This window comes from Anomalospiza imberbis, chromosome 1, assembly GCF_031753505.1.
Source record: "Anomalospiza imberbis isolate Cuckoo-Finch-1a 21T00152 chromosome 1, ASM3175350v1, whole genome shotgun sequence".
In the NCBI taxonomy this organism is placed as follows: Eukaryota; Metazoa; Chordata; class Aves; order Passeriformes; family Viduidae; genus Anomalospiza; species Anomalospiza imberbis.
Window position 1 is genome coordinate 48,144,189 of NC_089681.1, and position 122,031 is coordinate 48,266,219.

General features: G+C 41.2%; 1 protein-coding gene across 3 annotated transcripts; it reads right to left on the reverse strand.

Annotated features, from left to right (window-relative positions):
* Positions 1-9,524: 9,524 nt before the first annotated feature.
* On the reverse strand, positions 9,525-104,065 carry COLEC12 (collectin subfamily member 12). 3 transcript variants are annotated; one of them, XM_068191004.1, is made up of 10 exons: positions 103,925-104,065; positions 92,420-92,470; positions 26,198-26,320; positions 19,971-20,069; positions 16,403-17,449; positions 14,494-14,991; positions 14,236-14,372; positions 13,367-13,476; positions 11,562-11,707; positions 9,525-10,398 (listed from the first exon to the last, which is right to left on the reverse strand). In XM_068191004.1, the coding sequence occupies exons 1-10, from the start codon at positions 103,929-103,931 to the stop codon at positions 10,379-10,381; spliced, it is 2,238 nt and encodes a 745-aa protein (XP_068047105.1). In that variant the 5' UTR covers positions 103,932-104,065; the 3' UTR covers positions 9,525-10,378. The 3 variants fall into 3 exon arrangements, with proteins under 3 accessions (XP_068047105.1, XP_068047123.1, XP_068047114.1); XM_068191022.1 differs by lacking the exons at positions 92,420-92,470; positions 103,925-104,065 and adding an exon at positions 27,658-27,796; XM_068191013.1 differs by lacking the exons at positions 92,420-92,470; positions 103,925-104,065 and adding an exon at positions 26,644-26,713.
* Positions 104,066-122,031: the final 17,966 nt, after the last annotated feature.

Genomic DNA, 122,031 nt, shown 5'->3' on the forward strand with positions numbered 1-122,031 from the left:
CTACCCCCTAAATTCTGTCTACCTACTCAGTATAGGCCTTTCATGTAAGGAGAAGCAGTAATTGTTTTGGTCAGCTGCTGTCTGTTTTGTAAATGAGGCAAAGAGTGGTTTTCCTTAGTCAGTTACAAATATCTTGTGAACTAGTGCATTTTTTTCTGTGTGTTTGTATTTCTACTCCATCTTTCAGCCAACTTCCTCAAAATATTTTGCAGGTGTTTCTGTGGGAATGCTCACAAAACTGTTCTTTGGCTGAAAAAAATCATCAGCATCTGTAGTGAATAGTGAGAGAAACTGGGCTGAAGAGCCTTTTAGGCATTGATGAATAGGACCAATGATCTGTTTAAAGCCAAGCAAAAATTTAAGTGATTTACCACACCAGGCCTTTAGATCTTTGCCAAATGTCATCAAGAAAATTGATGGTAGTGCTCATATCTCCTACAGCTCTGCCAGCCTCAGACTTTAATTATTAGAGCAAACTACTGTTTTATTTAGTAAAAAAAGAAATCTGACAAGCCTTGAAGAAAAATGAACTGGTTTTGTGACAGATTGCTACACACAGAAATCTTGTGTGACAGTGGCAGGATTTAATCTGGTTGACTGCCCTGGAGAAAGGACTCTAAAGACTGTGTTTGCAGAGAATATATGAATAGAGCGATGAACATCTGCTGGGTAAATCCTCTGTTGCCAGGCTACAGAGTTTTTAAAACACAGGGCAAATTTCACCTGATTTCCTGGAAAAACATTGAGATACCTGTAACTTCTGTTGCCTGAACTACTATGGCATTCATTTAGGGGCATGGGACAATCTATTTTAAAACTAACAACCATGGTATAAGCACTACTAGAAAAACTGCTGCTCCATTAAATTCAAATTCTGAAGTTAAGTGTTATACTCACCACAGCGCTGTCTACGTTTCTTTTTCTTCTCTCTCTGGTTGGCATGTAAGTTACATAATTTGCTCTGATATATTAGTTGCAGGATTAGAAGGCAACTCAAAAGTCCTTCAGCTGATGTTTCAATTAATACATTTTTCAAGTGCACACACTTCATGCTCTAGAATTTAATGTTTATGCCATTATAGTTGTTATTATATGAACCACACTAAATGAGGTCCAGGTTGTGTGTGGTGCTGGATGGCATTAGTGGTGTGTTGGTGAGCACTCTTTGCTGTCACCTAATGATGCCACAGGTTCTGTGGGGTGGTTGAGATGTTCACACAGCGTGGCATATCTGACACAGCCAGCGACCCTACCCTGAGCAGTAAAGCACCAAGGAATAAATGTCTGAATAAATCCCTTCTTCCTGGTTTTTCATTCTCAGGCAGCAATCCCTTTTGGACAGAAGCAATGGGTGTGATTCTGTCCTCCCACAGGTATTATACGTGGTATCTTCTCAGATGTTTCATCTCACGTGAAGGAGAAATATGTGGTGTGCGCTCCCTCCTAGTGCCTGACAGGCCTGCTTACACTGACAATAAATTACAACAAATACTTTATTTTCCCTAAGCTATACTTATCACATATTTTAGCTAATGATCAAAGAATTTACCTGTTCTGGGTTTGGTGTAGTTTCTGGTTTTGTTTTTGTTTTTATTTTCCCAGCAGAGCTTCAGATTCTTCACCTGATTTCTTCAACTTCTTTTCCAAAATGTTCAAAAATTAGGGCTGTATCTTGCAAGATGCTGATTGTGCACTGGAAAAAAGCTGACCCGGTGTTATCTGGGGTCTTTGAGCATGGGGACACCTCTGACTGCAGCATCAGCAGTGAAGGGGGAGAGCTGCCTCCATCAGCTGTGGTACAACAGGCATGTGCTTCTCAAATGGTGATTAAACTGTCAAAACAATGCTTGCCTGGGATCCAGGAAGCTTGTTCTTGGCGCTCCATGTGGAAGGACTGTCATTCCTCATCCCATACCCATGGCATGAGTAGCCCAGAGCATGGCCAGAGTGCTGTGGGACTCAGTTCCAGATGGGTTTGTGCAGCCTGTTACGTGGTGTACACTCAATTTCACTGTCTCTCTGTGCTTGGAAAGAGAGCAGTATTCCTGGCTTTTTTTCCTGCTTTCACAGCCATATATTCATACAAGGTTTTTACCCTGGCTGGTATGATCACAAAGGAAATAGTGCAGTAGCCTCTCAAATTAAGGGAAAAGAGCAAATCAAAACACATCAGTCTCCTGAGCCAGAGTCCCGACTACCACAGGGTTGGGAAAAATGCCATGCACGTCATTTTGCCGCATGCTAAAATAATGGGAAGGGAAATGAAAAAATATATCACCATGTTCTTTAAAAATGTGTACCTACAGAGTTGAAGCAACCACAAGCTATGCTGTACAGATGGTTTTTCTCTTGCCAGGGAGAAGTGCAGTGAGGCCAGAGTCTTTTAATCTGTCATATATATATCTGAAGATTTGCAGTTGGAATCAGACTTGAAAATGTAAATGGCTTTTCAATTGCAGAGTCTGGTCCATCATAATGGCTTTAATTCAAAGCTTTGTCTGGGTAGAACAACAACTGTTCTGCCTGTGGTTTTTCTTGCCTTATTTTATTTTTAGAATTTTCTTATATGTAAGATGCCACAAGATGGACGCAGACTGGGAGACCTTGTGGTGATGTCTGAAATAAATAAAGTGCTCTCCTTCTCCACAAAAAGAGTTAATTCAGTGAGTGATGAGTCCTGACCTAGACTTTTAACCACCTTCCCACTCCTAACACAGCTAATCTGGATAAAATGGTATACAGAGATCCAGTCTGTCTTTGAAATTAGTTTTTTTTCCCATGAAATCATTAGCTGGTGACTGCTGAGAGTCCCCAGCTTTTGCAACTTAAAAATTGGGGAAAATCAGTGACTGGTCATTTTAAAATGCTACCAATTAAAGCAAATTCAAGGGTATTTAGAATTGAAGTGTCTCTGGTGTTCAAATTCAACAACTGTCTTTTTTTTTAAAAACGAAGGTACCTCCTTTTTGTATCCCCCTTTTCAGCATGTGTACATTTCTGCAGCTCTTGTTTATTAAAGTTTGTTTATTAAAGATCCATGTTTGACTTCAGAAAATGCACCTGTTCAAATGTTGATACCAATGAGAATTTAGTATAAAAATGGGACCTGCAAGTCCAAATACTGCTGTGGACATATTTTCCACTGCAGACAGTGTTTTGTTGCTTGGAGACCTACTGTATGTTCTTGCTTTTGTTCTTTCTTCCAAAGTTGAGGTTTGTACTTCTAATACAGATGGAAAACTAGAAAATATTCTGTGTTTCAAAACTTGTGTAGGAGGAAAAGGACATGTAGGAAAAACCAACCAGCCACTGAAACAAAAGCCTCAACCCAGCTCCCAGAAGACCTGGAGCCACCAGGAATTTTTGTTTGTGCTGGGAAAGTATTACATGACTTCAGGCACCAACTGAATGACATGCCTTTCTTGCAAGGCAGGGATGTGTTCTTTTCACAGCTGAGAATGGGAATTACGAGAGCCACGACACTGCCCCTGTTGTTTCTGAGAAGAGAGTTCCTCTGTGGTTGATCTTACTAGAAACCACGATGAGGACATCAGGGTTCATTATGCTCCTCAATCATTCCCTGTATTTTTTTCTTCTACTCCCTGAGCTGTCCCTTTCTATTTGTTCCCCTTTTGTCATCAGTTCTTCTCACTTGACCTTTTCTCTTTATTATCTCCTGTCTTTGAAACACAGCAGGAAAGCAGGGTTGCCCCAGTCTGTCGGATGATGGGCCAGTGACAAGGCTGTGCCTGTAGGTAAGTTTGCTTCTACAAGCAGATAAAATGAAGCTGTCTGTTGTTCAGATAGCAGTTTGTGCTGTTCTCACAGGCAATAATCCAGGAACATTATTTGCCTGCTACAGTGGGATGCTGCAATGCCAAGGATGCTTTGTCTGATTTCCACTTCCAGGCTTTTATTCTGATATAAAAACCCAAAGTGGACAAAAATACATTGTTGCCATTCAGAAAAATAATTCATCATCTGTTTTATATGAGTGCGGGTAATAGAGATGGAATTAAAGAAATGTCGACTTTGCAATATGCCCAGACTTCTGAATAAGGATTCCTAAACAAAATCCTTCCAAAGTCACACTTCAGATTTGTAGCTTCTATCAGCAGGACCGCTGGCAGGAGCATGGCTGCAAATACAGGAAGTTTGGAAGCAATCCTTTGAGCCTGGAATCACACTGATGCCTGAGCTGTGGATTTGTGCCTTGGCAGGACAGATAGAAAAAGTAGAAGTCACACACTAATCTCTGAATTTGAGATTTTAATCTCTTGAAGAACAAGGACCTAAGTATAACTTGAACTTAGATTCTGCTCTGGTGTAAACCCAGAATAAGTATGCTTAAACTCAGATGCACAGACTGATTTTTCAAATGCCTTATAAAGTGTGTTACTGCCTTATAAAAAGCCAGGCATTTGCAACCTGCTCTAATTCAGCAGGAAACCACCCTTTATACCCGTGTTGTTGCTCTCTGCTCTCTTACAACACTAACAAAAAAAGAGTATGGTGGAAACTTCCACCATTCATCGAGATGCCCAGAGTGTCCTCAGATAATCCCTTGTGGGGCTGGATGGTGGGATCAGAGCCAGGCTTTGTCATCAAGGCTCCCCAGCTGGTCAGAGGGATGTGTTTGTTCCCAACCACCCCTTACTGTGTCTCAAGATGAATGGCTCCACACTGACCACTACAATTACTTGACTGTCCCAGGAGAGATGCTGTTCAAGCTAAAGGACAGCACTGGAACCAGAACAAATGTGTCTAAACTGGACATAATTGCATTCACACTGGTTACTAAAAGAAGATTCCTAATAAAGTTTTTGAAGAGCAGCCAAAATTATTAAAGGGATAAAGCAACCCCTAAGTATTTTTAAGTATAAGTTAGTATGTTTTTGGGAAGATTTGTTGAAGTTGAGCTGCAGAGGAGTCAAAGGTCTCAGCAGTCCTTTAACCTTCTTGTTTCTGACCAAGGGGTCTCTTGGTCATTTAGAGTCAGGTGTTAACTCTTACCCACACAGGACATTGCTCTACTCTGTGGGTGATTTTCTGCTGTGATCACACTGTGCTCTGCTCTCCAAAACAGCAGCAGAAATGGCTGCCTCCTGTATGCAGGGTGATGGGGGAAGGACACCACTCTGTTTAATTTAGCATTGAAAAGCCCACTCCCCTAACTAAGGTGTACGAAAAGCAATTAGCTGTATGTCAATGTTGGTTTCACTGGAAAAAGTCACTTTTGAAAAATCATCTACCTGATAAAATATCTAAAATGAGACATCAAAATTAATCACATTCTTGAAAATCTCCTTTTTCTTCCAGTCACAAAATGGGGCTGGCAATACTTACATGCCTCTGGGAAGTTCTCTGAGTAAGAAAATCATGATGGCATGCAAGATCTTCTCCAAAAAGGACATTATTTGCCTGGTAGTTTTCTTTTATTGTCTTGGTCTAAAAAAACCCCAAAACATCTCCACACAAACTTCATAGCATTACACTGAGTTTATTTTGAAAAAGAAATCAAAGAATGTTTTTTTCATCTCTGAGCCAGATGGGAAGAAAAAACAATCGTATTCCACCATATGAAAGAAAACAGATGAGAACTTAAAAAAAAAATTTAGCCAAGTTTTTTTTTTTTTTTTTTTTTTTTTTTTTTTTTTTTTTTTTTGTTGGTTTTTTTTTTTTCCACTAAACAGCATGGAAAAAATGAGGTGGAGATGGTGAATGAACAAATAGGCTCTGGTTTTAGGAAGGCCTGGTTTCTGGGGGGCAAGGGCTTTGTCTGTAAGGCAGTTTACTATCCCATTTATAGATGCCCAAGGTATCTCTGAGTGTGGGTAAGCAGTGGGAACCTCCTCCTCCATCTCCTTCCCAAGCCCTGGAGAGCCCAGGGTGTCCCAGCTGGGGGGAGTGTCAGCCATGGGTAGGTGTCCCACTGCCAGCCCCTCACCTGGGTGAGTCCTGGCACCTGCACAGGGCAGTGCAGAGCCTGCTCCAGGGACAGCTCACGGAGGAGCCAATATCTCCAGGGTACACAGACACCCACGAAGCGAGGGACGAAAAACAAAGCAAGGCTGGAGGCTGGAGCTGCAGACTGCTTGTTCCCTTTGGATGCTACAGATGTGTGAGCTGCTGTGCTCTTAGGCAAGGAGCCTGTGCTGGAGAAAAGTGGTTTTGTTCTCACATGTGAATCCACTCAGCCACCTTTCCCCTACTCCTTGCAGCACAGTTTCTTCCCACAGCCAGTGGCTGCCCTTTGACCAGCTCCTTGCCTTGCCAGTGATCAGATACCAGCTCCTGCTACTTGCTAAAAGCAGAGTAGCTACTTGCCAGGAACAGAAAATTAAAAGAGGAGGTCAGCCATCTGAGAGTGAGAGAAATCATAAGAGCAGATCAGCCATTATAAACAGACAATTTAAGCCATCATAATGGCTAATGTGGGGACTGATGTGACTTAGTTCAGGACATCCCTCACCTGGAGGCCCATCTGAGGTGTTTGGTGTGCTAGGACAGTAAGCAGCAAAGGGCTTCAGCCTTTCTTAAAAGTCTTGTTCAGATCAGACCTTCAAAACCACGTTCCTAGTTCTTACGTGCTGCAAGAACAAGGCACAAAACCTGCAATTACAGGATAAGATAGCCCCAGCCATGCTCAGAACCGGGATGGTGTAAGTGAAAAAGACGGCTTTAATGGAAAAAAGCTTCATCAGTTTGATTTTGAATACCTATGAACGTTCTGGGTCCACATCCCTCTGATCTCCACATCCCTCTTGGTTACACATGCATGCACAGAGTTAACAACATTCATTTCCATGTCTCCACTTAGTGATTCCTTTATTGGAACATTTGCAAGTATTAATTATAGACAACAAAGGAAATGAGAGTTGAGATTTTTAAGCTCTAATCAGCTGAAGGCATTTCCAAATAAATTAATGAAACAAGTCAGAAATTACAGTAAGAAATCCAGAACTTAATGTAAATCACAATGACTTTGTAGCTTCTCTGCCTTTCCTTCTTTTTCTTCCAACAGTCCCAGTGCTTGCCAGGGTATATGAACTTGCATTTAATTTTATGTAAAACAAGAAGGATGATGGGAATGTGTGCTCAATATGACAAGTTACAATGCTCGTGTATAAGAAGGAAAGCAAAACTCAACCTGGGACAAAATAATTTGGTATCACTTAAAACATTCCATAAAACCTGCATTATTACTCAAACCATACAGAAAGATTTGATGGGAATGTTTTCACATTAAGGAGTGGCAGGTCTGACTTTCATGACAATTTCTTGGCCCATTCTGGTCTCCTGCTTGTGCTCCTGCCAATCTGTCCTTTCTGTGACATGTTCCTGAGCTGTCTTAACACTCTTTTGGTCCTCCCAGTGATTTCAATTCTTGTTGCCATTGGACACCTCTGTTTCCTTCTGCAAGAATACTAGGTCAAAAAGATGGTCTGTCTCAGCACGCCTGGCTGCTCAGGCCATATTTCAAGGATGACCGGATACGTCAGGCACGCAACTGCAGCATTCCTCTTCATCCAGTTTTGTCTAACAGCTGCAGTGTTTGATTCAAGTGTGTGAACAGAGGGTGTGAGCCCAGTCACATCTCATTTTTCAGTGTCCTCAGCTTGTCATCCCTCTGTCTGGAGGACAATAGATAACTCTTGGATAATCTGATCTAGTGTATGTACCATCACTGCTGTTGCTGAATGAAGAGAAGGATGAAATCTGGGCAAGGAAGCAATACAATTTGGGCTTAAACAGAGGTTTCTCATTCACTTCTTTTGGTGACAGAAGTCTGTGACATCAATAAAAAGCATAAAGAATGTAATTTAATGTGGTAGATGCTCAAAACAGGCTTACTTCACCTAAATAAGCCAACATTCAAAACAAAGGTAGCAGTGCTTCCACTTCAGTGTAGCTTTTCAAAGCTCCATTCACCAGGGTTTGTGAGGCTCTCTGGGCACATAAAATACTAGTTTTGTACCTCATTATCCAAAAATAGCAGTTTAACATTATCTCCGCAGACAATGTGTAAATATATTTGTAAAGACCACAGCATGTGTCTACATGCAACTCCTTGGTACAGCATGACAGTGCATGGCAGAAGCGAGTTGTATTCAAAACCTTATGAAAAAGAAAAGGCTCATGAAATCCAGACTGTCTGAAGACAAGCTCTGCCTCCATGATGGTGACACAGGGTTTCTGCAGCATACATAAACCTTTTTATGTAATACATAAACCAATTTTTGTGTTGTTCCTGTCTCATATCTTGTTGGTACCCACAGGACAGATTCCCAAATGTAACATTTTGTGTATTTTGAAAAAAAAAAAATTGAAATTTAAAACACTGGAGGGAGATGTAGGGAAACAGCAGTCTTTAACTGATTGATCTTAGGAGCAATATTTGAAAATCTGAAGTACAAAATCTTGTCTCCTTCCAACAGAGCTGGGGTATTCCAATAAACTTATCTGCATTCAGCCAAGGTAAATGGCAGGTCAGGAGGCAATGGAAAAACATCTCTCCAAGAGGCCAAAACAACTTCCTTCATTGTAGAGCATGTGGCCATGAGAAGGGTATAAAAACTGGAAACAAATACCAAGGTTTCTGCTAATGATTTAACCTGCTAATTTTTAAAATTCCTGATAAGCAATATTGCTGCCTAGACAACGACTCATGGGACTGTGGAGGAAACTCTCTTTCTTCTTTGCAGCATATTTTATTTTATTTTTTCTTTGGGAGAGAAGTACCAGTCCAAGGAAACAGAGAGATCAATTTACAAAGCACTCTGGAGAAGTGCAAGTTTATTGGACTTTTCTGAGTATGGCATGTTTTTCTCACCATATCTTGAAATCTGTCTTAAAAACAAACATATTTCAGTGTGTGCAGCTTCTTTGTTTCTTTTTTCATAGTCTCTCACCTGGGCTTGACCTGCAGTATGTGTGGCAACTACTGGGCTAGAATTCCTTACAAGAAAAGAGAAGGAATGGAAACATTTCAAAATTAGTATTAAAAATTGGAGATTTACTTCCAAGGAATTTCCTCCTGAATGGGAGGGAAGGAGGGAAGGAAGGAGGGAAGGAAGGAGGGAAGGAAGGAGGGAAGGAAGGAGGGAAGGAGGGAAGGAGGGAAGGAGGGAAGGAGGGAAGGAGGGAAGGAGGGAAGGAGGGAAGGAGGGAAGGAGGGAAGGAGGGAAGGAGGGAAGGAAGGAAGGAAGGAAGGAAGGAAGGAAGGAAGGAAGGAAGGAAGGAAGGAAGGAAGGAAGGAAGGAAGGAAGGAAGGAAGGAAGGAAGGAAGGAAGGAAGGAAGGAAGGAAGGAAGGAAGGAAGGAAGGAAGGAAGGAAGGAAGGAAGGAAGGAAGGAAGGAAGGAAGGAAGGAAGGAAGGAAGGAAGGAAGGAAGGAAGGAAGGAAGGAAGGAAGGAAGGAAGGAAGGAAGGAAGGAAGGAAGGAAGGAAGGAAGGAAGGAAGGAAGGAAGGAAGGAAGGAAGGAAGGAAGGAAGGAAGGAAGGAAAAGCTTTTATTAAAATGGTCTTTCCATAGTACCCTGATGAAACACTGGCTGTGATCAGAGCTATAATGAGTATCTAGTCCTTAGTCAACTTAATTGTTACACATGCAGACTAGACTGCATACAGTAAGGAAAACACTATCTAAAATCTGCTTTAAAAGTTATTTAACCAGAGCAAATCATCTGGGAAAGTAAAAACATTTCTAACTGGAAAAATATTTCTCTATAGCTGAGCTAGGCCTGACAGCAAACCTTAATGAATTATTAGTACCTTTATTGTTTTCTTTGGCCCCTGTGCACTATATTTGTAAAAAAAAGTCAGTAAAAAAGAGAACAATTGTAAAAAGCAAATATTTTGTACAAAAATACAAAGTTTTAAAAGCTCTTAAAAGTATATTCCATATTATTGATAAGAGTTGGACTATATATATATATTTATATAAAATCTATATATTCGTGTATCTGTATAATTTTCCTACATTTGGGATTTTAGCAAATTAAGCAACTGTTTACACAGTTGCTTTATATGTTTTTCTATATGAGTGACCAACAGTCTTACTCAGATTGATAGAATGTCTTTCCTCAGAAGACATAAGCTGCTTATGGATGTGGTTACTGGTTGGGAAGAAAATCTAAAACAGAATTAGTCCAACAGTATTTCCTGACGCTGAGGGTCAAAAGGCCTTAAATAATTACAGGATGCTGGAGAAGAGTTATTGCTGAATTCCTCGATGCTTTTAAATCAGTTTTCAGTGCTTGCTTTTTTCTGTTTTCATATTTTTTTCAATTTTGGAAGTCAGTGTTGCTCTTTCCCAGGATTTCCTTCTTCTTGACATAAATTTCCTTAATATGAAGGTATCTGTAAAGTTACAGCCTATTACACTCCAAGAATTTGCCCTACAGTATGAGAGAAAACAAGAAAAACAAAGAGAAAATGAAATCCTGTAAAAAGCCTGTGAAGATTAAACAAATTTCCAAAAAGAAAACTTACAGAGATCAAGGTATGTAAAAAATTTGAGCAGACTCGTATTCAGATACTGTAAGTCCTGGAGGATAAATATTTTTAAACCTCAAAGTTTTCTTAAAATAACATATGTATGTAGGAAAACCAGGGTAAATCATATTGTTACTTACACATGGTCCTTCACTCTGGACATCCAAACAGAATTATACACACAAAGCTAGTTCAGCACTTAGTTTTGTCTTAGGGGGACTATGGATGGGATGTAATTTTGGCTCTAGCTGACATTTATGTCTGCCTTCACTGAAATTCAGCCGACAAGTTTCCAGCTGGAGGAGCCAGGCACCCTTGGCAAAGCAATGTTTAAACAGGTTGTATGGAAGAGATAACGTTTCAAGCAGAGCCCCTCCATGAACAAACACCAGCTTTGACCACGTTCTGTGACGATGGGGCTGCGCTCTAAGCAGCCATGGGAACCACGTGCCCTCTGCTCCTGCAGAAATGCCTATGTCAACAGAAAGAGATGCCCTGTGGCAAACACCTGGCTGACTGCTGGCCACACTGGCAGTTTATGAGTCCTTCACTCCAGCTGCAACGGATGAGATGCTTATGGCCTATGGACCCAGCTTCTCAGTCCCATGGGACATCTCCTGGCAGTAATGGGAATTTTAAGATCTCCTTAGCAGTCACCAAGTGCCTCCTATTGCACAGACTCTCAAAACAGTCTTTTTGGTTTTTGGAGGCTGGTTCCTGAGCCACTGTAAGGCCAGCTTTCCCTGTTGTGTGGCCACTGACCCTATAAAGGCAGCTTCCAGCACGGGTAGAATCTGGACCATGTGCCAAATCATGCCCATGTGCTAAGCCTACTAGAAATGGTCAAGATTCTAAGCATTCCATGGCTATAGCCAGCTTTGAGGCTTCTTTTTCCAAGTGCAATAAATCCAGCACTTGCATCTGGATCTGAGTAGAAATGCTCCACATGTGATTCCCCCTCTTCCTCAACAAGGCACTGCTGTAGCATTCAGCCAAGATCTCACCTCTAGCTGTGGGACATTTACTATGGGCAAGATGGAATAATTAAACCAAGGGCCTTGCTTACCTTTGTCCATGTCTTTTTCACAAATGAAATTGTTAACATCTTCACAGTAGAAGTCATTCCAGAGCCCAGCATAGATCAACCCAGCGCAATCTTCCCCTGGCCCATGCCCGTGATCCCAGTTATCAGGCTGCCCAGTTTTCCAGTTTCTTTCCACAAAAAAGCAAGAGATATGATTGCACAACACAGCACACATGGCAGGTTTTCACCACAAGAAATTAACAAAAACATCATGAGATCTGTTCTGAACGGGAAACACACATTGAAACAAACAATACATGACTCTTGCTGAAAATGGAAAACAGATGTATTACAGAGAAGGGAATCTATTCAGCCTCCGGCTGCCAAAACTCAGAGACCTAAATTTAGACCAATGAACTTTATTTTAGTTTCTGAGCGTACATGCACACACAGTGGGAGTGCTCCATGCTCCAAGTGCATTGCTCCAAGCCTGCAAAACCTGCACACCGCATTCCTGCTGGCAGATGGGACTGAGAAGAGCCCACAAGCATAGAGGTAATGCCAAGATGCCAACAGCCTGCCCTTGCTTACTGCAAAGCCCTCTGACTGCACCAAAGATGGGCATCTTGGGAGGAGCAGCAAAGATCCATGTGTTTGAGGGACACGTACTCAGATGGGAAGGGAATTCTATTGACTTTTAAGAAATGCACACAGTATATTTACACACGATCTTTTGAGATCGTTAGCTTTGATGGCAAAATTGAACGTAGCAAGTAAAAAATCTTGCAGCAAGTGTTTCCTCATCCTGTTTTGGTTTAAGGAGTGAGAAACGCTTCCAAACTTAGGATTTAAAAGCTCAGTTTTCCTGAAGAAACAGGTTGTTGAAGGGAGCTTGTGATTGCTGGCTGACACAGCCCATGCTCAGCTAAAAAACATGCCTCCCTGACATAGAACGTCCAACCAGGCACCTGGGAGGACAAACATCTTTCCAGAAGTAATGAAATACTCCAAAAATCTGTAACCAACAGCTCTGAGGTTATGACAGAGCACCTAAAACCATGGTGTAGTGGAAATCTACTAAAAGCAGAACCTTCAGGAGGATCAGTCACAGTGCTGCCCTGAAGAGGAAGAAAGATGAAAATGGGAAAGGAGAAAAAGGGGAAAATATTACGTCTCATTTGAAATGAATCTGACTTTTTCCATGTTTTTCATCTAAATGAACACCAATGAGATCACAGCTAATCATCTGACTGACTGTAGCCTGTTTTTCTGAAGCACAGCATGTTCAGATCTATAAACTCTTTAGTCTACTCCTCAGTATTAAAAATTTGGGTGGTTGCAATCTGTTCCATTTAGGACAAATTAGGTGTAGCCCTAGGATTCCTGGAAAGCTGCCAATTCAGTTCTCAGCTGGCCAAAGCATAGACGCCCTCATTTCATGCATTTTCCTTATGTTGAATGCTTTCCACTTGGATTTGGGCTTTATCTAAAGACTGGTCATTTTTTATCAGAATGAGTACTCTATTTATAGCCAGTTGTAATGCAAATAAGGAAAATTCAAACCAAAACAGTAAAACTGTGCTTTCCATCTCAACTTTGTAATAAAAGTCAGAAGCTAAAGTTTTGGCAAGAAACACTGTGCTGCGTAGTTATGTGATTCTTTCATTCAACATTCAGTTTTCTTTCTGGCAAGGAAAGGAATCCTTGTGCATGGAGAAGGCAGAGAGAAAGAACCCAAGCACCCTCAGTAACAAATTAAATTATTGGCATCTACAACCATCTGAATTCATTAGATAATTTCTAGGTGCTGCTTTTAGAAGTGTCAGCATTGCTTTTTATTTACGTACGTGTAAACTGGTAAGGATCCATCCACCCATCTCCATTCATTTTCCTTCTCTGAATCTGTTAGTCCAATCCAGAAGCTGCCTTTCCCAAAAATCTGTCTTTTTATCCATTGCTGTGAAAGAAAGATCTTAGTCCATTACAAGGACAAGAGTTTTTGGGGCCAATACACTACACTGGTTTCATAAGCCTCTTGTTATTAGAATAGGGTGGGCCAGAGAATTTTTTCTAAGCTGAAGATATGTTTCAGAAGTTGGCCTTGGGACCCCTTGCCCAGACTAGAATCCCTTTCAGTTTGCAATGAGGTAGAGAGAGCTAGGCATGAAAATTGGGCTGACATAAAGCCACAGCTAATATCTTATAGACACAAATTGAAAAAAACCCTAAGTGCAAGGAATTCTATCTTGACATCTCCACTGCCATGTTGAATAGTATTAAAAATACTATTTGGACAGCAAAAACTATTGGTTAGATTAAAGATACTTTTGGGTCATACTAGTCCTAGGATGCATGTATTAAATCAGATAATTTAAAATTAAATTTTATTCACTGCTGCAAAAATACTTTGATAGTACACAAGGCATAATGGATTCCATCTTTAAAGGTTCAAAACTCCTACAGTTCTCAGCAGCTTTTCTGACTGCTCTGTCCCCACCACCTTCAGGGTCAGTATCAGTTCTACTCAAACTACCCTTCTGCACAGGGAGAAGCCGCTGATCAGGCACAGGGTGGACAAAATTCTAATGAGTCAATCAATATGTTTACTTCTACTGTATGAACTCATGGTGCTCTCAGCTTCCCACTATCTTGTGGTTTCTACATATTAAACAACTTCCAACTTCCTCCTTGAAAAACAGCAAGAGAAGGCAATTACCTGCTCCTCTTTGTTGTTGATGATAACCAAGCGCGATGCTTTCTCTTCACAGAATAACTTTGCCTCTTCAAAAATTTCTCTTTCAATTGAAAAGTAGTAGCACTTTTCCGTATAGTTCTTCCAATGGGGAGAACAACCTGTGATGTGAATTTTTTTGTGTTAAGCCTGTTATTGGTAGCTCAACAGAGCAGTAATAGGGTCAGTAATAAATGGAGGAACCCATTCCCATCCACAGCATGCAGTGTGTTGATGGCTTACCGTTAGCCTCGGGTACAGGCGTAGGTTCACTCTGTAGTGCCATTGGCATCCCTGGACCTGGCGGCCCTGGTGGGCCAGGTGGGCCAGGTGGGCCCTTTGGACCAGGCAGCCCAGGGACTCCAGGGAGTCCAGTTATTCCTCGTGGTCCTGGTAACCCTGGGCTTCCCACAGTTCCTTGCAGGCCTTGAAATCCAGGTGGGCCTTGAGGCCCTGGTGGACCATCCTTGCCTGGTGGCCCTGGTGGCCCTGGGTCTCCATTTGGTCCAGGCAGACCTGTCTTGCCCGGAGAACCTCTCTGACCTTTGGAGCCAGGCGATCCTCTTGAGCCTTTCCCGCCTTTTTCTCCTGGTGGCCCGGCTGGCCCAGGTGGGCCCTTCTCACCTGCAGGTCCTGGTGGTCCGGGCTCTCCTTTCTCTCCTTTTTGTCCTTTTAGGCCAGCGGGGCCAAGAGGACCTTGAGGGCCTCTGTCACCTTTAGGTCCCCTTGGTCCAGGAGGGCCTGAAACAATGTAAGCATGCAAAGTGGGGATATGCACAGAAAGCAAAACAAAAAGACCACGTGGGGTAGGCTTGTTTAATACATCTCAGACCAGCACCACTGGATGCTTAACAACACAGAAACTGGGCTAACAGCTGCTTTCATCAGTGCTTGTAATAGTGCAGCTGCTTTCCAGGTCCTATATACTGTTGTCCTTTCCTTGACCTCCACAAAATACAGGATACAGAAAATACTCTGATACACCCAGCCATGTGACTGGACAGTGACACCATGCCCCAGGTGACCAGCCAAGGTGCCAATCCCTGCAAAACTCTGTGCACTAGTCTATACCAGTGCATCAGTCCTGTGTGTTGGTGGTCCCGTTCCCTCACTCTGCCACGCTCCCTTCTCCTTCTGATCTCATCTCTCTGCTCTTAGTCCCAGGACTCTTTCTCCTGATCCTGTTTGTTGGTCTGTCAATAACAGGGTGTCAAAAAGAGACAAAATGATGGACAGTGAGCAAAAGGTTAACTGCGGGAAAGACCAGAAGTTGCAAATTGGCCAGCTCTAACAAGATAGGGAACGATAACCCATGACAGGAAATGACAATACTGTGACAGCAGTGAACAACCAAACAATTTGGGATTCTGTTCATGGATAAGCAAATCCCTCAGTATCTTCCCACCTCTGGTACAAATCTACATAATTTGAACTCCTACAGAGATAGAGTTCCAAGCTGGAATCATTTAGACCTGGTTGAAATGAGAATGGTTAAGGTTACTGACATGCAATCTTGGCACTAATGCAGCTTTAGTTTATTTGGAGCAATGGATTTATATTTGTGATTAGAGGTTGGGGCTGGTTCACATCTGATTGGAAATATGAGGGTTCTTTTCATTTGGGATAATTTTTGGCTGGGATAAACCTCCTAAACCTGATGCTATTTATTTCTGGAGAAAATAAAGTATCCCAGGATTAAAAACTAAGCAAAGTAGGATGTTTTCTGGCAAACTAACAACTGGCTTAAAGTGAAATAGCAACTTGTTTTTCAGTAAGGGTGGACCTTCCTGGGAATAGTCCAACATATATTTTTTAGCCATTTCCTCTTTACTGGGGATTGGTTTCTTGAGATTCCACACCTTCACTCACTTATTTTAGAAACTAAATCAAAACCAGATCCAGTCAGTCAGTCAGACAGAATAAAATTTTGCTAAGTCAGAACCTTCTTTCATAACATCCCCATTTTAGCTATGTAAAAAAGGCATAGAAAAATTAGTATGGAAAATTCAAGCTACATGTACATTTCCAAAGTTTAGGATTAGATAATGGAAAACCTTAGGACTCTGTGCCAGCATGCACTAACTTCCACAGAACTAAAGAAGTAATGCAAGCAGGAATTCAGCACACACATGTCATTAGGGAAGCTGAATACCTTGTAGGATAGTGAAGTTCTTGATGAGCTGGCCATGTTTGGAATCCACCAGCTTCATTTCTTCCATGATTACTGACAAATTGGCAACTTCAACATCTAATCTTGACCTCATCAAATCCTGTTGCACCTTGAGAGATGCAGAGTCTATGCGAATATTGGCTAGCGTGCTGTTCATAAAAATCAGTTCATCTGAGTGTTTACTTAAGGTGTCCGTACAAGTTGTTGTGACCTCATTGAGATTGCTCGTCAGTGTCCGTAGGTGATGAGCAGTGTAGCTGATGTTGTTGATGATATTGACTATATCGGTTTCAAAGACCTGGAACCTTTCTTCTAGATGGCTGAATTTGGCAGCAGTTCTGTTTTCATCTCCTTTATGCTGTTCCTGGAGATCCTTTAGACTTTGTTCATTGGCTTGGGCAATTGTGGTGATATTCTCCATCTGCCCACTAAAGGAGCTGAGCTGATTGTTCATGTCTTCAAGTGTATCATTGTTGGCTTTTGCCATTGCTGAGTTGTTGGCAGCCAAAGCCTGTAAATTGTGTACTTTCTCCTTAAGCCAGTCAGTATCCTTCCGGGCCTGAAGGACAACCTGCTGCAGATTTTGAAAGTCATTCTTGATTCTTATAATAGCTGAGCTTGTATCTTCCATTGACTTCTGTAAGACACTGATAAGATTTCTTTGCTGTATTTGAGTCAGGTTTAAGTTGTTAAGGCTCATGATGACCACGTTATGAGAATGCTCTTGGCTTTGCAGATTTGCTTGTATATTACTTGTGTCTTGTTGGAGATTGTTGATATAGCCAGTATATGCCTGGAGAGTCTTATTGACACTGATGATCATGAAAGAGTTACTATCTAAGGCACTTTTCATTTGGTTCTGTCTATCATCTAATAAATTTCCAGTCTCTTGCAGCTTCTCCAGTGTGTCTTTGTTTATGCTAGTTTTCTCTGCAATGTCATGAAGCTGCTGACGAAGAGCCAGAATGTCAGATCTGAAGCTGGACAGTTCAGTGTTAGTATTCAAGGCTTTTTGTCCAGCTTGGTCATCTGTTGTACAGGCAAAAAAAAAAAAAAAAAAAAAAAAAAAAGAACGGTTTTAGTGTTTTATTTTTAACACAGTATAAAACAGCACAGTGTATTTTAAGAAGAGTCAGGTTGTCAAACAATTCAGTAGAACTTTTATGCCATCTTTTCCAGAAAAGAGAAACCACTAAGCAAAGTTCTGCCTCCTCTAGACAGAGAAATAAAGCAAAGAGGAATTGATGGAGACCTTGTGTCTTGCTGAGGAGAGCAAAACAGTGATTCTGTCATCATGAATGGGAAAAAATATGGTTAGAAACTCATGAGTATATGCAATCAAGAATGCTGTGCTCTGAATGAAAACTGAATGGGAAACAGAATTCAAAACATTAAACAGGTATCAGGAAGTGTAGGTTTTGAAGTTACAACTGGATTTTGCTGAAAGCTCAGAACTTTATTTTAACTGTTCATGTTTTCCTCTTTCTTTTCATTGCAAGTGGAATACCTTCATTGTGATTTAGTACATATAGTTCCAACTTTTAAAACCTTGGGTTTAGCTTTAAGTAAGTTCTGATACATATTTTAAAGCAATCTGGTTTAGGGACAAAAGTTTTGCCAGCAGGCTACTTCAGATATGTCAGGATAAGATATATTTCTGGTTTTCTCTCTATTACATTACTATTGCTTTTAATGACATTTATTTTGCCATTATTGTTTCCTCATGTTCTGAGTTTGAGGAAGGCAAAACCTTTAATCTTTGAGAAACATCTCTGGTTGGGCTTACATTGCCCTGTGGAATACTTCTGGAAGCTTGTCCAAGTATGATAAAGCATTTGAGATTGCACAGCCTATCATCCAGGACATAGAAACCAAGGAAATAAGCAGTCAACACTTGCTTTCAGGGAAGACTCCCTTGCTTGACCTCAATCACTTCACTATCCTGCTCACAGTCCATGTATTTTTGTCCTCATCTACGTGTAGCTATATTTATGAATTAGACAGTCTGAAGACCATAATTTCAGATGATGCCAAGAGAGAGCAGTATGGTTTTCATAAATTACAGTGAATTACAGCTGTGTATGGTGCTTTTGTCTGGTGTGATTGAATGAGTCATGATGGCAAATGTCATATGATGGCTTGTGAGACTTCAACCTGAAGTGTTTATGGAGTCTTTTGAGGATGGACATCTTCCTGAGCACAGTTCCTCTCCCTGCCACTTGTCTCACCCCCAGATCTTCTCAGCTCTGACTCTATGTTTACCTCTTGGCTGCAGCTCAAATTATACTGTGTTCCTCACTCAGCTCTGACAACTGCAAGGTCCACATGCAGCTAATCCCTGAAGGCCTGTCTTCCATTCACCACACACTTTTATCCTTCTGGCCCTACAGCAACTCTCTTACTTTTATGTCTCATACTCAAACCGCTCCAGGACTTTCCTAACTTCCTCCATGGCAAGTCCACTAAATGGGAACTGATGATCCTGAGCATCTCACTGAGCATCCAGCCAGCAGTGTGTAAAAATGTGTGGCCATGAAAGAAGCAAAGGTGCTCCAAGTCATGAAAATTTAATCAGTATAATATAATAACCCAAATAGAATCCCAAAAGTTGCATGAGCAACCTTTACAGAAGTAAAGTGTAACATTTACTTCCGTAGATGTGTCAGTAAAAGAACATATCACTGAATTACCCCACGTCTTTGAACTAAATGTAGTGTGCAAATACTTTAGAAGCCAGCTATTTTGAGGGGAAAATGATGTAAAAATTTACAATCAAGCTGCAAGCAAGAAAGTTTTCCTAGAAATACATGTCTCAATATATGGTTTAGAAAACTAGTCAAAATTTATTTCAAGAATCACATGCATGTATGTGTATATTAATACTTCTACAATGAAAACTACATTTATAGGAAGAAAAGTAAAAATGTACACTTAGAGAGTAGAATCTTTATCCGTGATTTTTTTTTTTACATCTTCCTGAAAATGGAGAACTTTGATAGCACTTGGGAGACCCAAACAGATAACAATCTTATGTCCTGTATTCCTTGAGATGATCAATAAACAATTTATGGAGGTAATACACTTGCCTCAGACACAAGCATTTTGAATAGTTAATTATTTGTGTACCTGGTAAAGTGGTCTTCAGTTTTGAATCTTAATTGCTAAAACAGCATCAAGATGACTGGGTGACAGGTGCTCATTTTATGTAGAATCTTTTGTGCTGTAGAACAACTACTGTTATGTTTTAGATCTCTACCTCAGAGAAGATTCTCTCCTGAGGACAACATTTAAGTGTCTGTTTATTTAAGTATAAATGCTTTCAGAGTGACTTCAGTGGGAACTGTAGATTTTGAAGTATTCTTAAGATGCTCGTCTCAGTAGAGCTGATCAGAGCTATTTTTAAGTACTTTCCCAAGTACTTGAGAAACTGGAATGGAAGTGCTGTATCTTGTCATAGGCAAAGATTTTACAGGCAAATTTCCTGCCTCAATCTGCCAGGAGAGCACCCCAGGTCCATAATACAAAGGGGCTTTGCTTGCATGTAGGTTACCTAATTTCTTCAGATCACTCTCCACTTCTGTGAGCTTTTCTGTGTATCTTCTGTGGGATGTTTCCAGGCCACCTGTCACATTGTCCATTTTTTCTACAACTAGAGGAGAGAGAACAGTGTGTTATGAAAAGAAGAAAAGGGAAATTATGAGAAAAGACTAGTAAACAATAAAGCAAACAAAACCCCACACCATTACCACCAAACAGTAAAAAAAGAAAACACCTTAAAATTGCCTTGCTTGCCATTACATACTGCTGTTGCTCTTTGAAATGTTGGAAGGATGAGCTCGTATTTGCTGGTGGACCCAGAATTCTTCTACTTCTTCAGTCTGCCAGCAGTCCCTAATGACTTTTTTTTACCCATGAGAAATCTCTTGCCTGAATGAGGAAATCCCTCTTTGTGGGTTTTCCTCACAAACAAAGTCCTTTTCTTTTAACAGTATTTCCATGCTTCAAGCACAGTGCTGTGTGGCAAAGGAAAATGGATTGCTAAAGGCTCAGATGTGTGAAAGAAGACTTCCTTTAGTTTTGCTATGAGCCATTTCTCCTTAAAAAGACTTTTTTTTTTCTTGTGCCTTTTCATCATTAAAAGTTGCCACCTGGATAGCAAACTTAGGTCTGATAGTAACTGCGAAATGTTTCGGGGTGGTTTAAACATATTGATAATGGTACAGATCACTCAAAACAGTCTTGAAATGATTCTGCCTCATTAAGATTGAAAGGATGGTCATTCAGGAAGTGCAGATTTATGACTGATGTGCGCTTTATTTTGTAATGCCTGAGCACTTTTCTTGTCACTGAGACACTCAATTATTTGATGAAATTAATACGGGAATGGAAAAAGCAGAGGAACAAATAAACAGCCCGGGGTGGCTTCCAGTGGCAAAAATGTGAAATGCTTGCAAGGTTAGAGGTAGCCTACAGTTTTCACTCTAGACTTTGTCTAATAGCCTTTTTCATTCAAGCCACAACCTGGGGTAGAAATAATCTCATTTTCATAATGAGATTATTTAGTCCTTTTGCTATACTGGGAACAGACTGGGTCTGTAACAACCCTGGGAGAGGCTACATGAGTTATTGTACCAGCTCCTTTTTTCAAACAGAACAAAAAAAGTGTTTCCCATGTTTTGAGGTTCTGTAAACCTGTGTGGAGTAGGAGTACCTCTTAACTCTGTCTGTGAATGATCTGCAGCTAGGAAAGAGTCTCATAAAAATTGTTGCTATGTAAAGGTTAGTGTTTTCACAAGAAGTGAAATTTAGGGATCTTTTGCTGCTCATGAGTGACCACATGAATCCCAGACCTTTAAAGTGTAGTGTAGTCCATCAGGTGCTCCTTCTTTATTAACGTTTGCATTTGTTTTTCTGATTCTGGGTACCACTGTTACACTGGAGGCTTTTACTGCTTCCCCAAAACCAACATGAGAAAAATAGACCAAGACTATTTGATGGAACATCACTGAGGAGTTACAACAGAGAAAAAGTCTCAGGAGCTTCAGAGAGACCATACAGCCTTTGGTGAATTACCTGCCTGCTCCTTTCTAGGCTGCTAACAAGCCAGTAAAACAGAAACTTTACTCTGTGTGTGCAGTCAGTCAGAGTGTGGCGAAAGCGTGTATTTGAGATGATGACAGATTGCTTGCTAAACACCAGACCCAGGCTACAATAAAGGCTTTGCTTTTTCAGAGGGACAGTTGCTCAATATCTTCTGCTTTAGAAAGCATTTTTCTCCCCATTATAGCACTAATTTTTCACTGGTTCTTCTGCCCATTAAAGTTGTCAAAATGCTATATGCCATTTTTCCTAAATGAAACCAGAGTTGATTCTCTGTTTATCCTGCCCTGCTGTCTTCCAGGCTGGAGCCCAGATCAACAAAGGTCCTTCAGCTACTTCTGACTCTCCACTCACTGATGCATGTATATGCCTATACATCACATGCAGAGAAAGCAAGGACTTGGCTTTTCCTTCTGGCTCTAGGCAGCTCCTTGTTCAGTCTGTGGTGTTCTCCTTTGTCTACAGATAGTCACTGCCAGAGCATGGCTCACTCTGGGCACTTAGAGGGACCTTATGAAATAATCTGTATTTAAAAAGCAGGCCTAATTCAAGTGTTTCTGCTGAACTTGTGCTTTGACTAGCAATGTCACGTCACCTATGGTTCTTGCTAATTCAGTTTTAATGTAATATTCAACTGTTTCCCCAGTTATGCAACACACTTGGAGTTGGCAAATGAATATATATTATCAGTAATTAAAAGAAAAATGTAATTTCTTCCTTTTGATGTCCAAATGAATGCTTGTTTGTACTTCAGATCTGAAGTTTGTAAAACTAAACTATCATATAACAAGTATGTTTTCATGGTTGAATTAAATTGAACACTGGAAGCTTGAGTTAAAATATAACCTTGAAGAGTCCAAAGCAATTGTAAACAAAACAGTAGTAATCCTATCAATAAGTCATTGTCTGGTAGTTAAATGAGACTGAACAGAAGTAATTATACAACAGCATATGTTATTTTCATTGTTCAAAGTGAAAAAAAACCCCAAACCACTGAACTCCAGCAGCAGAAACATGGTCTCTGCAAACCTGACTGCAGGGTTAGCTCAAGGGCTAAGCTGCCATCCCATAGATAAACTAATGCATGTATTTGCTTTATATTGGGGTGGGATCTTAGCCTCCATGGTCAAATAAATCATGGGTTTGGGGAACTTGATCCCCTGCCCAAACTCCTTCCCAAAGCAAGTTGTAGCTTATTTGCTTTTCTTGCTATTGCCCTGCAAGTGGAAAGGATGAATTTGGGAGAGAGTGAGTAGCAAGAGGCCAGAGTTGGGTTTTGTTGCTCTTGATGTCAAAAGAGGTCATATGGACTGATGTCCTGTTATTGGGAATGTCTTTCCTTCCCTGGTAGTAGCTCCCACCACCATCTCTGGATGGAGCCTTCCATGGTAGGTGAGCATATGGAACACTCTCAGAAGCGGAAGTCAGCGTCTAGCGAGTGCCCCAGACTTGAACAGCCACTTTCCACCTTCTCCACAAAAAGGCAAACAGGCAGATCAGCTGTAATATCCCACACAAAAGGCTACTCTGCTGCTCCCAACAGTCTGCCCCCTCTTGAAAAGGCAAAGTTGTGTATGTCTTAACTTGCTTTTGGTTAACTTCACCTTAATTCACAGCTTGGTCTCTCTCTCTGCATTGTCATCTCATTTTCTGACAAGAACGCAGTGGAAAATATGGCAAAGATCCTCTAAAGGAAGCCCAAATTTCAAGTAGTTGCTGAGCAGACCAGTGAGGACTGTCTGCATCTAAGCCACTATGGCACAATGTGCCATTTCACCAGGATGTGTTGGCCCCAGGTAATGGCAGGCAAACTATGTCTGGGAGACAGATAAAAGAATGAAGATGAAAGTCATGATGGGCATTACTCAAGAAACCTAAAACCAAGGATTGACTAGAGAATAAAAACTAACAGAAATTCAAGCTACAAGCATTCCCTTACTGGAACGAGCCACAGGAAGACCATTCATCTTCAATAGACAAATCTGACACCGGCTGGTGCCAGAAAAAATTTAACTTTGTATTTTTCATTTAATTTAATAATGTGCAAAAATTGCCGATTGCTTTATTAGTGTTTTTAAACAACAATTTTTCTTCTCAAAGCAGAAGAATACTAAACTTGCCTTGTTATTCCTTCATGTTTTGTTTCCTTGTTATTCATTCATGTTTTGGTTTCAGGGTTCTCCAACATACTATGTAATTTTTACCACTAGTTTGGAGGTTTGTTCTGTGTTGACTTTGCCTCCCACTGAGTTACTTTTTTGCTTGCTAAATTTAATCCACTGATTAGTAGTTTTAAATCACAAAGGATATTTAAATGTGACGTAGGAAATTAAAGTTTTAAAAGTAGTTTTGGGCTCTATAAACATAAGTGTGGAGGCAAATTTAATAGAAACTTAGCTAAGAGACTGAAAGAATCCCTGATGCCAGCAGAATTCATTCTTTCAGTGTAATATTGCAGTGAAAAAGAGAAGCCAAATTCTGATACAGAGAGGAGAGTTCAAGAACAATATACTTTTATTCAGAATTTTGGTCTTCTTTAAGGCCTAATTCCTTCTCAACAATCAAAACTATTGCAGTAATTAATTTGAATAAGTACCGTCAGCTGGGGTTTCATCTAACTTATGTTTTCCCTGCAAATTAGCAGGTAGGTACCCAGAAGACAAAGCTCTTAAGCTGTAGGTACAAAGGGCAGAATTAATGTCTGACATATGAGCATTTGCTGCTTGCTGTTACAGAAGTTACTTGGATTCAACAAGACTTTTGTCTCTCTGCCTCTTTTCCTTGGCATTCAAATGTTGCAATCACCAAGATGGTGAGCAGTGGAGCAGTGGTCACCAAACTGTCTTAGGGTCTGCAAGCAAGATATGCATTATCTACCTTCCTACAATCCCTTTTACATTTATTTTTGGAAGAGGGAATTCTTTTGTCCTTGTCCTGGATGGCTGTGATTTGGTACTGCTATGACAGAAAGACTCATCTCTGATGAGTGACTGCTTATTCAAAGAAGGAAGTTTAGAAATGAGTGAAGCAAAGTTTGAGCCTCAAGAAGAGAGCAAAGTCTGGGGAAAAGATGGTGCTAGGGGTCCCCATAGAGGTAGAAGCTTGAAAACTAGATTGAAACGAGGACAAACTCCTTCTCCCAAAGTCTCCTGAACTCCTTATTGCTACTGCTTCCTCCACACATGCAAATCATTTGCCAAAGCAAGATAAAGAGCAGTAGACTCTCCAGCTTGATATGCTGCATCTGATGCTGAGTGAGGGCTGAGTCTTCTGGGAAGCCCCAGAACTGACAGTCTTATATAAAACTCTTGAAGGAAATTCTGCTAAATCCCAGTCACTTAGTGTCTGGGTTAAGTCTGGAAAGATCCCATTCTCATCTGATGTAAGCAGATCTCTGCAGATTTATATCTGCAAATGGCCTCCCATAATCCATTTGACCAAATAATCTTATATTTATAGATCAAAAATAAGTTTTTGAATCCTGGAAGGCTTTTTGTCCCTCAAAATCTGACTTCCAGAGACCAGTTACTTGAGGAGATGTATTCACATAGATGTACTGCAATTTTTTACATTTGATGTGAATTTGCCACCTTCTGTCTGCTTTATCATGAAACATGATTACCTAAGTCTCTCTATCTGTTCTTCACATTCTCTCTTTTCCCTGGATAAATCTCCCACCTAAACAAAACAGTTTTAATTTTCTCCCACTCAAAACTGTGCCAAATCCCCTTAAATAATTATTTATCCTTTCTATTTCTGCAATTTCCTTTTCTTTCCCTGGCAAAGGACCAGAGGTGATGTCAGCTCTGCTATGAGTGCAGCTGTTGGCAGCACAGGATGCAAAGCATGCTAATCACATGAATATTTACTCAGCTCCTTGGAGGGGTTTTGAAGCTAGTCTCGGAGCCATACTCAGACAGGTAGTTTAGAACTAGCTTGGTTTTCTCTGCAACAAGCTGTGATGCCCTGTTATAATGCTCACAATGATGTTGCTCACTTTCCTTTTCATGCCAGAAATTCACATCTTATTTATTTAACTTATTATAGCTGTAACTGCACAATAAGTAGGTATTTACATCAAAACATTTTTATAAATGCCTAAGTGGCTATACTTAATTTGTGATAAGAGTTTATGGGAATTTTAAGCCATGTTTCCCAATGTGCCCAGCCAATGACTTGCACAAATGAAATTCTCTCCATTCCTGGGTTGTTCAACTACCAAAATCTTTGAAATTACTGTTAAAAACATCTAAATGTCTTTGTTCATCACAATTATTGTGGGTAGTCAATACACTGGCACCTCCTGGTTTAATTTTTCTTCTTCCAGATATTTCAAAGTAATATTGACACTACATTTTGTTCCTGTGATAAATATTATATTAGTAAGATATTCCTGGCTGTTGCACATGTTACACAGCTTTGCATCTTCCAGTACTCTCTCTTGGTGGAGGAATTATTATTTTGTTTTAACCTTCCTTTCAAATGTCTAATCTGGTTTAAAAATGTCATAGTTATTTAAAAGTGAAATTCTAATGTTGCAGTTTATTGTTATGTACATACAAAAAGCCAACATGGTCCAAGTACTGATATTTAGGCTAAAATGTGACAAATTCCTAGCTAGTAAGTGACAATGTGTTTGGACGCTTGTCTGAAATGTTGGTCTCAATGCATACATACCTTTGTATCCCAGAATGGCTACTGTGATTGTTAACAGGGCACATAAAATGTATAATAAGATGATGGAGAACTTCAGTGCCCAGTTATTTTTACATTTGGTACATTGGCTCCCCTCCTGAATACCTGCAACAGAAGATTTAAAGAAATTTAAAACATTTGCAAAGAACACATTGCTGGGTTTGTCTCCCCATCTCCTTCCCTCTGTTTTCTGAAGAGCAAATTCTTTATCACAGCAGATGACGTTTACATATGGTGCCTATTTGCCTATGCTGCCAGGATAAAAAATCGTGGTGGTTAGAACATCTGTTCAGTGAAACAATCACTTTGGGATTTTAGCATGTGTAAGAGAAGTAAGTTCTGCTTCACTGGACAACCTCTGTCTTTCCTGAGAGGTGGCTGTTTTCTGATTGTGCTAACAAGACTATAGTGAGTTTTGGAAATAAAACCTTTATTAGCATCTCCTCTGTCAGGCATCACACTGCGGCAGCTTTTTCTTAGCATTTGGTATCCCTATGGGGGCAATAGGACACAACAAATGTTCTGGCAGAAAAAAACCCCACAGAAATAAAAGAACATTGTGAAAAACTGGTAGGAGTAGTTCTCCTTTGTAACAATCACCACAGATAGTTACCAGGCAAACACTTTCCACAATGAGAGAGACTTCTTGCAAATTTTGGGGGGTTTTGGAGGACACTATTTTCACAGAAAAGAAGGGGTGCTTTACTGGTACAGTGATCCGTTCATCCACAGAAAAAGTGCTGATGAATTTCTCTTTGTGGACAAGCTTAAGAAAAACAGCCTCAAATTGATGAAAGAAAACAGAGCTTTACTATTCTAAATTTAAACTTTTTTCCAGAACAGCTTGATATCTTTGAGTCTTTTAGGGAAGCACTTTTCCTCTGTTAGGGAAGCAATTTTCCTCTTTTGTGCTCCTCGGGAATAGCTCAAGAGTGTTCGGAGCATGGATTATTAATCAGAAGCACAAATGTGTAAAAACCTGAAAACTGGACCGATGTGCTGGAAGAAACAGACGGGATTTATCCATCTTTCCAAGGAGCGTTAAGCAGGCCAGGATTAACGTAACTTTCTGCATCTGTCAGAAAATGCATTTCTTTGATATTTCACTCTATTTGTGTACTATTAGGGGAGTCCCACAGGAAAGCTTTAAGCTCTAATAAATTCTATGTACCAGATTATTTAACTAATCAAAACTTGCTCTGTTGCTTTTTATGAGTAACTTATATTTCCCCTGAGGCCTAACACGCAGATGATTTTACTTTTCCAAACTCATGACCTTCTGCAGAGTGGTTTTTTATTTTTCATTTTCTTTTAAGAGAAAAGCACAGGCCACTTCCCCTGGGTTCAAGAAGGATGGGTGACCAACATAATGAGTTAAGTCAATTCATTTCTCTCTCCAATGGCTTCCTGTAACCTAATGTACTTGAAGAAGGAAGGATTACCATATTGGAGCAACTGAGGAAGAGGATTTATACAAAGTTTATTTCACAGGGCATTGTCTTCAATCCTCTCTGCACATATACTCGCTGTGGGTAAGGAAGAAATGCATCTTTTGCAGGTCTTTTCCACCTTACATTATATCATCACATGTTTTTTCTAAACTTTTCAGGTGTGACATCACATACTGTCGCCATGTGATGAAAGTGATGTCATAGATTTGGGTTCCTTGTGGTTTAGGCATAAGACCAGCTGGGAACATCTGGTTCTTTTTTCAAGAATATTATGGGAAAATGAGACAAAGGCTTGTAAGCATAAACTCAAGAACAGAAATTCCAGAGACTAAAGGCTTCTCTTCTGCCTATGGGGTGGGAAGGGATGGAGCTGGCACAGAGACAGGTAGTGGCATAGCCCATTTATTGGTGACTTGGATTTGGAAGCGTGGTAACTCCTGTACCACAAAAAAAAAAAAAAGGTGAAGGGTCCATAATTCACTAGTCAGGTTTGCTTATGGATCCAGATGCATGGGCTGAGTTGCTTTCTTTGGTTTGCAATCTCAGGGAGTTTGCTGGTGAGGAAGCTCTAACTGCTGAAATAGCAGGAAAGGAAAAGTGCAGTTTTCTAAAGGTTTGCAATAGGTATTTGGAGACTGAAATGATTTCACAGTGGGAACTTGGTGGTGTCAGGAACACCATATTGCTGGTCTTAGCCAGTACTAATGGGCTCATTGAGCCCCTGTGCTCTAAGTGCAAGGTTCCTTCTCACCAAAGGGTTTAAAATTCAGATTCCAATTTGGTTGTCTTTGAAAGTCCCACATATCCAAATACAAGCTCGGGGGGGGGGAAAAACTCACATCACATTCACTTTCTAAACACACAGACAAACAGAAAGCTTGATCCTCCTTATTTTAATGCTAATTGAAGCAGGCCTAGATCCTTATCTGGGAAAAATGATAGACTGCAGAGGTACAAAACACAGAGAAAGGCAGAAGTAAAAACAAAGCCTTTGGCAGCAATTGCACAATGAAAAGTTTCACTTGATAAGTGTCTCATAGTAAGATTACTCATTTTATGACATGACCTGCTTTCTGTCACTGTACTCCGGCTTCCTGGGTAGTGTAACAAGCTGAAACTTCACCGATGTCACTGGATGTATTGCAGTTCAGCATCAAGCATCATGTATGTTCCAGTGCTTCATAGGGATCTAGTTTCACTTGTCTCAACCCTCTCTACCCCTGGTTCAATAAAACAGCACTTTGGCTTTTGGAACTTTTTGTTTCAGTGTATTTCAAACTGACATCAAAACAGCACCCCAACAAAAGCCAGACCTCTCCGTCCTTTCACAGTCCAGCACGGTTGGTATCAATAACACAGGCACATCATACTAAAACCATCATACAGGCTGGAGTGATTCCATTAAATAAATGGCCTGGAATTGTGTACTGCATTCCTTACTGGGGCTTTCTGCCTGTCAGCCTAAAACGACTTCTGATTGCCAATGAACCCCTGCTGCCCTCATCTAACATGACCCAGGTCCAGGGCTGGAGTGAAAAGCCAGGAAGCTCTAACAGGCTCCTTTGTTTTCTTTTACCTGGGATACAGTAAAATCTATCAGAGCAATTATATTTGCTCTTTATTACAAACATGTAGTGCTTAACTCTGCTGCTAGTAACATGAGACTTTCTAGTTTACTAAACATATAAAAACTACTACAAAAATACCAAAGATATAGGTACCCCTTGAAGAAAATATTTGGAAGACTCATTCTGATGTCTTTCTGAGCAATTAAATATATTAGGCAATATGCAAAAGCCAGGAATGCAACCCTCTCTGTATAGGGATGAACTAGAGTATAATCAGAGCTCCCCAAATTCCCCAGCACACACCCTGACTTCAGCTTGCCCTGTCATTCTTCCCCACTACCTCACTTAAGGATCATGCCCAAATGAGATTGCCCTAGTATAGGAGATGCATTTAGTCCATGTCGTGAGGACACATTTTTATTCAAAGCTTGTTCTCAAAAGATGTGATAGCCAAAATATTAAGCAACAACAAATGGGAGACAATTAAAAATGCTTACTGTGATTACACAAAACCCAGCAGGTTGGCATAAAATCGTGTAGGTTTACCACAAAAACTGTGAGTTGAGGCATGAAGGAGCCCATACTCAGGCTTTAATTTGGCAGAAGTTCCCCAGTTTTATCCACTAGACTGCTTGCTGTTATGACTGACATAAAATGCAGAATTCTTCCAGGAGATGTATCATATTTCATCTAGAAAGCTGTAGACTAAATGGAAAGGGAAAGACCCTGCACACACATCCCACTGACAGAACAAATGTAAAACCTGCAAAAGGGCATTCTTGGCCGAAGCCAGCTCTTCTCCATTTGTTAATGATGCTCTTAGTGCAGCACACTCCTCTCTGCGTCCTGTACACGTGTTTTCAATGTTGGTCTGCTCCCAGACATTTGTCACTGACTTCCAAACCCAGGGAGCTGGGGTCACTTCCGCATGATGTGCATTTCTCACTGCTGATTTGATCAATGTTTAATAAATATCAGATGGGACACAATGTGCCTCATTTCACTGGACATATGCTTTTTTCCATTCCTTTCCCTGACTTATTTTAATAAGAGCTCTGGTTTTTCTGCCTCACTGTTGGGAAGACATCTGGCCAAACAGACAGCAACCTAGTACAAAGAGATCCTGCTGGCTCACATGCTTTGGGGACCCCCTTCTCTGCAAACCAAAATGCTCACAAAAAAATATGCAAGTGAGACATCCCCCTGTTACCAGGCTTTGTAGTATTTGTTTTTATAGCATTGCATTCCAGTGACTGAAGACTTTGTTCTCACACAGGGGGTATACATCTGCAGATTCCTTTTGGTCTCCAAGAAGAGGTTTTGCTGAAGGAGGACCTTGGTTTTTCAGGTTTTATTTATTTGGGGGATTTTTGTTGTTGTTGTTGTGTTCCATGGTTTTAATGGGAGACTAAATAGCTTTGCTCTTTGTAACCACCTTACAAAATGCCTGACTCCTCAACTGTATTACATCTCAGGAGCACATCTCTGAACACTGGAATAAGACATGCACACACTTTTTTTTCCTGAATGATTCTCTTATAAGTATTTGCCTCTCTGCTCTTTTCTTGGCTCTGGCTACACGATCATAAGTGGCCTCATAACATTTCTTCTAGCAAATCAATTTTGACAAAGATACAAAGTTTCCTTCATAGCCATGACAAGAAATAAGAATAAAAATGATTAAGATAAAGAAATGTAGAGCCAAAAACAAAAATACATTGTTTTTGGAGGGGTTTTCCCCAGTGTGATTCACTGAAAAGCGATAACATCCCCTGAATTTCGAAAGGAAGACTGCAAGCCTAGTTTGCAGCCTTCAAATGATTGTTTTCTCAAAGCTAATGTTTTCAAAACGGCAGTGGATCTATTACCTATATTTAAAGGGACCTGAGCAAACTATAAACATCCAATTCAGGCCTCCTGCCCTGGAAGGTGCCACTGCCCATGGCAGGGAGACAGAAATGACATGATCTTTGAGTTTCCTTCCAACATGAACCATTCTGTGATTCAATGTGTAACTAGGAGTCAAATACTGAGAGGTAATTAATGTTGCAGAGTTGCAACAAACTCCCAGTGGTTCCTATCTCACTAGCAAAAGTAGGTGATCTCATGAGGAATTCATCTCTAGGTTTAAATATCTAAATGTTTTGAAAAACTTGGCTGTAAGTGCTTAAATTCAGGCACCCAAGTGTAAAATGGTAGCTGCTTACTAATATGCATGACTAGCAATTATGAAAGAGGATTTTAAAGTTCAGGCATATAAGTGTTTTATGCACACATACGTTGTGTGCATACACACAAACACATTTATGTTCAAATATATGGAAAAATATATGTGTGTATTTTTTTTTTACAGAGAAGCTTTGGTAATGACAAAACTCCAGCATACTATATCAGCACACTAAGAAAAAGCAGGCAACAGCATCTTTGACAACAATAACTTCGTATAGGTTTGAGATTACTGGATCCAGCCAGACACAAAATTCACAGTGAGATTTTTGTCTTCTCTTTTGTATTGTATCACAGGTTATTAACCTACACCTCATGAAAACAATTCCCATGATCCTTCAGGAATGATTTTGTTGCAGTGAGCAAAACTGGTGATTCAATGGTCCCATATGCTAGCCTACTTCAGAAATTGTTCTTTATAATGGCAAAAAATGAAACTGCTTAATGCCTTTTTAAATTATTGTTTTGAGATAAAACTAATTTCCTCAGTTTAGAGTCTACTCTCACACTGTAAAAGCTGTAGTTTAAACTACATGTAAAGAGATGCCCTACATATTTCCTAGCTAATGTGTAAAGGTCCACACCTCCTCCTCTTCCACAGTTTTGGCAAGCTCTGTTGCCACAATGGTAATGGTCCTGCTTACCCAAATAGTGCAGTGCTGGCTTGTGGGCAGGTGGATTGCAACAGCCTCCTTAACTTAATCATCAGATTTTTGCAATGCCATTGGAAAAATATTTAGCACAAACATGCTGTCATTTGTTCCAGAATTTGCTAGTTTTGCTTCTGGTTTTGTAATCAAGCAGGGATAAAGGCAAGCGTGCTTGCTTTGAAAAAGTGTCTGGTTATTTATTAGGAAGCAATTAAAGCAGCTAAACTTGAAATCTAAGCAGTGGGTATGTACCCACCTAACTCATGCCATTTTTCCTATGCCAAGTGAAAAACCATGAAGCATGGCAGCAAGACACAGGCTGAAACAGCCACTCTATATTTCAAGTAAACACTGCAAGACACAGAGCTTCTTTCTTCCAAAATTAATAAATAAATGGACCAAACCCAAACCACTCCATCTCCACAGGTTTCTACAGTGCTCAGCATAAGCTGATTGCCCTGTTACACAGCTGGCAGCTTGTGCCAATAACCTCTGGAGAGAAGAAAACACACCTCAAAAGCCCAGTGTGAGAATTTGTGGTACCAGTTCCTGTGATTTTATCCTGAACTTCACATTAGAGATTTCTTATTCACCTGGTGGCCCTTTATTTCCAAGTACAAGGTTGGGGCAATCCCTGGTATCAGTATAGGCTAGAGCATGAACAGATCAAGAGCAGCAGTGCCAAGAAGGACTTAGGGATGCTGGTGTACAAAAGCTGGACATGGGTTGGCAATATGCTCTTGCAGCCCAGAAAGCCAAACACATCCTGGGCTGCATCAAAAGCATGTGGCCAGCAGTGGAGGGAGGCAATTCTGCCCTTCTCTTCTGCTCTTGTGAGACCCCACCTGTGTACAGTTCTGGGGTCCCCAGCACAGGATAAGAAATGGACCTGTTGGTGTGGGTCCAGAGGAGGAATATGAAGATGATTAGAAGGGCTGGAGCACCTCTTCTGTGAAGACAGGATGACAGAGTTGGGACTGTTCAACCTGGAGAATAGAAGGCTCCAAAGGAACTTTATTGTGGCCTTTCAGTACTTAAAGGGGGTGGATAAGAAAGATAAGGACAAGCTTTTTAGCAGGCCTCTTGTGATAGGACAAGAGGAAATTACTTTAAACCAAAAGAAGGTAGATTCAGATTAAATAAAAGGAAGATTTTTACAATGAGTGTGGTGAAACAGGAACAGGTTGCTTGGAAAGGTGGTAGATAACCCCCAGTAGCATTCAAGGTCAGGGTGAACAGGGCTCTGAGCAAACTGATCTTGATGAAGATGTCCTTGATCACTGAAGAGCATTTGGACTAGATGACTAACTTTAAGGGTCCCTTGCCACCCAAACTGTTCTACGATTCTTGCAGCTATGTTACTGGTGGTACCAATATCGTGAATGGGATTTGGCTTGTCTGGCCCCTGCTGCTGGACCAAATAGTGGCAACTGTGGTGTTCCACCCCAGAGACACTTTTGGCTAGCTGGATGTTGCAGCTGGGCACATGGAGACAAGTCCAGGCATGCTGGAGCTCAGGTGGCAGTGGGATGGAGCTTCCCTTGCACAAGTCCGCTCCTCAGGTTTCCCACTGCTGGAGAAGCCTTAAGGCGATGGTGAAGGAAAGGAGTCGGTTCTGATGGAATGTTTAATCCAGAGCCTTTATTCTGGCCTCTGAATCCTGTCACTGCTCCACCAGAAGTCCCCGGACCGCGTGGTTCCCCTCTCTTTTACCTGGGGGAGAGGAGGGGGGAAGGGATAGGGAGCCCACCAACCAGGTATGGGAGAGGAGGTCTCAGGGGACAAAAGACACCTGGATGGCCCAATGCCCCCCCGGGAGTGGAGGGCATCTTTTGAATCTGCCCATCACTCGACACACTTCTGGAATGCCAGGAGTGACAGACAGCGCTCAGCAGGGGTCCGGGTGGGGAAAGGAGGAGTGATTGACACACCTGGGCTAAGCCCAAATACCTCCAAGGTGGCATCACACTGCAACACTATGTAATTATGTGGGACTTTCAGCTTGCATCTAGAACAACAGATTCCTAGACTCTTAAAAAATTTAAGTGGGGAGGAGTTGTTCATTAAGGCTTAAGAAAATCAAACACTTCACCAGGACTTTGATAATCCCACCTCTGCAGAGAAACTCTCAGCACTGAGGGGGCAATGCTGGGGCTGGGGCTGGTACAGCTCACCCTGTTCCTGCATCCCCTGAAGTGGAAGGGGTGCACTTTGTCCCAAAAGCCCAGGGTACTTCACTAAACATGAGGGATTTCCTTCTCTGGGACACCTTGGGAAAACCCAGCCCTTGATGATGTGCACACTGCAGCCCAGAGCTCTGCACAAAGGGGCCATCAAGCAAATTCTCCTCCACACACCAGACTGAGCCTGTTGGAGGCAGCGGCCACTTCCCATAAATCAGAATCCCACATCTGACATAATAAAGAGTCTCAAAGGGCCAACACTATTATCTCTGGAAAGCTTTCAGCCTAAGAAATACTTTATTCTATGTAATGTACACAAACCCTTTCATTAAAGGAGGGGAGAACCCTCATTTTCAGCCTGACCATCATCTCTCACTTATTTATATAACCCAGCCAGCATTTTCTCTCTGGCTTTGTTCTTCTTTGCAGCAGTGCAGAGAATCACAATGAATTGTCAGAAATCCTAATTATACACTTCAACAACCACCGCCATTTAATTATATAGTATTACCAAACAATGTCCTACTGTGATTAAACACTAAATATTTCAATTGAAAGGATACAAAAAGCCCAACCACAACACAGGGTAAGCAAAGACTGCTGAGTATCTGAACTGTATGTTAGGCAAATATTACAAACAGAGCTGAAGAACCAGTGTGGTAAATTTTATGAAAAATCACAGATTTACAGTAGCTTAAGGTCCAGCCATAACAATGTGGTAAGAATATCACACCAGCAGAGAGTCCAGCATCACATAGGCTATTAGATTTAAAGACAAACTCAAACCAGAACAAACATATCTATTTAAAAGCTGGTGCTTTTAAATAACTCTCTGGAATAAGAGAGATGCCGTCTGTCCTCAGTTACTGAAAATCAAGTAATGGATCACTCAGTCCATGTCTTTGGAACTAAACCTAAAAATCTAATTAGGCTGTTCAAAAGATGAGAGAAAAACTAGAACAGTTAAAAGAAGATAGAAATTATGCAGGAATTAAAGACCTGTTCAATGACAGGCAAGACAGCCATGACACATGACAGTAAAGAGCCTCTCTCAAACTCTGTCTCAGTACAGAAGAATTTAGACTGACTTGCTAGAAGAAATATAGCCAGATCTATAGGGAGATCAAAGTTAGATTTTTGTAAAACAGTTTCTTAAGACATCCTGAAGATATTCCATTCAATGATTTAATTAAAACCAGAGGTAACAAAGCATTAGCAAAGTCAAGGAAGGGATATGTCCTTCAGAGTTGTGCCAGATGGCAAAGTAATGCCATTTTTGTCAAAGTCCAGGCCTTCCATTCTGAAATAAATATGCTTCCTAATGAAACATAGATCCTAATTAAGATTATATAATTTGATGACTAATGTACATGATTTTCCACCTTAATCCAATTTACATTCAACTGGAAGGATGAAAAGAAGTAACACACCCAAAGTGTATATTTTTCCTAAGATTCTCTAATTTTATAACACAGTATTTAGGTGTTAGTGACCCTAGTAATGGTGCTAAATGGTAGGTAGAAAAAGTGGTTAACTCCATGCTTCGTGGCTTTTGATATATTTCTTGAAGAGGGCAACATGATCCCCTCCATGGCTGTGAGTGTTGTAGGTGCCAAAACTATAGTCGTGTCACCTGTGCTGCAGGGCCACTCACCAAGGACATGATGAAGTCATCCAGGGCACAGATGCAAAAATGATGCTCTTCACAGAAAGCTTTCACCTGTTCTTTTACCAGTTCTGCAACTTTTAATTTTAAGGGCAATGATAAAAACATTGGATCACTGTTTTAAAGAACAAGAAACAATGGAAACTCCAGCCATGCACAACAAAGCAACATTTCTGTATCGCTGATGTTGCCACAAATGCTATTTCATTTAACTACAGAAATTAAAATTTTTATGTGCCTTCACAAGTTAAGTGGAAGTATTTGGCAGCCATCTGTTCCATGTAAGTTTCTGCGCACACATGCACCCCTGACATGGCTGAGGCAGGTCATTCATTTAAGAGCATAGTAAAATACCATGTGTTACAGCAAAGTGTGCTTTTAAACTCTTGTAGCTCATATGAATCTAAACTAATTTTCACTCAGCAGTCAGAAGCACAACCAGCATGCCCTTCTCATCAGGATTTTTTCTCTCATCTACTACCCATTGGGTGGAACCAAACAAAATTGTTCCAACCATATTTGATAGCATAAAAACCGTATTTAAGTTTTTTGGTTAGGGGAAAAATACTGAGATACTTTTGATGAGGTTTTCAGCAGGAAAAAAATTGTTGCCTGAGACTGAAAAAGTATACCCAATTTCATGCTGAAAATCAAACCTGCAGATGTATCTGTAACTACAGGTTTTGTTATGTTCCAGCTGAAATGCTGCAATAAATGCTGACATTAGCAAAATTGAAAAAAATTAACCAAGATTTGATGCCTCAAATTAATATACATATCTTTATACAGTCTTTTCTGGATTTAGTGGTAATGGTCCTGTTGTCTTCATTAAGAACCACTTTAATACAAAAATTACCTATTTTCCAAATAAAAAGTCTCTCTGAGGACATTATTTGGAATTTAAAAGATGAATGTGCATGAAAAAAGAAGAGGTGAAAGTGTTTCTATCCATGCTGGGTACTTAGCAGTTACATAGACCTCTTATTTGGAAGGTGACCCCAATAATGAAGAGGACCACAAGAAGAATGCAGTAGGACCTCAAAAAAAAGTGAGTTCAGAAAACAGTAGGTATAAAGAAGCCTGCTCTACTCTTTTAATTATGCAAATTGCCACTTCTGATTAGCCTTTTCCCTGTGATATTAAGAATGCTTGGCTGAGATACCAATACTGAACTGAGAAGAAAAGATCTCCATAGGCACTGCACTGAACATAGCTCATGGTCACAAATCCACTGGCTGTAAATTCATTCCTAATCTCCTGAGGCTACATGTTCAACTACAGGAGAGAAATTATGTCTAGGTATAAGCGCTGTTCCTCTGGAAGTGTGCTGCCTTACTCCCCTCAGCTGAATTGAGACTCAGCATTAAATCACCTCCAAAGGAGAGGAGCTGTCAGGGCCTGGATTTATTTTCCACCTCACTGCCCTTCTAAAACCACTTTCTAAAGGTAGGGCTTTTTCTACAGAAATATTGCAGGCTTGATGGCAGGCACAATAAATCCTGTTTCCACCCTCCAACATAACCAACCTCTCCCTCTGCCTCCTTTTCCAGAATCTTATCTTTTCAAAGTGGAAGTTTTCCTCTGTGAAGCTGGATCTCTAGGTTAAGGAATGATTATGTCCCAATGCAGCTTCCATCTTTCACTTTTCTCATTCTCTTCTTCCTTTTTCCCCCCCTCTCCTGTCTCCTTGTGTCCTACAGCATCTCTGACTTCTAAGGTCTCCCTAACCCTGGTTCATTCACACCTCACTAGCATCCAATTTCCTGGATAAAAAGCAGACTTAGAATGAATTCCTCAGGCAACCAGAACATTTTTTTCAAATGCCTGTGCCAATGTGTAATGACTGTGCAATGAAAGGAGCAAACAGCCCTGATAAATGGATTTTTTCCGCCTAATACTGTCACAATTTCTGGGATTTTTCCCTGGTTAATATTCACCCTTATCTAGAGAGGAAATTTTTATTCTGTAAATTACTACAAGAAATTTCCTGTACAGAGGTGGGAGTGTAGTTGGTGAACATAATCCGTATTTTCCCTTCTAATAAAGCAATAAGCAAATCTGCACTATCTTGACAAATGCTGGGAAATGATCAATTAAATCTGCTTGTTACAAGTGAGGAAAAGCCAGGCAGAAGGACATCCATAGCACTGCAGTCACAAAGATAAGGAATTAGCCAACAATTAGACAACAAACATATTACCTGCCTCCATAGCATCTACCCTGCTGCCTTTCTAATGTGAATGCAATCACTGTGGTAAGTAGGTGAAAACTCTACTGCAATCACAAAAATACAGAAGCTGACCAATCCATTAAACATGAAAACATTTATACACTTTCAACAGCAACAACAGCAACAATAATAATACCTGCAAAAATAATTATATTCCTGAAACATACATTCCTTGCTATAATCCCTTCCCTAATAGCTTATGAATTAATGGAGAACCAAGGCTTTGCAAAATATTTTTTTAACAGAGCCTGTCAGTTTTAGGGCCTCTGTCTTGAGAGCAGTACAAGGGGAAGGCAGTTGCCATGAGGCCAGGGTCTCCTGAGATTCCACATCTGCAGATGGAGGACTAAGAATCTCAGAATCACAGAATCATTTTGCTTGAAAAAGACCTCCAAATTCATTGAGTCCAGCCTTTGACCCATCTCCAGTATGTCACCTACACCATGGCATTGAGTGCCACATCCAGTTGTTTCTTAAGGACCTCCAGGGATGGTAACTCCACCACCTCTCTTGGCAGTCCATTCCAATACTTGACAACCCTTTCAGTGAAGAAATTCCTCCTGATGTCCAGCCTGAACCTGCCTTGGCAGGGGACATAGCTTGAGGCCATGTCCTCTTGTCCTGTCACTTGTTGCCTGGGAGAAGAGGCTGACCCCCCCAGCTGGCTACGCCCTCCTTTCTGCTGGTTGGAGAGAGTGGTGAGGTCACACCTGAGTCTCCTTTTCTCCAGGCTAAACAACTCCAGCTCCTTCAGTCTTCACTCTGGTAAGACTCAAATCTTACCATACATTTCAGGCTCATTGCTCAAGCTTTATCAGGGGATTGAGGCTGACAGTGAAAGGCTTAAATTGAACAAAATAATGTTCTTACTCAAAAGACTAAATGAAAAACTTAGAACTTTTCACTATAAAATCTATGTGATTGAATGGAGAGAAAATCCCAGGGCACTTTAATTAAGAGGCAGAAGGCATAATATAAATCTATAATTACAAGTGGGAATCGGTAAATTTTAATTCAGACAAAAAATTGTAAAAGAGACCTTGGGTTTTTTTTCCCTAGTTGACACATAAATATATTATTGAAAGTTCTTGGGAAAGGTACAACCCTATGCAATAAAAAACCCCAAACCCAAATATTAGCTTGTGCTTCAGTGAAAGCAATCCCAAGGTAACTAAAAATTTGGAGGACAACTATTTAGGGAAGAGGGAAGAAGGAAACTGAGTGAACTCAAACAGTCAAGATGTCTAAGCTCATTTTGAAAAATTATACTGCCTGAAGTTAATGCCAAAGACTTTTGGACTGCAAACCTCCATATCTGCTTTAGAACTTTCTCACTGATTTCTGATGTTCCTCTGCACTTTTAACTTTACCACACTTTTAATTCTCTGAGGAATGTTGAAGTTCTCAAATAATGGCTGTAATAATCAGTTTTCTTGTTTTGATATGATATACCACTAAAAATACAAAGAAAATAGTCCCTTTTTGTACCTTCTGTAAAAGATGGCAAGAACTTAGAAAGCTAATAGAATTGACCATAGTCGTGTCCAACCTGAATTTGCATTTCCATTCTTGGGTTTTTTTGCCAAATACCAAGATTTATTGGTCCTTGAAGAAAAAAAAAAAAAGACTGAAACAAATCTGGGGTCAATATTTGACTTCAGGGTCAATATATCTTGCCTTTTCACTCTCAAAGAGGTCAATATCTCCTGTTATTTATGCCATACTCTGCAGCTGCTCTTTTGAACTCCAGCAGAGGAATACATCACACCTTTGACCCACAGCCTTTCCAACTAAGTGTGGAGACACTGTAATTTATTTGTTCAAAGCAAGTGTCAAATGTTTTTAGCACTAAACTGCACTAAACACTCTTGTTCCTTATCACAGCTTCAGTCACACAAGTGCAACCTCTCTGGCTTCCAAAGACTTACATGCAATTTGCACCAGTGCAGGTGTATCACTCAGCCAGGGAGCTGGAAAATGTTTTTTGTTCCATGTCAAGCTAAAAGCATAAAACGGAATAGCAGGTGAAGCAGCCAAATTGGCAGCACAGTGGAAACCTTGTATTAAAAAAAAAAATTAACACACGATACTATAACCTATTTAGGGAAAATCCAATAAAATACAAAATAAGTCTTCCTTGTGTCTTTGGAGCCCATAGGCACTTAGTCCCAGTAGTGCTCTGAGGTTTATATCTAATAGGCTGAAAAATAATTTTCACATATTAAGAGTAAAAATATTTTCTAAAAATTCTGTTTCTCTGCAGTTTTATTTGACTTAGTACATTCATTTCTTGGCTAGTTCCTTGTGTGGTAAGTTTCAGTCCAGTACAAATTTTTTCCATGGCTGAACTATATCCTCCTGAAAAGTAGAGCTGGAAATGCTGACAACCATAAACTATAGCTAAAGGCACACATCACAAAAAGCAGAGTTCTCAGTATGAGCAGAACCTTCTTTTTCAATGAAATGTGGACTTTGTTTGTTAAGCACACTTCGCACCTCCTCATACTTTGAATCTTACTCCAGTCTCCAAAAGGAATAATTATTTGAACACATTTGCTGTAGCCTTTTTACTTAAGAGACCAAGAGTTTTCACTACTTTGTATGTTCCTCTTGTTCCACAATTCTTTCCTGATCCACAAGAAAAGATGACATCTTGTTTGCTTGTTTCAACAATGCATCACTCTATTTACATAGCTTAGACAAGACTTTAAAGCTGTGAAAACTAAGAATTTCAAAAATAATTTTAAGGAGAATAAATGTATTCAATTTCTTCATATCTTACTATATGAATATTATTTTTTACTGGTGAGATCAATGTCTGTAAATTTTTAGATGAATTGTGTTGCACAGTTAAAATAGATTAAACTGCTTGATAAATGTCCTGGTAGTTCTTGTGCCAAAAGATGAGAGAGGATATGCCCAGCAAAAAGTGTTACACTCCTGTAGAAATTAGGTAGTATAATTTGTTATGCGGGTTCTTCTTTCCTCCACTCCTTGTTTTGCTGTGTGCTTTGTTAAAGAAATTTAAATGCACTCACAGAAATTTCCTGTAAGTCTTCTGCCAAGGTGCATGAGCAAACTCAGGTCAAAATTTTACTGTACATGGACAGAAGCCAGAGGACAGAAGAGCACTTAATTTTTAATCATTATTTCATTAGTTAGTAAACTGCTTAGCTGTTCCATAATATTTTGGATTGTCTGAAAATGCCATACAGCTTTGCAGGAAATCCTTCTTTGGCCTTTCTCAGTTGCAGACACAAACCTTATAGGTTTCCCAAGGGAGCACAAAACTTAGTGCATTACTAAACATAATGATGAGTACAGGGCAGCCATTCAAGCAAGCTGAGTCACAGGATAAACTGGGACCACATACAGGAAAGTGAATATCAGGGTATCTAGGAGTATGGTAGAAACAAAATCACAAATCCTGTGTGCTGTGCATGGAGAGCAGTGGCTCCAAAGAAGATAACGAGTGACATGACAAGAAGGCTACTAAAGCACTCCCATCTTTTAAGGTGTTAAAGACAAAAGGGCAGAGCCATCTTCTTGGTTTGCTGCAGTGAGCTGGCAGCTGGACCAGCCTCGGGCATTGCAGCACCAGTGAGAATTCAGCTCAACACAGCAACCTGAAAAGCCCAACTCACTGCTGGTGCTGTGGCTTCCAGCCTTCTCGTGCTGGAGACAGTACTTGCAGGCTGGACTACCTTGGACCAGCTCTACTGCTCAGGGCCAGGCCAGTCATTCAAAGACTGAGTGAAAAGGTCTGCTGGTGGCCAAGGGCAGCTTCTGATGGGGTCAGGAGTCTTGAGGGCCTCTGGCTCCAAGGCAGCACATACCAGAGGGAGCTGCTGTTGAGCTAATGACCCTAGTGTCCCTTGTGGGGAGGCCGCAAGTCACACCAGGTGTTTCCACCGCTATGAGTCTTACCAGGAGTTGGGTTTACAGTGAGAGGCTTAAATTGAGCCAGATGCTTTTCATACTTGGAAGAAAACAGTAATTAAAAGAAAACCAGAAGACTTGGCTGCAAACTTGGGTGCTTAAATGGAGCACTGTCACTAAAGGGCACTCTTATGTAGAGGTGGGAGTAACATATGTTCCTGGCTACAAGTTGGAGGTAGAGACTTTTCTTGGAAAAAAAGCAGTAGGGGTGATTACAACTGGAACAAATTACCATCACAGGGGATTCCCTGTACTTTAATGCCTTTAGATCAAGCCTGACTCCTCATTTAAAAGATATGCTTTAGCCAAAAACAAAGTCATTGGACTTTGTACAGGAGTAACTGGCTAGAATTGCACAGCCTATCACACACAGGAGGTCAGAGTAGTTAAGTGCCTTGGCTCTAATCCCTACAGATGGAAATACGTGTGGCTCTGCTCTGGCCTGCTGCACAGAAAATACATGTCTCTAGGGGAAGTTCACGGTGATGACAAGATGTCTCACTGCCCCAAGGGGGATGTGTCTTTCAGATCCAGCTGTGCACAGAATTAAAACAGATAGCCCTTCCAGATGTTTTATGGCACTGGATGGAGACAGCAGGTGATAAGGTTCAGTGTATGCTGGAACATGAGGGGGTTTAGTTTTTTTCTTATAAAGCAGATAACAAGTCTGTTCAAGAAACAAAATACAATTAATCCAAAGGAATAAAGGCTGGAAGCTAATTAAAAGCCTACTTCTATTAATACAGGGGGAGAAACTGCTCCAGGATAATTCACTATGTTGAGTAATGGCCCTCTAATACTGCCAGAAAATGCTAAGAGCTTCGGTGAGTTATCTTTGACCCGGTTTGTTAAACAAAACTACCGAGTTGTTGCTTTTCCTCAGAGTGGGCACAGATATCCACCTTGGGAGGCAACAACCAAGACAAGTATATATCTCTTATGTAGGGGTGAAAAGTCACATTTCTCATCTTGACCTTTTTTTTCTATAAAGGTGGTTCTTCCAGTTGCTGGACTTTCTTCAGAGCTCTCAGCCAAATTCTGGAGGAAAACTCTTTTTGCCAAAGTCCAACTTTTTCCTTCAAGAGTATAGAAGTGAGTATGGAAAAGTACAAGGGAACAACAGTATTTCAGTCAATTAATACAGCTTTGGAAAACATAATTATACTAAATTTTTACTTTTGCTAGCATGATTTATTATTCAAACCAATGGAAATTTGCTGATAATGCTAGTGACTACTAAAAAAAACCTAGTATGGAAAGTAAGGATTTAGGACCAGGATATAAAACAGAAGCATTATCTAGAAAACTGAAAAGGGCTAACTTGGACAGGCTTGTCAAAGCTGTTTACTGAAGTACTACATAAGATGAAGCTCACTTGACATTCACAGGAAACTTCTGAGATGCAGCTGGTCCCTGCAGTCCCTATCCTGAGCACCCCTTCTGTTGTATTTGCCCCATTACTTTGAGAAATAAATTAAATGCTGCATTTTGGGACAATTTAGTTACAACCAAAAAAGGATAATGAATGATACAATAAATCAAACACTGGAAGACTGCTAGAAGTACTGGACAACCATGCATGAAAGCTTAAGCATTAAAACTTGTTTTCTTGCAAACTTTCCTTTATCCACATGTGCTGGGAAGGTTCCTGGAACTTGGAAGAGAACAGAGACATAAAGGAGAGGCTTTTGTCAGCTTTTCATGGCATAACTGGTAATCAACACATCAGCCTTTTACAGCCAAGAAAACTGCCTCCCTGTGTGCTGAGACTTGAATCATTCCCCGTGTTAGTCACAGCTGGGGGCGGCTTGTGCTCTGCTTCCAGCCCCAACTGGCACGCTGGGGAAGGAGTAAGGGCGCCTTTGGGAATCTGCAGTGACTCGTGTCACAAAGGGGGACAGTCATTGCAGAGAATGTGTGGCCACCTTCGTGTCAGGGCACTGCTTGAGGGATGCTCACACTCACGCCGAGTTTTCATGCAGCCTGTAGGTGTGTTAGTGTTTTAGCACCTTTTTCCAGCAGGCAGCAAATTGTGGAAGGCTGAGCCCCCAGATAAGTGTCCAATCTGACACTTATTAACAGAGAAAATGCCACTGTAATACTGAGGGTGCTTCTTAAATGAACACTGTTACATTTCAACAAGGATGCTTAATGTATTGCAAAGAGGAAGAATGAGGGTCTGTGTCTTCTTAATTCATTTGAACAGTACCTGGCAATCTTACAAAGTGAAAAAAACCCCATTGCCTTGAATTTTCATTAAGGCTCAGTGTTTGGATTCAGTGCCAGTTCTCATTGACTCACCCCATCTTCAAGATAAGTTGCAGACTAATCTATTTTACTTTCATACAGCAGGGAGGCCAAATTACCCTTGTATCCACTCTGGTGGAGCCTCACAGAGTTAATGTCATCACGCAGATAAAACTCAGCCCAAAGTCTGGTGTGCTGACTGATGTCCATTCCCTGATTTTCCACCCTTTATCAAAGGAAAACAGCCCATCCTTCAGCTCTGTGTGAAAACTAGCAAAGACACAAGTTCCAAAATTTGTATTTTTTCCTTAGCTTCACTGAGACTCTTCAGTGAATGTACTTTTACTTTAACAGATTGAATTTGCTTAGAAGCTATTACAGACTGAAATTCAGCTCTAAAAGATTATTACCATAAATTAAGACAATTTTCTGTAGTGGAAATTCACCTCATAAATCACGTCTGGTATTCATATGGCAGCACAGATGCGCCAACTCAACTTGCAGCTGTAGGCATTCAGAAAGCAGCAGAATTTGTCCTTAAATCTGCAATTGTTTGATGACAAAATGAATATATTTTGACTTTCAAATGAACAGACTACTGGAAGATGTTTTCTAATATAGAATTTCAGGATATCTAGTCCAAAATACCACTGCTGGTAACAGTGAGGAGACAGTGGAAATTAAAAGGTTTTCCTAGTTCTGTCTGCATTGCAGTTTTCCAAATATATGTTCCTCTGCCTTCAACATGCTGGTCAGGAGGACAAGCATTTCTTCAGTATTGACACACCATTCAGCTCTATGTTGAATATGGAAAAGGGTTGGTTTTGCCCCACAGGAATGCAAAGCACTTCCAGGTCCAGGGGAGTTACTAAATAAACAGCCTACATTTCAAAATTACCTGGGAACTCCTGCTGAAATTGGGACCATTCATCAAAGAGAGAATTTAAAATTAAATGCCTGGGTAGGAGGTGAACTGAAGTTGCTGGTGGTTCAGCTCTTCTGAAATTTAGTCTTTTATTATTATATAGCCAAAGGTTCCTGTTTTGAAGACTCTAGACTAATCCCACTTACTTATTTTTGTCAACTGAAAAGTGGCTGAGATCCTGATTTCAGCTGACCAGATGGAATAAAAGCAAAAGCTCTAGAAAAATAAGTTTGTCCACTACATGTCTGGGACGAACATAGAATTTACAAGAAAAAAAACTCTGTGTTTTAGCGACCACAGAAAACAGATTTTTTTCTATAATTTTGACATTTTTCCCAACTGAAAATTCTTTATTCACAATAAGTTATTTCCTCAGATTCAGCATAATCCAATTTTCAGCCCTAAAATAGGACACACTGGCCATTCTGTTAAGCTTGATGGCAAAATTTTGACTATACTATTTTGTATTTACACCTTTGTCCTTAAATACAAACTGCCAGTCATGCTGTCCACCTTAAATTGCACAGAAACAAAATCTGATTCCCATCAGGTAATATTTTGATATATGTGGTCCCTCCAGTGCTGAGATACATTGAACAAAGTCCTAATTGCATGTTTTCACAGAACTTGCTGTCTTCCTGAGCAAACTTTTTTTAATTCTGAACCAAAATGGCAACTTATGTCCATGTGAATCCAGGATAAGTTCAGTGTAGTAACTCTAGGTCAAAATTAGTACAAGTAAAAACAGAACAGCACTAGAATATGATGCAATTAAAATGTTACTTGTTGAAATAGACTGTAGAAGCCACGTCCAAAATTTCTGGTTTTGTTGCTTTAATATATTTTGCAGGATATTCAAAAGTACTTCAAGAAAAGGGTCACTAATTCAGAACAAGAACTGTGTTAAAAATCAGCTTATATCTTCCCAGGACCCAGTCTTTCTGTAGCCCTTCCTGCTTTCCTGTCAAGGCAGTGCTTCCAGGAACACTCCCAGAAACTCTGAAGACATCAATATAAAGCCTGGGCTGTGGGGTAAAGTATCATTAGGAGAAATTAATGCAAATTAGTGTCTTTTTGCAAATTCAACATGCACAATTGGAATGTCTCCTGTACATAAAATTCCTGCTTTATGAAAGTGGTATATGAGGAAAATCTAAAAGCTCATTTAACAGTTTTAGGAAGTGATTTACATTCCGAACATCTCATAATTAACACCACATCATTTATCCAAGTGAGGTAGAAGAATAATGGGATTCTGGCTCACATGCCTCCATCCTGACTTAGCTTCCCTGCTTCTCCTGTCACAGGCCTCTCTTCAAATTCAGCTAGTCAGCTTGGTAGATACCAGACACTTAGGAACCAGGCTGGGGTAAATTAGCCCTCCGAAACCAATTTGAATTTTAGCCAGACGAGGTAAAAAACACGTGACTTGTGCAATAACTCACTATTCAGTTATCTCCAGTCTTCTCCACATGTCCCTATCTCCCCTCTCACAAATACCTTGAGAACTTTGCAGGTCTCTGACACTGTACCTGCCATGCCTATCACACACCAAAATTCCCCTGGAAGAACACATACACAGCTAGATGTTATATAGTTCCTGTTGGTATCCCATCTGCTCAGCAGTTCCAGCTGTCCCTGTGAAAACTTGGGAATGTGAGGTTAAAACTGCCAGAAAACCTTCCTACAGGCACTTAGAACAAAGTGTTCATTTCCCATGTTGTTTCAAAGGGGTGCACATCAACAGTTCATTCCTTGCTGGTTTATAAATACATCTCAGATTTGGAACTCAGGCTGAAGCTGTCATTAAGTTGCACAGGTCCTTTCTTTAGAAGTTTCTATAGTTAGCTTTCTCCACATTTTTACAACTGAAATTTTGGACCCGTGGTTGGCCACCCCTAGACTCAATAATTAAAAATCCCCTTGCCACTGGATTCCTTACATTTTTTTCCTGACCTTTTCCAGAAGAGCTCCAAAGTAGCTGCTACCTCCCTTTCCCCCATGTGACTCCTTCATATTTCCTGCATCTCTCTGATATGTCCCACTTCCCCATCTCTACAACACACACATGGGTCTGTCAGTAACTCCAGATGTCCTGGGGAGTCATCCTCCCCTAATGTCTCTCTTTTCACACACCGCCCTTCCCCTCCATCCTCTCACTTGTAAAATTTCTTATGCACAAGGTAATCTCTACATTTCTCAAGAGCCAAGCAGCACCTGGTCCTTGTGTGAAGAGCCCCAGAGCTGCTCCATCCTGTTCTCCTTCTGACTCCCCTGCAGAAATCCCTGGTGGCCTCAGGGTTCAGTGGCTGCACTGCACAGAAGTCTGCCACCTGGCTGCCTGCTGGGTCAGCTCATGTCCTTACAGCCCTGCCCTTAACCTGGAAGTGATTCGGGACAGGGAGTGCACTGAACATGGTACTGGTTGAATGGTGTGACCTAAAATGTATTACAAATGACTTCATAGTACAGTATTTATAGCTACTTCGCCTGGAGTCTGGCAGTGAGGGCTGTTGAAACAGTACAGAACAAAGTTTGCAAAAATACCACCCCTCTAAACTTCCTCCTCTCTCAATCCCCCAAAAAGCAGGAGATACAGTTAATCCACCCATTTTCATAGCAATACCACTTCAACAAAGGTTCAGAGGACTATCTGCCTTCCTCATATAACATTGTGTCATGTGAGGAGGCTATGACAGAAACAGATGTTGACTGTGTATCAAAAGGAGGTTACCACCATGCTGATACACTTGTTATCTGGAGGCTGCAGTTGTCAGAAGTTCTGTAGACACTGCAAGCCCACCTGGCAATTGAATGAGGACACATCAAAGAGGCACCGAGTCAGAAACAGCCTGACATGAAGCCCACATATATTCAGCACCACATCCTTGCAAATGGCAATATAATCTCCAAAAATATGCATGAGGATATGGAGACTATGTCTATACAGCATAAAATATCTGGCAGCTGTAGTGTGTTCACCAGTCTGTGGATCATGGCTGAAAACCCCACCAGAGGACACAAACTTTGGAAAACACGGAGGAGTCAAAACTACAAAGCAGCTGTGAGGCAATCGGATTTGCTCATCCAATACTGACTTCTTTTAAAATATTGCCAACTAAATATAAAAGGCAAGAGCCCAGTCACGTAGGAGGGATAGGTGACTGTGTTTTAGCAAGCAGGGAAGGCAGTGTGGGTAACCACCAGAGCCTGACAGTAGGAAACCCTGTAACTGAGGAGAGAGAAAATGCAATGGCTAAGTCTGTAAGCAAAATTAGAGATGTGGTATAACTGTGTTTGGTGATGCTACTGGATTGGTTTATGCTGTTTCTGCATCCACTCATTGAGCAACTGAAATGCAATAAAGAATTGGACAGTAGAGATGAAAGGATGATAAAAACTTTCCTTAAAATGAGGGGTTAAAGAAAACATAATTTTACTGAGTTTAGCAAAGATGAGTCTAAGCTGACTTATTCATGTTTTGTTCATAAATGAAAACCTTTCTGACCATACATGGCTTTCAAATAAACAAAACATGCTAAGAGCCAATATGGTGGAGAGTGAAGTTAAACATATTCCAAGTAGACACAAGCAGATAATTCTTGTAAAAGATGATGATTAACAATAGGAGAGAGTAAAAAATACATAAAATGGATTTTCTGCTGCATGAAATGTTAAAATTAGGTCTCATGTCTTTTATTAAGATATGCTTTAGCTACAGGAAAAAAAGAATTATGGGCATTGTTGAGCAATTCTGCTATCTTGTATTTTGTAAAAAGTCAGGTTTCATTATCATAATGGTCCCATCTAATTGTAAAGTTATGAGCCTATGCATTTTTAAAGCATTCTACACTCTTGAAAACCATTAATTGCTCCAAACTATATGACCATAAAAAGGAGTTTTGATGGACAGGCTGAAGAGGGTAGCTCACAACATCCAGTAAACAGCTGCTTGTGCTTATGGTAACCAACTCAACAGCAAAGAGCAAACATACAGATGCCCCATGAATAACTTTCTGAGTACACAGATGCTGCCCAAGCCATGCTGGGATCTTCTTTGTGTAGAAGATCAGAAAGGAAAGTAGTAATAATATGCCATGCTTGTTCCCTTAATGCATTTGAAGACATGTTTGTCTGAACTCAGTTTTCCTGTTGCACCAGGAAAGTTATCCCAGGTACCTCTCTCTTGCTTGTAGTACCTGTGCTTCAGCTGGGACTTGTGCCTGTGAAACGAGGTGTGTCAGGCCAGTCATGTTCAAACCACTGTGCCCCACTGGGCCTGAAAACCTGGCTCCTTCCACTCTCAGACAAGGGGTGAGCTCCCACATAGGCATGTGCATCCCCAGGGTGCACCTTCAGCTTGGGAGCTCACGTCACAGGAGGAACAAGTGCATTTCTGTTGGGAAGTCTGGGACACAGCAGAAACTGAAGAGGCACCAGACACGTATAGCAACTGATGAGCCCCAGTATGCTTTGGTGATTTCTTTTCATTTCTCTCTCTCTCTGGCCCCTCAAGGAAGGGTGGGGAGAAACTTGTCCTCTTCTACTGCTGTTTCAGGTAAAAAAAGGGGTTTAAAGTATTGTGAGCCATTTAAAAGGAAACTCCTAAATGTACAGAAAACCAGTTTTAAAAAAAATCCATCCCCACAAGTATTTCAACATGTTTCAAAGAAGTCACTGTGGATTAATGATGTCTGCAAACATTTTTCTAACTAAATAGTTCACTCTCTCCTTGAACACTGAAACAGCTTTCATCTCACCTTTCAGTTTGCTGTGAACTCTTGTAATTAAGGAAAGTATATTGACATGGTCTTTGGTTTTTTAAATAATGCCATGAGATGCAATTTCTTTATATTACTCCACTTGTGCAGTATTAGCAAAACTCATACTCCCTGAGAAAGAATGGAGAACTTAACTGGAAAGACTGACAGATTTCCTTTGATGCCTCCCAAATGCACGGTCCTAGTGCTCATGTATCACTGCTGGTAACATGAAACACAGGGTTGGGAGCCCCAAGTTAGCACCAAGCCTCTCCCTGCACTCCCAGCACCACACCATTACTGCACCTGTCCCACTGAGTAGAGGCACATCAGCTCAGCACCTTTGTTTTGTGGTTTTGTGTCCCTCTGCCTGGTATGATGAAATGCATCCCTCAACACTTAGGCACCGTCTTAAAAAAAACAAAAAAGACTTATCCATATGCAAGTTTTGAAAAAGCTTTCAGAAAGGCAAAATACAAAATGGATTTTGAAATTATACAACATTCCAAATCCTGAAAAGTGAGGTGCCACTTTTGTCTTCACGTTTAAACTCAGAGAAAGCTTTGTCTACAGTTATCCCACTAACCCTGACAAGATCTGGTTTAAAACAGCATTGCCTTAATCAGATACAACTGAGTTCCTCCTCTGAGGGAAAAAAAAAAAAAAGGCTTTAGTGATCTTCAAATATCAGGCTTTCTGAAGACCATAAGCCAAAATCTACTTGACTTTCCCCTCAGCCTCCCTGTCTTGAAAAGCAAACTTCACATCTGCTTGTTATCAGTAGTTATCTCACAGCATGCCTCTGAATCATTTAGAAAACTCAAAGCACATGTTTATCCCTGCTGAGGAACCAGTCATTATGATGCTATTTACAGGCCCTTGGTGACCCAAGCTCACTACATGGTGTAGAAAACTGCCAAAGATTTTGTCTCAGGGGTTCTCACTGCTGCTAGGTTTAATTACTTACCATCAGCTTTCAGCCAGGAGGCTGCACTCCCTCCTTTCAAGCTGCATTGAGGCATGCCTGTGTGAGGACATGTGGGAAAGCTAAGATAAATCAATTAGACATATGAAGCACGTTGCATGTGACTTAAAGCATGTTAAGTCCTCATGCGGTTACTCTTATTCAGAAGAATAAAAAGGCTTTCACTTTCCTGTGCAGGCAACTTCAAAGCTGCACCATTTTACAATTGTGGAATGTAGTTAAAAGCAATGAGGGGCTAGGAAGAGATGCCAACAGTCTTGGGCAGATGCATTTAAATCTAAAAATGAAAACACCGATTGTTTAGTAATGTGGAAGGATGATATGTCCTTCTGAGACCAAATGTGCTTCTCCCAAGACATTGTGCACACAAACCTCTCCAGAGCCTTTCTGCTTAGATGGCCAGGCAAACCTTACATTTGTCTTAGCACAAGGACTGTACTGAAGCACTTGTCTTCAGTACAAGATACTCAAAATAAGACAACTTTTTTTTATGGGACATGACGGTTCATGCAAGTCTGCACTTACCCTGACTGTTCAGAGTCAGCAGTTTTGCTCAGTATTTTCAATATTCAAGAAAACCATTTAAAGGTCTGATCCTACAGCCAGTGTCCAGTTTGCAAGTTCTCCTTACTACATCACAGGGAAAATCTGCAACATCAAACCCAGACCTTTGCCACTCTGGTACAAAAGGCTAAGAATATCAGTTCCCCCTTGTGCAAAGGAGCAGAAATCTCTTCATACAATCCTTTTAAACCCTCTTGAAAATCTGTGCAGGGCTAGCCCCAAATGTCATTTTTCGCAATTTCGAATCAAAACAGAGATGTATGGATTTTGCTTTTCATTTAGTAATTTCAGCAGTGAGCCATATTTTTAATTTTTTTGGCTAGACCTGTTTCAACAAGTTAAAAGAGCTCTTTCTAAAGCCTTCACAGCACTTCAGAAACAGAAGAATCCCAAGACTGCCTCGTCATCTCATTTTGACAAAGAATCTTTTGGAAAGGTAACAACATCAGAAAGGGATGTTGTAGCTTTGGCTTTCAGAGAATTTCTCTGTTAGAGGACATACAGAGAAGTGACCTAAAATGCCAAACTCCAAATCTTACATGTGAAAACTTGTCTGAAGCTACTTGCTGTGGCATATTGTGTGAAGTACCAAGTACAGACAGAGCCATCCACTATAAATTCTGTTCAGGAGTTGTAAGGTGTCTGTCATCTTCTTAATTAAACTAAACCCAAAACCAATAAAAAAATACCCCAATCCCAAACAAAAATACTTCAGCAGACCAAAACTAGCTGAATGTCACCAATATTTCCATTCCTGCATGTGGGTAAGTATCTGCAGCTGACAACTTCAACCACACGTTCTCCAGTCTGCCTTGTTCCACACTGTTGGGGGGACGTTTATATATCCACTCACATGCCTTATCTTCTTTAATAACATAATATACAGAACTGGGAAAATTTAAAGAGAAAGCACTTGGCTATAGCTAGGTTCAAACCTAACTGTGCCTCAATTCCCTGTGTTCCTGTCACCAAACTAGTATAAAATTTGATTAGACTTAACATTTCTGGCTTTATCTTGAGAAAACCACAGAAACTTGGGGTTGAAAGAAAAAAGCTTCAAATGCACTGCAATGTGACTCTGGAAAAAAAAATCTAGAGGCTGTAATTGTATAAAAAATATCAGTTCTGCCCTCTAAACAGATATTAAAAGCTTAGTTAATATTTCATAGTGATTTGACAGAATCCTTGAAGAAATCAAATCAGGAGTGAAAAATATGTATGCCATTTATTTTGAACATCCTAGTGCCATCGGTCCAGTTCATTAAATGTGAGGAGCCTGCTACATTACTCAGAGATGAAATGTGTATTTCAAATCTGCCTTCATTTAAGCAGTGCAATTCAGTTTCCTCTGTTTCTCCAGTTTCTGACTCCCATTTGGACTGGACTGACTCTTTTTGCTGAAGCATAGCTTGACTTGGGATCCAACTCCAGATGTCTACATCACTGACACACAGGAGGGAAAGACAGTGATGCACTGGAAGGGGCTGTTTCTGCTGTTGTTGAAGACTGCCATTCTCTTCTCATGCAAGAAGCTCATGATTTTGAGTGACACTAATCTCCTGGTTAGGTCCCAACACAGTATTTGCTTTGCTGAAGGCTTTAGAACCTTTTGTTCAGGCCTGGCACAGTTAGCCAAAGCTTTCCACTTCCATTTAATTTTTCTTCAAGATGTAATTGCTGCAATGCACTCAGGCTTGGAGCTACCCTTGAAGATCAGTCAGAGGCAACAGCTGCCACACACTGTGGCTTCTCACTTGCTAGGAATTGCTCACCACAGGCGACATGTCACAACAACTCTTTCAACACACTGTACAGATTTGCATTTCTCATGTTCAAAGTTGCATTCATCTGGATTAGCAGAGACATGGGGAAGCTGGCACCACTGTGCTAGCTCGCTGAGGGTGGAAAACCATGGGCTTGAATCACACAAAAATTAGGCACTTTTGGGTCCGATGTATTTCCAAGCCTTTTAAAGATGGACCTCACTGCTTTTGTCCTCTCCTTTGCTAGTTCTTTACTCCAGGATCACCTTGGTGTCACCTCCTGTCTTGACCTCATCAGCAAGCTCCTCTGGTACCCCTCTGCCTTGCTCCTGTATGCTTTGCTGTATCCCTGCCACAGCAGGATGAAATAGAAGCTAATGCCCCTGCAGAGCTGGCTATCTGTGCAGTGCTCTGCTTGCTGCTGTGTCTCATTGGACTGGGCAGGAGCTGGCAACCTGTGACTCAGGCTGTGGATGTTACTCACCTTGGGAAATCGGGATACAGCTCACAGAAGGCACTGGACTGAGCAGTGTTTCAGGTATTCAGTTACCACCTCAAGAGGTGGGATGTGGTTATCTGTAAGGTGTTGTGCCAGAACCAGAGAGCCAAAGCTGAGCCACAGCTTCTCAGGGCTGTACTCTAACGTCTAGCTCACCTTAACTGCAGCTTCTAACAGTAAACAACATAATGGAAAGCCTGGCATAGCCACACAGGGATAGGGTCATTCAGACTACAAACCAACCTCTTTTGCATAAGAATGCAAACATAACTGTTTGAATTTAGCTAGCCCTTGTTTTGATCAGGACACAGCCTGTTTATACTGCTTAATTGTAGTCATTCCTGTGGCTTTGTTTATTTGTTTACAGCAGTACTCCAAAGTTTGGGAAAATGTTGCAAAAGTTTCAAATAGCAAACATGGCAGTCATTCTTTAACCTAATGTTTAGAGTTTCTAGGAGGACTTCAACATGCATTATAATATTGCAAAACCCCAACATGTCTTTGCATAGTTAGTCAGTACAAATCTGGGGACAATTTCTGCAGTGCTGAGAAACAGCTACTTCTGGTACAGCTGTAAGTTTTTGCAGACACACAAGATAAATCACCCACTCAAAGATGATGGAAACACTCCCAGGAGTTTCAAAGAAGTTCACAATTAATTAACGTCTACCATAATGAAAAATCTGTAAAAACAATTCTGAAAATAAAAAAAAAAAAAAAAAGAAAAGGATGTGACACCACCCTCCTGTTATGTCCCCACATAGTATTTGCATCAATGAAGGACTCACAGCAGCATTGTGTCCTCTTTTTTTCCCCAACACAAATGAGTTTTCTGAAAATGTCCTGAGCTGAGTCCATATGTTGTGTTTCTCATGTTTTAGTACATATATTCCAAAAATGTCCCTTTTCCCAGGATTTGTCAGTCTTACTGGTACATCAAGCTAAAGAATCTCAACCTTTTCATAGTCTGGTTGGTGCCAGACCAGTACACTTGAGGAAGCAAAGGTCTGGCATCCAATTTAGCAAGAATCAGTAGGACAGTTGAGGAAAGGGGAGCATGAGGAGCTCTATGAGAGTCAGGAACTCCAGTCCAGCAGAATTTGAAGAGGGTACTTTGCTTCTACATTCACAAGGTACATACACTTGACAATTTTCCTTGCCTTCTGATGCAGGGCCCTAAAATGTATGATTCTGGTACCATGAAACTGAAACAGTTATTGAAGTGGGACATCTTTCTTTTAACAGCAGATAAGTGCTCTGAGACATACCAAACCCCAGGGTCCTTCTAAATAACCTCCTTGTGAATTCTTTCAGGTGAGATGCTCTCTCCATACCCTTTGATCCAGCCTAAATTCTATATTTACATAGTGCAGACAACTTTTTGCTGTGACACTGATGACATTAACTTAGTGTGCATGGTGTATTTTCTACAAGGCATGAATATTTAATTTATGATATCTGTTCTCTGTTGCCTGAACCTGGAATTTTAACTCAGAATTGCACAGGGTTTTATCTTGCTTCCTTTTGCCCTTTATTTTGTGGAACCTCAGTGTATTGAGATTCACAGCTTCGTGTTTCCCCTTCAGTATCGAGGATTTCACTTGCTTGTGCTGAAATATCCATCTTACACTTTCTTGCCTCTCTGTTCACATCTGGAGCAAGGCATGATGTCATCAGTATAGTATGTCATCTGCCTCATCTCCCCTGGTAAAAATGAGAAAATTTGCTTGATTTTCAAGCCCTCATTCAAGAGTCAGAATGCAACATGAAGCTGCTTGGAGTGGCCTACCCGTTCTGGCCAGACTGATTAATCTGCACCATCACACAGCTCTCTGGGAGGATGTGAACAGCCATTGCCTTGTTCTTAGAAAAAAAAAAACAAAAAACTCAGAAATTCTTATTCCTCTCTGCCCTTCCCCTAGCCTCGAATCCCATTTCTGTGCCTTTAAAGGTGAATTATTTTTTTGTTTCCCTTTCATTCCAGCAGAAAGATGGCCCCTTTTCTGTTTCAATGGGACCCAGGCCTTCCTGCTGCAGCTGCTCCCTCCTGGCCAGCAGCCGACTGCCTCATCTGAGCTCAATCTTAATGTAGTTTATTTTTCTCTGTCTTAGTTGTTTTGTTCTTTGCCTTTTCTTTGGGTTGGACCTCTCTTAATCAATCTCAGTCTTAGCCCTTTTCCCTTTCAATTCAGCCTTTTTTCCTCTGCTGGGTTTGGGGTAAGAGAAACAAGGCTTCCTCAGAGTGATATGCTTAGTCTCTTTTTTCTTGATTTCCTTATCCTTCTCTTCCTCTGCCAGGGAGGTCAGGTGGGCTCTGACCTTGGGCAACAGCGCAAACTGGAACATTTGTGATTGCAACAGATACCATTTTTTAATTAATTAAACAATCCAGCAGTTGCAGAAGGAAGCCAGCAGGGTTCTCCTGCCTGCTGGGACCTGCTACATGATGTCTTCCATCGCCTTCCACGCTGAAGTTCACTCTCACGGAATGAAGTCATGACTATGATACATCCCTCCTTGTCAGTCAGCAGAAATACAAGTCAAACATCTTTATTTATGTATATTTGTTTTTACCTCTAAAAAACCCCAAAGTTAAAATTACCCCTTAAAACTCAAGATGTGTTGTTGTGAACCCTTACTTGGCTTCATGTGGTATTTGTTTATACAGCTGAAGAGTCACAAAGTTGATGAACTTGAAATATCTGAAGAATTCTGTAAGAAATTATTCTATGAAATCCTAATTGGAAGGAAGTAGTGTGTTTGCTTGCTGCTACGGATGGCAGCAGGGCACATACCATTGAGTCCTACAAAACAGAATGCAGCCCTGCAGTTTCCAACTGGAATGTTTAAAACCATATAGGCTTGAATGGGGCCTGAAAATTTGTCCTATGCATAAGAGAAGGAAATTGTCTTTAGGAGGCTTTTTCATCTGTTTAACAGATGTTCATAGAGATCAAGCCATGCTTTCTAGGAGGGTCAGGGCCACTGAACCAAGTAAATATGGGGATATGGGGAAAATATGGGACAATGTCAAAACACCTTTTCATTATGGTGGAGGGTTATCTCACAAGCTCTCAAGCATCTAAAACATTTTCAGCAATGCCAGCTGACATAAAATTTAGGGTTGACCATTCTGATATAAAAATGCAGTGACTGGAAATCGTGAATAATCCATGGAGAAATCCATGTCCTTAACTCATAATCGCATTGCTTTAGATCCTCAAGTTTGCCATGTGGTGTTCAGTAGTCTCCTTTTATGAGTAGCCACACTTCATCATGCCATCTGCAGAAGAAAATAACTGCATTTAACAGAAGCCTCTCTTTATTTAGAGCTGCAGGGGGAACTAATTAAAGGTAACTGAAACCACAGCTGCTAAAATAATTATATGGCATGTAAACTATTTTGGAAAGCTCTCGTTTCTCAGTGTGACAAAGCAGAGTAAGATCGAAAACCTATCACCTTAAACAATACATTTGTGGTAAATCAGGCACCTAGAACTCCATAGGCTATCCCTAACATAGGCATGTGTTAACAACCATGCATGTTTTATGTGTATGTATACACAAACACAAACACACACACACACATTGCATAAATGGACCTTTTTTAGTACTCTTACTAGCTGCATAAAGTCTTCAAAACTTAGGAGAGAAACAGGTACTGCCATTATAAAACTGTAATAAAGAGATGCCCACATTATTTTGCAAAGAAAAGCATTTTATAATCACACATGGAACTGATTGTTTGCAATTAACTACACTAAACATTATTCAACCAGTCATCAGTGAAAAAAACCTTTCAATCATTTTCATGTAAGAAAACGTCTTGAACTTCATATATATACACACACGCACACACAGAGAAGAGCAGTACTGAAGCTTGGAAAAAGAGTTTCAGATGAGGTTTGATTTATTCCAAACTCAGGGCTCAGTGGGGAGATCAGATTTTACATTTGCACAGGCATGCAGCTGTCAAAAAGAAGTAAAATCAATTGACAAAAAGCACCAGCAAACGAATCTGATTGATTGTGTAATTTGGAACTTATTCATAAGAAGTTCTTTCAAATGAAGAAGAGGAAGGATGTGCATTTGAACTCCCTTCTACTTTAATTTGTTTCTCTCCAAATGATGTTCATCATCGGGGCATTTCAGCCTCTTTTTAAACTGATTAATACAAGCAAGCCTGAAAAAGGCAGGCATTATCATAGAGTGATTCAAAGCTGGAAGTGGCTTTAATTTTACAAGCACATTCTTCTAACACCCTTTCCAATGTTTATTACAGATCATACTAAATGTTTTGGGACAACAGTGTTTCTCCAAAAAAGCCATGACAAAGTGCAAAGCACAGCGCACACCCCTGATGGTGCACACACTCCCTAGCCCTCCTAATACCCAGATTATTTGGTATTTCTAGAGCAAAATCCCCACATCCATCTCCATTTCTTGACTTGTACTCAGTTTTGAGGAAAGAGAAATGTGGTGGTCTACCATAAAGTTACCACAAGGTTTATCAACAATTAAGCTCAGTTTGCTGATAGTCCTGCTCTTCTAAGTGAAAGCCCAGCCAATATGCAAACGAAGCATTCAGCTTCACAAAACTAAAGTATTAACAATCTGTTATTAAAAAACCCCAACAAAGTAATGATATCCTCAGTGATATCTTAGTGACAATAAGCATGAATACCATATATTAAATAATTTCCATACCTTGGAAACAACATATTATCCCCCTGGAGGTGCAGAAAATGACATGAAGCCAACTTCTTTGACAGAATATCAATTGACAGGGCAACAGCCACATTTACCATCTCAAATAATATTTGGTCAGCAAACATCTATTACCGAAAGACCAGAGTACAAATCTACAATCCAGACATTACTTCTGTCATCATATGTGGATGTGCAAGAGGGAAAACGATCAAAATTATAGGCAGACTCTGAATGGTTTAAAAAAATGCTTCAAAAATATACTAGGCACTAAATGGATTTCAAGTATAATATTCAACAAGATATACCAGAACATCCAACAACTGGTTATGTCATGAGTGAACTAGAAAAAGCCCCTAATGAACAATGACAGGAAAATGGTGAGGAAATATGTAAAGAATGAAGCTGATTTGTTTGCCATAACAGACATTGGATAGGCCAGTGGATAAGCCCTCAAAGGCCTGACTGAAAGAATTCCCTCCGTCAAGCCTGCTGAAGGAAGGGGATTGCACTTAGAAACATGCTCAGCATGAAAACAGGAATTTCAGTTAGTCAGGGGCTGCAGTGACTCTTAAATGCCCTAAAAAACATTGGGTGGCTTAAGGAAGGATTGACACCCAGGTGTGACAATTTTCGCAAAGTAATTTGCCCCATTAATTTTTTCATAAAAAGTTTATTTTAAGTTTTTTCACTGACCTCTTGTACCTTACCTACTTTCCTTGACATAGTCAGGGAGAAAGAGCCCAGGAGCCAGGATGTTGGCTTGGACAATGCCCTTTCATTGGCTGTTACTGGGGCTCAGAGCAAGTCATGCAGGCATAGGCTACTTTAGGGCACAATATCATCTAAGGATGCAGGTGCAAACCTCCTGGGACTTTAAAAAGTGCCTTAGCAACTTAATGTTGTTGAACTCAAAAAGAGACTAAAGGGCAAATAAAACCCACCACCCTGTGACTTTGAAAGCAAGCATGAATTAAAAATGACAAATTTCTGCAGGGTCCTGTAGTCAAAGAGTCTGTATTCTGCACATTTTCTTTATTTTTCCCCAGACTCCTCTCTTGTTGCTATTCTAATGGGCCCTGTGTGAAAGCAGGAAGCATACAGGCCTAAAAGTATATGGAAGCTATAGATAGACTCCATCAGGCTGCTCTCAATTACAGCCAAGCTGGAAGGAGCACAAATGAAAACCAGACTGACAGTCTGGCTATTTTATGTCTCAATGAGACATGAACATTTAGATAGTTTCAAGAATATCACATATGAAGAATATAATATATTTTACTGATAAACAGCTCAGAGACTGAGTGGTCCCAACTTGTACTCATCTTCATTTTGACCTGATTTAAAACATCCTTCCCTGTCTTGGATAATATGTGGGTCACATCAGTGGAAGGATATTAAGTTCACCCTGTTAGTGCCCTTTCACATCTAATGTGTTAAGAATGACCCTGACATGCCAGAAGTGTTGACTGACAGTCGCTTTCATGCAGATGCTGAAGAGGTTATGCAAATCATGGTGTTTATGAGCTGCTACACAAGACCTAAGCCAAGTTTGGTAGAAACCACCCCTTCATTTTGCTGGCTCATGAGCCCACCCAGAGTAGCTGAAAACCTCAGACAGTGTTCCTTCCTTATGGTATGAGAAAATGCCACGCTGAATTGAGAAACTAAGATTGGCTTGGGCTTCTGTGCCAAGATCTTTATGTTTGTTTCAATTGCCTTTTTAATGGAACAGCAGATAGTTTCCATTTTCCTCGAGGCCATTTGCAAACAGGAGAAAGGGTCTGAAGAGTGAGTTGCAGCCTGTGCCAGCAGAGAAGATTAAAGTTGTCAAGACACTATGATAAAAATTATGTTACTTTTACACTAGGATTTGGGATTGAAAGTATTAAAAGAAGGCCCTTACAGAGAAACCTGTGGCCTACCCTCATTTTCCCTGCTACACACACATAGCTGCCTCCCTTTGTAATACAATAATGATTAGAATAGAGAAAGTGTTGGTTTTAGTTTGGAAACCAAAAAAATATTGAAAAAATACCAAGAAGATGTAGTTGAATACAGTTTCTAAAGTCCCAAACATGGAGAAAACTTTCCAGTAAGAGTGATATCACTGAAATGAACACATACCATTTGTGCAGAGGCAAGGACTGGTACCGCTCAGAAAATGTCTGGCAGAGGACACACATTTGTTGTACAAAGTATCTCATAACTCAGCTCTGCGCTCTCTCCATCTCATCTCATCTCATCTCATCTCATCTCATCTCATCTCATCTCATCTATCTCATCTCATCTCATATCTCATCTCATCATCTCATCTCACCTCACCTCACCTCATCTCAATTTCATCATCTCGTCTCGTCCATCTTTCCTTGTATTTCAGCTACAGCCATACCAACGCTGACCAGTGTAAAGCCTCACTCCAAGTGATAGAGTGATAGCAAAAAGTCCTATTTATGTGTCACTACGTGAGACTGACATGGAACTATGTGAGCATTTTCCATGCTACATTAGCCATGCCCACAGGCTAATGGACAGACAAACTGAGGTACTGGAACAGACTGTGGCCTCAACCAAACTCAGATCCCATGAATTACAGTAGGCGAGAATGATGATTCTAAACTATGTAATGACAAAACAATTTTGAAGTCTTTAGAAAATCATCTATCAACAAAAAGGTATTTTCCTGTTGAATATCAGGCTATGAAACTAGGATCCTGCATGTGTGGGTAAATGATTAAAACTATCAAAAAAACCTGGACAATTCAATTATACAGTCAGTCATACAGCTGGTTGAGCAACAAATGCATTCAGAGAGAAATATTTCCGAAAAATGAGTAAAAATATTGTCAGTATTTCTGAGTAGAGTAGAGAATCTCTAATGACTAACTTAACCTGTAAATTAATTCCATTAAAAAAGTGACTTGGATAAGCTTGGAAGTCAAAGGAAGTAAAAGAAGGATGCAGAAGTTTGGCATTTAAGCAGATTCATAAATGGAAGACACATGGCCTTTAGATGAACAACAAACTCTCTTAACATGCTGGTTTTCTAAAGAGAAAATAGCTGCAAGTATTTTAGATGATTTCAGGACAGGCTGCTATGTTAGGATCTTCATTTTTGCAAAGTTAAAAAAAAAGCAAGACATTGAACATAAACACAGTATTATGCAGATAAAGCAGATTAAGGAGTGAAAATTCCTCTTCCTATTAAAACTATTAGTGTCTTGAACACCAAGGAGAATATAATCTCAAAAATCATAACCTTCCTGCAATGCAAAAGGTGCAAAACAGCTGGCAGGATGTGCCAGGCTTATTTTCCCCCCTGGGCTCCACACCCCACACCCACACCCAGCCTTGCACTGAAGACTTCCAGGCTGGCCCTTCCCAGTGCCTGGTCTGTGGCCATGGGCTTGCTGGAGGGCACAGTCAGTATGGACTTCCTGCACGTGTGCTGAGCCTCATGAGCCCAAGGAAGATGGGCTCCTACCCAGCCAGATGAGCAGTAGGGCTAGAATGGGAATCTTGAAAACTTGGCCCTTCCTAGCTTAAATAAGAGAGCTAATGAAGGAAGCAATAGTGGCTCTAATGAATGGTAACAATCAAAACTTATTCAAATGGTGGCAAATGAAAAGGGTTGTTGAAGACTAAAGGAGTAAAATTGTAATTGTAAGTAGCTGAGCTTCCACTTTGTACAAAAACAAGAGAGACACTATGAAGGATGCCATATTGCACTTGGCTCCCGTCCTAAAATAATTCCACATTATAAATATTTGACACAGCACTTAAGACTATTGCCTCTACAGGATTTAATGCAGTATAATGTAACACATCTGTTAGCTACCCACATGGCATGAAAAGAGTGAATGGGGAAGACAGGAACAAAAAGTTCAAAAACATATTGTACACTATTACTTTTGTGTTGGTGCTGATCCTGCTGCATTCATTACCTGTTGAACTAGGACGACAACAAATGTTTCACAATACCTAAACAGCACAATCTCGTCCATTGTTTTTTTGATCTGTGAGACTATGTCAACCCGGTTCCTGCCTTTACTTTCTAGACTCCTGTAAAGTACCATGAGAAGTCGTGACTTCCATGGATACTAGATATAATGTGAAAAATTGGAGTACCTATATGAAAATCCAGCAGCATAAGACACGTAAGGTCAAGTAACCTGGGGAAATGCACCCGCTTTTTTTGTCTTCAATTTATGTACTAAAAATCTATTGTCATCAGTTTACACTACCTGAAAAATTGTAAATTGAAGAGATGTGTTAACCAAGTTAATAAACCTTTTTGTCAGCCACATTGAAGCTAAGTGACACTTTCTTGCTCTACTTTGAAGAGTTGCAGGATTGCAATTCGACAGTTATCTCCTGTGTGACTTCCTCTGCTCAGCATCCTTCCTGCTTACAGGGAAACTTTTCTTAAGGGTATCTTTCTCAGGAGAAACTCACAGAGTATCTTTCTTAAACTGTAAGTGCGGTAGTCAAAGAAAAATGTTAAAAGCCACAGGTCATATTAACAAGTAAACAAACTCATGTGCAAACAACACGTAAGAGTTGACATGCACTTTCATCACTGCAGGTCTGTCAGTCTGCTGGTAACAAACTCCACTTTTGTGGAGTTTTGTTCTCCTGAGAACAGCTTAGATTGGTTTTGGAGTGACCGCGCACTGGAACAGATTGTCTTGAAAGGTTGTGGTGTCTCCCTGACTGGAGATATTCAAGAACCGTATGGATGCAATCCTGTGCCATGTGCTCTAGGATGGCCCTGCTTGAGCAGGGAGGTTGGACCAGATGTGGTCCTTTCCATCCTGTAATTCTGTGAAAAGAAAGCTACACTGAAAAAGTAATTACAGAACCTTTGGTTCTGTAAAGAAAACCTTTGGTTCCATAATAGAAGTGCCAATCTCTGCCCTGTTCTCAAATTTAACAGTTAAAAAACAAACCAGAACAAAACAAACAAAAAAACCCAACAAACAAACAAACAAAAAAACCCCCAAAGAAAGTTCTACTGTGGGATAGAGTTTAAAATCTTTCCAGAGGATGGAGTCTTGTCTTCATTCATGTTTTACTTTCATCAAAGCATTTTCATGTGGTGGTAGACCCAACCAGGATTTTCAAAGCTGCAAACCAGCTTAGATGTCCTTTGTTCATTTGAAAAGGTCAGTGTTGAGCTGCAGAGAGACTACACACAGTCTTGGCACTGCTTTATGTGCTTGTGCTCCAGCACTACCTGCTGGGGGCAGCCAGAAAGCAGGAGGTGGCCAGGAGACACGGTTCAGCCAGGAGCTACAACTGTGCCAGGCTCCCAGGTGCCACCAACACCGACTGACCTCTTTCTGAGGGTTCAGAGAATTCATGATGGGTGCACTTTGGTAAGCTCAGTATCTCTGTAACCATCTTTCCTCATGTCTAAACCACAACATTTTTTTTTCTCTGAAAGCTGCTGAGGAAGCAAACATTAGCTTTTTTGGGAAATTGCTTTGGCATTTGTCAGAATATCAAAATGAGTAAATCATTTAGCAGAGAAAAACAAATCTAGGCACAATTTTACATACCATTATCTTGACTCCTCTACTGTATAACTTTTCATAACTGTGCCTCATCTGGGAAAAGTCACAAATCTGTTGTTTGTGGGAAGCTAGATAATTAGACACTCTAAATGACAGCTTACAAACTATAGCTAAAAGCTAACCAGACTGGTAAACAGGAAGTGCAAGAGTAATTTTTGCTTCTTTACCCAGAGATTCACATAGATTAAATAAATGCTTAATTCAGCCCTTCTCTAGCAGCAGTCCACAAACCAGGGGTGGTTTGTGAAACCACAGAGCTTGCTTGTGGAGCCATGTTAAATCATAACACTTTCCAGTTTTGATTGCCTGCAATAGTCATCCCTCCCAGAAACTTGCTATGTGCTGGTTCATTCATCCACAGCTTGGAGATCCATAGGTTTCAGTCAGGTCAAATGAACAGAAATGTAGCCAGTTGTTCATAAACATTTTCCCACTCAAAAGCACAAGAGCCTGACTAGGCAGCCCCTTGAGCTAACAGCAAACCTCCTAAAAGAGCTAAGAAATCAAGGTAACAGCATCTTGAATACAGCATTAAAATTTGTTACACTGGTAAATGTTTACATTTTCCATAACAAATAACCCATGCAAATGTACTTGACTATGAATTTCTGATTTCACAAACATTGGGCAAACCCTGTGGTCAGAGGTTGCTAGGAGCATAAATGTGTATAGCTGTTTGTCATCATGTCCTCCTGCCTCTGTAGAGGACAAAATCAAGAGCATATCATTCATCTCTTTTGTTTGAATTATGGAAGGACCTGGCTGAGAACAGCAGGAATGAACTCAAAACTTGGGTCACGAATGTGAATGATTAGAAGAAGGCTCTCTGCTATTATTTTTGATCTCCTGAGCTTGGAGGACAATTAGAGCAAAACTGAACAGCTAAAGTTTTTCTTTAATTAGCCTCCAGTCTGCAGTGTATGAAGGTTCAGAGCTTAAATAAATTCTTACACAACTCAAGGTCTTCTTTTCTTTTTACATCAATATTACTATTTCCATTGAAAAATATTTAGGTTTTAGAAAGGAGGGAAATGTGATAGTCATTTATTGCCCCCACACTGCTAAGAAATTCCATGCTTTTATGTGCAGGAAGCATTGTGTTGATGTTGGCTTCCCCATGAGTTAAAAATCTTGTTTAAATGTTGCAGAATCTAAATGCTCTTTGAGGTTTTTCTGTGTTGTTTTATGGAAAGGCTTCTGCCTGATTATTTACAGATGCTGTCTCTGAGAAAGCCAAAAATAGTTATTTACTAATTCAAATTTTAAACTAGCATTTTTATTATTTTATTGTGTAACCAAGGAACTCTGCTCTGGGGTCCTCAGTTCAAAGAGGAGAATGAGCCCTTTGGCTCTGCATTGGCATCAGAAGCAGTGACATTCCCGTTCATCCAACAGCAGTGCCGAGCCTTGGCAGACCACAGGGTCCTCTCCAGCACAAATAGAGCCTCTAAAACATTTTGCAGCACAGACTCCCTAGGTAACATGACCATGAGGGACTCGCATTGTTTCAAAAGTTACTTCTACCACAGTAGCACAGGGTGTTTAAAGCAATTTTAGGAATTACGACAGCCCTTCAAGCCATGCTGCTTTTCCATGGCCACCTTGGCTGAGCATCAGTAAGGGATTTTTTTTCAACAGTTCATGAAGTGCTAAAATGTATCTTGAGCTTAACAAGTAAGAAATGTTGCTCAGCCAGCTCAGCAAGCAAGCATTTTGTCAGATTAGACACTCCTTCAAAGTTTCTCTTCACTTCTCCAAGGCTAAGGAGAGTGGTGAACACCAATGGATAGGGGGAGTACCCTTGTTAAAGAGAAGCCAAGGAGCTTGGATCTCATCCTTGCCAGTCTAAAGACAGATTTTACTATATATTCTCTCAGGAACCAGAAGACTTGCACTTCCCTTGCTGCCTGAAGCTATGGCTTTTCAATCCTAAATCCTGTATCTACCTTCTTGGTGGGTGGTTTCGCTGATCTGGAGACCACGTGCTAGACTACTTCCATCCTACAGATATGGCAGTCTCAGCAATCCTGGGAAGGGACTGGGGATCAGCACAAACTAGCAATATGAGAGAGACGTGGGTTACCAGACATTATTTCTGCCTCACCAAGAGCATGGTTCAAAACAGCTTTCCTGACCCACGTGAACTTCTCAGCTTCTCCAAATCCATGAATTGTGATATGGTTAGGAAGGAGAGTGATGTATCAAAAACTCAGCATTGCAGTAATGAAGAAGCTATATTACTGTTTTCATTGCAAAAGGTTCTGCATAAAATATTGTTGATAAAACATTTGCAAATGTAATTTTCTGCCTGTCAGCAGGTACTCATACCAGCTGAAAGCTGCTCCTAACTCAGTTTGCACAAACACTTGCCTGCTACAATGTGGCTTTGAAACAAAACAGGAGCTGTTTGTGAGCCACTACTTGTCTCAACCCCCAGGTAAAGTACCACACAGATACAGGACAAATCTTTGGGCTTCCATGGTAGATTTGTCTTCTAACAGACTGGCCTTCAATCTGGATGCCTCTCAAACACATGGCTTGGGAGGTTTGTGTTTATTTCCTATAGTTTAACTTCTTATCTAAAAATATCATTATAGATTTTCTGAAAACAACAGTAAACACACCTTGGGTGATTTCTTTAAAGACTTCTGTAGTTGGTCTGGCATTTGTATTTAGTTGTTCTGAAGTTTCATTAAAAAATGAAAAGCAAAAGAAGACTCAGCTACACTTACTTCCTCCAGTAGAAGATTTCCTTCATCTCAGAGAGACACAGCTACCATAGAAGATTGGAGAAAGTGGTACTGGGATGAATAAATTAGGTTCTTATTTACATGCAACAAAATATTCTCATTTACTTTGAATGGCAGAAACCTCTTGACCACAATTAGCATTTTAAGGCGTTAACTTCTTACAAACTATAGATTTCTCCCAGACACGAAACCACTTGAGAACCAAGATCACATAGTCAAATTTGACCTAAAATTGAGTTCTCATCCTTCTTTCCTGAAACACATTGGAGCTTGCATTCCTACTGGTTCTGGATGGATGCAACTCATCTCTGGCACTGATAACATCTGCTCCTTCTAAATGTGGAATTCTTCTACAGGGAAGGCCTGTATGATATATTTAGTTATGTCAAGTTTCTTAGCCATACCACAACCTGGCCACATAGTTACTTCTCTCATCCCTTACACCTACACGTGGAAAGACAATTTATATGACTGATAATTTGCACTGGGAAGTGAGTTTGCGTGGCCTTGCTACTTTTTATCCAATAATTTTATGTGGTCTAGAAATGTCTATAAATTTTCCTAACAGTGCCATTTCCTACCATTGCTGCAATTTAAGAATCTCCCACAGTAACACTAAACTTTTAATAAGTGTCAAAAAAATTTTGGCACTTACCTCTTCAGTTACAAATCACTTGTTCAATGTATTTTGCATTTTATTTCCATGCTGGGATCATGCATCTGAAATGTAGGTGGCTAAAGTTACCTGTGTGTCCCCCACCAGCCTTGCTTTTTCTCCAGCTCCCTCGCTTTCTCCTGTCGTCTGTAGTCTGCTGTTCTCAGAGGCAAAGAACCACACAATCTATAAAGCATGTTTTCTCCTTTTTACCTTTTCAAATGGAGATGATGTGCATTTTCCAGCACAACACAGGCATTTGCACTGTAGAGCTGGAAAACCATTAGGACTTTCCTCCTGTCTCATATCAGAGCACAAATTAATTGCTAATTGCTCCACATGTTCCTCAGAAACGCTGATCTACCATGACCACAAGCAAATATCTTACCTTGGTTTCAGTCTCACCTCCTGTATCAAAAGGATGATGACACACATTTCCCCTGTTGAAAAGATCTGTGATGACCAGTGACTTCCTACTGTTGTTAAGGAAAATACTTTCCTAAAAACTCTACACCTCTCCTCACTTTGATGATGAATATGCAGCTTATCCATTATATGATACATAAGAAACCAACATAATTGTGGTGAAGACAGTGTGATTTCTCTTTTTCTAATAAAAACGAGAAGTGACTAGCAAAATATTTCTTTGGCCTCAGATGTCTTTATTAAGTCAAGTGGATGTACAAGATGCAACTGAGCATCTTCCTCTGGTGAGAATTTTCTGGCTGGTTAAAGAAAATTCCTTAATCAGTTTTGAAATCCAGTTCCAAAAGAAAAATTGTAGGATAATGGCCTCTGAAGAAACAGTAATTACAAAAATAATAACAATCCATATATTTCCCTAACTCTACCAGTATTATTTCCATGATTGTTGCATACAGTACTTGTGCCTGTTGGCCTTAATTCCTACAATACTTTGCTATGTTGGAACACATGAGGTATAAACTGAAGTCCACAGCTGTTTCCTGCTTATTGTGCTGGTTTGCAATAGGGTAGAGTTATTTTCCTCTTAATAGCTGATATGGGGCTATGGAGTGGATTTGTGCTGGAGACAGTGTTGATAACACAGGGACATTTTCATTATTGCTGAGCAGCACTTATGCAGAGTCGAGGCCTTTTCTGCTCCTGACATCCCCCCACCAGTGAGCAGGCTGGGGGTGCACAAGGAGCTGGGAGAGAACACAGCCAGGAGAGCAGATCCCAGCTGACCACTGGGATATTCCATGACATATGGCCTTGTGCTCAGCATACAGAGTTGGGGGAAGATGGGGGCAAGTGATGGTGCTTGTCTTCCCAAGTCACTGTTACACGTGATGGAGCTCAGCTTTTCTGGAGATGGTTGAACACTTGCCTGACCAGGGGAAATAAATTATCTCCCAGATATTTTACAGAATATTCTGAGTTGGAAGGCACCTGCAAGGATCATTGAGTCCAACTCTCAAGTGAATGGCCTGGAAAGTGATCCAACATGTGACGTTGGTGTTATCAGCACCATGCTCTAACCTACTGAGCTAGTATCAGGTGGTGAATGAACTCCTGGTTTTGCTTTGCTTGTGCACAGCTTCTGCTTTCCCTATTAAACTGTCTTTATCTCCGCCCACAAGTTTTCTCACTTTTACTTTTCTGATTCTCTACCTGATCCTGCTAGTGGGGAAGTGAATGAGTGGCCGTGTGGGGCTTAGCTGCCACCTGGGGTTAAGTCACAACACTTACTAAAAAGAACAGGAAGCTTCTTTTAACATCCATATCAACAAGGAAAGCTCACACAATTGACTGAAAGAAACCTGAAAACTGCATCCTTTTCATCATTTTTATGGTGGAATAAAACTGCTACATTTGACCTAGGGCATTGCACTGATACCAAGAACATTAAGTGTCAAATGTAATGCTGAGTTTCTGAGGTATTTTCTCTCCCTGCCTTTCAGCTTACACATTTATAGATTTCCAGGTGCTAAGAGGAAATCTGTCCAAAATTAAGTACTTGAGCATGGTTATGTTGGCAAGACTCGCACCTAGCTAGAGCCTACAAACTGATCCCTTATTAGAGCACCTCAGTGGACTGAATTTATTAGCAATCTGAGCCAGGGTGCAAGCCACACACTGCATGCAAGTCAGTCAGAAAATGGGCTTGGTGCTTGGTAGGGTTGGGGACTACCCAGCCTGCCTTGGACTCTGCTGCAGAAACGGAGCATCTCTACGCTGGATGCTGATGGTATTGTTTACTATGTGTTTGTGTGTCTGCACTGCACCACAGCTACACAAGCAGACTTGTGAATGTAGCATCAGCCACCTGCAGGGCAAGGAGATCCTACTGGGGTCTGCTAATAGTGGTCTGTCTGGCTCTTATTGTTTTGTTACACAGGGTCAGTGGATCTCCCAGGACTTCACATCCATTCCTGTGACAAAGCAGAAGCACCACCCTGAAATATTTTGTGTCTTCTCTTATTTTGGGCATGTGCTCACTATAGATTACAAAAATCTCCTGTTCTTCCATGCCAGGCAAGGTTTTATTTGTCATTAGTCAATGCCTGCATAACCTCAGCATTTCCCTCTCATATCTGGAGAATGCTAAGCCAGAATTAATGACACATGGCTAATAGGCATCACGGCTAATGTGTCACTAAGACTAAAGCTCCCAGAGCAGCAGTCTCTTGCATCAGTCCTTGCCTTCGTGACTCTGCTGTACTTCTCCATGTAGTTTACTAATTCAGATTACGTGTAACATCTTTTGCTATTTAACACTAATAGGTTTCAGTTGAACAATGCTTAATTACATCCAGGTCTCCTTCAATGGATGGCTTGTTCCCCTGTCAATGATCTAATAAGTACTGAGACATACCACAAAATGGAGAAGGAGTAATGCACACGGAGGTGATTATTATGCTGTGGTGCTCATGATAACAGCTGGAACAGATCGCTGGTTTACTGAAGCTACATGGACTTTAGGATAGCCCCTGCAAAACATTTTCAAAAATCCAGAGTTTCTCTCAGTGCCCAGCTTAACATATCCATCCAGGCTGCTTTATCCTTCTTTCCAAATGACTGTTTCCTTTACATCATTTACTGCATCCTGATTTAATCTCATCATGGATTTATCCTCGTGAAAACTGGGGAAGACAGGACAAAGTTTGCAGCTCACAGTCATTCTCAAGTAATAGTTAATGGTAGATCCAGGGCACAAAATTCTCATCCATCAATACCTACTTAGTTTAGTTAGCCATGACAGAAGTCATCAATAGGCATAAAAAGGGTGATAGCTTTTAGATCGGTGAGATGGATCAAGTGAAAATTACCCAGTTTGACAGAGTTAGGGCCAAATGTGGGGGCAGCCCCAAAAGCACAGCTTCAAGGCCCCTGCTGTTGAACCTGGGAGACAGTCAATCTGCTGCCCACCCTATCACCACACTGTCCTGAGCAGAAGATGGTGGGCCGTAAGTCAGGATGCCTGAGGTATACACAGTGTAAATCTCTAAAGTGCTATGACCACCCCAAAAATGCTCTGGATAGAAAAGGGAATGGTGCATGCCACCCACCCAAACCCATAAGGTGTCAAAATGGGTTTAATTTACACAGAATTGGACCATGGGCTACATAACTCAGTATCACCCCTCAGCATGCACAGCTAAGTACAGCTTCGCTTCATCAGTGCTCAGCAGTGAGCACACACTAAACTCCACTATCCTTCCTTATTATTCAAGCCATGATCCCCTTGCTGATTCCCTAGCTCCTCTAAGTCATCCAAAAGATTTTGGAGAGGAGCACAACAGGTCAGCCAGACTCCTTCCACACTTGACCAGAAAAAGCAAAACACTCATCCTGTTTACATCACATGTTTTGGGAGCTGGGGTGCACAGCACCTCAGCCAGAACACTGCAGCTCATCGATAATTTGCAGCCAATTCCTGGACCATTCTCTAATGTGGAGCCCTCAATGCTGAGAGAAAGTGAACACAGTCAGCTTCCACCTGAAAACACCCAGCAGGGTGGGCTGCAATTCTCAAAAAGCCTTCTGAATAACAGTATGAAAAATTCTGCATCATAGAGAAACATGATATGTCCAGTGGGATTTCTTACATCCCTCCACATCACATTTAACCTAACTCAGACAAAAACCACCCCAAACTAGGAAGAGCTAATGGATTCAGCTGCCTGAATAATCCAAGGGAAAACTTTCATCAGATTGAGTGGGCAGCCTGCCTTTCTCCCCAGTGACGAGACAAAGATTCAATTGCTTGTCATGGATTTCTGTCAGGAAAATCTCACTTGCTCCTTCAGTTTGCTTATTTCTGCTGGAAACAGTCTAATTACATGAGACTTGGTAAACGTACTACAGTAATAAAAAATGGTCTGTGCCATCATTTCAGATGACAAATAGAATAAGTTAAATATCATAAAACATGATAACTTCAAGGTTGTTTTTCATCAAAAATACGTTTTAGCAGATTCCCTCTTCCTTGCCTTTAGAGTGTTTCAGGAAGAAACAGTATCCCTCTGTTCTGGACACATCACACTCCTGTTTCGTCACAGCTGTGAGCACTGGTTCCACCCCTGGAATTTGTACAACCTGAACTAGTCTGTTTATATTTGCTTATAAAGAACTGAGTTAACTCTCACAAATGCTGATGTGGAAGCGCAGTGATACCACAGAAGCCTCAAACTTGCCTAACTCCTGCCAGAGACATGTTGAATTAGCTGTAATACCTTCCGTGATGCTGCTGCAGCAAGAAGTCTGTCAACAAGTCCTTTTTCAGCATAGAACACTCCAGGCAAATACAGCCCTGATCTGTGTGGGACACTGAGCAGTTTTATAGCCATGACACATTACTTGATGATAAACCTCTGCTGAACTGAGCAGAAGACTGGGAATGTTACATCCCTCCCCATCCTTCATCTCTGTGCCCTATTCTGCAAGTTTTAGAGATATTTTTATTCTCTAAAGCATAATTTGAATCCATCTAGAAATCATAATTTGAGCTCTACTACATATTCTCTTGGTGATTTTTTAAACTGTGTTCATTAAACTCACATGACATTCTGATACTCAAAGTGGAAGAAAAAAAGTAACTGGAAATATCTTATTAAAATGTCCCCGTGGTAGTTCCAGATTAAGAAGTTGAAATGAGATAAAGATGATCGACACGTAAAGACCCTCCCTGCCCTGTACCAAAAGATTCAGAGGTGTTAAGATGAAATAACTTAAACAAGTAAAAAAAACCCTTTTTTTTTGGATAGTTCAAAAGGGCTGGATAGTTCAGCCTCATGTTTGCTAGCTGGTTACAAACAGGGCTAGAAACCCTCGCCTGTTCTCAATAATTTTTGTGGGAGGCAATATAGATGAAAATATGCTTTTATATGACAGCTAACAGATGAACTAATTTATTTATTGCTCATAAAGGCTTGAGGACTTAGTCATTCAGTGGAGAAGGTTCTCCTGGAATCACAGAGGCTACTAAAATGCTACTACTGCCTATTATTTTTACTCTTTGGATCTCAAGCCAGAAGTCAACAAAGCAGATGTCTGAATTCCTGCTGTCACATCCTTCCCTTGGCCTGCAGGTTATTACCCACTCTTTGCTCATCTCACCTGCTGAGACCACAAGATCTTGCACAATTCTTACTATGAATTTTTTGATGAATTTGTTGATGAATTTCAGATGCTATGAAATAAGCACCATGAATAACAGCAACAGCCCATCATTTAGACACTGGAAAGGGAAGAGTTTTTCACTGCAAGCATGAAACATTTTAGTCAAATTTTCCCAGATTTTCTGCAGATATTAAATGCATAGTTTTTATAAATGGAGGAGCAGTCTGCAATATATTTTTGAGTAGGGCTCTGCTGAAGAAACCACAGTGAAGAATGTGACACTTTTTTTTTGGAAATTAAACCCAGTGAAAGTTTTTACTAGAATAATGTGTCTATGGAAGAAGGCGGTGTCAATTGAAAGACTTAATATTTACAAACACTTTCAGGTTTTTCTTTAATGAAAGCTAAAATAAGCTGTGGGTAATGATTAGACTCTGGACAAAGCATAATGAACAAGCATCAAAACATTCTGCAAAAGCGAAAAATCGCACTACTCAATTGAAATGTGTTTATTCTGAGGTAGCAAAAAGGAAACACTGGACAGTATTCCTAAATAAACCACTGTGATACCCCATGCATTTCTGGCTTGGGAGCCCAGCTTCCCAGGGAAAAGTGAGACTAATTTATCTAATCTATTTTTCCCATAAAACATAGGAACAAAATTTTAAATCACACCAGAACAAAGTAGAATAGCTCAGTCGCTCAGGAATTCTGAAGCTGCTCTTCAGCTGAAGACCTCAAAATAAAGCTGTAGAAGCTTTTCCAAGATGATCCTTTCTGCAACTGTCCCTTGTTGGAGGGGGAAGGTGGGTGGGAATCATATGATGCCTTTATTCAGAGCAACAAAACAAAAAAATTAAATGCCAGCACTTTTTTCTGGGACAAAAGAGTCAAAAGTTTTTGACAAGGTCTAATATTAGAGCAATACATCAGCATTGCACTAATTCTGAACAGAGGTATTTCCATATAAAAACCAAACTTATATACTTGGAATTTATTACCAAATTCAGCCTTGTGCAATGCAGTCCTATTTGCAGTATGTAATCCCACATATGAAATCTAAATGAAAGAAGCATATCATGTTTTGAAACTTCCATATCACAAATAGATGGGCCATGAATCATGGTGACAACAGACAGAAAAAATATCTTTTCTGCCCAGTCTTTCAATAAATTCCTAATTCACTGCTAGAAGTGATTACCAACCAGTCAGCCTCACCTCCATGCCTAGTAAAATGACAGAACTGATCATCCTGGAAGTTATGTTGAAACATATGGAGGAGAGGGAGATGATTAGAGACAACCAACGTGTCTTCACCAAGGGGAAATCATGCCTGAGTAATCTAGTGAAATTCTATGATGGAATGACTGCATTGGTGGTTCCTCACCATAGGGAAAGGAAGCCATCCAGAGGGACCTTGACAAAGACTAGGAAACAGACCCACGTGAACTTCACGAACTTCAGTAAGACCAAGTGCAAGGTCCTGCATGTAGGTCTGGGCAATCCCCAGTGGATTGGCAGAAAGCAGACTGGGAGGTGAATGGATAGGAGAGCAACCCTGCAGAGAAGGATTTGGGGATTCTGGTGCATGAAAAATTTGGCACAAGCCAGCAAGAACCACAGCCTGAGCTGCATTAAAAACACATGGCCAGCAGGTTCAGGGAGGGTCACTCTCCCAACTACTCCTCTCTCGTGAAACCCCATCTGCATCCAGTGCTGTATGTCCATCCAGTTTCCACAGTAGAAAAAGACATGGACCTGTTGGAGCAGGTCCAGAGGAGGGCTCAAAAAGTGCTCAGAGGATTGGAGCACCTCTCCTATGAAGACAGACTGAGAGAGCTGGAGTTGTTCAGCCTGGAGACAAGACTCTGGGGACTCATTATAGAAGCATTCCAGTATTTACAGAGGGCTTATAAGAAATATGGAAAGAGACTTTTTAGCAGGGTCTGTAGTGACAGGACAAGGGGAAACAGTTTTAAACTGTCAGAGGGTAGATTTAAATTGGACACCAGGATGAAATTTTTTATTATGAGGGGAGTGAGACACTGGGACAGCTTGCCCAGAGATGACGTAGATTTCTCATTATGGGATGTGTTCACAACCAGGTTGGATGGGGCTTTGAGCAACCTGATCTAGAGAAAGATGTCCCTGCCCAGAGCATGGGGTAGAACTAGATGATCTTTATCTTCCAACCCAAACCATTCTTTGATCCTGTTTCTATGATTTTAGACATCCAAAAAGGAATCCAAGCACTGAGAGAGTGAGGATACAGAGGGATTTTCATAACTGGGATGTTTTGTGCCTTCATGGCTGCAGATTTAGCTTTTGGAGGTAAACTTCCTTCAAACCATCAACCACTGTCCATTTACAGTTTTCCTCATGTATTTAATTGGTCAGACGAGAAGAATCTCTGATTTTCCCAGCTTTACAGGGAGCCACAAGATTGCTTTAGTCAAGCTTTGGAAAAACAAGATCCAAGCATGTAATGAACAAAGATGAGTGCTACTAACAGGTGACAGGAATAATGTACATCAGCATCTGGGTAAAGCAAGTGGTATGTAAGAAAAACATGACAGTTTATTATTTAAATGTGAAAATTGCATTTTGTGAAAATATTTTCAAAGTAGAAGCTAATCAGAGATAAAGACCTCTGATTCTGTTAGCTTTCTCTAGAACATATCATAAATATATGCAGTTTGTTTACAGATAGACTGAGAACATACAGACCCTCCAAAACAAGATCTGAGTTGCCTGATGGGTATCTGATGAAGACATCAGTCTATATGCCTTTATTTGTGAAGCCCTGATGACAAGAAAGTGAAAAATGCAAATCTCCTCAGAGAAACTGTGGTAAACTGAAAGAATTTACCAGCAGTTGCCTCTGAAAATCTTATGCATTTACAAGCACAATTTTGCCATTTGTAACAGGACTCTCCACCAGAATTTACTGACCCCAAGGTATGTTCTAATGGCCTGATTGTAAAAAATGTGTGGTGTTTATGAGAAAAAACTTGGTAGAGGATTCACCATTTTAGTTGCATATTATGAATAGAGGCTATTGAGGACCCCAGTTTGTAGGCATGCACGAATATGGAGGTGTCTTCCCACAGGTATGGTGTGGCAAGGGCATCCACAGAGCAGTGGGCATGAGGGGCTCTCTGCTGTGTAGGCAGCAGGATTAAGCAGTTGACACGGAATCTTCTTTGCCCCTTCTCACCAATCACTTGCAGCTCTTGCTCTGGGGTCTTGAATTTAGGCCAGAACAAATGGGGAGAAAAAAAGTAGTCCACATTTTGGGATGGGGGATAAGGGAGATAAAATTTCCCTAGACATTTTCTCTTTTCATTGGCAGGCACTGGACACTGCTTACAGGTTTGGTATGTCAGACTTGGTCCCAGCAGAGACTGCCAGCACAGAGGCTGCAGGTGAGGCAGCTGTTTCAGCCACGGCTGTTACCATTACAAACATGTTTCTCTTTTGCAATCTCTTTGGTACTTGTCCTCGTCTCACCAAACACAGGAAATATTGCAAAAAAAAACCAAACAAAATATTATTATTATTATTATTATTATTATATTTTCCAAACCCAGTGATTTATTGTGACCAAAGGCTTGTGACAAAGATTCTATTTGGCCAGTCCTGTCTTTATAGTTTTTTTAGCTGCAGTATCTTTAGAGGAAAGTGCATCACACTTCCTATATTCTTGACTTCTTACATAACAGAGGAAAACAAGCTCAGGCTCAAAATAACCCAAGAATCCCATACCGGGGTGGGGGAAGAAACCAACAGAAAAATTAACATTCCACATGTTTCAAGAATGTAAACATCGTCATCACACAGACATGCAGAAAACTGGTGTTACTCAAACCAAGCACTGCCAATTCTCCATCTAATGAGTTGTAGAATCCTGAGACAATCAGAAACCGCTCATGAAAGCTTAGTGAACAACAGCATCTGTTTTCCCTTCCAATTTCTCCTTATTAAAAGCTACAGGGAAAGCACTGGGCTAGAAAGACTACCTCAATTACTCTTAATTGCTGTCCATTCTGATTAGTCCAGGCCACGGTGATGCCACAGCAACCAGCACCGGATACAAAGCAGGTGCTCTGTCTCTTCCTGGTCACTCCCTCTGCCTGGAGTGGAAATGCCATACACAGAGGCTGGTGATACCCATGACTGCATTTCGTGTTAAAAGGAAGGCTTGGCTTTCCTGTTTTGCTCAGCTGTCCTTTTTTTTTTTTTTTTTTTCTTGGTCTCTATGTTTTAGGCAGTGTTCCAAGTAATCTCATGAATGGAACCCCACCTCTCAGAGCAAGAGGGCTGCTGCTGCTTGGATGGGAGGGTGAACATGGCTGTGGCAGCTCATCTACAGAGCAGGGACTTGTATGGCCCAGTGGGCCAGATACATAAAAACAGCAAGAAACACTTTTCCAGAATCAAGATGAGGACAGAGGACTGCCTCAAGGGAGGTGAGTGAACACTGAAGCTTTTTTGAACAAGACAGAGGAAGTAAGATATTGCTTATTCCTGGTCCTTGCTATTTCTCCTTTAGCATAAATCTGCGGGACATTTGGGGCATGACTCTGAATTTTCAGTCTGCTTCTGACAAGGTTTTCCCCATTAAAAGATAAGAAAATATCAGAAACATACATGCTGGGATAATATATATTCTATATATGGAGGAGATGGTATGTCTTCAGAACAGAAATTATCATAAAATCAAATTTAACCATTAGCTGTTTTATCTCTCAGTCATCTAGGACAACATTCACTATTGTTCACTAAAATTTAAGAATACAGCAATGAGAATGTTGGAATGTCCATCTCAAATCAACCTGTGGTAAAGACCAACTTACTAGCTAAGCAGAAGGAAACAAAGAGTCTCTTAATACTATCGGTCAGTGAGGAGACCCAATACTGAACAAAATATTATTGTTATAAATACGACACCAACCTTATGCAAAACTTCACGGCAGAACTAACTGCTACTGCAAAACTTAAAATACTTCACAGTGAGATGCAATAATTCTTTGACGTTAACAAACTTCCACATGCTCCTCTGACAAGTATTAAAGGACTGCATGGTGCATGCAACTACAGAGGAAACTAGTCTTGCTCACTGAGATCCTGGCTCTAATTCACCAAATACAATGAAAATAAATGACGGATCTTATTGTGATTTAAAGCAACATACTTATTTAAGCCTTTCAGCTGCCTGCACAAGTATTGTTGAACTCTCTGTCTTCTAACAGTGGGATGACACAAACATAACTAAATCACTTCACACTTCAACACTGTCAGGGACAACACTGCTTTAATCAGTGGAGCTGTACTTATTTGCAACAGAATTGTCCGTGACCTAAGACTGTAACTCCTGAAAGACAGTCACAAAATTCTCCACTCTCCTCAGATTTCTAAAAGACATTTAAAATTATTATGAGAAAATTATGTTACAGATAGCTTCCATGAATTTCAAAAAGAGCCTGAAGCAAGAAATCCCAGAAAAAAATGCACAATATTTTGCTTACTGTACTACAGCTGAAATGAATAATCAGAATTTTAAGGCCTGGGAAAGCAGCACAGATAATCCCAAACCCTCGTAACAAGCCATAACCTGACCATAACCTGAATGATGGTCAGCTGTGGATATCTCATCTGCACTAGGCAGAGCTGCAGACAAATTACAGATCATCCCCCTCCCAGCTCTGTCTTTCACCTAAGCTTTCCCCATGCCACTGTTCAAATATTTCAAATAAGTCACTTTGACTTAAGTGTCTAATTTACTGGAAATCAGCTGGCAACATCTTATGAGTTGGCTGAAAATCAAGCAAAAACCAGCTTTAAAAAACCCAAGTTTTAAAACCAGCACAGTTTTAAATGTGGGTGTTTGCTGTCCGCTTTTTCTCTCTCTTAGTAGTGGTCAGCTCTGGCAGTGAAATGCTTCAAAAAACATACAGCCCGTGCTAGAAAAAGATCAAAAGCGGATTAGATGTCAGCACCAGCTCATGTCAGTCGTGCAAGAAAGAGGAAAAAACAAAGTGAGAAGATGACTTTTTCTTGCAGTGCATCACTCCGTGTTCCCCATCTGCACACAAGAGCTTCTGGGCACAGCACAGCGTTTCTGACAGGAGACCTGGACCCACAGCATGACTGGGATCGTGCTGTCCACCACTGCCCCACCCTCCTCCCCAAAGAACTGATCAGCCTTTATTGTGGCAGCACCAGGACTTTCCTCCCAGTGCTCCTCATTGGGCTGGCAGTCCTGGAGAAGGCAAAGAAGCCTGGGTGCTGGTTTGACTTGTCATCGAACAGTGAATGGGTTCAGGGCGAGGGCAGCCCTGCTCACGGGCAGGCAGTAGATGCCCACGCAGGGCCTGGCTGTCTCTGGGAGTGGGAGGGGGAACCCCCTGGATTTGTGAGCAGTGGCAGGTCATGGCACCTCTCTCCTTCCTTGCCCTTGCTACACTATGTCCCATTTTACCTGTTTGCATTTGCAAGATTACACACACTGTGCTGGGCTAAAAATGTGCAGATAATGCTCTATTTTCTTTAAGAATATGAAATCTTTTAAACATTTTGAAGGTTGACATGAAAGAAGAGTCCTCACACAAGAGTCTTAAATGCCATGCCCATTCTCTGTGGGATTTTCCTAAAGGGCTGTGTTGGGATCCATATAAGAGCAGTGAGTTGTGTTTATAGCCCTGTATATCCCTTCTAGTCAGGCACACAATGGCAGCTGACCGAGAGCACCCCCTTCACCCTGCCTGCCTCCTGTCTGCTCTGTTTGATGCTTGGAGGTGAAGGTGGTGAACACCCACCGATTTTGGGGCAGGATTAACCTGAAAACCTGCCAGGGATTTTGGAGGCTCGCTGTGCTGACACAAGGTGAGCGGCAGCAGTCCATGCCCTGCTGACTCAGCTGGCTGGGCTCGCTCAGGCTGGTTGGTGGGCAAGATTGGGTTACATGGCAGAAATCATAACAAAGGTAGGAAACAGATCCGTACTCCCTGGGTTGAACTCCCTCTGTGGGACCCTGCCGGTTTCCAGACTGCAGATGGTTTCAACCCTGTCCTGAAACGTGTCTGCGTGGCATGCTCTGCTCTGGTGAAGTCAAGCCTGGTACATAAAATAAAAGCAAATCAAGGCAGCAGAGGAATGGTCCCAACAGGCACCAGTCAGAGAGGTCCAAAGGGCTTTAAATTGCTTTTTATGAATGGGCACAAAATATGAACCCTGCTGAGCAGTGGTCAAATCAGAGTAACCAGACTGCAACGACGGAGTCCCTTAGCAGAGTTTTGGGATGGCCCCCTCCCTGTTGTTCCCTGCCAGCTCTGTGTGGCTTTGCTTCCCCACAGCCACAGAGCATCTCTGTCATCTTGAGCCTGGCTCTCCTGTTTTTGCTCTCAGCACTGCACTTCCAGCACAGGACAGGAGAAAAATTCCATCTGACTTCATGCAGCTTTAGTAACTCCAGTATCAAAAAATAGTTGTGCCCTCAACTGCTTAGTTTTGGTGGCTGAGTTGATGCAATGTGTCCATTGGAAAGAGGATGTCTTTCATAAAACCAGTCAACTCTGCAGGACTGTATTTTATTTTAAAAAGCTCAAAGAAAATGATATGAACAAATTACTGATTCTCTCAAGTACTGATATGATTTCAGGCGGTGCTTTTTCACTTTGAGGCAGGATGCTTAGGAACACGTCCTACCTGTGATGTGAAGTGCTGCTCAGAGTGGAGGAGCAGGGGAACAAGCCTTGAAATCTCCTAACTGAAGATGTTTGGGGGAAAAGAAGACATTTCTCATGAGATCATAATGAACACAGCACTACCTTTGGTTCCCTCTGGGAACTTGGATGTTCTGGAAACAGCAGTCTTGAAAGGTGAAACATGGTCACCTGAAGGCTATGAATCCTTTTCATATACAAATCTGATAGCAAAAGGACAAAGTGACTACCAAAAAGCCCTTGCTGGGAATTTGCCTGAATGAAGGTTGCAGAACTAGAGTGGTATCATGGCTTTCCTCCATCAGGACTTCAAAGGGAGTAACAGTCCCATAACACATCATCCTGCAAAGCTCCTATAACTGGTTGAATAAGGAAGAGTTTCTTCATTTAGTTTCCCCTGTATTAAAAGCTTATGAAAACCATTAAAAAAATGCATAGGGGTAGAGTATTATGAAAACCCAAACAAACCTCAAAACACACCCACCCTGGAAATGTCTCCCATTCACAGCTTTTCCAAGTATTTTCTTTTAACTCACCACAAGACTTCCCAGAAGAGCAACTGAAAAGACATCAGACATTATTTATTTTTCTTTTAAAAATATTGTTTTAGAAACCTCCCAGAAGGGAGAAAAATAAAGTAAATTATTATAGTGCCACATCAGCACAATCATCAAGCTCAAAATGAAGAAGGCTACAGTGATCTAAGTATTCCTTTGACATAAAATGATTTTTAATGTCACAGTCAGCTGTTCTGCTTCCTTTTACAAAGACACTTCCACTTAATGTCTTCTAAGTCGCCTTGAATACCCACTGGACATATACAAATTCTTGGTAGCTCTTTCACTTATTTGGTGGGTTTGTTTTGGTAATCTGGTTTCATGCATGGGAAAGTTCATTCTTTGTAGTAAATGAAAGGCTTTCATAAGGGGTCTTCTTTCCATTGGAGACACGATTAGAGGCCAGTTGCTATTCAAACCAGCTGTAATAAAAAGGGCTTGTTGTGTAGAACACAGCCCTATTTCTTTTTATTAAAGCACAGAACTACTCACAGTAACCTTTTGCAAGACAACTGAGAATAAAAACAGCTTCACCATGTTGTATTTCACACAGCAGCTTGCCAAGAACACGAGTTTCTCAGGAGTCAGATCTGCAGCAGAGGAGCAGATGTGGCTATTGCTGCAGAGGTGGGCCCCAGCCAGCACCCTCCTGTCCTGTGGGTCAGCACGCACAGTGGTCACATGCTGGGCAAAGGGGTTCAAACTCACGTTGTGTCCCATCTGCTCCTGGCCCAGAGTCAAAGTCTGCTGAAGCAAGAGGCAGCTGTGAAGTTTACGGGGTTTATGGGGTGTCGATCACCCTCTGACAAGGGCAGGCATTTCCTGCAGCTACCAAATTTCCCTCCTGCATCCTCTTGATGGGCTCAGTACTGAAATGAGCTTTCTACCTTCTGCTGGACTACTCCAGACCTAACTGATATGGGCATGAGGAATAATGGACAGACTTGCAGTTAAACATGGAAAGGACAAGAGCCACCTCTGCCTTGCTCCTATTACCTCTTAAAAAGCAAAAGCAGACCATGGCACCACAAGCCAGCATCTCCACAGAGCCTGCAGTTTCTGAACCATGATGAACTTGAGCTGTGAACACCACACAAAGCACAGAGATCTTTCACAGATGTGGCTTCACGTGCTGCTTTGGACCTTGCAGAAAGGATGGTTCTGATCTGAGACCAGCAGAGATGGTCTCAGAGGGTTGAATGACGGGTCTCTGAAAAACTATCTTTACCTTGGTTCTCTGTGATGAGGCAAGAAAAAGACAATAAGGACATGTTTACTCTTCTTCCTCCTGCAGTATTTCAGTTGATTCAGACCCTCACACATACCAAACTCATTACTTTCAGCCCCCAAGTTTTCTCCTAATTTTAGCTAACCTTGATTAACTATTTAAACCCACATCAGTATTAAAATTGTCAATATTCTGGAAAGTTTTTTCATCTGTGTAATGAGCAGAACATGATGTTGGTTTATTTGCCTCCCCTTAAAACCAAGCTATGCTGCTGCTTTTCTGCAAGGCACCTAGAATAAAGAAATTTTGTAAAAAACTGAGATCTGCACATGGTTATTTTTATAAATTTGTGAAAGAGGTTAAACATACAGTATCATTAAACAAGAAGAAACCTGTTTTCTTAAGGAGACAATTACTTTGTTTGAGGCAGCCAGAAGACTTATGACTGGGGCCTTGGAATACAGTGAGCACAAGAACCACCTCTCAGATTTTTTTGCTTTCCAGACCTAGGAAACAATGTTTGGAGCACAAATTTCCAGGTGGAACCTACATGTGATCTAGTCCTACAGGTCTGTTTCTGAAGTTGTGCTGTTAGGTAGTCCTACACACTGAGCCAAATCCAGTTTGGATGTATTCACACAAAGCACACAGGTTTAAATACAAACATCTGTGCACGCAAGAAGGGACATGTGGTAACCTCTGGGGACAAGTGAGTTTAGCTGTGCACAGATGCTGTGCTGAAACCTGGACAGCGTGTGTTTGGATTAATCTGGCTTCAGACTGTGCAGTCTTAATTAAAGACAAGATCTCTCCCACTCCAAACTTGAGACTTACATGTCAGATTTAAAATTAAATCACCATTTATGCGAGGCATTATACACCAGATTTCCACCTGAAGCAATTAACTTTCAGAAATAAATTAAGAAGGAAAAAAAGTGTCTTTTGGATTTATGTATTATTATTTCTTGTAACCAGACTGTCCTCTATCATATGATAAAGCAGAAATATATGCAGAAATAAAGCAGAAAGGAATCTTTCAGTCAATGGTTGTCACTACAAACACAGATGGTCCGAAATCATACCTTTACCCACTAACAAAACACAAAGAGAAGGTTTTTTTTTTTCTGCCATTGAGCACTACAAAATGTAGGGTATATTGATCATAACAAGCCTGGCAAGTCAAAGCTTCCATGTCCATTCCTGGACTAATTCAAAATATCAAATTTGGTAAAATTTTCCATCTTCCCTGACCGAGACCTTGAAAAACAAGCTCATAGACATGTTATGTAATGCAAATCAATAAGCATTTTCCAAATATTTAAAATTTCAGGTTTTGAAAAATATGCAGCGAAGCCCTGTTAAGCAGACCCTCATGACCCCAGATATCCTTAAAGGAAAACAATTCTGCCCTGCTTCTTTGTGGCATTATGAAACAGCTGCCAGAGAAATAAAGTCCTGCTATGCTAGGCCTGAATGTCTGCACACAACTTTAAATACAAAATCTCCTTACAAGCCTCAGCTGGGCTGAAGTGAAGTGGATCCCTGGGTCTCACACTCCACCTATCACAGAAAGTTCAGCTGCTTCTATTGAGTCACAAGCTGAATCACAAAAACACATTCACATCTTATTTATTTAAGGCATCAATCTCTCTCTCTGGCTGAGTGGGTGGATTTTCCAGATGCATTCCTGACCGAGCTGAAAAGTGTCTGCAGGACACAAACCTCTCCATACACCCACTGCACAACTCTTGTCCATGCTGGCTCCAGGCACTGAGCAAGACTCCTTCCCATTCACGCCTCTCTCCCAACCTCTCTCCACTTTCCAGAGTCTCAGCCCACTCACTTAACCCAGGCTGGAGCAGGACAAATGGAAATTTCTTGGCTCTTGGCTGCTTCATCTAAAGTTTACCCATATAAGGCTAATTGAGACTGGGTAAAATTTTAATCCAAGCTTTATTTTGGCTAATCTTCTGTAGCGCAGCACAGTGGAGTTTGAATTAGTTTTGACTTAGCAAAGCAGCATACTGTTTTCTTGTCAGTGTTTGCAACAGGACAAATCATCCTAAAATACTTACCCCGTTCTTCATTTGAGCTATCCCTTACACTGTTCTCTCTCACAGCTTCTTTAGGCTTTCCCCAGCTTTTATATAAGACATATTACAGAGATGTGGAGTTGACAATATTATCTATATAGTAACTCAAAATGATCCGGATGGTGATGCTCTTGCTCAGCATGGAAGTCCTTTCCTGCAGCACTGGCTTCTCCTTGCTATTGCTATTTTAGACAGGTGTCTTTAAAGAGGCAGTTGCCACAGATTCCCTAAAAGTAGCTGATATGACTCCTACCCTAAGTCCTATATTCAGGTTTCATATGGAAGTCAATCTTCAGACAGAAAATTTTCTCTCTGAAAATTATCAAAAATTTGTCAAGTACAACAATGTGATGTAGTTGCATTTAGAGTGTTACCTTGCCAGGACACTGGCCAGGCTCAGGGTTGCTGAGTGTGATGGTAGAGGACAGCAGAGATTTAGGTCTGGGTCTAGGTCCAGGTCCCACATTCAGGTCTGGGTGAAGCTGGTTAAGTTTCACACCTTCCCTGCAGTGGCTCCCCTAGAAGCAGGGAAAACCAGGCACCAACCAAGCACAGAGCTACAGTACAGGTCGAGGAAATTCCTAAGAAATAAAAAGAATCCAGGATATCAAAGTAAGCAGCGCATGACAGGTATGTGTTTAATTTGTGTGTGGTGGTAGGTTCATCCAAAAAAATAGTCTCAAGGGAATACAGCGCCCCCTTTCCCATGGAAAGTCCTGTGTCCCTGTGTTGCTTTCAGACAAAATCAGTATGAAGAAGGTACAGAAAAGCTAAATATCAACTGCAGACATTTGAGCACTTGAAAGCACAAAGTTCAGCCGGCTGTAGTAGCAGCTGGCTACAAATGCAGATTTGTATTTGGAATAAAGTTTAAGAGGAGCTCAAGAGTAATGCTGGTGCATTCTACAATCCCACAGCAGTGCTGGGAGAGTCCACTAATGTGTATTTTCCATTATTTTTTCCTTCCATCTCATGATGACTTCATATCTGAAGTTTTCATTTCTGCCACAGTTTTCCTGTGTTACTTCTTTGCATGGAAATATAATGGTACCAAGCACTGAAAACACAGTGCACAGTTTCCTTCCAAGACAGCAATTTCACAGGTAATTTTGCTACGAAGTTGAACAGCGCAGAATACAGCCTAGGTGTTCTGGCAGCAAGCTGATGTTACCAAACATCATTATTTGTCCAGCTAGTTTACAGGGAAATAAAAACAAAATCCCCAGGTGTCGCTTACAGTGTAGCCAATGTTTTTCATTCCTCTTGTAAATACAACGTGCTGTTCAGCCCACACACCTATTTTATAGCTCTAATGAAAAAGACAGAGCAAAATTCACACATCATGGTGACCACACTGCCTTTCAATTCACCCCTGTAAAAGACAGAGATTGATCAAACAGGTATTGCTCCAAGCATGCGAATTCAATATATGAAGAAGCATGTCAAGAATTTTAATTGTACTAAATAGGAAAAACCCGTAACTAAGAGAAAATAGATTGCCTACATAACAACACACAGCTGGAATGACTTTAGTCCCCAAGGCATTGCTAAGAGGCCTCTTTATGGGCTTGGATTAGAAGTGCCCTTAGCCAGGCACAGCAGGACAGGTTGGAGAGGGGCAGCCTCAAACCCACAGACCCAAACATCTCAGCTCTTTCAGCTCCTAAGTTAGCACAGGGCACGTAGACCTGATAACTTTTTGGATCTTGCTATAACTGCCTGACACTGATGGATTTCTCAGGGTCCACCAACTATTCTCTATCTTTATGAAGACAGGTGGTTTCAAAATTGTTGTTTGGCTATCCCATCTATCACATGTGCCATTACATTGCAAAAGGCAGAAGGTATTGACAGAGGAGGGACACACACTGGTGGCACGGGGGCACCTTGATAGCTCCTGAGCACATTCCTCTGCAATGACAATACTGCATACATGTCAGCATTCTTTATTTATTTATTGAGACTTCAATTCCCTGCCAACTGCTCCAGTAATGGGAGTATCTACTGGAAAAGAAAGCCAAAGAAACCATACATAGGTGGTCCCTCCCCGTGCAGCCCCTGATACTGGAATTGAAGCCCCAACACAAACCCAGGACCCCTGAGGGTACTGGATTCTCTCAGCTGCTCGGGGCTGACCCTAGGAGAGGGCAGGCTCGACCCCCTTCCACCTTACTGGCCATGGCAATTAAAAGGGTCATTTTAAATGAAATTTCTTGGCCTAAAATGAACAGCCACACGGGCACCACCATTCAGTGGGGATTTCATACCCCAGGACACACGCAGACAAAATCCTCATCTGTCAAATATGGCCAGATCAGTGAACTGGAAGCAACAGTGCCTGACTTTCCTCTGTGACTTTTTATTAAGCCATATGATTACACACTGCAGGAATACAAGTGAAAGAATGCCCAGGGAGGTATGTGGTTGTGGCACCTGAAATCCCTCACTGGTCGTTTACAAACCATAAAGAAAAGTTGATAAATTCCTAAAGCTTAGAATTTATTTTTTTTTCACAGGGAATTAAGGTTTATGTGGATATAGCACACCACCAGGCCGATGTTAGACATTGTTTTGGTGCTGGTTATTAGAGATATGAACAATGGTCTGGATTTATTCAGAGACAAGGACTAAAATTATTCCACCTGTGCAGTGTTAATGAATAAATGCTATTCCTGAACTATCACAAAATTCTGAGCCATGAATTTTGATCTTGTTTGAATAGTTATTTATAGGCACAAACTCCCCTGTACTTTTTAAAATCCTTTTCAAAAAAAGCTTTGTGTCTTAAAGTTTCATTTTTGCTGCAACCCATTCACAATGCTTTTATCAGTTGTACACTCCTAAAACTCCCCAGATGTATTTTATCAAAGGTGAAGAAATGATATATAACTCCTTACTGTACAAAATACCATAAAAAGTGCACAACAAGAAAACAGTTAAATGGATCTTGTTCAGCTGTTCCCAAGCCACTCATCAGGGAAAAAAAACCAAAACAAAACTATTTTACAAATATGTTTTTAAACCAGTTTTTTTCCTCCTTACCTCTTTTTAGCATAGCAGATTTCATTACTGCATGGCAAGATGATTCATCCATTCCTGGTCCACAAATTCCTAGACTTTATTCTTACACCTGGAATCATGCTTAGGAGCTAGATTGTTGTAACTGCACAGAAGTATCCTAACCAGTCATATCTTATATACTCTACAGAAGATACCCAGAGAAGTACCTACCTTCCTTGAAGGGGCCCCCTGGTAACCTTTATCCCTCCTTCCCTGGCAGCTCCTGACCTAAGGGCTGTGGGGAAGGCTCAGTGCCTTAGTGTGCACTGGACCTCCCTGGGGACATGAGAGACTGTCCCCTACTGCCAGCTCAGCAGGGCAGGGGGAGGTGACGGTGAGAAGGATTCTGACTCACTATCTAGAGCATGGAGGTGGCCAGGATGAGTGTTTCTGTGGAGAACAGGCTCACAGTCTGTAATTCTGGCTGTGTTTGCCAGGGGCAAAGGGTAATTATCTTGCACAAACTGTTTAGTCTTCCACTTATCTATAGTGTACTGGTGCTATCTTCTGACTCCTTGGGAAGCTTCTCTTCATCAGCAGGGCTTTCAGCTCATTTATTTGAAGTCTGCTTTCTAAAACACTACAAGTGTGCTTCGCAACAGGTCAAAGACCATATTCCTTCTTCCATATTGTACCATAGCTTTGAATTATGCAATTGGTAATTTAATAGGAAATTTCTACTTAAAAGACTCTATTTATTAAAGTGAACATATTAAGTTCTTAAACATTAACATAAGGAAAAAAATGCACAATGAATTCCACATCTATTACCTCAGAATGCCATGAGTTAGGAAGATCCTTGGAGTACATTTGATCCCTTCAACTCCCTTGCCTGTGGAGATGCCTGGACCCCGAATCTCAGAGGAAAGAGTAAAACCCTGCCAGAAAGATATTTCATCCTTCTGTCTACCATCTAGAAACTAGTCTTAGCTCTCATGCTTGAGACTTAGCATCCCCAAAGTGTATCATATTGGAAAGGAAGTTTTGCCCTTTCCTCATTGATTCTTTCTCAAAGTGAGTTGTGCATGAGGTGGTACAAACCAGTGACATTGATTGATGAAAGAGTTAATATTGGTGGCAATCTGGTAGAGGAAAACCAGTTGAGAGGCTTAGCTTGCCATCTGGAGCAGACAACTTTAAAACAGCCAGAGAAATGGGATTGAAGATGAAGTAACTGGAATAAGAAACACACTTCCTCACTTTTTCAGTGCAGCAATCTGGAGGCATTGCAGCTGAGCAACTCCTGGCAGCAACCCTGCACATCTGTAGCATTCATTGAAAATAAGTAAACAGCATCAGTGAACTGGGAAGATTGTTTTCCTTACTGACCCCCTGCAGCAAATCTGTCCCAAGCTCAAAGGAGAAAAAAAAAATCTGATGTGTATTTTCCTAGGGGTTGTCTGCATCTATATTAATTATTCTTTAATATCTTAGTGTGTTATGCTTGGTATGTTTGGCTTACTAGGACCAGTTAATGTTCTAAAAAATACAGTAGCTTGACAAATTCTCAGAAATTAACCTGTTTGAGAAGGAAGGACAGAATGATTCAGAAAAAGGGGAAGTGGTGCAAGACAGTGTGTATTCAGTCCTCTTTCCAAAAACTTCTTCCCCAAAATGAGAATTGCTGGAAAATGCCTCTCTCCTTCCCTCCTTCTGCTGATCTCTTACTTCCTTGAACCAAACTACAGGCTCCGGCAAAAAGGCAGCTAATAATAAACTCCTCAGCTGAACTCTAGGAAAGCAGCTTGGTCAAGGCTTTGCCTGCCAAATGCTGACCAACACATGTTCCCAGCTGCCAGCAGTGACTGACTGCTAGCCACGTTTTTTAAACCAGTTATACTTTAGCCTTCTTCCCCTCAGAGCACATTTTGCTCAAAACAAGACCTCCCAATTCCAAATGATGGAGTCAAAGGTACTTGACTCATGTCTTATGTCCATGAGCGTACAGAGACTTCTCCAATCACAATATATGAACACAACTGCTCTTGCACTACGACTCCTCAAACAAAGACCACACTGCTGTTTTTATCCCTGCCCACACCAGCAGGCTGTACAGGAACAGCACTGGCACTTCTACAGTGCCAGCCAGCAGACAGATAGCACCTCTTTCAAAATTACCTTTTATCAAGGTTTGTGGAATAAAATTTGGTTCTTGCCTTGGGATTCCCTTCTTTTACCAGAAAGGACATGGGGCCAAGAGGGAACATCGAGACAGCAAGTGTAACATTTCCTACTGGTCAGGCAGGAGCTCAGCTGCAAAGGCTCCAAGAGCAACTCCTGGTGCTTCACTTGAAATGCTGACCCAGCTCTCCACTGAGTTTGGAGCCTTTAAAAGTCATCACCTTTCTGTCTGGAGGAGCCCACTGCCAAATGAGGAAACAGCCAGCACTGCTGAAGGCATGAGGCTCCCTCTCTCTCCAGAGGCTGCCTGGAAATGCAGCAGAGACTGTAGAGGTGGGAACTCATTGAGTCAGGTTTTCTGAAAAAAGGGAAATAAACCCTTCAAGGGACACCAAAGCATGAGCACCTACAGTCAAACAGCATGTGTGCTGGTACAGGGGTGTGTGGAAACCAGGCCAGCCTAGCTCCTCCCTGAGCTGCCTCATGATGCTGGGAAAGATGATGAGGGTATGGGAGGAAGTTTTGGCTCCAAAGTAGTATGGACAAAGGTGGCTCCTTGGATTGGGACCCTACTGAATTACACAGCTCTCATCAGTGTCAATGCTATTGGCTTCATGATCCCCTTCCCCCTTTAGTCAAGGCTCTGCAGATATTTAGGATACCTTCCTGACCACAGTAATGTTGTTTCCCTGAGGCATAAGGCAGTTATGGTTGGTTCCTAAGGGTGGAACTCCCTGACTCCTCCTCTTGTGGTGAAATCTCCTCCTACCACTTCCAGGCTGCAAGTCCTCTCCTCCCTCCATGCTGCCCCAACAAGCACAACAGCACAAGCATTTCTTGAAAATGTCTGTATTTATAAGGGGAGAAATAACTCACCCCTTATTTATATTCTCACCCCTTACTTATATTTCTCCCCTTATTTAGATAAGGGGAGAAATAACTCACCTTGGTAGCATCACAATACCCAGGAGAAAGAAAGAAATGACAGCAAGTTAGTAGGGAAAACTCCCATCACGTCACAGCAGTGCACTTACTATTGGAACAGTAAGGATAATGGGGTACCCACTCCTCACTAAAATCTTGTTCACTGCAAGGGAGTGCTGACCAGGGATAGCCAGGTAGAGAATAACACCAAAGGAACCTATTTTTATAGCTGTTAATGGATACCAATATTTTTTACTTATTTGGAGGTGACAGAAATGAACAGTTAGCATTTCTTCCTATTTCTCAAGGTGTTTTGCTTTTTTGCTATTCCAGGGCTTAATCCAGAACAACAATAATAATAACAACAACAAAGGAAACTAAGAAAAGGAAAAAAACAAACAAAAAAAGGAAAAAAAAAAGTGTGCAGCCATATGAAGGACTTTCCAAGCCACAGATGCTGGCTCTGTGGTTGGCTGATCTATCCAAAATAAAGCTCAACAGCAGGGAGCAGTGGAGTAGTTCAGGGGGTAGAAAAGGTCATGCGAATGTGATCCCCACCTCCCAAATTCCACATTCCCTTATGCTGCCTCCCCCTGCTCCTTTTGGGATGGAAGGAATTTTTGACTTATTTTTCAATTTTATTTTCAGCTTGCCTTTCATATCCACTTGCCAGCTGGGGTCATTGAAAGTGACTCTTGCTGCAGCTATTTCCCAGGACAGAAAAAATGAAACGAACTATTATTCTGATGGCTTATAGGTGAAAAGGTACCAGCAGCTTTGATGATGAGCCCCTTTGGCTGTGCCAAGACAGAGCTGGCACTATGAGAGCTCAGAGGCCACCAGGTTATCTTCCCTTTGCCACAAGGACAGGCATTCTCCTTCCCTGGGTGAAACTGTTGACTGCAGAGACTGAAATGTTTTCCCAACAGAAAAAGATCACAAGAGCCTTGAAAACAGGAGCCTTGAAGGCTGCTAACCTCTGTGCACAGATGCGTGGTACTACCCTCCTCACATGAGAAGGCCATTTTGGGTGAACAAACATAAAAAAAAGAGGAAAGTGGAAAAAGGAAAGAAAGGTAGTGACCTCATTTTAATAATTTTTGATATCAGAAAGCAATCATTCCCTTTTCCTTTCAGAGGAGTGCACAGCCTATACTGTGGCTCAGCTGCCAGTACAACATCTGCAGGTCTACAGGAGATGCCATGAAACCACTCTGGGGAAAACCTACAAACTCTGCTGCACATCAGTCTGGGGGCTGAAGCAATGCCCACCTGGGCAGAGGACATGTAAGATACATGGCCCCTTTTTTTCACAGCCAGCACATTAATTTCTGTTCAGGTGTGGGCTTCAATTTCCTAAAGAAAGAACTATTTCAGAAGCCTTATGTTTGCCAGGAAAATAAACCAAGTCTAAACATCACACCTTCCTCTGGGAGGACACTGGATGTGGATGATGGGACTGTACCTGTATGTTTCAATGCTGCCAGCAAAAAAGTTTTTTCATAGCAAGTGTTTGATTTACCCTAAGCACCGTGCAAAAGCAAGCTGAAAGACTGCTGTCACTTACCAAACCTCTTGTAGCCGAAGGACTGCACCTCCTCCTCCTCTGCAAAGTCGTCTGGAGAAAGAAAGACACAGCAGCAGATTATTACTATTACCACTGGAAAAAAATAAGAAAAAGTTTCTACAGGTGCATGTTCAAATAATGTAAGTTTGCTTGATTGTTACGCATTCTACTGCTCTTCCCCTCTGCTGCTCCTATCCCACCTCTGTCTCCAAGTGCAGAAGGCAGTTCAGAGCCTTTGCCCAATGAGAATCCCCAGCAGAACTCCAGATTACAAACTCTGCAGATTTATCACCTAGCAGCCATCCTCAGGCCTGCTTGGCCAGCTAAGTGCAGACCAGAGCAGATATGTCCCTCATCACAATGACAGCCACAATTGTCACCAGTGTGCCACTTGATCAAGCTTGCCTGGGCCACAGGAGTCAGAAGGGATGGTTGTCCATCTGTCCACCACCTCCATGCACACTAGCTTGACCTGAAAATGTCAGATCCAGTAAAACATGGGAAACAGAACTGATAAACTCAGATAAGAAAAATAAAAACTGAATGGTGAAGATTGTGAAAAGTCTAGATGGGAATGGCTGAGGTCACTTGGTTTGTTCAGCCTGGAGAAGAGGAGACTGAGGGGACACCTCACGACAGTCTACAACTTCCTCGTGAGGGGAAGTGGAAGGGCAAACACTAATGATAGCACGCGAGGGAAGGGAAGTTGTGGGGTTGTTTAGGTTGGCTGTTAGGCTCCCCAGGGAAGTGGTCACAGCACCAGCCTGCCTGAGTTCAAGAAGTGTTAGGACAATGCATTCACATACAATGTGATTCTTGGGGCTGGCCTATGCAGGGACAAGAGTTGGATTTGATGATCCTTGAGGGTTTCTTCCAACTCAGGATATTCTATCATTCAATGATTCCATCATGCCTTTTGTTCTCATCTTTACAGTATGCAAGCAGGAATATGCTAATAATCACAAGGTTGTTTTGTCAGAATCTGAATTTCTCTCCATTTCCTTCCGTCAGCGAAGAAAAAGGCTGGCATCAGCAAGAAAAATACACCCATGACTTTTTTTAAAAAAAGAATATGTTTGTGTTCATGTCTTCATCCTCCTTCCACCAAGACAACCCCTTGTTCTGCTGAGTCAGGAAAGGCAAAAGCTCTGCCTCGTCACCAGCACCAGCCTCTGCATCAACTCCTGGGAGGGCAGTACAGCCCAGACTGTTCTTCTCCCGCTTCTGGATTTCCCAGAGGGAGCAATTAATGACTGGTGGAGGAAAAGCAAGCTCAAAGCAGATAAACACGTGTGATGGAGTGAGAAGTCTGTATTTAGTTAAATCTTTTTTGCTCACAGATTTACTGCACATGATTGGGCTGCTCTGCATCACAAAACTGGGCTAACTGGTGCCACAGCTAACTTGGGACAGCACAGAGCCTTGGGAGAATGAATTCAAAGGCAAAGATACAGTCTGTATCCAGGCTCAACAAAGACTAAACGATTTGCGTGCATGTCTCCAGCAGAAAATCTAACTTGTATTTCCTCCTGACCTGTGAAATGCCACAGAAAGAAGTCTCTGAAGGAGACTTTGCCTGAAGCAGCAGCAGAGTCCATGAAATGCATAATTTTGCAGAACATCACCCTTTATTCAGACAGAACAATTGATTAAACAGCTAAAAACATATTCTTCACCAGGTAAGACATTTTGCTTACTGCCAGCAGCACTCCTGTCCATATCTTTATCTAGACCCCTAATTCAGATGTGCACTTAAGAAGTGGAAGAGCCAGTGGATGCTTCTTAGGCAAAACAAACACATCCTGGTTTTGAAGAGAGAAAGAAACCTTTAAAAAACCAAGCCAAACAAACCCTCACAATTGTCCCAAAAGTTATCTGAAGACAAGGCCCCCAAACTAAACATGACAAATACTTATGAACCATAAACAGTCAACAACCAACTTCTCATCCCAGCAGAGAGCTACTCAGGAAAGGTCTTCCCCTCTTGCACAAAAGATAAAATTCTGCACAAAATAAGATAACAGCTCCAGAGACCTTAGCTTCCTGCCCTCTCCTTCTATCAGGCTGCAACACAATCACCTCCTTTGTTTCTCAGGAGTGTAACCTGGCTTATCCTATCTGGATCTGATGTAATACAGCTTTAAATCCTGCAGCTTCATCCCACACCACATCTCCAAGACCTTCCTCTCAGGCTGACAGATCCTTCCCTAGTTTTCTTGTTTTTCTTGCTTAGACCAACAACATTGGCTTTTACAACTTTAATCACATTTTTGTTTCTTTGGCCATTTCGGTATGTTATACGTTTCTATAAACACATATATTTATATGCTTTACAGTATTTGCAATGCTGCATGTTATTTTTTCTAGGGATGGGCTTTTTCCTTAAACTTTGAGTACATTATAATTATTCATTCACCTCCTAATTTTGAAGAGCAGTCCTGATATTTGAAACAAAGAAGTGGAGATGGGCAAGGAAGTTATGTCAAGTGGTGACTTGTCTCCCTGATCAGTACAATCTCAAACATCATCTCTGTGAATTATCTTGCAAGGGGCAGACAATGTAATTTTAGGGGAAGTCTATAAAAATTATTTAACAGACAAAGCTCAATGTTCTTTTAGTCACAACTGCAACTTGGCTGAAATCATGTGCAAATATAGTACTTTAAAATATTAACTGTAATGTAACAAGTTTAAGGAAAAAAAGAGATGGAGGAAATTAATAAAGCAAGCTTAGACTAAATATTCAGAAATTACAGCACTTTGGAAAAAGAGACTAAGATGGGTTGAAAGTCCTATCACGGAAGAAGTCTATGTTTGAAATATTAAAAATTAAGTTGACAAACAAGCCGATAAATTTAAGTCCCAAGGCCAAGCCCTGCACCCAGCCTGCTCCTCCCCTATCTGTTGGGCAGTATTGACCTCAGTGGAGGCAGCAAAACTTGATCCTCAGCTCCCTGTTCCAGTGCTGGAAATACTAAAATTTTGCCACAAGTTCTACAAAAATCTCAAAGCTTCCTAATATTTTCAAATCAGCAAAATACAGGAGAACCCAAGTTTTCATTTAAAAGGTGACAGCTTTTCTAGTGAAAACTATGAAAATGTGATCTGTTATGAATTACAGAGGTTAAGAAAATATACACCAAGTAAGAAGGCAAATACTACGAACACCTCCAGTATGTTTTAATGACTTATGCTTTTAAAGGCAATATCAGAAGTCATTGTGGCAGAAATTAATGAGCTTTGAGCACCAGTGACTGATCTTAGAAATGGAAATTCTGTGTTTTCACATCAGCGGTGCCCACACTTCAGTAAGACTGCAACTGCTGTAGGAGGGGTTTGTTGGACATTGTGAAAGCCTTAAGTTAGAAATATTTTTCTTTAGTTTAAATCCAGTCCTCAGTTACAAAGAGGACTGGAATGAACACTATTTCTGTTACATACACATACATTAATATACAGGCAAGGCTTATTTTCATAGGTGAAAAATATGAAGACTCCTCCTTGCAGCAGACAATCAAGCAGAATTTGTTGTTATGTCCTGGTCACAACAATTAACTCTTTAGTACAGGGAAAACCAGCCCTAACTCAGCTGAGTTAAGACACTTAACTGAGCTCTCAGCTGTGAACCAAAATCCAGAATAAGAAAGATAAAGAAACATGAAAATCAGGTCTCTTATTCCACTGACTTGTAAAGAACTCTGGCAGCAGGAAGGTCCATAAAAAAGGTGAATTTTGGGCAGAACAGAAACATATGTGAGCAACCAGTTATATTTAACAATGTAAGGGAAGGGCCACCAGAGATCTTCTGTTTTATTGGATTTACGAGAGCCTCCTTGGATGCTAGAACAGATTGTCATGGGGAGATTACAGCAAACTGCTACAAATCACTGTCTCACTGTGGCTGAACAGCAATACTTCAAATGTTTTAAGGAGTGGGTGCAAAGTAAGAGTTCTGGTCCAAAAAACCCCCCAAAAAAAAAAAAACCCCAAACCACCCCCCCCAAAAAAAAACCCAAAAAAACAAAAAACCCTCTGAGATATTTTGGCAATATTCATGCTCCATTGAGTACCAATGCCAAATTCCACTTGCCCTCCAGTTATAAGCTATTACTGCAACACCTCTAGTAAATACAGTTGTGGAGTTAAATAAGTTACAGTACAATGCTTCAAGGGAGTGGGAATTATGAAAAGGCAGTTCAGCTGGGGATTAGTACAGTGAACAGAGGGAATTCATTTAATCTAAAACAAATTAGACTCTCATTTGATTAATTTGCTAGTGGCAAAGCAAATCTGTGGAGTAGAACTGTTTAATTTCTTGTTCTTAAATCTTAAATAAATTAATCATGGATCACTTATGAGTCACTCTGAGGTCAAGTAAGAAAGACCTGGCCTGGAGCCAAAATGGATGCTAAATCTGCCCCTGAGACAATACAGGGCATAAAACCACAGTGCCAGATCTGAGAAGCCTTTGGTGCAAGGTGGTTTTAGGGAAGTTGTTTCCATTTTAGCCCCTTCCTTTCATGGGTGTCATTGTTGGCATATGGAAGGTGTTAAAGAAAGCTGCTAATGTACATGTCCAGCTGTCTCCTTTTAACAGTACACCTTGCTCAGCCATTTAAAACTAATTAACTAATGAGGCAAACAAGATCTCAGAACCATTAGAGATGCTGGGTCATATGGTGGCTGCAGACACGTGGTATCCAATAATTTCGCGAGCACTTGTGTGCTGCAAACATGGATACAAAGTCCTTGTTTAATGACCTTAAGTCTCAAAGAAAGAAACCCCCCCAATACTCTACATTGCATTTCAAAATCTGGGAAAGTCTATTCCAGGAGAGAATGAGGCATCTGGGCTGAAAATTGTCATGCCAAGTTTCAGCTCAGATTTTAGAGGTTCCTTTATAACCCCCTGAAAACTCAAATTACAGTACATTAGAACTTACCCCTAACTACCAGGCTGGGAACTCAGACTGTAAGATTAATTTGTAGCAAAAATGACATCCAGTGTAAGAGTTTCCTCTAAAATAAATTTCTCTTCCAAAGGGCTTTAATGGTTAGAGCCCTGCCTTTCCTATTGACTTAATGGGAACTACAGATCTGTATCTCAGTGCAACTCTGTAAAAATCATTCTGATATTATCAAGGAGAGACTTTTACTTGTACCATTTTGAAAGAAGCTGTGCCCATTAGTTGAAAATTACAATATTCCACTCTTTAATCCATGAATCAGCATGGATGAAGAGCTCTGCTCAGAACTGTGTAACAAGTGCTTCTCCTTCATGAGAGACTGCTCACAGTGTCAAAGAGCTGCTTCTGGCTGCTCTCTCCATCTCTGCATTTTCACTGAAAGGCAAAACTCGTCCACTTGTGAGGTTTCTGTAATATTAACTACTCTTCAGGCAGACAAGAACAGCGACACCAATATCTTTCTCATATCACATTTCAAAAGCTTTTTTAGCTGCCACCAGATTTATATGCATTTCTGCTCACTGTTAACTGGGTCTACATTCAAACTGCTGACCTAGAGGTGAAATGGAGCCAGCAGAAGCACAGCAAGCAGCTGTGGCCTTCAGATGTTGATGACTTCATCAGTCTAATTGGTTTCCACTGGTTTTCATAGCTTTTATACTGGACACTCTCCTGCTTGTGCTAATGGGCTGCTCATTCCCAGCTCTCTTCACAGATGCATTATTTCACTTGTCCTCTTGTTCTGTCTTTCTCCGCTACTTTTTCCTTATAGGCCCTTTTCATAGTCAAGTCTCCCCCTCTGCCTCTATTTTGATAAGCCCTCCCTCACAAAATCCTACCCCACACTTAAAGCACTTCCTGATTGACAGGATCCCAAGCTGACATGTCACACTAACAGTCACTGTTGTTGGATGAGTGTGTTGTGCCTGTATTATCCAACACTTCCTTTGTCTAACTTGTCACGCAGCAAACTCCTTTGGACAGGGATTACATGGATTCTGCACTTGCAGAGTACCTGGTCTTTAAGGCAGCCATGGCAGAGGTTCAGCTGAGGCAGTCCTGGAAGAGAGACCACCTCCCTGCATCCCAAAACATCCTTTGGGATATTGTTTGAGCTTGGATTCTGGCAGCAAAACCAAGGCTTTTCCTCAGCTCTGTCTAACCGAGACTGCTGATCTGGGAAATTATCTGCTTATCTTAGTGACTGAAAGAGACAGTGTCCTAGATCAGAGATCCTCCCTTGGTACTATCCTATGACTTGGATGGTGTCTCTCATCACTTAACACATGCATAAAACAAACAAAAGCAATAATCATGACAAATGGGTGCACTTTAATATCTTGGTCTTCATCTATTCTCCTACTGCTGTGCCCAAAAGAAGTGAGCACTTACATTAGGAACACACACACAAATACAGAAGATTGTGAAATTTAGAGGTATAACAACAATCACTCTCGTTTTGCTTTTCAGGCACAAATGAAGACAATAAATAGGGGGTTTTAAACAAAACTTGTTAGCCAGTAAGTGCCACATTACCATACCGGGGTCAGGAGCAGCTGCGTGGTGTGGAGGATCAACCTTAGAAGTTAAAAGTTTAAATCATATCATATTTCAGAATAATGATTTAAGAGCAAACAGATATGTTCTCATTAGTGCACTGAAAAATCATGCCTCCCTGTCAGTATGTCAGAGGAGGCAATTAACAGCGGTATTAAAATGGCATACACATTCCTAACAACACATGTCTCTGTTACTTCCCATTACTCATTCACTTTGTTCCCCAGTGATGTCCCAGTCTGCACCTCAAATTTATGGACCAAAAGGGATTGCAGCTTTAGGTGGAAACTCCAAAGACAATTCATCTTAGGTTGCTCCCTCACTTGCACAGACCACACTCACATTATGAGGAGGATCGGGTTCCCTTTCCATGCCTTGTAAAAAGTGTCTTTATTTTGCTTTCCAAGGGAGGGGTGGGGGGGGACTGGAAGGAGAGTTTCTCTGTTCTGACATACAGAACCTCAGGATAAGGAAGGTTTTGTTAAGCTGAAGATAACTGGGTATGCATCCTTTGCAGTACTGAGCTGCTTTCATCCTTGATATTTGTCCCAGCTCTCTTTATTTTACCCTGTTTTATCTCTGCAAGGCCTGATCAGCTCTCGGCAAGATTACCTTTCCCTCCTTATCCTAGCAGGCAGAAGTGTCTGAACCTCTGGGCACAACAGTCTTTCAGTGTGAATCTAAGTAAACTGTTTAGTGGTTGTGACAAAAAAAGGGCTCTGATCAGCCCTCAGCTGTAGCAAAATCAGTCTAAAATGAATCTATGTTATCCAAAGTAGGAGAAAAAGGAGTCACAGGAGATTTTAAACAATTCCCTTCTTCACAGGGAGGTTTGTCCATGCTATTCTTAGTCCTGTGTGGCTGGGAAAAGTAGAATTGAAGCAATAACAAGTACAAGTTCTTACTGAAAACACTCCTGTCATAAATCGCTTATATGCTAATTCTGCTCAATATCCTTTGCAATTGTATAGTAATATTTCTATCTGTGCAATAACAGATTGCTCTTATAATTTCATAGCTCTGTTTTCCTCTGTATTAATAAGAACATGCTTTGACACACACTTGCATCTTTCTCATCCATATGTTTAAAATCCTCTGTGCTACCACTCAATTCAGGACACACACTGACTGTATAGTAGCGTTGCTCAGGATTTGTTCTGTGTTTTATCACACATTTATTATAACTGCTCGTGCCTTTGAACTTCTGCTGTAGGGTCCTGTGACATGTCCAACACACACCACTCAGACCTCCTGCATATGTTTCATGTTTATGTCACTATATTCATATAAGCGCTGATATTAATGGACTAAGGAAAGGTTACTGGATCACTCCACTTCTAATCCTTGCTTTTCAGATGCTTTCTGGCTTCTGCAAAATGCATGCTCTGGACTGGATATTTTAAAAAATTCTTGGTTTGAAGTTTCTATCCAGGAAAGACCTATTTGCAGATGACTGTTCATTTGATTTTGTGCACACAAAGAAGAGAGAGAGAGAGAGAGGGAAGAGAGAGAGAGAGTCTTTTCTGCAGTGTTACAAAATTATAACTTTTATTCCTTTATTATTTAAAATTAGCAGTGGCATCAAAACAGAGAAATACAAAACCTGTCAAGAAGGTAACCATCATATAAATAGATTATTTAAGATTTTTCAAGGTAGTCAAGAAAAAACAAGTGAACTTGCATATGCAGTCAGCTTTTGCTATTGTAGGCATTATTTGTAAATTACATCCAAGCTCTAAGTCCCACAGAAGTGACAATTTTAGCTATATTGATATGGCTTCTATGTTAATTAATAGTCTGATAAAGAGTTCACTGTGTGAGGCAAACTTGGGGTAAACTGAACTGGCATATCCTGTGAGAGCTCGGAGTACTCTTATCTCCTGCGCACTGTGCCCGGAGCGCCCTGAGCCGCCTTTGAGGTAAAGGGGTCCAAGGCAGGCGTTCAGGCCAGGCTGATCCCGAGGCACCGAGGGTTTCACTGCTCCAGTGGAACACAACCAAGGACACACCTGTTTCTCCCCCGTGCATCCTTTTGTATCAAATGAGAGGAATGGCACAAGACAGAATATTTGGTCTCATTCCAGCTGTCAAGCACACCTCAGCACTCAAGCACAGGATCCCAGATGATTTGTCCTCCAGCACCATTGCTATACAAGTGGTACGTAGCAACGTGCTTGTGATGGCAGAGAGGGAGGAGGAGGAGGAATGAAAAGAAGCAGCTAAGCTACTTTAAGCATCATTAATTAAGGGCTTCTCTGTCATCCTGGAGCAACAGTCCCAAATGACCACCTTGACTTTGTCATTGCCAGATTTTGGGCATTAATATTAAGTGGTTATCCAAACAGTATCCATATTTCAGAGGAAAATACTTATCACCAACACTGCCATGACAGTAGTGATTACAGATAGAATTTAAAGTAGCAATTACAAAATATATTGCAGCTATGTGGGAAGAAGTTCTTAGTTTTATCAATGCTTGTCCTTGTCTTAAATTAGGGCCAAAGTTTTCAAACATGTGGTGGTGTTTGACTATGAGGAAGTTGTTTTCATTTGTTTCCCAGGCAACGAGTGCTCCTTCATACCCCAATAAATAACTATAACTTAGAAGTATCATTTGATAAAGATAAATCTGACCCTAAAGCAGACAAATCCCAATATAAATCACATGAATTATTGCTAAAAATATGACAAAGTTTGTGAGCTCAGTGTTGTTTGCTGGAAATAAAACTGCCAGCATATTGAACATAAACTTCAATTTGTTTTACTGATTTAAAACATAACACATTACAAATACCAGCAATGGAAAATATAATTTATTCCTTACAGATATTTAGTGATGTAATTATTTAGATATTCCTTCATTCTCTAGAGAGGGTAGATACAGAGACAGCTGCAATCAACAGATCTTTTTGTTTTTATTGAGAAAAATGTGTAACTATACAAAATTCTACAGTCCTACAATTATCACTACCATCAAGTTTAAAGAGAAAACATGAAAAGCCAAGTCCATACCCAGAAAAGGAAATAATCGAGTCAAAATTTGGTTTGACTCTCTGACTTCTCTAACACTGGCAGAAGCACTTGATGTGATGATTTGTCACTTTTCTTTTGCTACTAGCACAGTCAAATGTTCTTCTTTGCATGTTTTATTACTGATTTCTGTAACTCTCTGGGGGAAAGAAATAAGATGGTTGTGACCATCCCAATCCCATCTGGGAAGCCAAATGGTAAGGACTAGCACTCCCTCTTGATGGAGTGTGGGGCACCAGCGAGTGCTCCCAGGAGCAGGAATTACATCTTCCCTTTGAACACCACTACTCTGCTTTGCAAAGAGTAGTGGAAGCAGAATGCAAATTGCATTATATGTTATTCCCATCCCTGGTCCTTTGCATCCCACCTTTCCCCAAAACCCCAAAGAATGGAGTGTAAGGCTTTCAGTGGTAACAGGCACAGGTTTGTTCTACCTACTACCAGATCCACATTGTTTTGGTTTGTTCCTGCCCTTACACTTATGCTGATAATGACAAGCTGATGACAAAATGTTTGGCATGAGTAGCCTATAAATAAAGAACATTGTAAATACATTATTTGTCATATGTTGCATGGCCCTGGAGAGGCACCATGCCACAGTGTCAGAAGTAACTTAAATAGTGTGTGTGTGGGCTTGCAAAATAAATGCCCCCCAAAAGTTTTTCCTCCCTTCAGGCAGCTACTCTGGCAAGTGAATAAATGATCACATCATTTGGTGTCCTAGACTCTGGAAGGTGAGTGTAACTATCATGATGTTTACTGGCCTCCTGGCATCTGGAATAAAAATCTGCAGTCCAAGAACAGGCATAGTGGTGCTCAAAAGCACTTTTCATATATGTATGTCTTTTCCTTAAGCTTATTTTTGCCTCTGAAGAAAAACTGAATTCAACTCTCACAACGTCCCGACTAACTCCTAAACCTTCCATAATGTCCTTTGAAGTGTTCATTGTAAGTATTCCCCAGTGTGTAAAGCCTCTGCCTTTTGCTGTAAAGCTATCAATTTTCATAAACAGAAGGCTTTCTTGCACCCCCCATACATCTTTACTGGGTTACAGAGTAGCAATTTGGCAATCTGCTTCTTTATTTCATTTTAAAGTATGTGATACCTCTCAGTCACAGCTATGTAGGACAGGGTCAAATGTTCCACCCATTTAAAACAAAAGGAGGAGGAAGGGAGGAAAAGAGAGAAAAAGGAAAAGAAACAAAGTTTCAGTTTGAACAGATACAAAGTAAAGACCAAAAATTTTCCAGTCGGTGGATGCAGAGGAGAAATACACCAAATACATTTCACAAGCCAGTTAAGCTTCTACTGGCACCTAATCACTGCCAGATGTTTAGAAGCAACACCAAGAGCATCGCAAAACGCTGGCAAAAAAAAAAAAAAAAAAATTAAAAAAAAAAAAAAAAAAAAAAAAAAAAAAAAAAAACCAAAACAAATCAACCAGGGAGAAACACAACTCTTCTTCTCGTTCTTCTCGGGGCACCGGCGAGGGGTAAGATGAAAGTTGGGTGCCGAGAGAAGCCGTGCTGCGGGGAGAGCACACACACATGCCGGGACACACTCACACGGGGACAGCCCCCTCCAGGACCGGGACTGACCGACACAATCCGAGTCGCGGCGGCGGCGCAGACCTCGCACCCCGGGGTCGCGGTGAGACCCCCGCTGTGCCTCTCCCGGCACCGGCTGCCCGTGCCCTGCCCGCAGCGGCGTGCCCTGCCCGCCACCTGCCCGCACCGTGTCCCGCCAGCACCCTGCAGGCTTCGGCTCGTCCCGCGGGCACCCTCCCCAAGACCGCCCTGCCCGCAATGTCCCCTTGCTGAAGGCTGTCCACGCTCCCGCCGCCTGCGCCGTGCCCGCACAGTGTTCCCGCACGCCGCCGATCCCGCCCTGCCCGCGGTGCCCGGTGCACGTGTGCGGGCAGCGGAGCGGGCGCTCCGCTCCCGTCCCTACCTTTCATCTTGGCGCCGGGGCGGCTCACATAGGACGCACGGGGCGCGGCGGGGCTGCCGCCGGGAGCGGCGGGCGGCGGAGCGCTCCCTGCCTACTGCCGGGCCATGCCCCCGCCGCGGGCCCTGCTGCGCAGCCCCGGCCGCTGCCGCTCGCCCTCGCTCCTCGGCCGCCGACGGCACCCAGCTCTCGCCACCAGCCCCGCGGAGCCCGGCCCGGCCCCGCGGAGCCGCGGCTCGGCCCCGCCTCCCTCCCTCCGCCCCGGGGAAGGGGCCGCGGCCGGGGCCGGGAGGCGGGGGCGGGCTCGGGGTCCCGCCGGCGGATGGGGCTGGGGGTGTCGCGCCCCGCGGCTGTCACGCCCCGTCCCGCCGCGTCCTGCGGGACCGCGGGGTTCCCGGGTTGCGGGACCGTGGGCAGCAGGGGCTGTCCGTGGGGAGCAGCCCGGGGCGGGAGCTACAGGGCACCCGTCAGTGACCGGGGGAGCTGAAGCGGGATGTGCTGTCCCCGGCAGGAGAACGGTCCTGACTCTGCGCTCCCCACGGCCGTGCAGGCACCTGGGGGATTCCTCGTGAGTGTGATCTCTGCAGGCTCCCCACAGCAGCGTGCCTCACACGCGGCACGCCGACGGAGGGATCCCGGAGCGGGGGTGCATAGCTATCTCCTGGGAAGAGGCTGCAGGATGTGCGAAATTCACCCTGGTGCTGAACGAAGGGCCACGAGTAGTCCTGTTGGATTCAATGGGACTGCGTGCAATACAGGCACTGGAGAGTGTGTGTAAATATTTGTGGGATTAGGGATATACAGGCCAGTCATCTTTTATTTTTCTAGTTCTGGATGATGCCAGGAATAAGGGATCGTTTCCAGGCTCTTGTTTTCATGAAAGGCATGGTTTGTTTTTCTGCAAAGCTACCAGTTTTTAGGCAATTGAAGGCAGTGATAAATGTTTATGATCCAGCTTTGAGTGTTAACATCAGTGCTGATGAGGCAGGGCAGGTGCAATGTGCCCCAATTCATTCTGGGGATGAACAAAGTAGTGGAGGCAGCAGAGAGTCCCTCCTGATGCAGTGAGAAGACGCACACAATTTTGCCTTTGCAGTTAGAGGTACCACAGCCTGTTGAATGTAGGGATGCCCAAAGAAATTATTATACTACATGGCCTTTTCAGAGGGTCAATAGCTCCATTAGGGACCACAGTATACCAGAAAGGTCATGGCTCAGGGTCACAGCATTAATTTAACACCAGGCCAAAAAGCATTGGAACCCTATCAAGTATGATCTTATATCAGCAAGGAATGGAAGATTAAATCCACCAAAAGTAGTCATTCTAGAGCAAAAATGAAAGAACAGATTCAGAAATCTGAATTCCTTCAGTTGTTCTGATTACTTGAGTTGACATTAGCTTGAGCATGTTTCGCTGACTTGGAGGCAGTACCTTTAGTTTGGGACTGATGAAAATATTGGAATACCAGCTGCAGTAGCCATTTGCTGCTTTAAAGCAGGGCTCAGATATCAAAGACACTCGACTCAGCTTTTAGTTTACACTCTAGCAGTTGACTGGAATATCATGAGTAAAACACTTAAATCTGAATACAGTCATCAGGTGGTGCTGTGTTGGATTAGGAGTGGAGTGTTTATGAGACACACTCGTGCTTACTTGGTGGTGTGAGGCTCCTAAGTTAATTTACAGTTTTTATTTTAATGAATCAATAAAATTCTCTTTTCAAAACTGAAGGCCGTCAAAACTCTGATCCAAAGCCCATGAGTATGTTTCCAAAAAGAAACCTTTCCATCGCTTCTCATTGACTGGATGAAAGCAGTAAATGAAGCCCCATTTCTCCATAGGAGGGTACCTCTGTTTGAAAATACAATGCAGAAAGAGTGCGTTAAAAAAAGATGGGGAAAGAAGAATATCACCTTAAACCTGTGTTATCAGGTGACGTGCAAGGAGCAGGACTGTGCAGGAATTTAGAAAATTCCTCAAAAGCAGTAAAAGATAACACTTTTCTAATTTTTTATACAGTAACCTGAATGAACTGAAGGGTAGCAACCAAAGCTGCAGAGCCTGATGAGTGAATTTCTGCATCTGAGGAAAACATGTTCCTTATTAATTGAAAGGAAAATTATTAGCATTTTGAATTCATATAGAGCTTATGACTGATTCAGTAGACCTGGGGTCTACCTTCATTCTTGTGACTTGAAAATATTTATTAATTTGTGAACACAGTGGGACACTTCATATTTCTAGAGTAAGCTTCTGTATTGGCTTTTAATCATGTAAGTTGTATTCCACACTGGATTTCTTACACATATGTTAGGAATATGTAAGAAAGTATATGTAAAAATATGTTAATTTAAATGGCTGATGAGCTTCTGCTAACACTGCTATAAAAATCTAGTGTTAGTAAAGAAATGCAGGAAACTCATTTACTGTTTCACGTGTCAAATATTTCCTTTAAATCCAAGTATTTTATGTTTTAGTTTCTGAAATGATCATTCCTCTTTCCTTCCCACCCATCCGTGTCTATCCACCAGAAGAGGGTGTAGGTGTTAGACAACATCACCACCCTTAGCAATCCTGGGATTAACAAAGGGGAAGACAGATTGTTGATGGATCATGGAGATGGAGTAATTGACCAAGCACACTTAACAAATATCAGTGGATAATTGATATTATGGAGCATGTACATTATTGTATATGTTCAGCTGAATACATACATATTTAGGGTGCAGTACATTACATAATACAGGTTTGTATTATACTAAGAAACATAATACTGTGTTGCCCAGTCACAGGCCTTCACAAACTTTAGCTTTTTATACAGTCTTTCATATTTTTCAAGTTTCATTTAAATCTATGGCGAAATTTGCCAAACACAGTTACTTTGCCTTTCTGCAGAAAACCACTGATCTTCTCAGAAAAAGTTTCATATGCTTTTTCATATTCTTTTATTTTTAGGAAACTTTTGACCATGTTCTAGGGAAACTAATTTCACAGAAATGCTTTATTTTAGGGGCTTCTTTGTTACCCTAGTTCAGGACATAAATTATGAGGCCTGTTTTTTCATCCAACAATAACAATGTAACAGCAGCTTACTACCACAATAGGCTGCCTGTCACAAAGTGATCCCATGTTGCAGCCAGATTCAGACTCAGAGAAGGACTAAAGGATCTAAACAAATCATTCTTCTTTAGAAATGTTTACATATTGCCTAAATATGACTTGTTTATAAGGAACTGTTACAATTTATTCATCAAATGCTGAAATAATGTACCCAAGTGAGTGCTTTGCAGTTGCTGTGGCACGGTGTGACTAAGCACTTACCGACCACATGTGCGTTGTTTATTTTTTTTTCTTGCTACAGTCTCCTCTTGAATATCAAGGAAGTTTGTTTAAAATGGGTCTCACTCACTTTTACTCTGCAAAATGTGTTGAAATTCAGCATAATCCAAAGGAGAAAGATGTCAGTGTTTAATCTCCCTGTGTGCACTTTAGAATAAATTGTGCAGGCTGTGCTAAAGTGATTTAAACCCAAGGTAATGGGCTCAGTTCTTGTTCACTTTGATTCACTTCATAACAGACCATTACCCTCACCTGGCTCATTCCCAGAGACCCATCTACAAAATTTGTGCTATTTGGCAAGTCTTGGAGATCCTGGCAGCCTTGGTCCTTGCACATGGAGGCATGTGTGACATTCTCTTTTGATCGGAAGCTTCCTCATATCCTGAACTCACATACGATACAGAGGGCAGCAATTGAATTTAAAAATGTCTCCAAAAAAATAATTGCATGCATCATTGAGGAGAACTGCAAGTGACACGGGAACCATATGTGGAAGATCATTTGTCTGAAGTAAGTACCATTTGGGTTCCATACAAAATGTGCATTTGAAAAGTAAGAGTTGAGTATTATAACATATTTTAATGATAAATCTTTTTCTGCACAACAATTTCATATTGTTGTTAATGACCATTTTGGAGCTGTGCCCAGAGTGAAGACATTATCCTTGGATCTGGGTAATGAGTTTGTAAATGATCCTGAACAAATGGTGAAGCTATTTGCTAAAAATTTTGTTAAATCTGCAGACGAGCCTTTTCTTAATCTGGGTAATTAGCATCATAATTTGAAAGTATTTAGTTATCTAGACTTGTCCCTGGCAAGTGAGGTTGGTTTTTGTTTTTCCTTTCCTATTTTTTGATTAACTGTGAGACTGAGGGGGATTCTGAAAGCAGCAAAACACCTGGTTGTCTTTTCAGTATGCCAGAATTACTCAGAGGTACAGACTTGTTGTAGCCATGACTTGGATGTTGATCATGCAAAGGCTTATGTGCCAGTTCTCTTGTCTTTCAATTGCTGTGACCTTTTTATCTTGGAAAGAAAAAAACAGAAGATAGCTCTAGAGTAGGCTGGACAGTCACATTGCACTAAATTTAAATAAAAGCAAAATGCTGGAATGCAAGTAAAATTACAGCAATTACAATCATCTGTGGATGAGATTGAGGGACCACTGTTTCATATTTTTTGTGATTGCATAAAACATATCATTGTGTTGTTTTTTCATATTTTGAATGAAGAAAGATTGTTTACAGTTCAGAAAGTTTGTGAAATTTTATTCTGTCAATTTACAGACCAATTTCCTTGCACAGTTTTTTTTTGTCAGAATTTTCTAAAACAGTTGTATCTGCTGAGTATCCAAACCAATGAAATATTTGACATTTGCACTCCAGAATTTCCATAATGAAAAGTAATTCCATTACTGCTAGTGTGCTAAAATGTTGAAGACACTAAAACCAAGACCAAATAATTAGTGCCAACTTTATTAGGATCCTTGCAGAAGCAGATTTTTATATATTACTTATGACATTTTGTTTGCTCATTGTATGTTTATCTTTCAACAAACAGAAAAATAATTCTGATTGCCTCAGGAATAGATTCTTATGGCCTGAGGTCTAACCAGGTCAGCTCTTTCTTCAGCTGGAGTATATAAAAATGATACTGGCCAGAGTTTGATTTATGTTGATAGAAAGCAGCAAAGATCTCTCCATGTTTTGAGACTGTCCAAATGTCAATGGCATTCAGCTTATGGCTATCTTTAGTGGGAGCAAGCCAGCAGGAACCCAGAATTGGGCTGTGTCAGCCCAGAGAAGCATCAGCCTGCTGTCATTACATGCCACACATCTGGGCTTGAGCTGGGTGTGTTCTGCATGCTCTAGTCTTGCTGTGCCTTTTCTCCCAGAGGTAAAGTGGTGCACAGAGCTGTCTCTGTAAGGGCACCTGGCACTAGAGGGAGTGGAAGCTGGTGTAAACTACTTACAGACACCAACACACTGTGGTTCAGCTGTGTCCACTCCCCAAATTTGCTGGTTATGTCAATAGAGACTCACATGGTAAGTCCAAATGCATGATACAATCATACGGTCATAGAATGGTCTGGGTTGGAAGGAACTTCCAAGACCATCTAGTTCCACCCCCCTGCTGTGGACAAGGACATCTTCCACTGGACCAGGTTGCTCAGAGCTCTATCCAACATGGCCTTAAACACTTCCAGAGATGGCACATCCACCATTTCTCTGGGAAATCTGTTGCAGTGGCTTACCACCCTCACAGTAAGGAATTATTTCCTAATATCTAAACTAAACCTATTGTCTTTCAGTTTGAACCCATTCCTCCTTGTCCTGTCACTGTGTGCTCCTGTAAAAAGTCCCTCTCCATCTTTCTTGCAAGGATCTCTTCAGGTACTGGAATACCATATGTGGTCTTCCTGACCACTTGCCTGGCAGTGCAGACCTCAGAGTCAAACAGGGACTGAGTGTGGCTTGTATATTGCTTGGTCACAGGAGAGGATCCTAGCAAGAAAAGCAAATAAAAATACAGTGAATCCTCCCTATATTAAGTTAACATTATTGCAATGTATTTTGGCTCCTCAGCCCGTGAGTTCCACCCATTAGGACTCCCTGATGCTTAAACAAGTGGGTGTAAGTAGGTCCAGGGGAATATTAAATTACAACTCTTCAGCTCTTACTTTGGCCCAAAAAGAACAGAAAAAACCCCTTTGAAAATCAGGGAACATTATGACTGCAATTGTAAAGTATTTTGTACACTATGTAGAACACATCTGTAAATTATGTAAATTAATATTTATGGAGAATGCTGAACCTTTGAAGTTTTGCTTTTTGGAACATACTAAAAATAAAAGATGGCCATTCTGATTAGTATTTTTATTAAAATTTACCAGGTTTACGTAGATTTTTTTTTTTTTTACAGCAAATGGACTTCAAAAGGAGCAAATGTACCAAAAGATAGGTAGTGATTGCTTCTGAGAACATATTATCAACAGTTGCTTCCAATGCAACTAATGTTCTGCTTCTGTCTTCTTTCAGGTAGATCGCAGAGCATGAGATATTCACTGGAAATATTAATGAAGGCTATGAAGACATACTGTGGCTTTTTCATTTTGTCAGGACCGCACAAAGAGTTGTGGTCAAAAACATTTCTGAGGTGGTGAAATCGAGCACTCACAAGATAGGAAATGCCAAGAAAAAGATTTCCAATGGGACTTCAGCTTACCTGCCTATGTTTGGAATTATTGACAAGACATATATTCCTACTGACAAAATGTATCAATGTGGATACTAGTTTATAATGGTGTATTAATTTTTTTCTCTGGTAATTCCATTTATCTGGTACAGAGGAGGGACTGAACTCATTTAGGGAGCACCCATTCAATATTTTATCTTTTCTTCATTGTTCTTATAGGTCCCATTCACTGCAATGTTCATGCTCTTCTCTGAAGATAAAATTACTGATTTCCTCTATGTCTGTCATCAGGGTAGCATTTAATAAATCTTAATTAAACTTTGCAAACAATAAGGAGTATTAATACCTCTGTTTTATAGGACTGAGACACAGTAAGATTAAAGCTATTCTCTCCTAAGAAGTGAATCCCTTGAAATGCAATAATTTCTCGAGGTACCCAATGTTGTTGTCAATGTTTACACTATATACCATAGGGCAACTTCCACTTTCCACTTTCCAAGCCTGGCTGAAAGTCCTAGTGACAACCCCACAAGGCTCAGCTACACACAAAGCTGCCTCTGACCTTTCTCTCCCATCTTTCCATGCATGTGAAACCTGCAAAGAGCAACCCTGTCAGGCTCTGAGTGAAACCCCTTGAGTGGATGACTGGGACATGAGGACATGAGGGGTGCTGCTGATTGCAGAAGACCAGCAATCCAGCTACAGTCATGCACAGTGTTTACAAGCTTGAAGGCTACATCCCACTGACTTCCATGTCAGGGGGCAGTCCTGAGCTCTTCTTCAAATGAAGCCACAGGGTTCCTGTCAGGATTGTTGAGAAAAACATGGGTAGTGACAGACTGGGATGAGCTGGATGTTGGTGAGTTGCTGGGATGGGTCGAGGCCAGCTAGTGGCAGCTCAGCCCCCACCCAGTTGCTCACTCACTTTACCCCAGAGAGATGGGGGAGAGGGTTGGAAAGACAAAAGTGAGAAAAACTCATGGGTCAAGATGAAGGCAGTTTAATAAGTGAATGGGGAAAAGAAGATCCCAACTGATGCAAAGGCAATCACTCATCACCTCCCACCAGCAGTCCTGTGCCCAGTCAGTCTTCATGCAGCAGCTAAGCACAAAAAGTCCCTGTTTTATTGATGAGCATGCTGTATATGGTAGAAAATATCCCTGGGCAGTTTGGGTCAGCTGTCCCCTCCCAGCCTCTTGCCTACTCCCAGCCTACTCATGGGGCAGCAGAGCTAGAAACAGAGAAGGCCTTGGTGCTGTGAAAGCACTGCTCAGCAACAGCAAAAACATGGATGTGTTACCTGCACTCTTTTTGTTACAAATCTAAACCACAGCACTGTGCAGGCCACTTAAAGAAAGTCACCTCCACCCCACACAGACCCAGTGTAGTTGCTTCCATCACATGGGCACTGCCTGGCAGGGTCAGTCTTGTTCTCTAGTTTCAGCTTTGAAAATCAGAAATTTCTTTTTCCCTGCCTCTTCTCTGACCTTTACAATAAGTGAGGTAGGACTCTTAAAAGACTTAAAGTTTTCTTCACTGTTCAGATCTGGGTTGACATCTTGCTTCTATGCTGTGCAGACTCCCACTGGGCAAGAGAAAATGTTATTCCAGGCACAAAGACCACCTACCCACCAGATTTCAGGATTGTGATGCAAAGCCTGGGAAATGAGAGTTTTTAAAGGAAAACATCTACAGGCTCTTGACATAGACAACAATATATACATTTTCCCCTAGGTTCATTCTTGGAAATGACTGAAAATTTTCCAAAAAAATATCAAAAGAAGTCCAAACAAAATCAGCCAGAGGCATCCAGCCAGCAGGAGAAATTACAGCTAGGATGACTGAATTTTGGCATGGCTATAAGGTCCTTATAATGGAAAGTATTGGGTAACTTTAAGGAAAGGCCAAAACCAGTTCAGGAATGAAGAAAGAATGACCATGGTGGCCAGTGATTTTAATCTTTCACCTATCATGCAACCCTATAAAGGGAAGACATAACCCAAAATGTGTTTGGCAATATCTGTGGAGAGGACATAGGAGAACAAGCTGGTTTTGATCTTTCTTCTGTCAGTGCAGGCTGTCAGGTCTTTTGAAAGCTCTACAAAGCTTTCTCCCACAATAGAAAAGTCAATTTCTCTACTTGAGATATTTGTGAGGAATGAAACACATGCATCCATGCCTCTCTCAGATCTACATAAAACTACCTACAACAAGTTACAGCCTTCAGATTCCAGGCTCAGCATCACCATTCAGACATCCTCAGGTAGAGTACAGACCTCTTTTCTCTACTTTAAAGATGACTGCTCAGTATGAAGCTGGCTTTCAGAGTCTTGTGTAAAGGGTATTCCAAACATTTCAGGTTAAACTTCAGCAAATGAGTGTTGTTATTAGCCCATTTCTGTGCAGGTGCTAGAGCAGAGTACTGAGATTGGAAAAAGCTCCCTCCTGCTCTAGCAGAAGCACATGTGCTGTGGCTGACAGAGCTCAGTGAGGTCTCCAGCTCTGCCCCCCAAGAAAGGGAGCAGCACAGAGATCAGGAGCAAAACTCCACATTATTCACTAGCTTTGTTGTTCCGGCAGGGACACTTGGGATGGAGAGGAAAGAATTCTGTCACACGTTTATAAAATAACCCTTTGAAGTGCAGAGTTTTCATGCTGTCATTTGTAATGCTGTTTTCCTCATGGAAAGAGACCAAGCATGCCTGTTGACAGCCAAAATCTGTCAAAATTGGCATGAACTGCAGAACAAGTATATACATACACCTGTTTGTTCAAACTTTTCCTTTAGGACCTGGAGATCGCTGGGGTTTCTTGGGGAATGGATTACTGCAAGAGCAGGGAGAACTGTGAAGCATGGAGCAGCACTGTGTTCAGTCCATGTGCCACATGCAATACATGCAAAAAAATTTTCATGGGGAATGAAAATGAAATAAGGCACCAGAGGCACCACCTGACCATTGTTCCTGGGGGATGTTCATAAGTTTAAGTATGGAAGAGTTTACTTCTTCCGTTACCATGATTTTTCTGAGTTTTGGAGTGTTACTGGTTTTGCTTTATATCAGATTTCAGAAAATAGACTTCAAAATTGGTAACAGGCAGCTGATCTGCTCATAATGTTCCTTTTTTTCCCCCTTGAGATACTTGCCTGTGTAATAAATTCCATTTTTTTATTTATTAAATGAACATAGTCAAGGTACTTGCAAAGAAATGAATACCCAAATATATGCAGAAGTATCAGAGAACAAAGTTCACTAGTATAGCAAAATTATAGCACAGTATCCTTTATACTGGAGGGAACCATGAGAAGGTCTCTGGTCCAGCCTCCTATTCCAAGTAGGGTCAGCTGTGAGACCAGACCAGGTTGCTGAGTGCTTTTCCCATTTGGATCTTGAAAACTCCAAAGGCAGAGACTGCACAGCCTCTCTGGGAAATCTGCACCCGTGCCTGGGTGTAACTCAGGCTGATCACTCAGGCTGAAAAAGTTTCTTCTTATATCTTGTCTGAACCTCCCTTGCTAAACAACTCATGCTTGTTGTCTTTCATCCTCCCAGCATAGAGTGCTGTGTAGAGCCCAGCTCCATCTTCTCCTCAGCTTCCCAGCAGGAAGATGCTGTCACCTGCTGGGGTGCCCCTCTGGTTCATGTTCAGCTTGCTGTCCTCCGCAGCCCCCACAGCCCTTCCTGTGGAGCTGCTCCCCATGCTCCCAGTCCCCAGCCTGTCCCATTCCAGTAACTTAGTCCATCCCAGGAGCAGAAAATTGTACTTGCTCTTCATTTTCAAAACATTTCTGTTGGCCCAGTCCTCCAGCCTGTCTAGATCCAGGACTGCTTCCAAGCTCAGTGAATGCACGCCCCCGTTTTGTTTCATCTGCAGACTTAACTAAAGTGCACCCCATCCCCTCCTTCAGATCAGGAATAAAGGGATAAGGCAGGACAGAACTTGCTTGTAACTACTCACCAGACAAGGTGGCAGGAATCATTAACCACTATCCTTTGAACCTTTTGGAACCCTTGCACAAGCCCTATCTAGTTCCATCTACATGGATCTTTTTTCTCAAGGAACTTCTGACTCAGTTCTTTTGCCTTTTTTTTTTTCCAGTTTCTCTCTCCCTGACCATCACTTCTAGGCACAAAAGTCTCAGACACCTTGTTATTGAACACCAAGGCAAAGAAGCCATTGCTCAGCCTCGCTGCTGCTGATGCTGCTACATTCAGCAGTGGAGAGTACAAGCTGCTCCTGGCAGTGGTCTTCTCTCCCTTGACTTTTCCAGACAAGTCCCTGCTGGAGATGTGGCCAGGAGTGGGTGTTTGTGGCAAACAGGGATGCTTTGAGGCAATTTGCCTTGGCCCAGCTCATAGGAGCAGTAATGTATGTTGTCCTAAAGGCAGGACATATGCCATGGAGCCACTTTCTGTCCATCCCTGCAAGCCTCCATCAACCCAACCAGGCAGCCTAACTTTATGTTATTATCTTTTATTTTACATGTTGATAATATTTATGTTTGCAATTAAAGAAAGCTGGAACTTGTAACCAATTTTCCTGTTCTATTGGGCCAGATACTACTTCTTTCACAGAACTAAAATGCAGAGTGCAAAATTTTGCTGGTGGTTGATGTGGCCCCTCAGTCTCACAGGAAAAGGGAGGGAAAAATTTTGAGTCATTCAGCAACAACCACAGGGTAATATAGTCCCATCCACATTCATTTCCAGAGAAGAATTTGAGGTTTGGATGACATAGAAGAGGCATTACTGTGGGGAAAGGACTTCTCAGGCTTTGCTGGTGGAAGGACCTGCCAAAGTGCAGAGGATTTTTATAGTTTCTGTAATTCTTCTAATTCTGTGTTTCTCATTTTATGAGTGTGAGCTGTCTCCATTCCCCTGCCCTTTCCCGTTGGGCTCGTTCATTTTTGTGTAACCCTGATTCAGCAGCAGCTCGGTGTCTCGCGGGATGAGGGTGAGAACTGGCTGTATTTGCTGGCTACGGGAACAAGCATTACCTTGCCTGAGAGAGACTGACTGAGCTGCTGCCAGAAAACAGACTCGGCTAGCAGAGCCTTGGCCGTAACTGTAGCCACCTCTCACTTCCCCCTCCTACAGGGAATGAACTCCTTCTGACTAAGAATGTTTTTTGGTAACTTTTCATAACCTCTTTGCAGCCTTGGGGTGAAGAAAAGGGATGTGAAAGTGATTTCAGAAAAAGTGTTCAAGATAGAGTCACAGAATCACAAAACAGTCTGCGTTGGAAGGGACATTAAAGAACATCCCATTCCAGCCCCCCTGCCATAGGCAAGGACAGCTTCTACTAGACCAGGCTGCTCAAAGCCCAGTCCAACCTGGCCTTGAACACTTCCAGGGATGAGAGATACACAGCTTCTCTGGGCAAGCTGTTCCAGTGCCTCACCACCCACACAGTAAAGAATTTATTCCTAATATCTAATATAAACTTACCCTCTGTCAGTTTAAAACCATTCCCCTTTGTCCTATCACTATATGTGCATGTAAAAAGTCCCTCTCCATCTCTCCTGTAGGCCCCTTTAGGCACTGGAAGGCTTCTATAATGTCTTCCCATAGCCTTTTCTTCTCCAGGCTGAACAACCCCAGCTCAGCCTGTGTTCACAGGAGAGGTGCTTCAGCTTTGTGGTCTTCTTTATCACCCTCCTCTAGTGCCTGTGGTGAATTACTGGGGCTAAGCTAAAGCATAAACATGAATTTTACATAAGTTACTTGGGAAAATATGGAGTCTATAGCCCTCATTATGTCTTTCAAAATGTATTTCAGTCCCAATTCAACTTTGAATCCATGAATTAGGAAAGTTCTCCACACTGATAGGAGGTACAGTACATGGTCCTGTGTTAAATGGCAGGGCCACGATCAAGCTTCTTTCATCCAGCTGGAAGCAGAGTGCTCCTGCGAGCCCTTCACTTGCTGCACTTTGGAGCTTCTTTTCTGACTTTGGTAGTTGCCCCAGAAAAACAATTGCTGTAGAAGGTGATAATGCAGGAGATTAATTCATCCACTGCCATAGCTATGTGGGCATCTGACCACCAGACAAGAAACCTTGAAATGGGTTTCTTTTATGGTGGGGTTGAAATGTGAAAACGAAACCTTGGGACATGATCTGCTCTGCTAGGCAGCAGCATTTTATACCACTGGAAGCTTTTTTCAGGGTGGTGGTAGTTCTTGTTAACGGATTGCTCTTACCAAAACTTTGAATTTTAAGAGTCTTGTGAAATAAGACGGCAACTAATAATTGCAAAGAATGAACGAGAAAGCTGAAAGTTCATAACTGTATGTGTCCAGGTGAGCCCTATTGAGTGGATTGTTTTGTGACATTTTCAACACAGGGAATTGGTGGAATCACCATCCTTGAAGGTATTTAAAAGCTGTGTAGATGTGGCTCTTGGCAACATGGCTTAGTGGTGGACTTGGCAGTGCTGGGTTAATGGCTGGACTCAATGACCTTGGAGGTCTTTTCCAACCTAAGCAATTCTTTATAAAAGTAAATTCTAAATTATTCATTAAAGCCTCTGTTGCTTGTTTTATGGCAAGTTCATTCTGGTCAGGCAAAACACTGCTACAAATGATACATTCAGGTGTGTTCACTCAGTTGTAGACCCCTGTATTACCAAATATCACGGGTGAAGAGCCTCATGCACGGCCCGATGCTCTCAGCCTTCTGCAGGAATTAATTGGTCATGCAGACAACACTTCTGTTGATGTGTTTTCTTGGCAAGAGTGAGCTGAAACTGTTTGTATGTAATTGCACAGCTTTACTTGGACTTGTGCTTCCTGGTTATGCTGATGGGCAGCATTTTTGGCTAATAAGAAAACTATATATAATCTTACACTGTACATGGTGATGATATATGAATTGATATTGGAACAATGACTGAATTCCTTCATGGTTTATTAATACCACTCTGAATTCAAACTGTTTTGATTAAATGCTTGCACAGGCTCATGCTGTTCTATAATATGTGGCACTTTTTGGAAAGAATTTTCTTTTAACTTGTCTGTCTAAATATCAGTCCTGATCAAAACATGGGATGTATGTGTTCAGGAAATTTTGCTGTTGAAAATTTGTTTTTATTCTGAATTAAAGAAGAAATGACATTTGAACCTATTTTTCCTGCACTCCACAGTACAAAAAAAAATTTAAATGCTGTCTACTTAGAAGACTGTAAATTATGGGTTAGAGTTTAAAATTCTGGGTTAAAAATTTTTCAATGTTTGCTGTATTTATTATTTTATGTTTTTACATTTTGATATTACTTTATGCCACTTTCATTGCTTTGAAATCAGTGTATGACTTCAGAGCAGCTATATTTCATTATATTACTTTAAATAATTGTTAAGTCTGGCTTCTGTTTATTGCACATTAAAGCAGTTTATCTTCTCAATGTAGCTGTCTCCAATTTCTGTTGTGTTGAAAGAATTTATCAGACTCTTTAATTCCAAAACAAACAGGAAATACTTGGATGGGAGTGGCATACCAGATCTTTGCAAAAACCAGGAGATACTGTGATCAAGGAAAGAGGTTTCATTCAGTGATAGAAAGCAGCACACAGTAATGATTTTAAAAGATAGTAAAACCCAGTAAGGGAATAAAATATTTCAGCTGCGATGATAGTTTTTATTGCATTGCGCTATGTTGTCATCTGCTAACTGCAGTATTGTATAAGTTGCCATAAGTTATAAAATTTATTTTTAAATTAATACAAGACAAATAGAAGCATAATTTCAGAATGCTGAAATGACGTTTCTTAATGTATGCTGAAATCTATTTTCTTGAAATAGTGCTTTTCTTGAAACATTTGCGCTGAAGGACTTTGGGGTAGAGTTAATTTGTATCAAAATATTTTAAAATGTTTCAAATTTTGATGAAAAGATCACTACTGCCTTGGCAAATATTTTGATGAAAAAGCCTGTGTTTTAGGTACTGTTCTAAGACAGGATGACAGTTTATTAAAGCCTGCATAGGAAGGAAATGAACATATTTCAAGGACATGTGCAGACATGGATGTAAATATTGCTGCTCTTTTCCTGAGCGATGAACTAAGCTGCCATTAACCTTAATGGGAAAGATGATATTTACTTTTCATCTCATACAGGAGTAGATATTGTTTAGGTCTTTAAAAGCTATTAAATATCTGCTTGAACTTCAAATGGTCATTGAATGTGCTCTTTTTAGAGTAGTCTTACTGCTTTTGCTCTTTCTGATGGTGCTAACTCTAGAGAGTCTGGTAAGAAGATACCTTTACAGATGTCCTTTGCCTTCAGCTTAGCTTGGAAGGCCAGAAGCCATCGCTGAAAACTTGGCCTTCCTGAAATCAATGGGATATGTGCCACTGGCTTCAGCAGAGTAGGGATTTCACTGCATGTTGAGAGATTACCTTTTTTTTTTAAAGTTATTTTATTGGCAGAAAGGAAAGCTGTGCAAATCCAATCCAGTTAAAGAAACATCTGATGGGTTTGGATGTGTAACTCCTATTTTATGCTACTAGAAGCAAATTGTGCTGGAACCTGCCTGAGCCCTCTGCAAGCAGGAGAGCAATCGCTGATTCATAACAACACACAAAGTTCTTGAAAGCCAGAATTTCCCATGCATCTGTAAGAAATAATGTTGCAACAATACCAGTGATCTATCAAAGATGACTTTAGAGAGGGGAGGGTAATTTTATTGGTAAAATGGTGTAAATTTCATTCACACTCTTGTGCCCATATGCTGATAAGCACCAGGAGGGATATATATCCAAATAAATGCATTCAGGCATCCAGACATGAGTATCCAGGTAGTCTGCCTGGGACTCCTTGGCAGGTAGGACAAGAGATGCCACCTATGAAGTCCTCCCCACATGTCCTGGTTTCTTCTTAGATTGGTGGCAGTGATGTGGGTTTGTATGTTCCTCTTTCATACCATCTAGAAATTAGGTCATCAGTTATTCAGCCTGGGCACCTCCGTGTGTCCCAGTCTGGGTGTCCTGGGAAGCTGCATGCAGACCATCTGGGTTCTTCATATGCCACCAATCCAGGCATTGTTGGTAGACATTGCACTCATTAACCTTCCCCTGCTGCTTCTTTGGGTGGTTGCCCACCCTGACTTTTCCACTCCTGCTCCACTCATAACACTCCTAAGGTTTTTACTGCAGTTCTCTACATGTTGATGCAAAATTCAACAGACTTTTTTTTGTTCTCAATTTTTTCTAGGTCTATACAAAATTGAACTACTTGTGAACAAATACAACCTCCTTTCACTTACTTTACTTTGAAAGTGTCTCTGTTCTGATGCTAAGAATAACTTTCCCTTTCAGGGAAAAGATTCATCTTTTAATGGGTCATTTGTCAAGATTGCAAAACCTCTCTGAATAATTCCTATGTTTATATATATATTTTATATTACATCATATTGAGAGGTCTCAACAAGACATATTTTTGTGAGTTTATGCTAGAAAGAATCATCTCTTTGAGTCTAAATGCTTGGCTTTGTGATTAAGAGACACCCATTTGATGAAGCCCCTGGTGCTAAGCCCTCCAAGATTAGTAAAAGGCATTACTTTTTGTCAAACTGTAAACATCACATACTTTAAAAAAATATATTGGATAAAGAAACAAGACAGTAAAGAGGTATCTTATATGTGTTGCATGTGAAAAACTGTGTAAAGTTGACCAAATTAAAAACAAAACAGATAGCATTCTATTGCAGGAATGAATGAAGGCTTTAGAATGAAATATAAGAACAACCTTCCACCCACAGAACCCAGTCCAAAAGCAAGATTTTGATTTATTTGATTCTACACATATTTTTGTCATTAAGCTTTGTAGCGTATTCTAAACTTTTGCTGCGCTGTTATGCATGTTAAGATACTGATTCCCACATGGTTAGCTAATGGCAAAGAAAACATTTGTGTCACGAGGAAAAAGAGAAAGTCTTCAGCATGGACACAGAAGATTTAAATGCTCTCTCAGACACGTTCCCCTACATGAAAATGACACCACACAGGATTTCTGGACTCTTCTCCCCTGTCTTAGGACACCTAAATGAGCTCCTTTCAGTCACAACAGCAGAAAGGAGGACAGATTGTAATGAAACCACATCAAAGGAAGAAAGGAAAAAAAAAAAAAAAAGGAAAAGCGAGCTAAGATCTTTAATTTTAGATACCTGGGCAGACTTAGCTGCACAAATTTGGAATAAGTCAGTCAAAACCACTGATGGTCATGAAAAAGAAGGAGAAAATCTGTTGATAGTATCAGCAGAGTTGCATTAGCTGAGCATGTGTGTATGTGCATGCAAACATCAGGATTTCCAGGAAAGGAGCCCATACCCTGCTACAGAGCGCATTCACGTCTGCTGGAGTCCCACCACTGCTGGTGCCTGCCCCAGCTCCTCTCTTAGAAGGCAAGAGGCTCTGTGGACTTCTTTTTTTAAGAAACAGAAAAAACATAATGTAATTTCTAATTACTATGCCAAACTGTTGTCATCTTTTGGGAGGCTCAAATGATAATTTTTGGGTGCTATATAAAAATTAAGAGTTAATTATATCAACATTTAATTAACTAATTTATTTATTTATCTCACTTAAAGCTCGACCATCCTATGAATTTGCTTACTCAGCTGGCCTTGTCCTGGGCCTGAAGAGGAGCAGCGATCAAGACAGCTGCCCTGCAGAAACTCTTGAATTTTCTTCTATCTGGCACCTGCAGTTTCCTTCAATGGTGGGAGAGGAGGGTCGAAGGGATCTGCAGCAACACAAGTCCTTGGCCATTGCCCATCTCTTCTGTGCCCCCAAGAGGGAGAGTTCATTGTATAATATACCAGACAGGTACCTGCTTCTGGAGAAGAATCCAAGAGAGATGCAATTCCCTCCTAACCTAAATAAGTTGCAGCTACAGAGATACCCATCTTCACTTCCAGGCAGAGCTATCTCATCAAATCTGTCCTACTTGCTTGTGGTGGAAGGGCCAGAGTCGTTGTGTTGGTACATGGCTTCACAGAAAGGAGCATTAAAATAAACACTCCCAAACTCACAGGCTTGTCCATACAAACTTTGTGTCTATTTGTGATGTTTTTTCTGTGAAGTCCTTTTACTGTGTGAGCACAAACTCCATTCATTGGTGAAATTTGTGTCTTCACTAAAGGTGTTTGCCAGTGTTATCGCTCCTCCTTACTTAAAATGGGCTGGGCGAGGAAAAAAGAAATCCAAGGATCACATTGCCAAGGTAGTTTTTATTATGGTCAAATACTAAGGCTAGACTCCATACAGGATATTTATTTAGTTTTATTTTCTCCTGCTTTTCCTGCTTGCTTGTTTGAATCTGTGGGAATATGTGTGCATGTGTGTGTTTTTAAATTTTTTTTTCGCAATCATTTCACAGTGTCCCTTCTGATGTCTTGGAGACCACACATTAAGGAAGACTGGGTGTAGACTAATTGTAAGACTTTCCTAGTAGCATGAGTCTAAGCTTGAAATCCCTTCTGCTCTTTTATTTTTCTTCCCACAAGCAATATCAAAATGCCAACAAGCAGGGAATATTTCTAATATTTTAATTTTTCATATTTATCTTGCATCATCCAATAC

Excerpts from the sequence above, each read along its gene's own strand:
- COLEC12 (XM_068191004.1), bottom strand. Across the intron at positions 14,992-16,402 it reads GAACTTCACTATCCTACAAG|GCCCTCCTGGACCAAGGGGA; the intron begins GTATTCAGCTTC and ends ACATTGTTTCAG. Across the intron at positions 10,399-11,561 it reads TGAAAAAGACATGGACAAAG|GGCAAATTCTTGGAGTGTAA; the intron begins GTAAGCAAGGCC and ends CTCATACTGTAG.